The sequence below is a fragment of the Lissotriton helveticus genome, chromosome 4_1, assembly GCF_964261635.1.
Source record: "Lissotriton helveticus chromosome 4_1, aLisHel1.1, whole genome shotgun sequence".
Lineage (NCBI taxonomy): Eukaryota > Metazoa > Chordata > Amphibia > Caudata > Salamandridae > Lissotriton > Lissotriton helveticus.
In genome coordinates, this window is record NC_136063.1 from 789,417,684 (window position 1) to 789,561,862 (window position 144,179).

Below are 144,179 nucleotides of genomic sequence, written 5' to 3' on the forward strand. Positions count from 1 at the left end.
GGAAAATGTGGATAAAACCTATCTGCCGTCTCTTGGGCTTCAGACGTTTCAGTGAGGCGGAAAGAATTTTTAGAACTGAAACAACCCAATCCACTGTCTTCAGTGTAAGCAGATATCTCTTCTCTGTGGCAATAGGAGACGGGTCTTAAGTTCTAGTGACACTTGGCTAGACTTTCTCCTGAATTAACCCAATTACTAGATGTGGGATGGGGAACCACCAGTTTGTGTCAGTATTGCCTATAATTCTTTTTTAAATATTTGGACCTTTTTTCTTTTTTTTCTAGGAAAAAGGAGCAATACCACTCATGCAAAGTATGTTTTAATTAAATATTAATTGTAATGTCGTGATTGTAACATCTTTGATGAATGGTTCACGTTTTTAGATTCAAAAAATGTATTTATTGTTTTATAATCGCAAGTGCGTGCCTCTGATTGGTCTTCAATTGGTATAAATGAACTGTGGGAAAAATGGGCGCGGAATGGAATATTGGTTTCTGTTTTTATATTGTATGTATATCTTTTATGGTTCTTGTTTTATTGTTTTAACCGAAATAAAGATTTGTGACTTGACTTGACTAGTGACCCAGGCCCTGATTCTGTCTAAATTGTATTATGGAAATGCTCTTTATTTAGGTGTCCCAAAGGAGGTTATTTGAAAATTACAGGTCATAGAGAATTGTGCAGTAAGGCTGCTCACTGACACCCCAAACCGCTGCTCAGCAAGACTAGCCCTCCTTTCTCTCCACTGGCTCCCAGTACAGCAGAGAATAAACTTCAAGGCTCTCTGCATAGCCCACAAGGTACTGAACGGATACGGACCATTAATCACAAAGACCATGATTCGTCCGTACAGAGCAAGCAGGGTACTTTGATCAAATGAACTCCATCTTGCGGTGGTTCCCAGGATCATGAAGGCCAGAAGTGGTGGTAGGCTTCTTCTCACTCAATGCTTCAAGACTATGGAATGCCCTCCCATTGCATCCAAGGAGCGAACCTAACCATATGAAGTTCCGAAAACAGTTAAAGACCTGGCTGTTCAGATAAGAGCTCGTCCTCCTCCCCTTAGCCCCGTGCAGTGCTGGGATGCCTCCGGGTAGCCAAGCACTATACAAGTGCCAATACAATACAATACAATACAATACAGACGGTCATATTGGGTTTCCTTTTCTAGGCAATATTTTGGTACTGTGCTATAGAGTGAAGGTTATGGCATACTTGCAGGATGGAGTTTAGGTCCTCAATCTTTCTATAAACATATATATTTTAAAGAAATATTCATAAGTGTCTGTATATTTACAATTTATTTGTACATTATTATTTATTGTATACAATCATGTGTGACGTTATTTATACTTTAAATGATACAATAAATATATTTTTTTAAAAGGTGTGTGTGCAGTCTAACATATTGCAAAAGGCTAATATACATTTTTATATGACACGCTGGGCATCTGCTGCATTGTGACCACATTTAAAATCCTAAAACTATAAATGAGGACCGTAGGGTTTCAGGCAAGCGTTTGAGGACTGTATTCAAATCTGAAAGGTCAGCAGAGACAAATACTCTGCTGCCTTGGTTAATTTTGCATGTCTAAATGTTAGACTTGAAACATGCCTTAGTGATGCTGATAGGCCTTCAGAGTATTAGTATGTTTTTACCTTTTTCAATTTTTTGTTTATGAATCACTATAATTTTTCATTTGATACAAAAAAGAAAATATGATCAATTACTTAAAAAGGTATATGTTTGTATGTATTTTAAAAAAAATAGCGTGTGATATTTATGATTTTCTAATTATTTTTTTCATTTCATTATTTAGGTCAGCCCCCATGCCAAGAAGAAGAAATGGCAGGCCTTGCAAAGAGTATGTATGCACAGGGGAATTTATCAGTACTGCAGTTTTCAAGCACTGGGAGAACCTACGCTGGTGGAGCAGATTAACTGCATTACATCAGCCGGGGAGGACCAAACAGCAGAAAAAGAAATGTGTGGTGGTCTATGTCTTCTAAAATGTGGTGGCCTAATCTAAATTGGTGGGGCAGCTGCAGAGCATAGTAGCTAAGGTGTAAGTAGTATACATAAAAGTAGCATTAATATGAATTCTTTTAATTATATTTTGTGCAATATAATTATTTTAAAAGCTTTTGAAACAACATAAATATAAGATTTTTTAAATGTATTCCTTACCTTCATTCTATATAAAAACATTTATTTAAGTACCTGTCATTTGACAAATATAATTATTTTTCAACATTAGGATGAAAGGGTAAACATGCTAAAAGATAGATTTTTGATATAAAATGAACAAAAAAAATGTAGGACATTTTTATATGGTCTACCTCTGGGTATGGCAGTAATCAACGGGTCTCATGAAGGAAGTATCCATAGTTTGCTCTGTTTCTGTCTGAAAGAATCTCACCTGCTTTTACGAGGGAGCAAGAGGAGGTTGCAATGCTAGATCCCAACCCTCCTGTCAATCGAGATGACCCAACATAAGCCAACGCCAAGCTCGACCGAAGGGGAAGAGGGGAATGGAAGAGAAAAGAAAACAACATCCACTGATGATGGCGCTGCGGGTAATGCTTCTATCAGGGCTGTTCTGTTCCTTCCTGTGTGAAATGAACAACAGTGCATCAGAAACAACGCCTAACAGATAAACAATGAGTTGTCCATTATATTACACTATGCGCTATTTTCTACACGTGTTAAACCCCTCTTCCAGGAAATGTAGAAAGTAGTAAGGTCAACTGATAAAGATTGTATCTCTAATAAGGAGATAGAGGAAAGACAAATTTGTGTACATATCATAACAACATATAGCATTTCCTGAACTATCACATAACAATTAACATTGCATACCTCCAATGACCCCTACTGTTCTTAAATGTAGGCTTTATGTGGCATGGCTGGAGAGAACATAGGAAAGAACACATTATTCTACATGTGCAATGTGGAAACACATTACTTCATGCACTCACTATGTTAGCCATAATGCCAGAGTAAAATAAAGCAGTAAAACAAAAACAAGCCTAATCAAAAAATCTGAAATGCAGAAGGATTTTCAATGACACAATGTCGTAGTGTATAGCACTGCAATTTGTTTTATGTTTTCCTTTCCTTATAGGGAAAAGAATCGTAGGAGTCGTAACATCCAGCGAAAAAGGAGAAGAGCACAAGTCAGATAAGTATATGACAGCATAAACGTAAATGCAGAGTTTGCAATAAATCAGTGCATTAGCACGTTACCAAGAATCATGCTGGACAAAACACTTTTTTTAAAAAAATCTATTTTATTGTTTTTTCTCAAAACATCGGCATGCATTTCAGAATACATACATTCACATGTTATGAGTACACTATAAAACCACTCAAGCAATTCTGCAGTAGATCGCACACTAGATTGGTTGACAATATTCATAACATTGGGCAGTTCCTTTGGCACAACGCCCCTAGAGCTCCCCGAGTTCATCATCAGTGCTGTCATCGTCAATATCTGGTATTGGCTCACAGATGTCCCCTCGATATGCGTTCCATGCCGACCATATTTTGGTCCATTTCTGGGGGCACTTCCAGCTTGTATACACTGTTCTCTCCGTTGACATAATGAGGTCCATATCTTTACACCAGTTTGTTAGTGACGGTACATCTATCGCCCCCCATTTTTGTGCAATGTTGCGTTTCGCTACTATGTGTCCCAATGTGACCCAATTCTGCCCGTGTCTTGTGAGGTCATTGGGCTCCCACACGTTCAGGAGACACCTGCGCGGCTCCGGTGTAAGCGATACATTCATTGCCAGTGATATCGTACGTAGTACCTCACGCCAGTAGTCTGCTATTCTGTTGCAGCCTCACAGTGTAGTGTATGGTAGAATGACCCCTCCTCCCCGCATCCTCTAAGGCAATATGAGAGTTGTGCTCTTCCCATTTTGAATAATGTGCTTCTAGTGTAATAAGTGCAGTGGAGGATTTTAAGTTGCGGAGTGAGGGATGTGGCACGTTTTGGCATGTGTTCTGTAAGTAGGCGATCCTCTAGTGGAGAGTCCGCCGGCACGTCCGAGTCCAGTGTTAGTATCGTCAAGAGCGCGTGTCGTATTTGAGTATACCGAAAAACCTCAGTGGGGGCCAGACCATACTGCTGCTGCAGTTGAGCAAGCGGTATCACAGTCCCTTTGTCCCATATGTCTCCCACCGTAGAAATACCTATATTATGCCACCGATCAAATACCTTGCTGTTCCTTAAGTGCCCCAACCGCTCTGTGTCCCAGAGTGGGGTAAGTCTAGTGATTACACCCCTGCATCCCAATCGCGTCTGCGCCGCATGCCAGAGCAGGACTGTATGTTTTGTTGGGCCCACCAAGTTCGTGATCTGTCCCCTGTTGTACAGAACTGCCAGTATGTTTCCTGCCCCTAACTGTACCCTGTCTGCCCTGTATGCTGGGTCTGTCTTAGCGGTATGTATCCATTGGTTAATGACCTTGAGATGTGCAGCCCAATAATACATGTGGACGTTAGGGAGTGCAATGCCTCCGTCGTACCATCCGCGGTGCAGTTTCGCCTGTGCTATGCGGGCCGTTTTCCCGCTCCAGAGTAATGTGGATACCTGAGCAGCTATCTGTTTAAAGTATTTTAGCGGTACAGGGAATGGGGTATTTTCCAGGGCGTATAAGAACCGCGGCAAAGCCATCATCTTAAACAAGGCGGCTTTCCCCAGTAGCGTGAGGGGAACGGATTCCCAATGCGTCACGTCCCTTTTCAAATGTTCTAAGGGAGGCACTAAATTCTTGGAGAAGAATGCCGCTGGATCCGCTGTAATGTGGATACCTAGGTATTTAAAGGAGTCCTGCGCAATCACTAGTGGGAAAGTCTCGGGGAGTCGCGGCGGGGGACCCTTCAGTACATATAACACCGATTTAGTCCAATTGATCGTACACCCTGATAATGTACTGAAGTCGTTACATATCTCAAGGAGCACTGGAATGGAGTTTTCAGGGTCTGTCAGGTACACCAAAATGTCGTTGGCGTAGAGCGAGACGCGGTCCTCCCACCCCTCTACCCATTGAATGCCTCTGAGCAATGGATGTCCTCTAATTCGCATCGCAAGGGGTTCCAATACTAATGCAAAAAGGAGTGGCGACAGGGGGCATCCCTGGCACGTCCCTCTCACCAGAGGGATAGTATCTGAAATATGGCCATTTGCAGTCACACACGCCAGCGGGCTGGTGTACAGTAGACGAACACATGAACACAACTTTGGGCCAAAACCCAGGCTAGTAAGGACTGCAAAGAGGTAATTCCATTCCACCATGTCAAAGGCCATGCTCGCGTCTAGGGAGAGGACAACCGCTGGTTCAGACAGGGCCGACACCTTTGCCAAAACGTCGTGTAGGCGTCTAAGATTCAGAGCGGTGTTTCTGTTGGGCATGAAGCCGGATTGATCTAGGTGAATTAACTGTGGAAGGTGTGCCAGCAGCCTAGTTGCCAGAGTCTTGCCATGAATTTTTGCCTCTGCATTGAGCAGGGAGATAGGGCGGTATGAGGTACATTCGGACGGAGGCTTACCGGGTATCGGGAGAGCCACTATTGTAGCCAATCTCTGATCAGGAGGAAGCTCGCCTCTATCTAAACTATCAATGTACATTCTCAGAAGGTGTGGGCTAATAGTGTCCGCCAGCTGCTTATACAATTCTATCGGGATCCCGTTGGGTCCCAATGCTTTACCCGACTGTAACGAGCGGATCGCAGCGTGAACCTCTTTCTCTATGATATCCGCCTCAAGCTCTAAGGATGCCTCCCGCGTGAGTTTGGGCATGTCTGTAGCTTGTATGGAGGCCCTCGCCTCCGCTTCCGACACGTCTGACGCTGAGGTATAAACCTCTCGGAAATAGCCCGCCAGTTCCTGCACTATAGCCCGTGGATCCGCCGTGAGCTGTCCCTCTGCCGTTCGCAGTTGCGTTATTCCCCTAGAGCCCCGCTCTCGCCTGTCCAGCCACGCCAGGAGCCTTCCCGCCTTATCCCCCACATCATATATTTTATGTCTAGTCGCTGTGATGTGGGATACCGTCTCCTGTCGCAAATAGTCCCTATATTGTTGTTGCCTGAGGTGTAAAACATGTGCTGATTCGGGGGTGGGATTTGCTGAGTGTCACGTGTCCGCTGAGTGTAATTCTAGCTCCCGCTCCGTAAGTTCTCTCTGTTTCTATCGCTTCTGCCCCGTGATGGAGTCTATGGCTTGCCCCCTAATAACCACCTTGTAGGCCTCCCACAGGACTGATGGGGAGTCCACTGATGTAGCGTTTTCTGCAAAGAAGTTTTTTGTGGCTTTGCGAATTTCCCTTCGAATGGCCGGGACTTGTAAGTATCCAGGGTAGATTGGGTAAAGCCTCCTACGGGACCTATGATTGTAGGAGAAAGTTAGCAGCACGGGTGAGTGGTCCGATAAGCCCCTGGGTTTGATGGTAATGTCAGAAACATTCTGTAGGTTGGCCTCTGACGTCATGAAGTAGTCTATTTGAGAAAGACTGTTGTGAACGTTAGAATGAAAAGTGTATTGTCTTTCTGTGCGGTGGATGTGTCTCCATACGTCTACCAGCCCCAGTGCCTCCGTGAAGCCCTGCAAGTGGGAAACCCCCGCTGTCCGCCCCTTCTCTGGATATCTGTCCAGGCCTGCATCCATTGTAGCATTAAAATCCCCTCCCATAATTAGGTCACCCTCCGGCAGAGTAAGTAAAAATTCACCAAGGGCTGGGAGTGCCACTGTGTGGAGCGCCGGAGGAATGTATACCGAAACTACATTGATAAATTTACCTTCCCATTGTCCCTGTAGTGCTGCAAATCTACCCAGATCATCCGTACGACTCTGGAGTACTATGAAGGAAGAGTGTTTTCGCACTAGTATACCCGTTCCTCTAGAACCGGTCGAGAACTCAGAGTGTACCACCATCTTGTACCCCCATCTATCTAATGCCTTACATGCCGTGCCCGTGAGGTCGGTTTCCTGCAGAAGTACTAATGTGGGAGCGTGACGTTTTAATGCTTGGAGTACCAAACCTCTCTTGAATTTGTCTTCCAATCCATGCACATTCCAAGTAAGTAGTGTGAGGGAGGTCACTGTGGCCTCAGAGGCTGTGTCACGGGTATAATCTGCCATAGTGTGTGTCGCCATAGTAGTGGTGATCAGTGGGCGTGTGCCACAATCTAACTGTGTCATGTGAGATCCTGCCAATTTGAGTGTATGTCCTCGTGTTGCCACTGCCGTTGAAAACTAAAACAAAGAAACTCCGAACCCATGAACCCCAACTTCCCGCCCCAACCCCCCACCTTACCTCCCTGCCCGACGGATTCTGAACTGCCTGCCACCCCAACTCAGCAGAGTGCTTCATCCCCACCCAAACCATTGTACTTACGTGAAGGGGTTAGGAAGTCCAAGGAGAAACGCAGACCCCTCCGTCCTTCCAGAGCCCACTGTGGCCCAGTGTCCTAAGTCAGAGTTGCCGCCGTCTTGATTCTGTGTGAAAGTCTCATGGTGAGCCAGATTCCTGTGGTCATGATTAACCTTGTCCGAGGTCTTCTGTGTCAGGTCACTGTTCGTCGTCACCCGTCCGTGTGTAGCTGATCCTGGCCGCCTTCAATCTCGCTTTCGGTTCGATTACGATGTACTCTGTGTCGGCGACGTGGTCCATCTACTCTTCGCCATCCTTCAAGCCAGTCATGGGCTTCCTCAGGAGTTTCGAAAAACCAAGTTTTTCCATCGGCTACAACTCGGAGCCTTGCTGGGAAGATCATCTAATAAGGCATGGTCCTTATCCCGCAGTGCTTTTTAAACTTCCAGGAAGGACCGCCACCTCCGTGAGACTGCTGCTGTGTAATCGGGGAAGAAGGATACCGCGAGTTCAAAATGAGAATTGGGGAGATAACCGTGCAGCTTGTAATATCGCATCTCGGTCTCGGAAATGGAATAGCCGTCCAAGCACTGGTCTGGGGGCACTCCCGGCTTCAGCCTACCCCCCGGGACTCTATGCGCCCGCTCTACGGAGAAGAAGTTGTAGAGGCCCTTCGGCTGCAACCTGGTCTTAATAAGGTCCTCAACGAAGAGATCCATGGCCTGAGCGCCTTCACTCTCCGGAATTCCGATAATTCGGACGTTGTTTCTGCGAGAGCGTCCTTCCTGGTCATCCAGCTTGTCCATCAGGAACTTGTTTTCGGTTTCGAGCCTTGACACTGTCTTCTGCAGTGCTGCCGAATCCACCATCAATGTTTTAGTGACCTGTTCAACTTCCACGACTCTGGCCGTTATTTTTTGAAAATCAGCCCTCAGTAACGATACGTCCGTTGATATTGTGCCTACTAGAGTCTGGTCTTTTGTGAGGGCCGCCATTATGTCCTCCAGAGTCACTTTGCTGGTGCCATTGCCATCTTCGGCTTTGCCAGGGGGGTTCTTGCCCTCGGGAAGCGGCGGAAAATCTTTTCCGTAGGCATACTTGTCGAGCTTGGCCTGGGTGTTCTGCGTTCGTGGGGCTCTGCCCGCCATGTTGACCTCCCGGGCCGGTAGTGAAGGGCCCTGTGCAGCAGCGTCTGTATCTCTGGGGTAGTTAGTCCTCGGGGCCCTCAGTTCAGCGAGGCACTCCCCACAAGCATGGCAGTCGAGGAGTTATGGCACGGAGTGAAACACTCCAGTCAGGCACCCCCACTGTCTTTTCTGGATTTCAGCTACGGGGGCCCGGCACACTCCCGCCTTCTGGCACTTGCCCCCCCCGTCCTCCACTTCAAGCTGCTGGTTTCGGGACCCCCCGTAGGGCGCGAGGTGGTCTATGTGGGCGCGACCCCCCCTAACTCGGCACCAGCTCCACCAGACACTTCTCATCAGGACCCCCGAAAATCGAGTCCCCGGCTTCACTCCGGCGACTAGGCCTCACCCTCCACATTCAGGGCCAGGTAGATCCGGCACACCGTGTAGAGGCGGCCGCGTCACCGCTCCTGATGGTCAGCAGCCCTTCTCCTGTGTGTGTGGTCCGTTCCTCCCACCTTCGCCTGGGCCACCTCGACTCCACCTCAATCCGCGCCGGGCACCGCTGAAATTTAGTCCCTGGAGTTGGCGTGGGGATTAGGCCTTGATAGTTCGTCGTGTTGCATTACCGGAATTCGGCCTCAGATCGCCTCCAAAGTGACACCGGCGGCTGCCGCTTGGTCCTCAGCCCCAGCGTGTGGCTCTGGGTAACTGTAGTATTACGGATTAGTGTCCGGATTGTTGGGAAGGGCTACATCGCCTCCGGAGCTCCTTCAGGCAGCTGCCATCTTTCACGCCCGCTAGCCACGGCCCCGGACAAAACACTTTTAATTGTCTTTTGTCTTTTCTTTGCAGGAGCGATGTGGAAGGTCACCAGGATTCCAGGAGCCAGAGGATTTCTAAAGTGATCCAAACGGTGTACAGGACGCTGCGATCAGCGAGGAAACCGAGAAGTGCCTGTACGTGAGGAAGCTGCTCTCAACGAGAACAACTATAACGACAAGCAGCTTCCTGCCCGCCGAACACCGCAGATATTCCAGTGAGGCTCCGCCCCTGCGTCCCTTGGCCAGACTCATGAGAGAGTGCAGGCATGACACTGAGGTTTAGAAGGAATTGTGGGTAAGCAAATATTGTGGGATCCACACAAGGCACACCTCTCTGGACTCCATCAGATATTTAGTATTTAAAAATGCCTGAGTTTAGTAGGTTTCCCTGGGAGGTGGCCAAGCCAGGGCCCAAATACTGCTGCTACGTCCAATCGAAAAATCAAGTCATTTTTTGTAAGGAAATTTTGCTGTTACCACATTGTATTTTGAGGACAGTTGTTTCTCAGGTGCTAGGGCATCTCACACATGTAGAGTAGTGTTACTTGAAAAAATTATAACTATGGAATTTCAGTACTTTTTTTAGTTTAAAATGTTACGTTTAAACTGACACTCACTTAACTATAGTGTCCCTTTAATCTTTGGTTTTTATTCAGTGAATCTCTGCAGTGTTTTTAATTCAAAGGAAGATATTCTTATCATGTCTAATTATAATGTAACTTTAACCTTTGGTTTCTGTCAGTGAATTTCTAGTTTTTTTAACGAAAAAATGTTATTGCCATATGTAACCATGCTAACGCCCAGCCACATACTGCCATGCCCTGCCCCCTCCCCTCATGGGCACTCAATCCTTCACCATGCACAGCCATGTCCAGCATAGAGTGGGCACCAGGGCCTGGCCTCTGGCAAGGCCCTTAACCCAACCCCGTGAGCCGCCACCTCAGTCACGTGCAGCTTATGGCTGTGTGCAGCTTTAGTTAGTCGCAAGGCCAACTGCCCAAGCGTGGCAAACCCCCCACTGACACTCATGACCCCACCTTTTTAAAATGATTTTCTGATCCTGTGGGACTCTTGCAAGAACCACTGTGACTCCCACAAGAGTTCATTGGGATCACAACCACCCCAAAAATGTTTTTTAAAATTGGGCCTGGAGGGCATCTGTGGAATGCTATACTAGGGGCTTTGTGGTAATATATGTGAAGTTCTGGAAGGGTGCTTTGTCTGGATCTTTGTACATTTCTACATTGCAGATGACTGGACACTCCTACCTAAGCTTCAGACCTCAACATTACTGGATTTATTGACAACTTCGTGGGCGTAAAGTATTTCTACCGATTTAAGTCACCTACAGTCTTTACATCTGTTGGCACTGTTGTGCGGGTTAGTGCTACGTGTTATAGTACCTTGGCATGATGTACAAACTTTGGACAAAAGCACAGTAGCCATAATTATTTTTTGCCGCTGCCTAATGTTGCTGTGCGTGTTGGAAGTCCTGTCGGGGAGTTATCAATGCATCTGTGCATAAGTTTGGCAACATAATAATACTGTGCATGTTGGAAGTTGTATCGGGGAAAAATCAATGCATTTCTGCATAGTTTGTCAAGGATTAGACAATGGCACAGTGTACTGTGAGTGCACTTTGGCTGAATACTTGGTTATAATCGTGAGACATAAGAACAGGTGTACAATTGCGAGCCAAAAGCACAGGTGTCTCGTACGTTGCTTCCCGCACTTGCATACAAGGAGCTTATGTCATCTGCGCTATGTTCTCGCTGCACTGAACACAGCACTCCTCTTATATAAAAAAGATTGTGAGGCACTCACCTGTGCTACAGCTGCGCTGCACAGAACTCAGCATCCTCGTCATTCAGAAGCCGGCCGGCTCACCATCATTCTGAAGCTGGTGAGGAATCATCGTGACGTAAGCTGCTTGGTGATGGACAGCGTCGGATTGGTAACGCGGGCATTCGGGCAATGCCCGAGGGGCTGGTGTCCGAGTTTCTGCTGTGGGCTGCTTTTTTGAGCAGTCTGGGGGCCGATTTGGGAGCTGTCTCTATTGTTCGAACAGCCAGCGGCCCAGTAGGTGTCCGAGTGGCCTTTCTATAGGCAGATGGGCTCTCATTACCTCCGTTTAGCAAGAGGTGTCACTCCCTTTGTCTAGCTGGACGGGCCATTAACTTGTGCACATACTGAGCGAGGGGCAGGGGGCCTGAGGAGAAGTGGCCTCACTTGTTTCCAGGTGTGTTTCAGCACTGTAAACTAACGTGTGCATTTTTTTTTTACCCCCGCTTTTTTTTTTATAAGATTACGCCGAAGCAGTCATTTGGGGAAAGGCATTATGCACATGTGGGCCGATTTTTCTTTTTTTGCGTGCCCGGGCCGATTTTCAATCCCAATCCAACCCTGGTGATGGACAGATGCATGAGCGTTAAGTCGGTGGGCATTTTACATTTGGATTCATAATCCCAACTTTACGTGCACATTGAGGTGTGGAACTTGAGTCTGCCCATCAATTGTTATTGGAATCTGCCTTCTCCTGTGGTAATGAACTACCATTGGCACTGAGAAGGAAATAGAAATGGATTGGCACAATCTAGTGGTACGCACTATTTCCTTCTGTCTTCAAATTTTTACTTTTTATACGGTTTGTGGCAACTTATAAAAAACTAGTGCAAGTGAGGAGACTACTCACCTTTTGGGACATTTCTCAGGAAACTCGAGTACCTATGTGGCTACTAGTGATCTCTGGGACACTCGTGTTCCATATCAGGGTACTGGGGATCCAAACAACTGGATAGTGTGTGAATCTGTGTGGGTGTGCATGTGCTGGTAATTACATTCAGTGTGTGCTGGTAATTACATTCACTGTTGATAATAAGCAGAATGTGACAGCACCTCCAATAATTACGTGGTGGAGACGGAGGAGGTTTTAATGCACTACGCCAGGGTATGCGGAACCTCTCTGGGACTGGAGAGGAAAATGTCATTGCTAATGCATTGTTTGGGTCCAGAGGGACAAGGAATGTTTGAATACCTGCCAGAATTATCTTCAGAAGATGCTGATGATCTCAATGAATATGAGGCCTGTCTCGAAAAACTGAACTTGCACTATTTGCCAAAGATTAGCACCATTTTAGAACCCTATCACTCTGGAAGAAGGATGCAACATGTGGGGAAGTCAATTGAGGGTTGTATAGCAGCATTGAGGAAATTAGCCTCCACGTGTAATTTTGGTACAGCAACCAATTAAACGTTGAGTGATCAATTTATGCTGGAATCTATACTGGACAAAGCAAGGGAGGCTCTGTAGCTGAAGGATAACCCCACCCTCACTGAAGTGTTGACAGCAGCTAAAACCTGTGAGCATTCTCTGGTGCGTGTTTAGATCATACGCAACCAAAAGTCTGGTGATGAATAAAAAGAAACAGTACAGGTAGTGAAATCAAAGAGTTTTCTTGCCACTTCTGGTGAGCAAGGAGGGAAGGTGGTGAAGAAATCTCTAAGCATATCCTTTAGAAGTGGCAAACTTCAAGAAATGTCCAGGATGGAAAGCCACATGCAAGACATGTGGTACAAGGTCACTTTAAATTCTTTTGCAGGTCGGCTAAAAGTATGAAGAAAGTGAGTGAAGTGATATATGATTCTGAACCAGAGTGTGTGACAATAGTTCTGCAAATAGAAAATGGAGAGTGTGAAGGACCGATTGAGACGGTGCAGGTCAATGGTTCCTTTGTAAAGATGCTTTTTTATTCTGGGGCAAAAATAATATAAATTCCCAGGAAATATTTTGAAGCGTGTCTAAAGAATTCAGTAATATTAATGAAGCCTGATATCAAGCCCAAAGCACATGGTGGAAAGCCTATCAGGCTGATGGGATGCTTCTGGGGAACAATTGAGTTTTATGACAGAATAAGTTGAGTTAAAATATATGTGTCTTAAAATGGTGATTCCCAAATTAGTTGGTTTCACCAGAGAGATCCAAATGAAATACTGTCAGTGAATTTGAGAGATGGCTGGGTTGCAAAAGAAAGAGTCATGATGTCAGGGGTAGCTAGTGCCCACAAACCTACTGACTATGAAGCACTCGTCCCTGAGGTATTTCGATAAGAATTAGGCCATCTCAAGAACTGCATACATCTTGAATTTAGAATAATCCCCAAGGAATGTAAAGTAAGTTTACCTCAAATGGTTAAAGAAGCTATAAAGAAAAAATTGACAAATTGCAGAAGTGTGAAGTGATTCAAGAGGTTGAAGCGACTGAATGGGTGTCTCCAGTGATCATAGCTAGAAAGGAAATGGGGAAGCCAGACTTTGTGTGGATATGAGTGAGTTGAACAAGGCAGTATAGCTGTTCACTATCCTTTACCCAACATCACAGAGATGTTGTGCTCTCTAGGTGGTGCCAAACATTTCACCTCATTAGACTCAACATCAACATACCATCAGATATCATTACAACCCTATTCACAAGAATTAACCTAGTTTATTACACCTTTTGGGTCTTACAAATATTAACGGATGCCTTTTGGTATGATTTCTGCTTTCACTGTCTTTTAAAGAGCTATGGAGCGTGTACATGAAAGTACCAATGGGGTGAATATCTACCAAGACAATGTGTTGGTATATGGCAGAACCCATGAGGAGCATGTTTTCAGGGTATGTGAGATGCTGAGGAGATTGAGTACCAGTGATCTGACTCTGAAGCTCGGAAATTGCAAATTTGGTGTGACAGACATAGAATACCTTGAACAACTGATTACTGGTGATGGGATTTGCCCCAAGGGAGACCTTGTGAATGCTATAAAAGAGATGCCCAGCCCTACTTCCAAGGAAGAACGGCTCAAATTTTTAGGAATTGCAGAATTTTATATTACATGTTTTCCTAATTTTGCCGAGTGGTGTAGTAGCATGAGAGAGTTATAAAGATAAAGTGCGGAATTCACTTGGCGAAGGAATGTGCGAAGGAATTCCTGGGAGAGAAAGGAAATCTGCCTAAGCCATTTCATTTGTGTAGTTTTGAACTGGGAGCTAACACTGTCTTGAGAACTGATGCCAGCACGAAAGCGTTGGGAGCAGTGTTGGAGCAAGACTTCTAGCAAGGTGAATACTATCCCATTCCAGTCTAGGGCGTTGCATGTTGCGGAAACTAAATATTTTGTGAAAAAAAGAGGCCCTAGCTCTATACTGGGTAAAAACAAAACAAAAATATTTCTTGTGGGGTAGTGCTTTCAAGGTAAAAATGGACCACAAAGCTTTAAAGGAATGATTTGTAAAAAACAAATTGACACCATTCGCTTGATTCGAAGGTGGGTGGTGGCATTGCAAAGTTTGATTTCAGGGTGTTCTATGTAGCTAGAGTTATTAACATCATTGCAGACTGTTGCTCCAGGTTGTGCATGTGTGGATCTAGTGGAGGATGAACTTTGAGGATGAACTTTGAGGATGAATTTGGTGATGAAAGTGTAATGGTTTGTGCAATATCAGGTGGTATTATTCAAGAAGTTTAGTGGAGAAGAGAACAGATGAATGATATGCAATTGCAAGAAATACTTCACAGATTGAGGAAAGGTTGGTCTGAAGTAGATGAGGCATGTGAAGATATAAAGGGATTTTGGGAAGTGAAAGGTGTACTTTCATTGGAAGATGGCCAGATAAGGAGGGGGAGACTAGTCCCACCCGCCAGAGAAAGGATGAGGCTCATTGAGAATGCCCTTGAGAGCCATCCAGGTATATCTAAAATGAAAGAGAGAGTGAGAATGAATTACTGGTGGCTGGACATGGATCCTTTGATTGAGAGAGTGGTACATGACTGCATTGAGTGCAACAAAAGTGACAAGATCTTAAAATGTAGAATGCAACCTTTGTTGATCAGAGAGCCCATACCTGGACCTTGGATTGAGGTTGCTTTGGAGATAATAGGACCAATCAGAGTCTCAGGTGGTGATAAGTTTATCATCACTTGCAGGACATGTTCTCTCGGTGGCCTGAACTCACAGTGGTCAATGCTTTGGAAACAAGTGATATTATTTTGTTTCTAGAGGAACTCTCAGGAAGAGAAGGTTTTCCTGTTTCTTTGCTAACAGATAATGATGCACAACTGACATCCAAGATAATGGTGGAATGTTTGAATGACAGGGGTATCAAACACAAAACTACATCCTTGTATCATCAAATGCTAATGGTATGACTGAGCGCTTTAACAAAGTTGTCAAAGAGTGTATTCAGCATGCGGTGGCAGGCGGTATGAATTGGGTGGATGAACTGAAATGGAAAGTTTGCATGTACAGATTAACTCCCCATTCTTCAACTGGAATGATACCTTACTTACTATTAAAGAAGAGATCTTCTAATGACATGATTGGTCCTGTGTGGATAAATAAAGTGAGGATGTCTGAAATAAAACTGATCTCTGGGAGTCAGACATTATGTAAGAAGTTGAGAGTAGAGAAGTAGAGAGAAATTGTGAGAAAGCAAAAGGAATACTTTGATAAGGGGAGGGCTGTAAATAATAAAAGGGTCAATGTTGGAGATTGGGTGAAGATAAAAAGAATAGGTGGGTTGATGAACAAATTCACTCAACTTCTAAGAGTTATTAACCTTTTGAAAAATGCGATTAAAACAGAGGATCATCAAATTTGGAATATGAGTAAAGTTGCATTGTGGAAGAGTGCTGTGCAAAACAGACTTGTTACTAACTCTGAACATGATCTTGAAAGCTCTGATTCCAAGAGCAAGCAGGAATATAGTAAGCCTTTCCCTATGGATTATTGCAATCTCAACAAATTGCAGACAGGCAAAAGTAAAAGTTTGTGCATGAGTAGGAGACCAACACATCTCAAGGATTTTGTGTAAATGTGTAGCTACTCGATATGTGTATTGTATCAGATATCAGTTAATTGTTATTTCTGAAATTATAGGGGATTTAACTGTTTGTTTGTATGTGGTATGCTATAAAAGTGGCTTTGTGGTAATTCTGGAAGGGTTGAATGTTGAGTGCTCTAGAGAACACATTTATGGTTCAAACAGAGTAGGAGGTGAATTGAAGAGCTGCTCACTGATTTTTTGCTTCTAACGTACTGGACACAACTACTCGAATAAAAGGAAGAAGAAGACTCTTTATGTGGACCTTTGAACCTTTCTAATGGGTCCCTTTGAGATAGCTCCACAAAGTCCAGGTGGTGTGGGTACATCTACCTTGCTACACTGACCCCTTTTTTGTTTTTAAAATTTTAGGATATAGGGTCCAAGTGTCCTGATTTGACAGCTGCAGCCTTTCTTCGCATGTTGCGGCCAGCTTCGCGGGAACTGTAGGAACGTGATTGCCGCCCGGAAAAGATGCCCTTTCGGCCAATCAGATTGCTCTAGTATTAAAGGTTTCATGCTCTTGCGGACTCACCTCAACGATCCAGATATACATACATTTTGAACTACAATTTCTCAAAACTACTGAAATAATTTACACCAAATCACAAAAAGCATGCTTTCTGGGTCAAGCTTTCTGCCAAATTCGGTGTAATTCCGTTCGTATATATATTACCTACTGGCAGTCGCCAGTAGGTAGTTATAGTTAGGACCTAGTTTCCATAGGAAATCGTCAACATTCTATTTGGATTGACTTTGGCCCTGGTGGATGAATCTTTGCGAATTTCTCAAAGAAGATGGCTCGGTCCGCTGCGCTCCTTCCCTGAAAATTTGGGGGGGATTGGTGAAGTGGGGGCTGAGATAAAAGGGGGGTCCCAAAACGTGTTTTCTCCATGTTATTTTCCATAGGACGTTTAGACACGGCTACAGGTCGAACGGCTGAATGGATTTATAAGAAATTTGGCAAAACTGTAGAGTCCGGCTCGCAGATTGCGCTTTTTGTGGAATGGTGTAAATCCGTTCAGTAGTTGTTGAGAAAATTAAAGTTAAAATCAATTATATATCTATAAGCGCGGACGGGTGCGCGCACTCAAGCGGCTGCGGCGCGCGGAATTTGTTTTTGCTGCGTGACGTCTGTTAACGTTCGATTCGAAGGAAATCAGGAAGTGTTGACCGCCATTTTGCCACTGCGAGTAAATATATTGTCATTTCAAAGCGTTGGAACATGGAAAGGGGAGAAGGTAGATATTGTTTTGCTGCGTAGGTTTTCTCAGGGTGTGCAGTAAGGACCTTAAACGCGAAAATATATATATATTTTTTTTTCGAAAAAAGTTGCGGGGTGCGCGCGAGTAAATATATTCTCGTTTCAAAGCGTTGGAACATGGAAAGGGGTGAAGGTAGAGATTGTTTTGCTGCATAGGTTTTCTCAGGGTGTGCAGTAAGGACCTTAAACGCTAAAATATATATTTTTTTTTTCCGAAAAAAGTTGCGGGGTGCGCGCACTCGGGCGCGCACAACTATTTACAAAAGTGTGAAAATGGAGATAAATCAGAAGTTTGAGTGCTTTGATATAAGGTGGCTCTGAAAAGAGCCCTTGTGTTAATTGAGTTGTTTCTGCATTTATAAGTAAGTACCGATGCAGAGTCTGATATAATATTGTTGGCAGCATTTTGAAAGGAAAGACAGGGGCCCATTTTCTGGTTAACAGGCGTCCAGGCCAACTTTTCACGCCAGGCCCATTCCTGCAAAGTCGACCGCCATTTTTAGGAGATCTGCAACCACCGGCAGTCACTGGGTTGCAGGAGCAGATGGACTCAAGCCTGTCGGGCGAAGCATCGTTGCACCGCCACAGTGGACGAGACCCTGCTGGGTGAGTGGAGCGTCGCTGTACCGCAACAGTGGCCGAGTCCTTTGCTGGGCTCGTGGAGCGTCCCTATACCGCCACAGTATGCGAACCCTTTGCTGGGCTCGTGGAGCGTCCCTATATCGCCACAGTGGACGAACCCTTTGCCGGGTGCGTGGATCGTTGGGGGTGCAGCTGAGGGGCCTCCACCTGGGGAGGCGGGAGAGGCTCGTCCGCGCCGCCTCTCCCTCCCAGTGCACCCCACAGCGTCTTGCTGACATTTGTTATGGCTGGACCAGGCGATGAAGAGAGGGGGGGGGGGTCGGAGGCATATGCAAGACATTCCCCCCTCGTGGCCTGCAAGGCGCTGAAAAAAGAAGAGAATGGGAAGACAACTACATCTCGGGTAGGGCCCATGCCTTCTCTGGCCGATGGCGGCCGGCCGCTCTTTGCCACGGCCCCAGGAACGGATCCCTTGGTTCATCCTGGGGACAGGCCTTGGCGAGTGGTGTCGCCTCCGGACTATTCACGTAATGGTTCTCCACCCCAGGCCGTTGCCGACGGCTTTTGTAGACTTTCTGACGGTCAAAAACCCTACTAGAAAGCAGCCCAAAAGTAGCCCAACATTGCTACTTTGGGGAAGGAGGGACAGGGACGGCGTCAAGTAGACGGCGAAATGCATTGTGGGTTTGTTGCTGCGGCCGTTTGTCATGTAAATAGTTGTTTTAATATATTTTTGTTCAAGAATAAAAACGTTTTAACCTGTTATTTTGCTGTCGTGTGGTATATTTCTAATATTTGTCGCTCTGATGTCGTTTCCCCTCCCAAATGTAACATGTGATTGTAATCTACAGCTGGACATTCCGACAGGACATGAGAGCAAAAGGGGGGGGGGTCAGATCTGAAGTTGGGCAGGCGATAAGATCACGTTTTGCTATGTGGGGCTATCTATGTTCGTGATGGGGCCTAAAAGGGGGCAAGATGGCGGGGCCACTGTGCCGTGACTTTCGCTTTAACTCCAACAGTGGTGAGGGTGAACACAAATGAACGCCGCTTATGTACATATACATTTTCATTTTCTACACCACATGAAACCTGCGTCAGGTTTCATATAGGCGTTTTGTTGCAGGTGGGCATTCATTTGCATGAAAGCCCTGTAAAACTAACACAGTGAAATTTAGAAGATTTCACTGAGTCAGCTTTATAGCATTCCTGAATCAAATCCTTACGCCTGTTTGAAACAGGCATAAGGAGTGATGCACCATGCAATGTGTGGCTTGCTCCTGTTCATTGGAGTAGACATGTCGTGCTTACGACGTGATTCCTGCAATGTGCTGCTTTTGCGGCACAGGTGCGTGACGCATCTGTGTTGTTTTTGCTCAATGGTGCTCCACATTGTAAATGCGGCACACCATGGGTGGCAGAGCAGCGGTGCACATTAACTGGTGCATCTCTGGGGATGCGCCAGTTAACATAAATCTGCCCCTTTACATTTAAGTATGAGCAGGGGACACAGTTTTGGTGAGGCTTATCCAAGGTTAAAAAGAGATGAGTCCTGTTCACTGAAAACTTGGACATAGGACTCACCTCCTCAGCATCGCTGGACATGGCTAAATAATAGCTGCAAAATGTTACTCTTGTTAAAAAAATTTACTATTATAGTCTCTGAGATTTGTCTCTTACTCTGCAACATCTCATTGTTGTTCTCTTTCTTTAAAGATAACGACAACATTAACCATGAGTGATAATAAGCAATCCGTTGATCTCGATCTTATCGTTGAACTTGTCATTGAAACGTCAGTGGAAGTGGATCCCTTAGATGAATTAAATCCTGAGGATGATGAAGAACATGATGAGGATGCCGATTTGTCAGAATTGTATGACATAGGGTGGGAAGCTGACGTGCTTCAGCATATGGAACTATAAACATTTATTTTTAAAATGTACTGGAAATAAAAAGTGAAAATGTAAACCGTTTCATTTAAAATCAAACATAACTTGAAAAACAGGTTATGTGTAGTGTTTTTAATAAAATAGTCAAATATGCTCATAAAAATATTTCTAAACCAATGAAAAGCTTTATTAACAAGTCATATGACCTGTTATGCTTACGTTACGCGCTCCGCGCCGCACCCCGGATTGTTGGTCATTCAAACTGAGGCTGGCGTCAGCATGAGAGCGCCAACGTCTCGTGGCTACGCCATTCAGAAAATATTGTTGGCAGCATTTTGAAAGGAAAGATCTGCAACCACCGGCAGTCACTGGGTTGCAGGAGCTGATGGACTCTAGCCTGTCGGGCGAAGCATCGTTGCACCGCCACAGTGGACGAGTCCTTTGCCGGGTGCATGGAGCGTCGCTGCACCGCAAGAGTGGACGAGTCCTTTGACGGGTGCGTGGAGCGTCGCTGCACCACAAGAGTGGACGAGTCCTTTGACAGGTGCGTGGAGCGTTGGGGGTGCAGCTGAGGGGCCTCCACGTGGGGAGGCGGGAGAGGCTCGTCCGCGCCGCCTCTCCCTCCCAGTGCACCCCACGGCGTCTTGCTGACATTTGTTATGGCCGGACCAGGCGATGAAGAGAGGGGGGGGGGTCGGAGGCATATGCAAGACATCCACCCCTCGTGGCCTGCAGGGCGCCGAAAGAGGATCGTCCGTGCCGCCTCTCCCTCCCAGTGCACCCCACGGCGTCTTGCTGACATTTGTTATGGCCGGACCAGGCGATGAAGAGAGGGGGGGGGTCGGAGGCATATGCAAGACATCCCCCCCTCGTGGCCTGCAAGGCGCCGAAAGAGGAAGAGAATGGGACCACAACTACATCTCGGGTCGGGCCCATGCCTTCTCCGGCCGATGGCGGCCGGCTGCTCTTTGCCACGGCCCCAGTAACGGATCCCTTGGTTCATCCTGGGGACAGGCCTTGGCGCGTGGTGTCGCCTCCGGACTATTCGCGTAATGGTTCTCCATAGTTGTTTTAATATATTTTTGTTCAAGAATAAAAACTTTTTAACCTGTTATTTTGCTGTCGTGTGGTATATTTCTAATATTTGTCGCTCTGATGTCGTTTCCCCTCCCAAATGTAACATGTGATTGTAATCTACAGCCGGACATTCCGATAGGACATGAGAGCAAAAGGGGGGGGGGTCAGATCTGAAGTTGGGCAGGCGATAAGATCACGTTTTGCTATGTGGGGCTATCTATGTTCGTGATGGGGCCTAAAAGGGGGCAAGATGGCGTCGAGCTCGGTTTCTCTCACTAGTTTCATATTTCTCATGAGGGGTTGTTCCTAATGTTTCTATTTTAGCAAGGTCAAAAAGAGATCCTATCAGTGGCCTACTGATTTTGTTCGATTCCTTTTGTTTTCTCTAACGATTTTTAAGTTAAAGTTTGCTAGCACGATACAGCGGCTAGTCCGCATTTTATATATATGTCTTTTTTATTAGGGGTGTCCTCCGGTGGAGTCGGACGATCTACCTCTAATAAACGGTAAGTGTTCCTCTGAAGGAATGCGTCTTGAAAGTGGCTGACTGTAATGTATGATATTTCACTCAGTGACTTTCAGGTCCATGCTGTTTCAAAACTGTGCATGTGTTTGAAGCAGGCGTAGGTATTGACGCAGCATAGAAACTACTAGGAACCAATTGGAAGTGTTGTTTTCAAGTCACATGACTTCACATGCGCGTCTCAGGACGTGTACGCGGTGATAGTATCTGGTTGGAAGTAGCGGTCTAATTCAGGGAAGTTTCAAAACGTGAAAAGGAGTAAATCTAAACACATCCGGATTGAATATATCTTCTGAGTAGTATAAGTTCTATGATGGGTCTATGAAGAAATTTAATAAGTTACAATCGCGAAGTTTTCCCGAAATATATCGGCGGGTGCGCGCACACGGTCGCGCACGATCGAAAGCCAAAAACTGGGAGATAAACGCCCTTTATAATATGCTCCTGGAGCTGTTTTTGGTACAATGAGTTAGTTCTGAAAAGAACTTTTTTTTTTTTTTTTTTAAAACAACTGTTATGTTGTTTTTTAAATGAAATGAAGAAATGTATCTTTTCTCGGGGCATTTATGACTCTCAATTTTTTGTTTAGTAAGAATGAGGCTCTGCTCTCCGTACAGAAGAATTTCTCCACACTCGTTGCATTTCATGTGCACCTTTGCAAGATATGGTCTCAAGTCCATCACAGCACTCGATGGAGATACAGGTCGTCCACCAGAAGATGTGCTGGCCACCTCTGATGGTAATAGCGTGGCCAGGGCTCTTGTCGATGCCTTTGCAAATTCCACAGGGTGCACTTGTTTGACATGCCGCATCATGGTATGTATGGAAAAGGAATATTTTTTTTCTTGGATTTCCTCTTGAGATAACCGAATTGCATATCGTGCAGGTAACTTTTGGCGCATTTACTTTCTTTAATTCTTCAGGATAAGTAAAAAATTTCCAAATAAAAGATTCCTTTTTTCTTTTTAAAGGTAGTCGCTCATTTCCTTCAGATTCGGAAGATGAATGCGGGGCGGCAGCCATTTCAGCAAAGTCTTCCGAAGGGTGTTGAACGTTGTTCTCTTTTGAGAGTACAAAAGATAGTGAGGGAAGTGGGTGGAGTCCTCCGTGTAAATTGCAGAATAGAAACTACTAAGAACCAATTGGAAGTGTTGTTTTCAAGTCACATGACTTCACATGCGCGTCTCAGGACGTGTACGCGGTGATAGTATCTAGTCACGTACGTCATTTGGAAGTAGCGGTCTAATTCAGCGAAGTTTCAAAACGTGAAAAGAAGTAAATTCAAACATATTCGGATTTAATATATCTTTTGAGCTCGATTCAAGCATACAATTGTTAAAGTATAAAACCTTTTATATTTTTTTTTTAAATACCAAGGTGTGTACATTCGGTCACACACGAAAGTTTAAAAAGACATTCGGCTCCATTTAATGAAAATTTTCATAATATTAAAAAAGAAGCCTAGGTTTAGTCTGTTTGACGTATTATAAGTTCTTTGATGGGTCTATGAAGAAATTCAATAAGTTCAGATTGCAAAGTTTTCACGAAATATATAGGTGGGTGTGCGCACACGGTCGCGCACGAAAGCCTGGAAATGCGCTATCCATTTTATTGAGAACTGTTGCCGAGAGTGCGCACACCGGGTCGCGCACGAAAGTTTAGAAAGGCTATTTTTATTTACAGACAAATTTTAATGCGTTGAAAAAAAGGCAAGGTACAGACTTTCTAATTCTGTATCGCTTTACAAGGAGTCTCTATGCAACCTGAACAGTGAAGAAAACGGCTTGTTTCCGAAAAAAATATTGCCAGAACTTTATGGACAAAAGTATAGGTTGTATACACGAGATATTTTTGAATTAGCATTTTAAAAACCAATGAAATTCACTGAAAAAACCATAGGTTTTACACACGTTATAGTTAGGAAGTAGCATTTATAAAACCTATGAAATTCACTGAAAAAACCATAGGTTTGACACCAGTTATAGTTAGCTGGAAATTTTACTGATATAAAACCAATGAAATTCCACGTTATAGTTAGTTGGACTCACTATAACTTGCGCGTGTAATGCACTGCTGATGACGTCACATATTACATCACTCATGACATCACTGATAACACCATCCTTGTGACACAGTGACAGACCTCCTTTCACTGTAATCTAACCCTTGAAACGCATATTCAAAAATAGAAACTAAAATGTTCAAAAAAATGGAGATACTCATACCAGTTACAACAACCAATTCAATAATTCCACCATCTATATACACATGCACTAATTCACCAACAGTTCTATATAGTCACTCATACATATATTCACTAATCATATGTAGTGATACACCTACACATCCTGTTACACACCGACAGTCATCCAAAAGTTATTCACACACATACTCACACATGCAAATAAACTATTGAACATCCATTTATTTGCATAAACAGCTATACACACACTACCACTTTACTTCTAAGGAAACTTACACATACTTACTCTCTTAAAAATCACTTATAGAAACACATACTAATTTAAACAGGAACTCTTACAATACCTCACTCTCACATATAGTCACTTATATACATCAATATTCACATATACTACGTTAAAACATATGTAGTTACTGATAAAGACACTAATAAGACAGTCATTCACTCACTAACACAGACATATGCACACTAATACACCCATACAGTCCTGCACATATGCTGTCTTCAAAACACATACAAACAGAGACTCAGTCATTCTTGCATCTATGTACTAAGTAATACTCCCACCAAAGCATGCAAACACTCATACTGATACTAAGAAAAACATCTAATAACCTATATACATACACATGTATTTACTCATCAACCCATGCAGCCACTTATACACAAAGTGAAACACTAATACATATATTTAAATATTTAAGCATTACTCAGTAATATATGTATTCACTAAGATATTCAATAATATATACATATGTAGCACATATTTATTTTTCAGAAAGACACACATTCACTGGATGGTGTCATCAGTGATGTCATGAGTGATGTAATATGTGACGTCATCAGCAGTGCATTACACGCGCAAGTTATAGTGAGTCCAACTAACTATAACGTGGAATTTCATTGGTTTTATATCAGTAAAATTTCCAGCTAACTATAACTGGTGTCAAACCTATGGTTTTTTCAGTGAATTTCATAGGTTTTGTAAATGCTACTTCCTAACTATAACGTGTGTAAAACCTATGGTTTTTTCAGTGTATATATATATATATATATATATATATATTCACTGAAAGACCAAAAGTTACAGGGATGTTATAATTGGGGAATCAAATTTTTAAAAAACTTAGAAATTCACTGAAAAAAACAAAGTTTACGGGGATGTTTTAGTTAGATTCAGATTTTACACACATAAAACCATAGAAATTAAGTAGATATAGTTATAGTTATCATAAGTAACTACAACTCGTGCCCTAAGGTAACTATAACTCATCAATATTTTCACTGCAAAAGTTGCAGTGATTTTATCAACTGAAGGGGCGTGAATGTGGTTGGGTCAGGGACATAGCAGTAGGCGACAATCAGAACAGTTGCAGATATTTTGGATTAATGAAACACTGCTTTTCCAATGGGAGCAAAGACAGATGCCTTCTTTCCATAAGTCATCAAGGATGATCCAGAGGCCAGCCCCAGGCTCTCAGAGATGGCTCACATGAACAGCTTCAAGATGAACAGCTGAGGGAGCCAGCGAGAACTTCAACTTCAATGTCAGCCACTCCCAGAAATGGCTACAATGCTGTTGCTTTCTGGAAATCACCACCACTGTTCAATACCGCCAAACAGCGAAATATTGGCAATAGATCGGCTGCTTAGATAGAGACATTTGATGATTTTATTGATGCACTTGAAGAGATTGATAACAGAAAGATTATTAAGGATCTCAAAACTCTTTTTGGTGATGGTGTAAAAGAAGCCATAAAGAAAACGCTGTGAACTGACGAAGAAGTCACATATCGTCAGATTAAAGAAGTGTTGAATCACAAGTTAAATCCAATGCCAAATGTTGATTACGAACGATACATCTTTAACCAAGTATGCCAGAAAGGTGGTGAAACCATTGATGAATTTGTGGATAGACTCGACTCAGCTATGCTCTCCGTCTGAGAGTTATTGACAGATGCGTGTCAGATTCTTTCAGAAGCCGAATGCTGAGTGAAACTCTTAGTCTGGAGCGAGTGTTAATGGCTGCCAGAGCTGAAGAGCATTCTGATAGACAAGCTGCTGACATGGAGGCTGGGGATGCCTACAATGAATCCCACACGAGTGTGAAGATTAAGCCGAAATAAAAGTCTGATGGACAAAAAGTGATGTAGTCTACATGTAAAAAGAAGTTATGTATTTTCATTTCCATATGAGGGTAAATGTGCTGCTCTTGGACAGATATATAAAGGCTCTGGGAAGGAGAACCATTTTGTGACAGTTTGCAAACCGAAAGTAAGTGCGTCATGGTTCAAAGACAATATGACCCTCAGAACGTTCCAGAAGCAACATTCGATGCGCACCTACAAGGCCAAGCAGCTACTTCAGTTAAGACAAATCAACACTGAACGAAGTTGATCATCATCTAAATCATCGTTAAAGAGTTCTTCTATATCAGTATCAAGTGAAGGTGAAGATAATGATTGTGCCATGTACATGAATACCTCAGAAAAAGCATGCACATGTTGGTTTGGCTGCGTGTAAAGACAAATGTCAGTCAAAGAAAATATACATACCAAAGCACCAAAGGCATTCAAACACTGTCCGAAGATTACACTGAAAGTAAATGGTTGTTTGATATCATTCATTAGCGACAGCGGTGCAACGCTTAAACATTGAGGGGAAATACAATGAATTGTCTCCATTGCCACAACTAACACCATTGAAAACCAAAGTGTTTACATGGGCTGCATTGATGTCCTTACAAAAGTCAAGGTTCATTTGTAGCAACAATGAAACACAAGAAAACAAAGTACAAGCACCCATCTATGTACTTCAAGGCACAGCATCAAATGCCTGTCTCCTCAGTTTCCGTACACCCACTGATATGAGACTGATTTCCACGAATTACAACATTAATGTTCACCACTAAATAGTAAGTCCGTTTCCTTTGTTATTTCATGGTTTGAGAAAGCTTCAGAATATGAAAGTAAAGTTACATATTATGAGGACATCCGTCCGGTTCAGAGGCATAGACAATACTCAGCAACTCCCACAACTCTAAAAAACTCTTCAGCATCATACAAGAATTTACCAAACCCCCCAGCAAATAATCCGACGTCCTGCTCTCTCAGGACCTCTGCAACAAACTCGGCTCCTACTTCTATCTCAAGATCAGACCTCTCTACAGCAACTTTGCGAGCAAAACCTAGACACCGACCCTACACCTCCAACTGACAACACAACCCATCCTACCATCACCGCGTGGACCCCTGTCCCCACAGAAGACACCGCCAAGACCATGAGAAGTATACACAAAGGAGCACCCACTGACTCCTGACCGCCCCACATCTTCCACTGAGCCACCTCCACCATGGCACCTGAACTACGACGTAGCATCAACTGCTCCCTCGAAACAGGCACTTTCCCCGATTACTAGAAAACTGCAGCGGTCAAGCCCCTCCTAAAGAAGCCCACCGCAGACCCGACAGACCTCAAGAACTACCAACCCATCTCTCTCCTCCCCTTTGCAGCCAAAGTCACAGAGAAGATCATCAACAACCAGCTCACAAACTTAATAGAAGCCAGCTCAATCCTCGATTCTTCCCAATCTGGATTCAGCAGCAACCACAGCACCGAGACCGCCCTCCTAGCTGCCACGTATGACATCCGCACCTTCCTCGACCTGGGCCACACAGCAGCCCTCATCCTACTAGCCCTCTCAGCAGCCTTCGACACTGTCTCTCACCGCACACTACCCACCAGACTCCACGACGCTGGCAACAGGGGAACCGTCCTCAACTGGATTCGCTCCTTCCTCACCGGCCGAACTCAAAAAATCAAACTCCCACCCTTCCTCTCCAAACCCACAGGGTTTTAGCTGTGGAGTACCCCAAGGATCCTTACTCAGCCCCACTCTCTTCAATATCTACATGGCCCCTCTCACAACTACTGTCAGAAAACAAGCACTCAACATAATATCCTATGCCGACGACACCCAGCTCATCATCTCCCTCACCAACGAACCCTACATCACCAGACAAAGGTTCCAGGAAGGTATGAAAGACACCGCTTCATGGATGAGCAACAGCTGCCTAAAGCTCAACTCAGAGAAAACAGAGGTCCTCAGCTCCACCCCTTCAGCATTGGATAACACATGGTGGCTCTCCACCCTCGGTGAACCACCCACACCCACAGACCATGCGCGCAACCTCTGCATCATAATCAACTCCTCCCTCACCATGCACCGACAGATCAACACAGTATCCTCCAAATACGTCAACACCTTCTACATCCTCTGCAAGACCTTCAAATGGATCCTCCCCAAATCCAGATGGGATTGTCACCCACAAACTCATAACCAATAGACCAGATTACGGCAATGCCCTCTAAGCCAAAATAAACAAATCTCTACTCCACAAGCACCAGACAATCCAGAACGCTGCAGCTAGACTTGTCATCAGCATCCCATGACAACACCACATCACTCAACACCTACGAGAACTCCACTGGCTTCCTGTCGAAAAGAGTGACCTTCAAGCTCCTCACCCATGCCTACAAATCCCTCCACAACATCGGACCCAATACCTCAACAAAGGAATCTCCTTCTACTCACCCAAAAGAAGCCTCCGATCCGAAGGTCTTGATCAAGGCGAAATCCGACGCATCCGCAGAGCCAGAGTGGGGTCATTCCTTCACCTATATCGCAGCAAGGACCTGGAATTAACTCCCACTCAGCATCAGACAAACCCCCACACTGCAAGCTTTCAGGAAGAGCCTCAAGACCTGGCTCTTTCGATGAGACAAAGCTGAGCGACCCTCCCCTCCCACCTTGAGACCCTTGCAGATGAGTAGTGCGCTTCACAAATCCCTGATCGATTGATTGATTGATTGACAAATTGTTTTTCAGTTGCAAGAAGCTTTTGGAAATGAACTTGAAGCATTACATAAGCATGATATTTATGAGTGTTCAACTGGTACAACGCAATGGGTTTCTCCCAAAGTACTAGTGCCTAAGAGTGACAGTGAAAGAGCTTTACGTATATGTGTTGATATGCATACGGCAAACAAGGCAATTGAACGAAAATTACACCCAGGTCCACAAATTGCTTACATGATACAGCAATTAAATGGTGCAAAGGTCTTCTCTCACCTTGATTTAAATAAAAGTTATCAGTTGGAACTTGAAGAGTTACAAAGGGATGTGTGTATGTACAAACCCTATTTTGCGAGTCGGTAGCCTATTACCGACTTGCAAAATAGGGTTTGCGAGTCGCTATTAGGAAGGGGCATACCAAGAATGTCCCTTCCTAAATATACGAGTAGCACTCGTATGTACAATTATTTTGCGACTGCAAATGTGGTTGCAAAACAATTGCAGTTACCACCTACTTCAAGTAGGTGGTAAGCCAGTCGCAAACAGGAATAGGTCGCCATGGGATCCCTCCCCCTTTGTGAATGTATGTGAAAATATTTTTTAAGAGCAAGCAGTGGTCCACAGATCACTGCCTGCCCTTAAAAAATAAAAATAAAACTTGTAATATTTTCATTTGAAACAATCCTGTTTTCCTTTAAAGAAAAAAGGCTGCATTTGAAAAAAAAGTTGCTTTATTTAAAAAAGCAAACACAGACATGGTGATCTGCTGTCCCCAGCAGGCCACCATCACTGTGATATGTGAGATTCCTAAGGGGTAGCAAATTGCGGCCTACCTTATTAATATTGATGAAATAGGTCTTTAGCGACGCCATTAGAAATTGCAAACAGTGTCTGAGACACTATCATACATTCCAGTCGCAAATTGTGAATCGCAAATTGTCGCAGTCTAAAGGCCTGATTTAGATCTTGGCAGATTGGTTACTATGTCACGTTGTAACCTATCCGACAAGATCTAAATCCGGCCCTAAGTTTTGGTGTGTCATCTCCTGCAAAACTGTTTCAAGACGTCACTCTACGTACCATATAGCCTGTCATGAACGCGTTCAATTACAGTGATGATATATTGGTTTTTAGGGCTAAATTAAAAGAATACCATAAAGCTCTCAAATATGTATGTTCTTTACTTGCTGAAGCAGGTTTGACTTTGAATGCAGACATCTGTGCGCCAGGATACCCGTAGGGTGACAATATGCGCTATACAAAAGCCTAAATCAATCAATCAATCATAAGAAAAAGCTAGCATTCTTTGGCCATATCTTTTCTGAATCTGCTAAAGTACAAATGCTGTCAAATGTTGATACCCCACAAGATGTTTCTATGGTTCGTTCATTTCTTGGTATGGGCAGTTACTGTTCCAGATACATACAAGATTTTGCCACTGTAAGTGCTCCGTTGAGAGACCTGATAAAAAAGAATGTTTCATTTCATTGGGCACATAAATGTAAGAAATGTTTTAAGAAAATCCAACAAGCCATTGAGAATGCTACTGAAATTTTACTTCAATCCAAAGCTTAATACAGGGGTTGTTGTTGACGCTAGCCAAGTCGGGTTAGGCTCTATCCTGGCACACCACAGTGGACACCAAATGCTTGAAGGTAGAAGTTTGTCCCAAAAATAACATGCTTACTCACAACCTGAAAAAGAAAGCCTGGCCGCGGTATGGGCTTGTGAACATTTCCTTGTAGTCCTCTATAGGAAAACTTTTACTATGGTAACTGATCATCAAGCTGTACTGATTATATTTGGCATTTTAAGGGCCAAAATACCTCCTCGCATTGAACTGAGGGGACTATGGTTACAAGAGTATAATTATAGCATTGTGCATCGTCCAGGGAAGGATCAGAACTTCTGTCTACTTTTCCAGAGTGCGTATACAAGATCACTGTACTCCATCCAAGACGGCTGAGGCCTATATTAACTTCATTGTAAAATGAAATACAACAGCTGCCATTTTGTTAGGCCAGATTAACACTGCCATGAGTTTTGATAGTGACAGGTTAAAGTTGAAGGATTTAATTACACATCAGTCAAGGAACCACCATATTTGTTGATGGCGAGATTAGAAATGTCAAGGATGAAATGTCCATAACTCAGGGAGGAGTTATACTACAAGGGTTGAGAAATCTGATTCTGGAGTGTCTACAACAGAAAATAATTGAAGTGGGCCATGAAGGACATCGTGGAATCGTTGCTACAAAACGAGCTCTCCGAGACCGAGTCTAGTTTCCTTATCTTGATGACAGGATTGATACAGAATTAAAGGCCTGTAATATATGCAACTGCCTTTCTACAAAAACTACTCATCACACCTTGAATAGGTCAGAACTCCCAAAGCATGCATGGGAGAGAATAGCCATTGACTTTTTCAGCCCACTCGACATTTGGCATAACCTGCTGGTGATTATGGATGAATACTCACAATTTCCATTAATAGAAGATCTTTCATCTACTACTCAAGAACGAGTCATTGAAAGACTAGATGGTATATTTGCAACATGGGAAGTTCCAGCTATAATAAAGTCTGGCAATGGCCCACCTTTCAATGGTCCAGAGTTTAAAGATTTCTTGGAGCATTAGAATTTAAAGCATCAGAAGAGCATGCTTTGTATCCGCAGGCCAAGTATTCACATGACAGATACAGAGGAGAAAATCTGAGGCTCCATTTAATGCAGAACCATTTCAAGTGGTGTCTACCAAGGGACACATGGTGACTGCCCAGTGCCCTGGGAAGTATATTACCAGAAACTCTTCCCACCTTAGGCATTTAACAGAAAGCGCACCAGTACGCCGGGAGGCAGCGCGAGGCAGCGGACCACAATCCCCAGCAGCCCCTGGGGCGGGAACACGCCGGTGACGGCCGAGGAGCGCCCGGAGGCGCCTGTAAAAGGCTGACCCCCCGGGAGCCCAGCGGGGGAACACCAAGAACTCACCATTGTGTCCAGGAGCCGTGAGGGGAACGGCGGCGCTGCAGAAAGCACACCAGTACGCCGGGAGGCAGCGCGAGGCAGCGGACCACAATCCCCAGCAGCCCCTGGGGCGGGAACACGCCGGTGACGGCCGAGGATCACCCGGAGGCGCCTGTAAAAGGCTGACCCCCCGGGAGCCCAGCGGGGGAACACCAAGAACTCACCATTGTGTCCAGGAGCCGTGAGGGGAACGGCGGCGCTGCAGAAAGCGCACCAGTACGCCGGGAGGCAGCGCGAGGCAGCGGACCACAATCCCCAGCAGCCCCTGGGGCGGGAACACGCCGGTGACGGCCGAGGAGCGCCCGGAGGCGCCTGTAAAAGGCTGACCCCCCGGGAGCCCAGCGGGGGAACACCAAGAACTCACCATTGTGTCCAGGAGCCGTGAGGGGAACGGCGGCGCTGCAGAAAGCGCACCAGTACGCCGGGAGGCAGCGCGAGGCAGCGGACCACAATCCCCAGCAGCCCCTGGGGCGGGAACACGCCGGTGACGGCCGAGGAGCGCCCGGAGGCGCCTGTAAAAGGCTGACCCCCCGGGAGCCCAGCGGGGGAACACCAAGAACCCACCATTGTGTCCAGGAGCCGTGAGGGGAACGGCGGCGCTGCAGAAAGCGCACCAGTACGCCGGGAGGCAGCGCGAGGCAGCGGACCACAATCCCCAGCAGCCCCTGGGGCGGGAACACGCCGGTGACGGCCAAGGAGCGCCCAGAGGCGCCTGTAAAAGGCTGACCCCCCGGGAGCCCAGCGGGGGAACACCAAGAACTCACCATTGTGTCCAGGAGCCGTGAGGGGAACGGCGGCGCTGCAGAAAGCGCACCAGTACGCCGGGAGGCAGCGCAAGGCAGCGGACCACAATCCCCAGCAGCCCCTGGGGCGGGAACACGCCGGTGACGGCCGAGGAGCGCCCGGAGGCGCCTGTAAAAGGCTGACACCCCCTCTCGCCACGCGAGTCGCGCGCGGGAGAAGCCCGGGACAAGGGCGGGGCCGTCTGTGGCCGTCAGGGGCCGGAGGAGGCCGGGCAGGGCCACCCCCCTTGGCTCCAACTGTGAGTACAAGTGTTCTACACATCGTGGAAACTAAATTTGGTTCCCTTGTTTTAATTAACATTTATTGAGACTTTTGACCAAGCCCTGACAGCCCTGAAAATGTCAGTCCAAAGTACATTACCGGACAATTACCTATTGAAAGTGGTCTCCAGAATCAACTGTGACAGAAGGAAATCACTGGGAAAAAGTACTATTGTAGACCATCCACCGAACTCATCTGTAGATGTAACTAACAATATTAACTCAGACAATTTTGTAAATGAGATGAATGTCCCAGCCGAGTTTGATAATAGTACTAATGTTGATCTAACTATGGTACCAGATACGTCGATAAGGGGGGAAGATGACTCATGTGATAATGCTAGGGGAACCCCACAGCAATCTGGTAGGGCTTCCAAATATATGCGAGCCTGTAGAAAAACGGCCCCTAAGCGAGGTAGTCTTATCACAAGAAAGAAAAAAGACACCAAACATTTGGAGCATACTGAGGACATAGGAACTCCGAGCCTAGATAAATATGTTTCCATTAAGCCTGACCAAATTGATTTACTAATGAGTGATATTCTAAGTAAAATTAATATGGCGGTAGAGCCCCTGTTAAATAAAATAGGAGATCTTCAGGAGGAAATAGTTAGGCTAAGGGGTGTGGTGGATAAGCAGGCTGACAACTTAGAAAAGTCTTTAGCTGATATTAAAAAGACAACTTGCTCAGCCACTGCCCCCATAAGAGACAAGGAGCAGCCTAAAGCTTCAACTAGTGCGCCTTCTAGCACTACCAGGAAATACCCCCCCAAAGTACCACTGCAGCCAATATCTACATCGACTCAGGAGGCAGATAGATCATTAATACAATCTAATACTGGGGTATCAAGCACATTGTCGGGTGCCATACTATCAGCCCCCGTGCAAGTGTCGGCACCAGTGGTGGTAGCCCCACCCAATACGACAAGGGGACCAAATGGGGTACCTACTAGGATATGCAGACGTCCAGTTGACCTTCCACCCGAATGTGTACCTTACGTTGTGGTGTTAACTAATGTCCCAATCCTTTCCCAGCCCTCAATTGATCATGAGACTGCTGATTCTTTGAGGAATAAAACTATTTCTTGGTTAAACCTACATTGTGGCTATCCAGTTGGCTATTCTGATCAAATCATCTCAATTAGAAGAGTCAACTGGATAGGTAATACCAAAAAAGTCTGTGAGGGGGATTGTGTGATAATTAATTTTAAATATCCGCAACATGTTGCGACCGTCTTGCTTAAAGCGGCCGCAATTACGCAGTCGGAGACAGAAGTAGTTGTTAGACCACTGGGTTACTTTTACAACCATCTAAGTAGGCAACCCCATGTTAATTGTAAGGAGAGGATATTGAGTAATGTTACCTATCCATCTATTGCAAATAGACCAACGATGCCTAATTCTCCCTTTGGTCCACAAAATAGTCTATCTACCCCTTCGATACATATGGGGAACCCTATGTTAGGGGGTTATGTTCCATCTTTAATGCATACCCCCAACTCATTTGTACCTCCTGGTCTATTTACTCATCCAATGTACAAGGGGAATTCTATGTTAGGGGGGAATGTTCCATCTTTAATGTATACCCCCAACCTACTTGCACCATCGGGTAGTCCCCCTTTGTTCGATAATGGAATGGTATACCAGGTTCCAACCCAGAATAGGTTTCAGAGCCTGAGTTTTCTAGATCAGAACGATTGACATGAGATCGACTTACTAAGGGATGTAGGAAATAGTACCCTTAATGAAAATGTAATTTTGTCTATAGATACAACGGGCAATGATGTGTGTTTGAACTGTACGCTGACAGGGGGTGACGTCTCAAATTTTATATCTAACATAGAGCCTTTTAATATGGAGAATAACATGTCCATATCTAGCGTTGAATTGCCAAATGTCAGCCAAGAGAGAGGGAAGTTATCTTGTTACATTGCTAGCTGGAATATTGCTGGAATTGCAGCCAAGGAGGTTGCATTAGGATGGAAGGATTTTGTGCATCTATATACCATTCTGTGCCTACAGGAAACATGGTGTAAAGATTTCAAAGGCATTGATGGGTATGTATCCTATGAGCTTCCAGCATTGCCCTCAACCCATGGTAGAGCTAAAGGTGGGTTGATGGTGCTAATTTCAGTTAAACTACCCATCTCAGTGAAAAAGTTTGTCAATGTGGGGGCGCATTCACAAATCTTATGGCTTACACAAGAAGCCGGGAGAAATATTCTACTGATTAATTTCTATAATAATATTTTCAACAGCTCCAGACATTTTGCAATTAATGAATTAGATGCGGCATTGAACAATTTCGTGAAGAATTTTAATGGTGTATTTGAATTTATTTTTGTGGGGGATTTTAACGTTTGTGTGTGCCCATTATCCGCCCAGAAGGTTTGCGGTGTGTATAACCGACTGGGGGAAGCTGAAGTTCATTTTCCCCATCATACCTATGGGGAAACCTTGAACAATTTTCTGATTCAATATGACATGGAAATTATGGACAATGCTAAAAACGACATGGGCGAAAATATACCTACTTTTAAAGGAAGGGGCGCTAATACCAGCATTGATTTTATTTGTATGTCTTCAAGCATTGCTCCGCTATGTCCAATGCCCAAAGTGATCGATATTATGTTGAGTGATCATAATTGTTTGTCCACTGAATTAACCTTCTGGAAATATGATTATGTCTGTGAACAGGGTATCATTGTCAATATCGAACCTCATAGACAGAACGGATATAGATTGAGGTGGAAGGGGGAAAAAGCGGACATAACATCAGATTTCATTATTTCTAGTTGTCAGACAGAGATTGTGGCAATTTTAGAACAGGATGATATCACGCCCGACAGTATCGACCACTTTAATAGGATCAATTTAAGGATTAATAAGAAATTTTACAAAGAGGCAGGGACTAGGGCCAGGTGTAAAAGGGGCTGGTTCGACCATGCGTGCTCTACTGCCCGGAATGATCTTAAAGAGGCTCTTGCAGCGAAACCAAGAGATAAGAGTTTGGTGGGCCAACTTAGACAGGGATATAATACGACCCTGAAAAATAGAAAAGCTGAATTACAGCAGGAAGCCTGGGATAACCTTACCCAAGCTGCGGACACGAATAATTGTACTCTGTTCTGGTCCACGGTGAATAGCCCATTCTTAAAAGACGACAAGGTTCCTGAACTCACATCTAATGTGAGTATGGAACAGTGGATCCAGCATTTTTCTAACATCTTCGACTCATATAACCAAATAGTCCCCCATGGAAAAGGCTGGCCCATCTTAGCCTTAGATATTACTATTGCAGAAACCATGGCTAGCATTAGAACTAGTAAAGGAGGCAAGGCCCAGGGGCCGGATGGCGTCCCCATAGACGTGTATAAAACTGCACCAGAGATTTGGGGTCCATTGCTTACCAAAATCTTTAATACAGCTATTTGTTGTATAATACCGTCTACATGGGAAGAGTCAATAATCGTCCCCATTTACAAAAAAGGTGACCGAGGGGACGCTAAAAATTATCGACCTATATCCTTACTGGACTCATCGGTAAAAATCATGAGTAGGGTCCTTCTTGTAAGACTAGAGGAGTGGGCAGAAACCAATGATATTTTAAGTAACTGTCAGTTTGGCTTTAGGAAAGGCCGTGGTACCATTGAACAGTGCCTGAACTTAGAGCTACTGGTAGGGAAATATACCAAGGCAAAGAAAGGGTCTCTTTATTTATGTTTCGCTGACCTTAGTAGCGCTTTTGATTTGGTAGATCATACAATATTATGGGCCAAATTATTGGAAATGGGAGCACCTGAGGGTATTATATATTTCTTAGCCCGCCTGTACGAAAAGCTCCGTACGAGTGTCCGTTATGGACCCAATGGGGAATGTACGACCAAGTTCGGGATTGGAAGAGGTATTAGACAGGGGTGCGTTCTAGCACCCCTACTCTTTACTCTCTTTATTAATGAGGTCGAATCCGTCCTGCAGGCAGTCGCCGCGGATGTCCCTAGAGTTAATAATCTTAATATACCTGTATTACTCTATGCGGACGACGCGGTGTTACTGTCCAGGACACCCTTGGGTCTCCAACGTTTGATGGACTGTTTTTCATCTTTTATTAAGAGTAGGAAACTGGTGATCAACAAGTCTAAGACATATGTAATGGAGTGCAGATCGGGAAAAGCAAAAATTAAAGGTAATACCCATTATTTAATTGATGGGGAACCGGTTAAAAAAGTCGATCATTTCTGCTATTTGGGAATTACCTTCTCCAATAATGGAAACTGGGCCACTGAACATAAAGTAGTCAGAACTAAGATGATTAGGAGCTCTAACGGGGTCTTTTTATTCGCCAAGAAGCTGGGGAATAGACGTATTAAAGACATGTTAAAAATTTACCAAGCGAAATGTCTTTCTGCGGCCCTATATGGGGCAGGCGTCTGGGGTGTTTCATCTGCTAAGAGCCTTCAGGTAGAGGAGAATCTCTTCCTGAAAAAGCTCTTGTGTTTACCTAAGTCTACCTCCAACTCCTTGGTTCATAAGGAAACAGGGATTCAAGCCCTAAGTGATTTTATTATGTTAAGGCCCCTATTACTCTGGCGCTCTATTTGGCTCAGTGATGGTACCTCCCTGAATAGAGCTATTATCACGGACTGTCTTTTATTGGACCAGCACCTGAAGATTCCCTGGCTCAAATATGTTATTGATTGTTCACAAAAATTATTTGGGATTAATGTGCTGATGGACCCTCATAGTCTCTCGGACATTCCCAAATCTAATGTGAAAGCAATCTTTTTAAATCACTGCAATGAAAGGCACACTCTCGAGGATTCTAAGCTAACCACATGTGTACTGTACAATAGCATGAATGAATTTATTGGTTTTAGCCCATATTTGTCACATGTAACCAGAGGCTCGCACCAGTTTGTACTAACTAGAATGAGGATGGGTGTTGTGCATTATCTGGTTGCGTGCCCTAACATTAAAAAGCGCCCTATCGGCCCATGTGTATGTGATAACAAAACAGAACAAAGTACCAAGCATTTTTTATTGACATGCGAATTGTATAGGGAGTTACGGAAATTCTACTTGAAGCCTTTGTTAAATAGATTTGGAGTGAGAAATATTGTGGATGCTATGAGTTTGCTTTTTAACCTGAATCACCCGGACATTTGCTTTTTTACCGCTTCTTTCGTGCTTAAAGCCATTAGCGCCAGGAAAAGCATGTGTTTTTAAATATTTGTACACTCGTACATTTTACATATTTATTCTTTCCCCCTCTGGATATATTGAATTATGTGTTTCTTTTTAAGGTGTTATGTTTTGTATAATGAATTGTATATTAAGTGTTTTCTTTAATGAAATATGTATGAATTGTCTGTATCTGTAACTATATGTGCTTTTATGGACATGTTTTTTAAATGCTCCGAATAAAGCTTTATGAAATGAACTAATCGTTCATCAGATCTAACTGTTGAAGGAGAGACTGGGTCTGAAACCTCACTGACTACTGTTGCCTCTACATCGCTGATGCAGATCCTAGACATTGGTGATGACATTTCCCAGTTTCCAAGAACAAGATCAGGTCATACAATTAAAGTGTCTAAAAGATTGATGTGAGAAATTCTTGTGTATGTCTATATATATATATATATATATATATATATATATATATATATATATATATATATATATATATATATATATATATATATATATATATATATATTCACTGAAAAACCCATAGGTTTCAGCCACGTTATAGTTAGGAATTAGCATTTAAAAAACCTTAGAAATTCACTGAAAAAACCATAGGTTTCACACATGTTTAGCTGGACATTTCACTCATACAAAACCATTGAAATTCCCCTGTTATAGTTAGTTCAGCTCACTATAACTCGCGCGCCCGCAATGCACTGCTGATGACGTCACATATTACATCACTCATGACATGGTCAGGGACATCACTCATGACATCACTGATGACATCTCAAATGACATCACTGATGTCATCAGTGATGGACCCCCAAAATTGGGGGTCCATTGGATTGGACCCCAAAAATTATTATTATTTTTTTTTTAATGGGAAGGGACCGCGTGGCCCCCCTCCTGTGGCTAATCCAGGCCCCGGGGACCCCATCCCCCGGGGCATGCCACATTTTTTAAAACAAATTTAAGGAGGGGGGCTGCATAGCCCCCCTCCTCAGGCCACTTAAGGCCCTGGGGACCCCATCCCCGGCCTGCATCCTTTAATTTAAAAAAAAATAATATATTTGGGGAGGGGGCCGCTTGCCCTCCCTCCCGGGCTACTTCTGTCCCCGGGGACCCCATCCCCCGTGGCCTAGCCCTCTCCGTTGGGGACCGTGGGGGGTCCCCAAACCCCCCATGGCCCCTGCCGGCTCCCCGCATCCTGCGGGAGCCGGCATTGCTTTTCTGTATGGGGAGCAGATAACATGCTGCTCCCCGTGCAGAAAAGCAATCAGCTTTGGTTTTTGAAAGAAAACGCAGGTTTCCTGCTCTCTCTTTCAAAAACTAAAGCAGTTTGCTATGGTAGGGCGGGACCCGCGATGCTCCCGCCCTACCATAGCAAACTACAGTGTTCCGGGGGTGGGCACCCCGGGACACTGCAGGAGACGGCCTTGGGGGGTGGCGGTCCCAAGGGCCACCCCAAGGCTCCAGGAGGGGGGCAGCGCAGCCCCCCTCCGAACATTTGTGGTGGTCCCCGGGGCTGGGGGGTCCATCACGGACCCCCCAATTTAAATATGTAGTGCCCTTTGGAGGTGGCAGTCCCCAGGGCATGTGGGGGGCTTAGAGGCCCCCCATCATTATACAGTTAAGCCCCGGGGGGTGGCGGTCCCCGGGGCTGCGGGGGGCCGTGTGCCCCCCGCTATAATACGTACTTTGCCCCAGGGGGGTGACGGTCCCCGGGGCAGTGTGGGGGGGCATTGGGCCCCACCACACTTTATATGTATAAAGCCCCTGGGATTTGGCCCCCCCGGGGGCTAATTTACATTAAAGCGCGGGAGCCGCGCTTCGTTTTTTTGGGGGATTGGCAGGGTATGCGTACCCTACGTGTATCCCGTGATATAAAAAAATAAAATAATTCTGGTGGCCTTGGGGGTCCTTGTGGGACCACCTAAGCAGGCCTAGGGGGTCAGGGTGTTTCTACCCTGCCCCCTTTGGGCATTTTTCAAGTTTCTTTTTCTGTTTTCTTGTGCCTCGGTCACATATTACATCATTCATGACATGGTCAATGACATCACTGATGACATCACTGATGACATCTCAAATGACCACTGATGACATCACTGATGACATCATCCAGTGAATGTGGTTTGGTTTGTTATATAAATATATATTATATATATAGCAATATGCATTGAAGAATCACTGATGACATCACTGATGACATCTCAAATTACATCACTGATGACATCATCCTGTGAAAATGGTTTTGCTCGTTATTTAAATTTGTATTATATATAGCAATCTGCATTGAAGAATGAGAGGATATATAAATTTAAATATCTCAATGGAGGATTTAGTAGCAGTGTGATTGACTGTTTACTTGACTAATTCATAGTGTCTCACTAAATATATTGGATAGTGACTAAACTGTGTGAATATCTGTATCACTTTGTCAGTTATTGTGTAAACTGCTGCACCGGTTGGTTACTAGCTATGTGAAAGTCTATATGAGTTATTGATTAGTTAACTGAGTATTTGCATGAAAGAGTGAATGTGTGTGTGGATCGGTGGGGTGTGTGTGACTGCCCAAAGATGTGTGAATACTTGATTCAGTAAGTATATGAGGTTAAGACTACATGTTATAATAGTTGTTTGGGTGAGTGAATGTCTTTATGGGTGTGGTGATGAGCAAATATATTTGTCAATACTATATGTCCAACAAAGTAGAAAAATAAAAGGCAGTGTATATGACAGTTGCTGTATATAAATAACTATACATAAAACTCATTAATTGCATGAGTGACTGTATAGATAACTGTATACTTTTAATAGTGATGTCATAACACATTTAGGGGCCCATTAGGATGTCGGGCGGATCGCCACTGCCATGCGGGCGGTGGCGATCCGCCCGACATCCTTGCCCGCCCGCCACCCATTTCTCCCCGCCATATTACTATGGTGGGGGGACCGCGGCGGACGGAAACACCGTCCGCCACTTTTCCGCCCCGGTCGCCTTGCAACCCGGGCGGAGAAGGGTTTATATGGTGGCAGTGTCTGCTAGACACCGCCATCCATATTAGGATGCAGACGGGAGGGTGCCTATAGGCATGCGGTCTTTCAGTTTGGGGGCCCGTTGTGCCACACAGCTGCGTTACAGAGTGGTTTAAAAAGGGGCGTGGCCTCTTACCACCTCCCCACAACGCTGCTCTGTGGCGCAAACTGGAGGTACCTGGTGGGCTAGTTGGCCCCCAGGCACCATCAGTATTCAAGGGGAATTATTTCCCAACAAAGCGCCAGGGGGCGCGTTTGCAGTGTGGTGGAGAAAGGGGCATGGCCTCTGGCTAGATGCCTTTTTTAAATATTTTGTTTTACAAGGGGGGCTGTGTGGCCCTCCTACTTTTACATTTTTGGGGCCCTGGGGACCCCATCCCCAGGGCCTGACCCCTTTTAATTCATAAAAAAAATAAAGAATCTGGAAAGGGGCTGCGTGGCCCCCCTCCCGAGGTCAATTTCGCCCTGGGGGATGGGCAGTCATTTTTTTAAATGTATTTAATTCTTTTTAGGGGGCCGTGTGGCTCCCCACCTCCTGCGGGAGCTGGCATTGCTTTTGAGCAAGGGGAGCTGCTAACATCCAGCTCCCCTTGCTCAAAAGCAATCCTGCTTTGCTTTGTTGAAGCGGGGTGGCTTGGTGAGCAAAATAACGATGTATTAAACCCAGATCTGTGACTGGGGGTGAATGTTTTGCCATTGTGCAACATTCTGTCCATCATCTTGTGTGTTTTGCTGTTCACCCCCTGTGGGAAGGGTATGCCCAGACGTGGGTCCTGCGCTCACTAAGCCACTGTAGTCAAGCTATCCTGGCTGAAGACGGCTGATAGCCAGAAACCGGTCCTAGAATGCTTGATTCCGGTCCAGGGAAGACAAGGCTTGGCAGTTCGGGCTGGACTCTTCCCATGAGGCACAGGGTCAAGACTGATTTGCATATGGCCATGTCTGAACTGGGGTGGCTTGGTGAGCAAAATAACGATGGATTAAACCCAGATCTGTGACTGGGGGTGAATGTTTTGCCATTGTGCAACATTCCGTCCATCATCTTGGGTGTTTAACTAAGTTTTGAATACCTGTGCCATCGATTCAGCCTTTTTGATGCAGGAAAAATTACTCAAACATTAAAAACAAGAGGCCAGCACTAGCATGTGAGCTTAGCATAGCGTATTTTGTAGGCTGCTGCTTAGCTCTAGTTTAATTGTGCAGACAGTGGTGAATTATTCAATTTAGGAATCTAGGTTTACACTCTCGTAACACTGCTATATTATTCTGATTTACTAATATGAACAATTTCTTCATTAACCAACTTGTAAAGTTTGTGAGCCTAGTTAATTTGGAACTTGAAAAAAACAATTGAGGTAATTGGTTGCAACTATTAATGCCGGGAAAAACATAATGCTCGTAAATTTCTGTAAATGCCTTTTTATTTCCCATTTTGTCTACAACTTGCCAAAAAGTTCTGTGTACTTTTCTTGCGCTTAACTGTAGAATTAAACTTTTTATCTTTTAATCTGTTTCATGTATTTGGGAAATCCACAGTACTGTTGCATTATAAAACTAATGTACTGTATTTTTAAACAATGGGTTATTATAATTATTTGAAATAATAAAACAATATTTAAATAAACTTAGACTATTCACTACACACAGACACAAAGGTGGGCTAGCACATGGGGAAGATAGTAGCTGAGAACAAAGGAAAATATCTGGCTACAACCCAGCTACCAACCTGTATGAGCAGCAGCTGCCTGAACCTCAACTCGGAGCAAACAGAAGTCCTCATCCTCAGCTCCACCCCCTCACGGGACAACACATGGTGGCCCCCCACCCTCGGAAACCCACCCACCCCTTTGGACCACGCTGGCAACCTCAGGATCATACTCGACTCTTCACTCACCATGAACTGCCAGATCAACACCGTGTCCTCCGCACACTCCCCAAGACCTTCAAATGGATCCCCCTGACTCCTGGAAGACCATCAGCCATGCACTCATCACCAGCAGACTGGACTACGGAAACACTCTCTACGCTGGAATCAACAAAAAGACTTCTCCGCAAACTCCAGGTCGTTCAGAATGCCGCAGCCAGACTCGTCCTCGACATCCCACGACATGACAATATCACCCAACACCTCCACAACCTCCACTGGCTCCCTGTCAACAAAAGAATTACCTTCAAACTGCTCACACATGCCTACAAAGCCCTCCATAACACCGGACCCCAATACGTCGACGAACGAATCTCCTTCATGTCCCCAAGAGAAATCTCCGCTCTGCCGACCTAGTCCTAGCCACGGTCCCCCACATCTACAGAGCCAGAACGGGTGGCAGATCCTTCTCCTATATCACAGCCAAGACTTGGAACAGACTCCCCCTCCGCATCACACGAAGCCCGACATTGTACCTATTCATAAAAGATCTCAAGACCTGGCTCTCCAGATGACCTATTGAGCTGCTCGTACCCCCTTCCCCCCCCCCAGCACCTTAAGACCCTCACTGGTGAGTAGTACGCTTTAAAAATCCCTGATGGATTGATTTATTGAATCTGGACAAAACAAAAGGAAAAGGAGAAGATATATTTTATCCCAGACTTCCACCATTCGAAAATGTCTGTGGCTGTAACACTCTTATACCTTAAACCCATGTGGGCCTGCACTATACCCCCTAGTCCAAACTCCAGATCATCTGGCAACAAACAAACACGATGAAGAAAATCTAAAAAAAATAACTATGCCTGCCACCCCCAAAACATCACACTTTTTGTAAAGTACTACATTGAGCTTTCTTTATTTCCCCCAAAAAACATGCAAGGCTTTCAAGGGTGTATAATGCAGAAAATATTGGAGACAAAGGATGAGTGTTGCCTTTTCTCCGGAATCCAAATCCAAATTGACCATGGTACAATAAAGAACAGGGCGGAATATAAACTGTAAATATTTTATCTGTCCCAACACAATCCTAATGAGGAGGAGTGCAACTCACATCTGTCACCGTTTGAAGAGCCAGAGGCCATAGATGTTGATTCGTCAAAATGCCAGGGGTAGTGCAAGTGACATCACATGCCATATGACCGCCGCCTGATGTCACAGGAAGTGACATCATGTGAACTTTGACCTGGTTACATTACAGGAAGTGACACCAAGTGACCTTTGAACACCATGAAATCAAAGGAGGTGACATTAAATGAGCTTTGGCTTGGTGCTATTACAGGAAGTGGTGAATTTAAGTTTTGGTTACTTACATCACACACAGAAACTGACAAAATATCTACAGATACAAAACAAGTACCCTATAAACATATAGTGTACAACAATGGAAAATACGCTAGTCAGGGTGAATCAGTCGATATCAACATCAAATAACATAAAATGGGAAGGTTGATGGGCCTATGATGTTCAAAACAAGTTCAATTCATCATTTCTTTTACAAACTAAGTGTACCATGTAATTACATATCAGTCTTGAAACGTAGATAACAGTGCTATTTAATGCACATCAAGTTCTCCTAACAACCTTCCTTTCCATGACATGGTATATACACTTCTAAACCTGTGGAGCCATTAAACCTTTCCAGGTTTACTATCATTAACCCCATCGCTGCTGCCGACGTTCAGCGGACGTCGCGTGCACTACCTGGGTAGTGCTGCGCACGTCCGTTGAACGTCGCGGCCCCGCCCGCGCAATAGAACGTATCCGCACTAGCACGGAATGTTCAGCGCAGGCAAGGGGTTAATTTCTTCTAGAGAAAACATGCACATCACTGGTGCAGTACTTGTGTCGATCAATAATATGCTTGTTCTGTGCTAGCATACCTTATCAGTAACAAGCATCTTATCCAACAGCGAGAATGTCCAAAAGAATGAATGCTTGCTTTACAAATGCCGATGTTACAGTCCGCATTTAAAAATGACTCCATTGGGAGGAGCTACGTCAGCAAACGAGATGGTCGCTTAGGCACCCGGCTCCGCCGACCTCTGTATCCAGCCGCAATATCCTGTACATTATCCTGATTTTTCGCCTAGCCTCTGTGTACATGAACTGTTCCGCACTCCGATGGTGAAATCCGGGAACTTTTATCGGCTGGTTTGACGAAGTTACATCGAGTTGAAGATTGTGGCCTACTCCAGCGGTGAAGCCGGGGCCTCGAGTACTTTCACAGCCGGACTGCAGTGCAACAACATCGGCCGGGAAACCCAGGCTGGGTCCGGTCAATCGGAGTGGAGGCTTTGTTTAAGCCCGAATTTGGCGGCGATCGTTTCTATTGCTCAGCATCGATGGAGGAGTGACTCTGCTCGCTGTCAGCTGCGGGTGGGGGGACCCCGTCCCGCGGACCCGGTATTGGGCCTGCCGGGGTTCGGTGGGTCGGGGTCTCTGGCCTGCGGCCTTAACCGGGTTACCGTGGCTGCGAATAAAGATTGGTCACCCTCCGCATCTGCACGTTCGTGACCCTGTTTGTCCCCCCTGAGGATGCCAGATTTACCCGGGGAGGTGATTGTGATTGGTGTCGGGTGTGAGATTATGGATCGAACGGTGCTTGAGCCATCGCTGAGGTCAATATTGGCAGAAATTAGGGCGTTTCATTCACATGTGGATGTCTTACTGTGCAAATTGGACACGCGCCTATCTGAGATGCTCTTGGCAGAACCGGACCCAGCCTTACTGTTGGAACAGCAATCTGCAGCCATTCAAACCGCGGCCATTTTGCCTCTGTGCGAGAACCCCGTGAGGAAGCAAGTATTGCAACCATCGGATGGTGCCCTGGAGGAAGGTGTCCCCGAGGTCATCAATGTATTGCCGAACCTTCCACCACTATCGACTTTGGAGGTATAGAAAGGCGTTCCCCTCCCGGAGACTTTTGTTCTTGACTTTCCATTCATTTTGTGGTTGCCTTCTCCTTTTTTTGTGACTTTACGACTCCTGGGCAAGATACATTGGGACTGTCCATCTAAGAGGGAGAGCTCATCTGCGTCTGAAGTTCTTGTGGAATTACTGCATACGAGTTGCCATAGCTTGATTCTTGATGACTCCCTTCTCCTCTATTACTCCTTTGTGTGCCTTTGGGTCTCGCTGGGGGGGTTCGTGTGCTGATTCCGAAGGGCCAAGGTTAAGACCAACTAGGTTGGGACGGGTTAGAGTGTTTTTTACGGGTGTTCGACCCGCAACTGATTGATCTAAACGGCTGGGCGGTGTATTACGGTGCCCCCTAATTTCTTCAATAAGTGTTGTCATACGTTGGTCTTTTAGTGATAGGGGGTGTCTGTTTCTGGCGGGGGGACTAAAGGGGCTGGGAGCCCAAATGGATAGCTCTCCTCCATTCTTTTTCCTACTTTTAGGGTTTTTAGTTATTAGGGGCGACAGGCACGCTGCTAGTGGGGTTAGGCTGTAGCCATTTGCAGGGGTGCAGGGTGGGGGGTTGGAACGTTTTTTTTTATTTTGCCTTTTTTTATTTCTATGGCCTTTTTCTTTCCTTCCCTTTTTCCTAAAGGATCAGTATAGCTTGTGAATCATTTGGATTCTTATCGTGTACTGTATTTAATGCTTATGTTTTTATGATATCCTGGTATCCGGGTGGGCAGGCCCTGAGAACTGGCGCTCAACATTGAGTGTATATTGTATTGTCGTTCGCATCGATCCATATGCTTTGGCGCCAATGTTCCATTATAGCGGTTCTTACGCGCATATCCTTTCTCTTGCCCTGTCCCCCGTACTCTTCTGTTTGATTGTATGGCACCTGATCCTTTCTTAAATAATATAAAATGGAACCTCTGTCTCATCCTGGGACTCAGTTGTGCATTCTAATACAAGTTCTATCCTGAATCGCTGCTGGACCTCAGGGCTGTCAGCTGATGAGCTGTGTCGTATTGTGATATAGGGGGTCTTAAATTTTGTTTAGCGGCCGGCCCCTGCGGTTGTAGGCCCATGCTTGTATTTTTATTGAATGCTACAATAAAGGTTTTTCAAAAAAAAAAAATTACTCCATTAATCACTGCTCCTAAAGCAAAGCGTTCCACATTTTCAAAATTCATCACAGACAGAGACAATGAATTATACGTGTGTAAATCAGTGCATAGAAAATGTTGCATAATGCAAAGGAGACTATAAGGTGTAGCATTCACATGCCATCCATACTGGTAGGCACTTTTTAAGAGTGTCTGGTAAGTAGAAGCACAAACTCAGGATTATTAACAAAACACAATGGTTAGGGTTGATTTTTTTATTTTTATTTTTTAAATTTTATTGACAGAAGTTTACATCCAAAACAGTGCAGTCATGGCAATAATACATCAAGAGACAGAAAAAAAGAGAAAATTAAATTCATTACAGCAATCAATCTTAGAAACAAATTCTTATGAGCTAACAGAGCAGGTAATGGAAAACAAACTGAAAAGAGACATAGAAATGCTAATCTCCAAACAGGTAAAAAAAACATAGGCATAAGTGGAATAAATAAGCTTATCCTACGATTTCAATTTCTCAATTTCAATTAATCCAATCTTCGACCGGTGCCCATATCCTAGAAGTTATCTCCCTCCTTCTCCTGCCCTTTAAAGAAAAGACTGACACTTCGAGCCTATGGATAGCTAATAATCTAGCTCGCCAATTCATGAAGGTGGGAGCTTCAGGGGACAACCATTGAGTAGTTATTCACAACCGGATCTGGGACATAGCTATAAACAAAAGAGCTGATATATGTCGTGAATTTCTGACTTCTTCATTGATCCCAACATCCACACTAAATATCACCAGTTCTGGAGACAGACTACAATTCATCTTGAGCGTAGAATAAATAAAACGCTCAATGTCTGCCAGATGGACAAGTGTAAAACATGTGAATGATTTTCGCTGCACATAGCCCACACCTTGCACAAGAATCTCCCTTTCTACTACCCCATTTTGAGATTTTGGCCGGTGTGTAATATAGGTCTAACATTGCCATATAACTTTTGGTTCTAAGGGTTCCGGAAACCAAAACCTCACTGGCAAGCTCCAGAGCTAGCCTTAAATCAATACATGTCCTTCCAAGCTTACCTTCCCACTTAACACTGTGGACCAACAAATCATCAGGAAAAATAGATAATAAATGCTGATACAGTATTCCTATTCTACTTCTTTTTTTTAATTAATTCTATAATGGGCAGTTTATCTAACATGGTAGGTGCAGCCTTCAGAGATTTATGAAGAAAGCTTTGAATCTGAAGATATTTAAAGAAATCACGTGATAAGAACTTAAATTTATCCTTTAAAGAAGCATAAGATAGAAATTGACCATCCCCAACTAAATCCCCTATCGTCCGAACTCCAAGCACTTGCCATCTAAACATCGTTTGATCCTGAAATAAGCCAGGTAGAAGTCGAGCAGCTTTAAAGGGGGTATAAATATTCAAATTGGGGATACGTAGATTCCGCCTGATTTTCCGCCAGATGACAAACATAGCCATTATGACCTTGAATCTCGTTCTTTTATAATAGCTTGGTTCTAACACCTCCAATAGAATACCCTTGGCTTCCGCACCTAAGCCTATCTCAAAGATGGTCGAACGATTACATAGTGGCACAACTGCCTTATCTCCAAGTAGCGGTACACCCTGTGTCTGAGCCATAGCTGCCCGATAATAAAGTAATAAATTTGGTACAGACCAACCACCCCGATCCCGGGGCAAGCACATCCACTTAACTGCCCGACGTGAGCGCCTATACCCCCCAAAAAATCTATAGCAAATCCTATATGCCTTACTCAGACTACTTTGAGACAATTCTAAAGGAATCGTCCTGAAAAGGTATAAAAACTTCGGGAGTACTAACATTTTAAGGACACTGCATCGACCGTATAGAGCAAGATGAGGGTGGTCTAACCGCTCTAATTTAGTATTAACCGCCTCTACCACCGGGAGGATGTTTAAATCCGGAATAGCTTCAACTGTGGCAGTTATACGAACCCCAAGATATATGGCTTCTGTGACAACTGGTTAGGGTTGATTTTAATAAGAATGTATTTCTACCTCTCCCCAAACAAACCTTTCTTAGCAACATCAGAATAGAAAAACTGGGAAAAGGGGGGCGGAGCTAGCCGGCGACAGGAATGGCTGTGTAGTCTCCGTGCTCCGCAGGCACCACCACCAAAATCCGGCATTATCCTGACTGACTAAGCATTTATAACCACTACTGGCACCCCAGGTACTGGCGGCACCCCCGAGGCCCGAACCGAACCGGCTGGGCTGAGCTCGCCACAGATTGGACGGAGGCGGAAGACTCGCTCTCCTGAGCGCCGGCTGGGCCTGCAGACCGCGGCCCCTGGTGATCCTTCGGCCAGCCTTGCGTGGGGGTGCGTGCGGCCGCCGGGCGGGACGATCTCCCGGTTGGTCGCCATTTCAGGTACGGGCAGCCGCGGGTCTGGCAGCGGGTAGCGGGTGCCGCGATCGGCTCCCGGCGGCTCCCGCTCGCGGCTGCAACGCACGCACAGGCATAACGGCGGGTCAGCTCCGCAGAGATAGAGGTGATTGACGGCGCCATTGCTTGCCGCGAATATTGCGGTGGGCGGGAGAGGCCGCGGCGCGTTCGGCTGGATCAGGAGCCTGGCGCCACTGTGGACTGCAGCTACGAGGGACCCCCGGGACCGGTGAGGCCCCCCTCCATTACTTTCACCCAGGTGGCACATAGACTTTCGGCTGTGCGATATCAAATTGCCACATGACGGTGGCAAAAGCGACCCCTGCAGCGGCCCGCTTCACCTCTTTTGGGGAGTAGACTAGTGTTCACCTTACACTCACAGGAGGACAGCACTACCGAGTGGCTGAGTGACCCTCGGCCTGGCCTGGGCAGCCGGACCCCCTCTCCATTGAATCGAGGGAGTGAGGGGGCGAGTGGGGAGAGACCGCACCCCTGATCCTTCCGTGCTGGGCAAAGTGAGTAGCACCCTGAAGACTGGGGAACCGACGGACACGCTGCAGCCCCCTTTGGTGATAGTGCACAGTTCCCAGAGACGTGCAGCGAACCACGTGGCGCAATCGAACATGGGCAAAGGGGACAGGACGCAGAGCAAGCTCCCCTTCTCACAGAGGCGATTGCCGACGCAAAGCCCCGCGGCGCATCGAGATGAGGAGGTGCGGACGGTGGAGATGCACACAGAAGACTCTGATATTAAGACGATGCTCCGCTCCATGGAACAAAACATTCAGACGAACATAGCGGCGCTAGGATCCAAGAAGGACGCCATGTCCTACAGAATGGACCGCATGGCGGAACGACTCGATAAACATACGGAGCGGCATGACATGGCTGAACGGCGGATCACGGAGGTGGAGGAGGCCCAGACGGAGCTGGACACGGCACGACGGCGAGCGGAAACGCTCATAAAAACGCTACAGGACAAGACGGAGGACTTGGAGGCGAGGTCCCGTCGCTGCAACCTACGCATCACAGGCCTTCCAGAGACTACCCAGACGGGGAAGATGGAACTGTTCATAGAAAGATTGCTCACCACCCTGCTGGGGGACGGAGTGTTCTCTGCAATGTTTGTCGTGGAGCGCGCACATCGCACGCTTGGCCCAAAACCAAACCTAGATTTCCCTCTACGTTCTAATAGCAAAGCTGCTGAACTATCGAGACAGAGACACGGCGCTCAGGTTGGCACGCGCCAAGGGGGAACTGCAGTACGAGGGATCTGCGATCTCCATCTTCCCGGATTTCACGGCCAGGGTGCAGGAGGCACGGAAACATTTCGCTCCTCACAAAAAACATCTCAGGGACATGGGCCTCGATTATGCAATGTTGTACCCTGCCAAACTGCGAGTGAATAGACAAGGACATTCGCATATTTTCACGGACCCGGCGGAATTGCAGAAAGCCCTGAAAACGTGGGCTAGGGAAAGCAAAGATGACCAGGATGATAATCGGAAGGAGGCAGATGACAGTCAACTGGACGACCAGGAATGAGGCAGAGGTCCGGCTCATGGTGCATGGAAATCTCAGGAAGAAGGCCTCAATAACCTAGCGACGGGAAGAGACTGGCACTAGAGAAGACGATCATTGGGACGATATGTCAGATAAGTGGCACCGGGATGTGGGAATAGGGTGGATCCACCCCATAGTTTGATCCCTACAGAATTCGTTCACTGGGTGCCACTAACGCATATATGGGTTGATGGCTTATGGTGATCACCAGAGGGGTGGCGGGAGGAGATGGGGTGACTAAGATACAACGTGGTGTTATATCATTGTGACTTGCATATAGAAACGATGTCATATGACTGGTGGTGCGGGGCGGGGGGAAGGGGGCTAGACCCCAGACTCGAGAGTTGAGTGCGGAAGCCGAGGGCTTGCTACCTCTGCCCCCGAGCGTAATGCAAATGGGACTGTTGAATTTGTTTCAAGGGAGGGGTGGGAGGGATGGGGACCTGCAAGGCCTAGTTGGGGTGGGTCTGCTGTGGGAGGCGGGTGGAATGTTGGGGACTGGGGTTAGATGTATATTGTTTTTTTGTTTGCCTGCGATGGTGCTCCTTGCTGACTATTGGTTTGGTACTGCTGTGAACACTGCTTCAAATTACATGTCACATAGCCTGCCCGACTGCGTCCCTTCGGGGCGCCCGAAACCCTTTCACGATCACTGTAACACTTACATTAACCGACAGGGTTATGGCTGATCCCTCTCTCCCGCAGGCGGGCGCTACGCCGGGCCACCTAAGGGCACTGACATGGAATGTTAGGGGCCTCAATGACTTCAGAAAACTGCGGAAGGTTCTCAGTTATTTGCGTTGACACCACATAGACCTTGCCCTCATACAGGAGACTCACTTACCCCTTAACAGTAAAATGCTGACACATAGAGGAGTGGCGGGCTGTAGTGTGGCGGCGGGATTTACGACACACTCAAGGGGAACGCTTACCTGGGTCAACCCACACTCCAAACTCACACTCACGCCGCTTGAGGTAGACCCCGAAGGTCGCTTTGTCATATGCAGGTGTCGGGGAAAGGGACACGATTTGTTAGTGGTGAATGTCTATGGTCCGAACTATGACTCCCCTGATTTCTACACAGAGTTGGCCCGGAAAAGCAAGTCGTATGCCTACACGAATATGCTCTGGGGAGGGGATTTTAATCTAATCTTAGATCCAGATTTGGATAGGTCGGCGGGGCCCCCCCGGAGCCTATCGGCTGCCGCCGCGATGGTTCAGTCTGAACTAACACAATTAGATCTCCAGGATGTGTGGCGCAGCCGACACCACTCCAGAGGGGGGTACACTCACTACTCAGCATATTATGAACTACACACTAGGATAGATTACTGGCTGGCTTCACAACAGCTAGGCAATAGTATTAGGGACTGCCAGATTCTGCCGCGCACGCTGTCAGATCATTCTCCTCTCCTCCTGCTTCTGGAGACGCCGGTACACAAGATCCCCCCTTTACGTGGCGATTCCCTCCGCACTCACTGCTAGACGAGGTTTTCCGGGGAGAACTTACTGACGACATAGACGCCTTTTTTGAGACCAATGTGGGTTCAGTTGACAGCTTTCAGACCCTTTGGGAGGCCTTTAAGGTCTATGTACGCGGGATGGCCATGGCCAAACACTCCAGTGTTCTGAAATCGATCAGGCAAAGACTCCAAATTCTCGAGAATCAGCTCTCAGAACTGGAAGCGAAACAGAGGGAGGAGCCTGACGGAGACGCTCTGCCCACAATCAAACAACTGTTGTCGGAGTTTAATGCGGAAGCGGACAGGGAAGTGAAGCATATGGGCAAGAACGCCTCGGCCCGCACGTATGGGGAAGGTGAGAGACCTGGCTCCCTTCTGGCCAAGATAGTTCGGAACGAAAGGCGTCAACTGAGAGTAGGCGAGCTGGCGGCGAGCTCGGGTGAGATCCTTACAGACGAAGAGCAGATCCTGGGGGAATTTCGGCAGTATTATTCCTCTTTGTACAAATCTAGGTCATCTGGCATGGAGGAGGCGATCGACGACTACCTGAGCTATATCCGAATGCCGCAACTGTCAAACGTACAGAGAGAATTCCTCATGATGCCCATTCAAAAAGAGGAAATAGTGGAGGCCCTGGAGGGCATGCGGTCCGGCAGCGCCCCAGGAGCTGACGGGCTGACGGTGGGCTTCTATAAGGTCTTCAAAGATCAATTGGTGCCTCACCTCTCCATGCTCTTTGATGATATCTGCATGGAAGGTAGCATGCCTGCCTCTATGAGAGAAGCCCTCATTATCACACTCCTGAAACCGGGGAAGCCCCCCACTGAGTGCGGCTCATATAGACCTCTGTCTCTGATCAATGTCGATGCAAAGTTGTACGCCAAAGTACTGGCGACCCGTCTCGCATTGCTCGTTCCGGAACTGGTAGCCCCAGAACAGGCCGGATTTATCCCCTCACGGAACCTTACGTACAATATACGCACGGTATTGGGGACGATGCAGCATGTAAAACCAGAGAACAAGGCATTGGCGGTCTTCCTCGATATGGAGAAGGCGTTCGACTCTGTGGAGTGGCCCTTCATGTCGAGAGTACTTAGAAAGCTGCGGCTGGGCGAACCCTTCCTACAAATGATCGGGCCTTGTACTACAAACCAACGGCCAGACTCCGAATAGGGGATAGGGTCACAGAACCGTTTGAGATCTGCAGGGGGACCAGACAGGGCTGCCCCCTCTCGCCGTTGCTGTACGCACTGGTGGCAGAACCGCTAGCATGTGCGTTGCGGGAATACCACAGTCATGAGGGCATTAGCTTTCCAACTTACAAGATTTGTATCTCCACGTACGCGGATGATACGCTCCTGTATATTCGAGACCCGGAACTAAACCTCTCCTCCGTGCTTAGGGAAGTGGTCCAATTCGGGGCGCTGTCTGGTCTGCAGGTGAACTGGAAGAAATCGGTGGCTTTCCCACTGACCCCGGTCACCAGCGAATTTGTTATGGATTACCCACTACAGTGGTCAGACGACCCGGTTAGATACCTGGGCATACAGCTACATCCGAATCCGGAAATCCTAGTGAGGGAAAATTACGGAGTTGCCTATACCAAACTGACTGAGGACATAGACAGATGGTGTAAATTACCGCTGTCTCTGGCGGGCCGTATTGCATTAATGAAAATGATTGTGCTCCCGAGGTTTCTGTTTCTCTTCAACAATATACCGGTGATCCTCTCCAAAGCCTTTTTTAAAATGATGACGCAAGCCCTCACACGGCTGGCATGGGGAGGTAAGCAACCACGGGTCCAATGGCAGATTCTGACGCTACCATATGAACAAGGTGGCCTGGCTGCTCCTGATATGGAGAGATATTACAGGGTGGCGCAAGCGTCACATTTACATACATGGTTTCACGGGGAACGCAAGATCCCACATGTGATTCTGGAAACTTTATTCACGGACCCACTCCCTCCACAGGCTACCATATTTGAGCCGGCCACGCGTCGGGTCGGGATGCTGGACTCAATCGCCACAACGAATCACGCATGGCACTCCTTGGCCAGGAGTCGGGACGCCGTGTTCTTATACTCTCCTCTAGTGCCGATTGGGTGGGCCCGGTGGCTGGCGCCGTTGCGGGAGAGAGGGGTCACACGCGCCCTGGAACAACTGGGAATCCGGACGCTGGGAGACTTGTTCAGAGATGGCGTGGCGGTCACCTGGGAGCAGGTCGACACATCCCAGACTTCGATGTCGTTGCTGCACCGTTTTCATTTCCACAGGGTCCGCGCAGCACTGCGGGAGCTGCTGGGACCGGACATGGTAGAACCACCCGAAATCCCGGAACTGACATATGTCATAAAGACACCCTCACCCAGTCACTTGATCTCGCGACTATACAAGGCAGGGCAGCACAAAGCGGAACAGCCTACCTCGAAAGCCCGACTGGCGTGGCAGCGGGACCTGGAGACACAAATAGATGATTCGATGTGGAAATACTGCTGCCAAAATACTAAAAAAGTATCGCTCAATGCCAGACACAGACTCATTCACTTTAAATTTCTGCAGCGAGTTTATTATACCCCGGAACGTCTTCACAGATACGGACTCAGACAAATGCCGGAGTGTGAACGCTGCCATGCACCTGTGGCGGACTTCATGCATCTGGCGTGGACCTGTCCGGGAATCAACAAATTCTGGGAGGAAGTTTTCCAAGAATTAGGACTAGTACTTGAATCGGAGCTCCCGGCTGACCCGGCACTGGCGTTGCTGGGACACACCAGGATACTTCCACCGGAGTCTCGCCGTCTGGCAGACATGGGGCTACTCATGGCACGACGCGCTGTGGCGCAATGCTGGAAGCGCGGCCCATTCCCGACTAAGCACCGATGGGCAAGGGACCTGCTGTATAGTTGCACCCAATCACAGCATTATAGCGAACTCCTGCCCCCGGTTAGTAGACCAAAACATTTCTGGGAACTGTAATTGACTTTCAGGTCTAACAAGGATACCGCGGAAGCAGCTCAGGAGGAGAGTGACGGACAGCGGGGCGGAAAGAAAGGTGTCGAAGCTTCGGCACAGAGCACTCCATAGTTCAGGCTGGACAGCGGACAAGCGTGGGAGACACAGGGGCGGCTAAAGGGGCACGGGACCTATACAAGGTACACGGGTAAGGAGCGAGTAGGAGTAGGGTGGCCAGGCAAGAGCAGGTAGGAGACTAGTGGAGGGAATTGCAGCAGTGCAGTGTTAGGCATGACGGCACAGGGAATTGATTTGGTAGGGCAGCAGAGATGTTTGGCGCACAGGCAGGCAGGGGGGGCGGTTGGGCGGGTTTGTTATGAGAGCGAGGTTATATTTGAGGCTATGTTTGCGGACACACACACTTCCCAAATACTCCCAGGAGGCGCAGCTGCCGACATTTTCAAGTTTGCACAGGGTGGGAGGGGTAGGTTGAGGGGTGGTGGGGGAAAAAAATTTGTCAGACGGGGATGGTAACCCCGGGACATGTATGGACGGACCCTCGGATCGACGACGAACCGCCTTTTTGTACTGTCACTATTCTTAGTATTGAAGTTGACTTAAATTTGCTGCCGGCCCCAGGGTTGTAGGCGAAAAGCTGTGTGTGTGTTCTGATGTCGAATAAAAGTTTATAACCCAAAAAAAAAAAAAAAACTGGGAAAAACATCACTTTCTTACTTGTACCATGTAGCTTGCATGGAGCTCTTAGAAGGCAGTTTATAGAACACTGTACTAGACTACGAATGTAACTTAAGAACTGCACAGTAACAACAGAATCTCTGTCACAAAATCAGTAACCCACTGAGCTATCCACATAAAATATTGTGCTTTGATATGCATGGCACACATTCTTTGAAGCAGGCATCTTAACCCTCTGCGCTACCTTAGATAAGTGAAAACTGTCACTAGACAAAACTCCCATCCCTCTCCAGTAGGTAAATTAGTAAATCACCAGAATTAACTTGACACTTTTATTGTTGCCCGAAAAGTTCTGAACATACAAGGAATTTTTTAGTGCTTTTAAAACGGCTGCACTGCTACAAAACCGGCCCCCACTAACAAAACCTTCCCTCCATCCTTCCAGACTCCTGTGGAAATGCTCACCCGTTGGCAGGTGCCCATTACAGGCTTGGTGGTGTTCAAAACAGACAATGTCTTGTTGGACAATCCACAAGCACTGACCGGATTGCGCATGCTGTGGCTGCACGGATACAGGGCTCAACATAAAACAATGGCAATTAATGTGTTATTCAATTACATAAATGATGGCTAGACAGCTATTATGGTTGAACCTGAAATGTGTGCTCTTTAACAATCATTTCTGAAGTTTTGCAGGGCATTTGAAAAACTTGTCAACTCCAAAAGCTCACAGGAGTCACAGTGACCGGGCACCACCAGCAGGGGAGTCGGAGAGTCGAGGTGCTAGTCGAGTCCATGTGACGACTCAGTCGGTCTTACTCTCACACAACCTCACCTGCCTCATGGCCTGCCCGAGGCCAATCAGGGAGTGACAATTAAGTGAAGCAAGTCCCTCACGGACCGGTCCAGAACCTGCATTGACTCTAGTCAGTCATTCCAGAGGGATGTATGACGTTACAACGCATACTTTTACAACGCATGCCTTTACAAACACATTTTTTACAACACAACATCCTTTACAACGCATTCCATTACAACGCATGCCATTACAACAAATTTCCTAAAACTACCATTACAACGCATTCCATTACAACGCACACTACCTTTAGAACACATACCATTACAACGTATACCATTACATTGCATGTATGGTAAGTATTGGATAGTGTAGGGGTAAAATTTACTATTCTAACTCCAGGGGGTGCAACAGTAGGGTACGTTTTGGATAGTGTAAGGGTACTATGCGTTGTGATGGTATGCGTTGTACTGGTATGCGTTGTAATGACTGCATTGTAATGACATGCGTAGTGATGGTATGCGTTGTAATGGTATGCTTTGTAATGACTGCGTTGTAATGACATGCGTTGTAATGGATATTGCGTTGTAAAAGTTTTGTTGTAATGGTAGTGCGTTGTAAAAGTTGCGTTGAAAAGGTTGTTTCCCTTCCAAAGTCTTGACACTCAGCACCCACACAGCAGGCACAAGTCCAACTTGCTCGGGGGCTGCATCTGCACAGCTTTTACTGCTGCACGGGAGCTGGTCATTAATTATTGTCAGAGCCGTCAACATTGGAAGTGCTTTTGCATGCTAGCAGATTGACAGCCCTCGGACCAGGTCGGCTGTCCCAAACACTGGGGTACACAAACTGCACTAGGCAAACTACCTCAGCTAGGGTAGGATGCATCAGGTGCACGCTTGTACTTACACAGGTGCTGCTAGCTGTAGCACGTGTCATGGGGGAGAGGTGTGGCGCCGCGGCCAGGGCGACTGACGCTGTAATCTGGGGATCACGGTTCGATCCCCGGCTCCGACGGCACGTTAGCCCAGCACCATGTGACTCTGGGCAATAGCTTGCTTAATCTTCCCGATGGCCCCCAGCGCCTAGAGACCCTTACGGGTGACTGTTCGTGTTTTACAAATGTGGATTATTATTATTATTATGCCCAGCATTGCTGTGCGGACTTCATGCTCATTCACTCAGCTTCCTGGCCCAGGGACTGCACCGGCCAGCCCGGCCCAGGGTCATCATAACGAGTGAGACGAGTTATTTTCCCCACCCAGGCCCAGCGTGCAGGCCCTCATCATGGGGCAGATTTATGAAGGCCTTGCGCCGCCGGTGCGTCACTTTTAACATGGGAAAAAGTGACGCAGCGGCGCCGCAGGGCCTTCATAAATCTGCCCCCATGTCTCTGCAGTCAGAGCTTCAGCACAGCCGTGCAATCAAGCGCTGCTCACACTTCGGTTGATTCTATCTCACCAGAGCCTTAACAAGGCTGACAAACAGCCAGGGGTCGCAAGCAAGGTAGCAGGGGTCGCAAGGGGTGGCTTAGGGTTCATAGTTGCGACCCCTTGCAGCCCCTAATTGACATCTATTCCAGAGGTCCATCTTCGCAGGCCAATACACAATGTAGGTGCCCAGCACGTTTACAACAAGAAGCAAATAAAATCTCGAATAAATGCAAGTCTTGCAAGATGCTGATGAGTCAAAATGTTTCAATCGTCTTTGAATGAACCGCATACACATGAATGTATAGTTGAAAGTGTCTTCATTAGCACACCTGGGATAAAATATCTCGGTAGGTGTAAGATCCACTGCCTACTGACCTACCGTCAACATTCCCTTCATTCCATTAATTCAAAATTGCCTAATTATATTCCACACCAGTGGTGGCTCCTTGAGGGAGTGCTGCGGGGCAATGGTGGGGCAGGGTGGGGGGTAGTAAACTCTGGCATATGGCAGAATGGAGTTAAGTAAATAAATAAATAAATAAATAAATAAAAAGAGTTACATTGTGCGCGTTGCAACGCCAAATGGCGATGCAGCCGCGCAATGTAATTTGTTTTATTTATTTTTTTACTTAACTCTGTTCTGTCATATGCCGGAGTTTACTACACCACTGGCGTAGCTGGGGGGGGGGGGGGATGTGAGGGGGGGGGACCACCCCAGGCGGCACTGTTTTGGGGGCGGCAAGGCAGCGCAGCACTTGTGGCCCGTTGCGGCGGCTTTTATGATTTATTTGGGGGCATTCACTGTCTGACACTTTGTCAGTCAGTGTCCCCAGCCCCCAAATAAATTATAAACGCCGCCGCAACGGGCCACAAGTGCCGTGCCCATGCGGCGGCACAGTTTGAAGTGCAAGCAAGCAAACTCACCATGCGTGCAATGTGCGTGTAGCGTACGCACACTGCACGCACGTTGCACGCATGGTGGTGTGGTGCGTGCGAGTCAGGCAGACCCTCCACTCAGATCATTCAAGATGGAGCTGGACACCCCCTATAGGGGAATGGTTGCTGTCAAGAAGGAGCAAGGGAATGCACGAAAGGGGGGTCTCAGATCCTGAGTGGCAGGTGTAGAGTTCTTAACTGCACCCATCGCCATGGAAGTTAGCAAAAGAAGGACTGTGAGGACAATTTTGCCGCAGAGTCGTCAAAAGACTGGTTCCATCGAGCACCCCAAACCGGTGCCACTGTGAACTGATGTTCCCCGCAGCAGATTGAACATCATCTGTGATTCCAAGCAGCGGCGGATAAAAGGACTCAGCGGAAGGTGAACACTTTACTGCATCCTGATACAGTTTGTTTTCCCACAGGTTGATTTCTGTATGTGGGTTTTTGCGATTAAAAAATGGGAGGGATGTAGAGTCCTAGCATGAACACGGTCTAGTGTTCAGGAGTGATGTAACACACTTTACACCCACCCACCACAGACGTCATGGTGTTACATGACGCTGCCAATAAAAGGGGCCGAGCGCACGTGCTCGTGGCCATTCCCACTACCCCTAACTGGTGTCTGTGTGCACATTACTGCTGCTGTCCACCATGCGGGCCTAGGGCCCTTCCCAATTCTACAGCAGGGCTGTTCACCTATCAAAGGGCAGAGACAGATCAGAAGTACAGGCGAGTTTACCGAGCATTGGAGCCCACCGAGAACTTCATAAAGCACCACGAGGAAGCGAGTGGCTTTCCCTGCTCTTCCAGGGCGTTAAGCAATGCTGCTCCCATCCCCCCGCTTGGGTACAGCTAGAGGCGCTTTATAATCCACTCTAAGGTAAGGAGATTTCCTCCAGCGTTTGGGTTCTGCTCGAGTGTACACGTTGTGCGTTTTTACCATATTTATTGCAGCGTCTTGTTTTAAGTTTTATGAAAACGACTGCAGTTTTTAGTTTCAAAAGACTGTAGTGCTTATCCCATGAGTACAGAGAAATGTGCAGCTCCTGTCAGCCCAGTGGAGGAATGGAAACCACGGTTCACCTGTGTGGGGAGGTGGTACCAAGTGGGTCACCTTGTGGGTGGGCGTCTTCACATGAGTGTAATATCGGAGTAATTGTACAGCACAGGGCACTCATTTAATTCTCTCCTGTGTGATAGTTGTTGTTGCAAAGCACCCCAGTGGTCTTCGTTTCATCGGCTTCTGGTGCTGAAAGGCTGAGTGGGCCCTCTGGGAATTAAGCCTATGTTCTGAAGAGATCCCTGCAGGGTGCGTTCAACCAGCTGAGTCGTCCCCAGGGCTTTAAGTGGTCCGGGTCTCACCGGGTCTGAGCATCGGCTGTTTTTTAAAAAGGGGCCTCGAAACGGGTCTCTATCGGGCTCTGTTTACAAGCCATAGTTGCTGCTTATTTATCTTTTGCAACTAACAACCATTGACAAAGCCAATAGTCCTTACTTATTGTAGGTATGATGTTACTTGTATTATATATCTGGATGCAATGACAGAAACAGCAAAATACAAGTCGGGGGGCACACTATGCTAGGCACAGATTTGTAGCTGAAGTGTTTTTAAACCACGCCCTTAATTACATTCACTACGCCCCTTTGAGAGACCCTCCAGTTCTTTCATCCCACTTAAAGCCCTGGTCATCCCAGTAATACGGATTTTAATATGTTTCTCACAGGCTCTATAGGGGTCCCCTTCCTCTTACACCATAGTGTGTGGGGGCATTAAAATAAGGAGCCTGGCACCAACTGCCTTCTGCTAATGGACCACGAAATTCGAGCCCGTGGTCTTGTTGGCCTGAGACGAAATAGGTGGGCAATGCCAGGCTGATGCCTAGAGCAATCTCTGGCATTATCAGTAGGTGGACATCACATCGTGGCATGTAATGAAAACTTTAAGTGTTCCTTCACCTTTAAATGGGAGCCCGTTCATAAATGGTACGAAGCACTTTATGGAGGGTCATGGATGAGAATTAAATTGGTCAGGAATTGAGCTTTATCAAGAAAAATGCAGAAACCAAATAACTTAAGGCAAAGGTGTATATTAAACCCACTCCTTTTCTCCATATCACAGATGCACTTACAACACACTTCACTCGAGGTAACTATTAGCGGCAATACTACGTGTCTCTTGGACATCTTTCAAGTGCTCGCCGTCCTTTTTCCCCAGCACCACCCCCCCAGGGGCGGCAATCTGAGGGATAGCCCCGGGCGCCACAAGCTCTAGCTACGTCTCTGTACTACACCCCACCCTGCCCCTCCCTCGCCCCGCCCCACCGCCACGCAGCACTCCCTCGAGGAGCAGCCACTGTTCCACACCAGATATGTAGTTCCAACCACACATCACATGTCACTACTTTGAATATACTCAAAATGAATGATTCACACAGAAGTAATTCCGAAACCACAAATGGACACGAATGGTACCTCGAAAGTATGCTGTATGCTGAGTCATCCAACTGCAGGATAGCCAATTGACACACTGAATGCTTCCTTGAAACTGTGCTGTATGCTGGGTCATTCAACTGCAGGATGGTCAACTGATACACTGAATGCTGCCTCGAAACGAGACTTTGTGCTGAGTCATCCAACTGCATGATGACCAATCCCCACACTGCAGCAACTCAATACATAAAAGCACAATCCTGGAAGCCCAAGCAGAGATAATGTTGATTAGGTGTTTTTTAAAGGAAATCAAATAAATCTTTAAGGTAGAGTCAACAACTGGCCCAAGTCATTATCGTAGGTTTCATCCAGACTTAATTAAACACAGTCGTAATAAATTACTAAAATTAGTCACACAGTAAATTTAATTTAACTTAAATCTTCATTACGAAATTACCAGTGAAATACATTTAGGTGCAATTAGCTATCTGACCCGAGAAAATATTTTGTCATGTATTCGTAGTCACAGGGAATATATTGCGAGGAAAAGTGAAATACAAATGGAATAAGAAATATGAAAATCAAGTGAGGATGCCAGGAAGCATGGAGGGCTGATGTTTCCCCTGAGGAACAGAGGAGGGAGAGTAAAAAAAAGCAAGAAAAAAGGTGTGCCTCAAAGGGAGAGTTGAGGGAAGCAATAGATGAACTGAAGCGGGAGCAGGAAGAGTAAAGCAGTAAGCGTGAGTGATGGGGATGTGAGGTGGAACCACATGGAGTGACAAAAGTAAACAAAAGTAGTAGTTCCCTGATATCAAGCAGTGGAAGGATGCAAGTCATCGATCAAAATGAAGGTAAAGAAGCTATGATCCAGTGAAGGGACAAACATAAAAAGAGCCCTGAAAGCCATTCAAAAAGATTAAAGCAAATGAGACAGGCAAGAAAGCCAACCAATGAGCGATGGGTTGACTCGAAGCCCAAAGCCCACTTAAATATTGGTATTGTACAAAATAGGTCTTCAACAATAAAGCAAAAAGCTGCCTGTAGGCGAGACCTAAGAAAGAAATGCCAGGTCACAGGGTATGTGATGTTCCCTCTACAGTCAGGGGCACTTTGATAAATGGGACGAACTCGCCCCACTGAGGACCCCGCCCAGCAGACCCGGCAGCAAGAAGGCCCCATGGTTCACCGACGAACTCAAGAGCTCCAAGAAGAACTGCCGAACCCTCGAGAAAGCCTGGAGAAGGGAACCAACACCGAACAACATGACCACCCTCAAGCTTGCCACCCGGAAGCACCACCAACTGATCCGCGCCACCAAGAAAACTGCATTCAAGGACCGGCTGGACAACAACGCACACAACTGCAAGGAACTCTTCAACATCGTGAAAGAGCTCTCCAACCCCAACGCCGGAAACAACGACATCACCCCATCGCAAGACCTCTGCAACTCCCTCGCCTCCTACTTCCACAACAAGATCACGGACATACACAACAGCTTCAGCACTCAACCGACGCACGCCACGAACGATCCACCGCCCCCCACCACCACCCTCCGCGCCTGGACGCCGATCAGCACCGAAGACACCGTCCGCATGATGAACTCCATCCACTCCGGATCTCCCACCGACCCCTGCCCTCACCACGTCTTCAACAAGGCCGACGCTGTCATCGCACCCCACCTGCGGGACATCATCAACACCTCCTTCAACACCACCACCTTCCCGGAGAGCTGGAAGCACGCCGAACTCAGCGCCCTTCTCAAGAAACCCACAGCGGACCCCACCGAACTCAAGAATTACCGCCCCATCTCGCTCCTCCCGTTTCCAGCCAAAGTCATCGAGAAGACCGTCAACAAACAGCTGGCCGCCTTCCTCGAGACGAATGGATCCCTCGACCACTCACAGTCTGGCTTCCGAGCCAACCACAGCACCGAGACCGCCCTCATCGCTGCCACCGATGACATCCGAGCCCTGATGGACAACGGGGAAACAGCGGCCCTCATCCTCCTAGACCTCTCCGCAGCTTTCGACACTGTCTGCCACCGCACCCTAGTGCAGCGCCTCAGCAACGTCGGAATCCAGGAGAAGGCACTGGAATGGATCATCTCCTTCCTCGACGGAAGAACACAGAGAGTCCGTCTACCACCGTACAAGTCAGAAGCCACCGAAGTCATCTGCGGCGTCCCTCAAGGATCCTCGCTGAGCCCCACCCTCTTCAACGTCTACATGAGCCCCCTCGCGGCCATCGCTCGCCAACACAACCTCAACATCATCTCCTACGCTGACGACACCCAGCTGATCCTCTCCCTGACCAACGACCCCGCCGCCGCCAGAGCCGACCTTCATGAAGGGATGAAAAACGTAGCCGAGTGGATGACGACCAGCCGCCTGAAACTGAACTCAGACAAGACGGAGGTCCTCATCCTGGGCTCCTCGCCCTCCGCCTGGGACGACTCCTGGTGGCCCCCCGCCCCTGGCCCCGCACCCAAACCGACAGACCACGCACGCAACCTGGGCTTCATCCTGGACTCCTCCCTCTCCATGACCAGACAAGTCAACGCCGTCTCCTCGTCGTGCTTCAACATCCTGCGCATGCTACGGAAGATCTTCCGTTGGATCCCCACCGAAACCAGGAAGACGGTCACCCAGGCCCTCGTCAGCAGCCGACTGGACTACGGCAACGCCCTCTACGCCGGAACCACCGCCAAGCTCCAGAAGAGACTCCAGCGGATCCAGAACACCTCAGCCAGACTCATCCTCGACATCCCACGACACAGCCACATCTCCGGACATCTGAGAAACCTGCATTGGCTCCCCGTCAACAAAAGAATCACCTTCCGTCTCCTCACCCACGCACACAAAGCCCTACACGATCAAGGCCCGAGCTACCTCAACAACCGCATCAACTTCTACGCTCCCAAGCGCCATCTCCGATCAGCCAGTCACGCCCTCGCTGCCGTCCCCCGCATCCGAAGAACGACAACAGGAGGAAGGTCCTTCTCCTACCTGGCCGCCAAGACCTGGAACTCCCTCCCGACCGACCTGCGCCTGACCCAAGACCACCTCTCCTTCAGGAAGAAGCTCAAGACCTGGCTGTTCGAGCATAAGCAGCACCCCCCCCCAAGCGCCTTGAGACCCTCCGGGTAAGTAGTGCGCTCTACAAATGCCTTGATTGATTGATTGATTGATAAATTAATGTCCATTTGCGTACAGCTTGTAACACAGCCATAAATTGCACGTGCTTAACTTGCTGAAATAGATTTTCAAATTATCAAGGCAGATCTGCAAGAAATTACCTTTTTAAGGCAAATAGACGTCTCGACACGTTTTACTTTTCAGAGTTGTGCTTTACAGGCGCATCATTTCTCAGTAACTCCATGTCATGTGTGATCATCTCAGCCAGTTAAGATCTGCGCTCTGAAACCTGTAGAGCTCACACATAAAACAGAGAAAAACAAATGGAAAGTACCAGGGAAAAAGAAGCGGAAAGTACCAGAGAAAAGGAAGTGGAAAGTACCAGAGAAAAAAGAAAGAAAAAGAAAGCACTGGGATGCAAAGTTGAAATCCCTGTCTTACTGTAAAGGTCGCCCTTGCCTCAGACTACAGGAAAGCTAAGCACTTAAAATCAGACCTCTATCGAGTAAACCATCTACGTAGATTCCTTACACACCTAATGCCATAGATGCAAGAGCCGCTGCCATCATCAGCAAGTCAAGCACCATCCTCCAAATCAGTGAGGATTGCTGTACCGTGCTTTCAATTCCAGGAGTGCTACATCAGCCCTTACTTGTATATTCACTTTGTACTATTCCTCTTACATAAACACATTGACAATCGAGTGATACTGTAAAGTCAGAAAAATCCATACCAATCAATACTTCAAGCAACAACTTCAGCCAACAAAGAGCTAGAAGTTAGACAACTTGGTACCTCATATGTGGTTGAGTAGAAATCTAACAGTCTCAACACTTACATTCGTTTTTCGAGTTCATGCAGATGTTAGGCTTAGACATATGCTTGAAAATATACTTAAACTAGAAATCAAACCGCAAGAGGAGGGCAAAACATTCAAACACACTTATTAGCTAAACATAATTCATGGGGTCATCAATAAATATGAAAGCATACTACAGAGTACACTGCCCAAAATGTCATACAGGAGTTAAAGCAGAACCAATTTGTCTATGACCCACAGAATATCAGACAAAGAGTACTATAACAATAAAGTACAGGAACATGTCAATGATATTAGTGCCTACCTTAAGCTTCCTGGGCATCCAAATTAGAAATTATCTTTCCTTCTCAAAAGTAAATTAGAATATGCATTCAGCATGGACTGGATCAAAGAAGAAACCACAGACTACCTATATCAAAAGCATGCCCAAATCCCACAAAATGTACTGTAGTGTGGCCTAGGCCTGGTTTTCGTACATGTTATGTTAGCATGGCTTATTGGAAGTTTAAACGCCATTTTACCTTTTGCCGCTTTTGCACACGACACTGCATATAGCTGTTTTTGCAAGTTAGGCTTCGTGAATGTCTGCACATGGGAAAAGGCTTGTTTTCTACATCCTTAGACTTACATCGTGCCCCTAGTCTGCACAGTGAGTGCTGAAGCCGTCAAGGTTATCATAACATGGTAGCTGTTGTTCGAAATGATCAGCTAACGTTTTTTAGATACAACAAATGGTAGCTGTGAGCCAACTGAGATTCTGGCGCCTTTATTATTGCACAGTTGCCATGATTTCACACACTTGGAAGATTTTCCGTTCCCAGGGATGCAGAGAGCTTTTGCTGATCCTGATGTGATTTACTCTTGCTGAGCGGAGAGGTAATGGGGTCCCCCATACAAGCCTCAGAGACCTTCTATAGTTTATAAACATAGTTCCTTTATAGGGAGGGTGTTATAACTAGGCGCAATAAGACCTGTTTCATTGTAATATGATTTCTCCTTTTGTATTTTATGGAATTGCAACAATGCTGATCATATTATTTCTAATTATATGCCTGCTTATGTTGGCAAAGATACTGCACCTGAGAGCATGTCGTTAAAATAAATATTTTAACCTTACCAGTGTCTCTTATTTTACTCATGTTGTGGACTGGTATGAGAGTATAACGAAAGAGTGTTCTCACTTCCCACCAGTCCTGAGTTTGTCCTAAGTCGCATGTTCTAGGCTGTCTAATCATTGGTTACTTTGCTATAGGACGAAGAGCTAATGTGACACTGATGCTAGCTGGTTGGGGTTTTCTAGGTACTCAGGTGAGTTTCTGGTACACCACAATTCACTGATGTCCTGGGTCTCTGTGCACAGTTCTGTGTAGGAGCAGGATCCTTGCAACATGGCACACCTAACATAGTGGTCTTCTTGTGAGACTCTCGAGTAGGGCTTATGTCAGTCCACGACCCCCTCACTATTGTTTATGGTTGACAGTGGTGACAGATAAACCTGTCTATAATTACATAGGTCTTTTCAAGCTTGATATTTTAAAACGGTTTTCTAATGAATTACTACCCAGTTGTGCTTCATTTGATTGCATTGTACTTATCTTTTTCTGTGTCGATATGACTGCGGTTGATATCCCAGTACACAGTCGCTTGGCTGTGTGTAATCATTTGCAGGATTTCAACGTCTCCTTGGAAGGCATGGCTGTTGTTTTTGTTGTATCTGCTGACGCAGCATACACGTTTAAGCTCTTTTACTCATGGGTTACGTTTCCTGTGGTTGATGCTGATACTAATGTGTTTCATACTTACACTCTGACTGCCATGCCTGTAGAATACGCTCCATAGAAAACACAGAAATTTCCGATTTCTGCTTGGCACCTTAGCGTTTGGTTTAATGGCGCCCACCCCCACACTTTGACGGCGTCAGAATGGGACCGTTGTCAATTGCAGGCGCTTCTTGGCCTGTTTTAGCTGTTTATACCACGCACCCTAATGCGGGGAGTTGTACAGCTGCTGAATTAAGGCCCCTTTATGCCTCTGCAGTGTAAGTGATAAGGGGTCTGGCTCATTACATTTCCAGCAACTTCCCAGGTGGGGCCCCTGGTGGTGCGGCGCATCCTGTTGGACCGAGTGGGCTGAAGCTTACTTCCGTTATGGTTAATGCGGTTATGGGCAAGCGTCCCCAGGGTAAGGATGAGATGCCTTTCTGGCTTGCCGAGAAATTTGACCAACTGGAGGCAGTATTTCCTAATACCACTCCTGTGGAAAAACACAGGATCCTTACTATTAGTTTGCAGAAAGACTTAATGCTGGACGTAAATGACTGTACCACATGGGGTGTCATTTTTGCGGCAGTCAATACTAGGTGCTTTGGCACCCCATCAATGGATGTCCTGCCCTCCGTCATTAAACACGTTTAAGATGAACATGGTCCGGAGGCAGCTGTAGAGTTGGGAATGCGACTCCTGGGAGCGTTTGACATGGTTTGCTATCTCGTCCTTGCTAATGTTAAGGGAGATGCGGTGAGTTTCCAGGTATCTAATGCTTTGCGCGATGTTCCGGAAGCCGAGAAACCCCGTCAGTTACCAAAAATTACTACAGAGTCTTATAAGACCATTGGCCATAATAGTTTGGGTGTTAGGCCTTTTGCTAAGAAACAAACACAGCAGCAAACTCAGTCGGCGTCTTTTGATAAAGATGATCGCCAAAAAGTTCCGAAACAGAATTGGAGTAAGAATAAAAAACGGGGGTACAGCAACAGAAACAGGGGTCCCGTCCTGCATCACCTACACCTGCCTCTACTGAGTGTACATATGAGTTGCGCGACCTCACTACGATTAAGTCACCTGATAGATTTCAGGTTCCTGAACAACGTTCTCCTCGCTCTTTGCAGGAAACATCGGTCTCACCCACCAGTGGGGGAGGTGGCAGCAGAGGACAAGGTGCCCAACAGAGCCGCGAGCAGCCTCGCAAGGCTGACGGAAAAAGCAAGCAGGACGAGTCACTGCATCAAAGACCCCAGTGTCAAAAGAAAAAAGTTTCTGCTGTAACAGCGAGATATGTCACAGATAGCGAGAACGTAGCTTCGGATTCTGACATGGGCGCTGACACTGTTGGACAGCGCGGCAGAGATTACCATAGTTCGAGAGGCTTTGCGTCCACTACTGAAGGTAACAGCGACTGACATCTTCATTGTAGTAAAGACAGCTGACACTACAGTGGCTCCCCCTGAAAGACTTTATGACATTGTCTTTATAATTGAAGGTGACATAGAACGTACCACAAAAGGGGTATTTGGGAAAATCTAACTACAACCTATGATATTTTGTTGGCGGAGGTCGACTGGCCTCCCTAGTTTCGCGCACACAGTACCAAAAGAGCAAGCTCTGCATTTTGCAGAAGATTGGGCTAAGGCGCTTCCGCCTGCTTTGTACCGTACTCACTGTGGATGGGACATATTTTCCCCCCGACATGAGAATCCTTTGCAGTCTATGCCACAGCCTCAACCCCAATACCTCATGGGGTGTGAAGTGAAAGCTTCCGTTGCGGAAATCCTTGAACAATTGGAATATGAAGGTGTAATTGAAACTTCTGTGTCTCGGATAAATAACCTGCTTTTTACTGTGACTAAGCCAGATGGCTCGTACCGTTAGGTACTGGATTACCACCACTTAAACTCACATTGTCGTACGTGTGCAGTACAGAATACTCACAGCTCAGCTCTTGTGGATAGTCTCATGCGCAAAAGGTTCAAAACCACACTTGACATATCCAATGGTTTTTTTGCCCACAATCTGTCCCCTCTTAGTAGTCAGTGGACCGCATTTACCAGTGGTGGCAAACAAAGCCAATTTTGTCGTTTGGCTATGGGCTATAAGAATAATCCAGGCATCTTTGCCGCCCGCATAGTCTCTCTTTTGGAGGGAGTCGACGCAGATGCATGTTCGTATGTGGATGATATCTATCTCACAGGCGAATTATGACCGCATCTTGCCGTGTTGGCCGCATAATTTGCCGCTTTGCAGATTTTATCTATAAATTAAACATTGCGGAAAGTCACATTGCAGAGTACACAGTGTTGTTCCTGGGCTACGAGCTCAACAATGAATGTTGGGGTTTAGCTCCTCACTTCCTGGAGAAATGCGCACTTTTGCGAGCTCCCAAAACACTGAAAAAGCCACAATCTTTACTGGGTTTTTTGAATTTCGGGTATACCTACATTCCCGAATATGCCCAGCGTATCAAGACACTTTATGCTTTGCTACAACCTACTTTCTCCAAATCGTGCTGGCTGCCTGAACATTCAGCCATCTTGCAATCTTTGCAGGCTTATCTTCTAGAATCTAAATTCTTGTTGGCTCATGATAACCACACCAACCTGGTGATAAGAATCATACCAGGGGCGGTGGGTTTCACGTACATCACTTTTAATGAGGGTGACACAGTCCCTATCGCTTACAAGTCAGCTTACTTGTACACTTTGGCTGAGTTGCGGTTTTCCCCTGTGGAAAAAGATTTGACAGCAGTGCGAATGCCGATTCTTAAAGAAAGTGCACTGTCGCAGGGAAAACGCATTTTGGTCGTTACTCCGTATCCTGCCTTGGAGGCAGTGACGAAAGCCAGTGTACCAAATTCCAAAGCTTTGCGCCCACGGTGAAAACAATGGGCCACGTCCTTGACATCTCCGGATGTCACGTTCATTTTTGATTCCTCTCTGCAGACTCAGGAGTTCTTGCAGTATGAATTAGTTCATCCCGCTCCTCTCACCATGCGCCCACTTGAGGATTTCCATTGTATCATTTACACAGACGGGAGCGTGCAAGCAGCTACGGATTCAAAGCACGCATATTCTTCAGCCTGCGCAGCGGCTCATGGGGTCCTGGGCAATTGGAACATATGGACTGCAGCCCATGACTTTCTGGCACACAGTTATCTCGAAGAAAGTCCGAGTTGTCCTCTGATGGTGCTAGAGGCTCCGGCTATTGAAGAACATGTATGTTCATTTCCATTACTAAATTGGATGGCTGAAATGTTCACGGATGATAACAACAACTTCCTGTTGGAGGCGGTTGCAACATACAGTGCCTACACACTGTTGGATTGAAGTGAGACTTTTTTTGCTTCATAGACACGTACTGGACTCGTGATTTTTTTCAAAGATGTATAAATTTTTTCTAAAAAAATTTTGAGGTCTTATTCAAACCATGGCCACCCATGAATGTTTTAATTAATTCGATACTTTTTAATTGGGATTTTTACTCCCAATTATCAAGTTCGGCACCATTTCTGAACTTGGTTCTGTCTCATTCGAACTTGAACTCTGAGTTCTAGACATATTGCCCCCTTTATTGTGCATTCTCAGATCAAGGGAGGGTGTAGTATGGCCTAGGCTTGGTTTGCACACATTTTATGTTAGCATGGCTTATTAGAAGTTTAATCGCCATTTTACCTTTTGCCTCTTTTGCACACGACACTGCATATAGCTGTTTTTGTAAGTTAGGCTTCGTGAATGTCTGCACATGGGAAAAGGCTTGTTTTTGACATCCTTAGACTTACATCGTGCCCCTAGTCTGCACAGTGAGTCCTGAAGCCGTCAAGGTTATCATAACATGGTAGCTGCTGTTCGAAATGATCAGCTAACGTTTTTTAGACACAAAAAATGGCAGCTGAGAGCCAACTGAGATTCTGGCGCCTTTATTATTGCACAGTTGCCATGATTTCACACACTTGGAAGATTTTCCGTTTCCAGAGAGGCAGAGAGCTTTTGCTGATCCTGAGGTGATTTACTCTTGCTGAGCGGAGAGGTAATTGGGTCCCCCATGCAAGCCTAAGAGACCTTCTATAGTTTATAAACATACCCCTAGATTCATCAAAGTCCCGTTTTGCGAGTCTGTAATAGCGATTATTAAGGAATCGCTATTACAGACTCGCAAAACGGGATTCATGTACAAATCGCAATTTATTTTGCGATTCCTACAGCTTTCTTATTTGCGAATAGCTAATTGCTAATCGCAAATAAGGAATAACTCCCCATTCATTCCTATGGGCCGGCCCATAGGAATGAATGGGGAGACATATCAATGTGCGAATCGCCATTAGCGATTCGCATTTTGAGTTAGCGATTTCAAGGGTGCAGGAGTATCCAAAGGACACCCTGTTGCACACCTGAAATGATATTGGACGCTGGTGTTACGCACACACATGTCCCAAGGACATGTGTGTGTGTAACATACAACTTAGAAAAATGCACTTAAGTGCATTTTTCTAAGTTTCCGCTATTTACCACGAGGTTTGACTTTGCGATAAATAGCGGCCCAAAATTGCGAATTCGCAAGTTTTAAATGTTTCATGAATTGCATTTAAGGAATCTCAAATAGAGATTCCTTAAATGCAATTCCTCGCAAAATTGCGAATTCTATAATAGCGATTTTTGCATTTGGGATTTAGAATCCCAAATGCAAAAATTGCGCTCGCAAAGGGCCAGATTCTCCGAATCCGGCCCTTTGCGAGCCGATTTTACGTTTGATGAATCTGGCCGATAGTTCCTATAAAGGGAGGGTGTTATAACTAGGCGCAATAAGACCTGTTTCATTGTAATATGATTTCTCCTTTTGTATTTTATGGAATTGCAACAATGCTGCTCATATTATTTCTAATTATATGTCTGCTTATGTTGGCAAAGATACTGCACCTGAGAGCATGTCGTTAAAATAAATATTTTAACCTTACCCGTGTCTCTTATTTTACTCATGTTGTGGACTGGTATTAGAGTATAACGAAACAGTGTTCTCCCTTGTCACCAGTCCTGAGTTTGTCCTAAGTCGCATGTTCTAGGTTGTCTAATCATTAGTTACTTTGCTAAAGGACGAAGAGCCAATGTGACACTGATTCTAGCTGGTTGGGGTTTTCTAGGTACTGAGGTGAGTTTCTGGTACACCACAATTCACTGATGTCCTGGGTCTCTGTGCACAGTTCTGTGTAGGAGCAGGATCCTTGCAACATGGCGCACCTAACGTAGTGGTCTTATTGTGAGACTCTCGAGTAGTGCTTATTTCAGTCCACGACCCCCTCACTATTGTTTCCGGTTGACAGTGGTGACGGATAAACCTGCCTTTAATTACATAGGTCTTTTCAAGCTTGATATTTTAAAACGGTTTTCTATTGAATTACTACCCAGTTGTGCTTTATTTGATTGCATTGTATTTATCTTTCTCTGTGTCGATATGGCTGCAGTTGATATCCCAGTACACAGTCGCTTGGCTGTGTGCAATCATTTGCAGGATTTCAACGTCTCCTTGGAAGGCATGGCTGTTGTTTTTGTTGTCTGCTGGCACAGCATACACGTTTAAGCTCTTTTACTCATGGGTTACGTTTCCTGTGGTTGATGCTGGTACTAATGTGTTTCATACTTACACTCCGACTGCCATACCTGTAGAATACGCTCCATAGAGAACACAGGATTTTCCGATTTCTGCTTGGCAGCTTAGCGTTTGGTTTAATGGTGCCCACCCCCACACTTTGACGGCGTCAGAATGGGACCGTTGTCAATTGCAGGCGCTTCTTGGCCTGTTTTAGCTGGTTATACCCCGCAACCTAATGCAAGGAGTTGTACAGCTGCTGAATTAAGGCCCCTTTATGCCTCTGCAGTGTAAGTGATAAGGGGTCTGGCTCATTACATTTCCCGCAACTTCCCAGGTGGGACCCCTGGTGGTGCGGCGCAACCAGTTGGACCGAATGGGCTGAAACTTACTCCCGTTATGGTTAATGGGGTTATGGGCAAGCGTCCCCAGGGTAAGGATGAGATGCCTTTCTGGCTTGCCGAGAAATTTGACCAACTGGAGGCAGTATTTCCTAATACCACTCCTGTGGAAAAACACAGGATCCTTACTATTAGTTTGCAGAAAGACTTAATGCTGGACGTAAATGACTGTACCACATGGGGTGTAATTTTTGCCGCAGTCAATACTAGGTGCTTTGGCACCCCGTCAATGGATGTCCTGCCCTCCGTCACTAAACACGTTTAAGATGAACACGGTCCGGAGGCAGCTGTAGAGTTGGGAATGCGACTCCTGGGAGCGTTTGACATGGTTCGCGATCTCGTCCTTGCAAATGTTAAGGGAGATGCGGTGAGTTTCCAGGTGCCTAATGCTTTGCGCGATGTTCCCAAAGCCGAGAAACCCCGTCATTTACCGAAAATTATTACGGAGGCTTATAAGACCATTGGCCATAATAGTTTGGGTGTTAGGCCTTCTGCTAAGAAACAAACACAGCAGCAAACTCAGTCTGCGTCTTCTGATAAAGATGATCACCAGAAAGTTCCGAAACAAAATTGGAGTAAGAATAAAAACAGGGGAAACAGCAACAGAAACAGGGGTCCCGTCCTGCATCACCTACAGCTGCCTCTACTGAGTGTACATATGAGTTGCGCGACCTCACTACGATTAAGTCACCCGATAGATTTCAGGTTCCTGAACAACGTTCTCCTCGCTCTTTGCAGGAAACATCGGTCTCACCCACCGGTGGAGGAGGTGGCAGCAGAGGACAAGGTGCCCAACAGAGCCACGAGCAGCCTCGCAAGGCTGATGGAAAAGACAAGCAGGATGAGTCACTGCATCAAAGACCCCAGTGTCAAAAGAAGAAAGTTGCTACTGTAACAGCGAGATATGCCACAGATAGCGAGAACGTAGCTTCGGAATCTGACATGGGCGCTGACACTGTTGGACAGCGCGGCAGAGATTACCATAGTTCGAAAGGCGTTGGTGCACTACTGAAGATGACAGTGACTGACACCTTTGTTGTAGTAAAGACAGCTGACACTAGAGTGGCTCCCCCTGAAAGACTTTATGACATTGTCCTTATAATTGAAGGTGACATAAAACGTACCATAAAAGGGGTATTTTGGGAAAATCTAACTACTACCTTTGATATTTTGTTGGCGGAGGTCGACTGGCCTCCCTAGTTTCGTGCACACAGTACCGAAAGAGCAGGCTCTGCATTTTGCAGAAGATTGAGCTAAGGCGCTTGCGCCTGCTTTGTACTGCACTCACTGTGGATGGGACAAATTTTCCCCCCGACATGAGAATCCTTTGCAGTCTATGCCACAGCCTCAACCCCAATACCCCATGCGGCGTGAAGCAAAAGCTTCCGTTGCGGAAATCCTTGAACAATTGGAATATGAAGGTGTAATTGAAACTTCTGTGTCTCGGATAAATAACCTGCTTTTTACTGTGACTAAGCCAGATGGCTCGTACCGTTAGGTACTGGATTACCACCACTTAAACTCACATTGTCGTACTTGTGCAGTACAGAATACTCACAGCTCAGCTCTTGTGGATAGTCTCATGCGCAAAAGGTTCAAAACCACACTTGACATATCCAATGGTTTTTTTGCCCACAATCTGTCCCCTCTTAGTAGTCAATGGACAGCATTTACCAGTGGTGGCAAACAAAGCCAATTTCTTCGTTTGCCTATGGGCTAAAAGGATAGTCCAGGCGTCTTTGCCTCCCGCATAGTCTCTCTTTTGGAGGGAGTCGACGCAGATGCATGTTCGTATGTGGATGACATCTATCTCACAGACGAATTATGGCCGCATCTTGCCGTGTTGACCGCATAATTTGCCGCTTTGCGGATTTTGGCTATAAATTCAACATTGCGGAAAGTCACATCGCAGAGTACACAGTGTTGTTCCTGGTCTACGAGCTCAACAATGGATGTTGGGGTTTAGCTCCTCACTTCCTGGAGAAATGCGCACGTTTGCGAGCTCCTACAATACTGAAAAAGCTACAATCTTTACTGGACGTTTTCAATTTGGGGCGTACCTACATTCCCGAATATGCCCAGCGTATCAAGCCACTTTACGCTTTGATACAACCTACTTTCTCCAAATCGTGCTGGCTGCCTGAACATTCAGCCATCTTGCAATCTTTGCAGGCTGATCTTCTAGAATCTAAATTCTTGTTGACTCGTGATAACCACACCAACCTGGTGATAAGAATCATACCAGGGGCGGAGGGTTTCACGTACATCACTTTTAATTAGGGTGACACAGTCCCTATCGCTTACAAGTCACACTTGTACACTTTGGCTGAGTTGCGGTTTTTCCCTATGGAAAAAGTTTTGACAGCAGTGCAAATGCCGATTCTTAAAGAAAGTGCACTGTCGCAGGGAAAACGCATTTTGGTCGTTACTCCGTATCCTGCCTTGGAGGCAGTGACGAAAGCCAGTGTACCAAATTCCAAAGCTTTGCACCCACGGTGGATACAATGGGCCACGTCCTTGATATCTCCGGATGTCACTTTCAATTTTTGATTTCTCTCTGCAGACTCAGGAGTTCTTGCAGTATGAATTCGTTCATCCCGCTCCTCTCACCATGCGCCTACTTGAGGATTTCCATTGTATCATTTACACAGAAGGGAGCGATCAAGCAGCTACGGATTCAAAGCACGCATATTCTTCAGCCTGCGCAGCGGCTCATGGGGTCCTGGGCAAGTGAAACATATGGACTGCAGCCCATGACTTTCTGGAACGCAGTCATCTCGAAGAAAGCCAGAGTTGTCCTCTGATGGTGCTAGAGGCTCCGGCTATTGAAGAACATGTGTGTTCATTTCCATTACTAAATTGGATGGCTGAAATGTTCACAGATGATAACAACAACTTCCTGTTGGAGGCGGTTGCAACATACAGTGCCTATACGCTGTTCGATAGAAGTGAGACTTTTTTTGCTTCATAGACACGTACTGGACTTGTGATTTTTTCAAAGATGTATTAATTTTTTCGACATTTTTTTTGAGGTCTTATTCAAACCATGGCCACCCATGAATGTTTTAATTAATTCTATACTTTTTAATTGGGATTTTTTACTCCCAATTATCAAGTTCGGCACCATTTCTGAACTTTGTTCTGTCTCATTCGAACATGAACTCTAAGTTCTATACATATTGCCCCTTTTATTGTGCGTTCTCCGATCAATGGAGGGTGTAGTGTGGCCTAGGCCTGGTTTGCACACATTTTATGTTAGCATGGCTTATTAGAAGTTTAAACGCCATTTTACCTTTTTCTGCTTTTGCACACGACACTGCATATAGCTGTTTTTGTAAGTTAGGCTTCGTGAATGTCTGCACATGGGAAAAGGCTTGTTTAAGGCTTGTTTTCAACATCCTTAGACTTACATCGTGCCCCTAGTCTGCACAGTGAGTGCTGAAGCCGTCAAGGTTATCATAACATGGTAGCTGTTGTTCGAAATGATCAGCTAACGTTTTTGAGACACAACAAATGGCAACTGTGAGCCAACTGAGATTCTGGCGCCTTTATTATTGCACAGTTGCCATGATTTCACACACTTGGAAGATTTTCTGTTTCCAGGGATGCAGAGAGCTTTTGATGATCCTGATGTGATTTACTCTTGCTGAGCGGAGAGGTAATGGGGTCCCCCATACAAGCCTAAGAGACCTTCTATAGTTTATAAACTAGGGGCCACATGCATCATTGTTGGTATTTGCGATTCCTAAATTGCGAAAATTAAGGAATCGCAATTTAGAAATCGCAAATACCTATGCATTAAAAATTCGCAATTATGTTTGCGTTTTCTTATTTTTCCTTATTTGCGAGTCTCAATTTTGCGAATCGCAAATAAGGAATCCCTTTACATTGATTCCTATGGGCCTAGGGGCCCATGGGAACCAATGGGAAGACATTCTCGTTTTTTGATTCGCAATTAAGGCATCGCAAAATGAGAATGCAATTTCAAGGGTGCAGGGGGGTGCAAAGGACCCCCCCTGCACCCCTGAAATGTAACATAAAGTCAATTTTTCACACATACTTGCCCCAAGGGCATGTGTGTGTGTAAAATGAAAGTTTCAAAAATGCACTTTTGTGCATTTTTGAAACTTTTTGCAAATTACCATGAAGGTTGACTTCATGGTAATTTACCACTTCTACTTTGCGAATTCGCAATTTATTTTAGATGATGCATTGCATTTAAGAAATTGCAAAATTGCGATTTCTTAAATGCAATCACAATTTAAGAAATCGCAAAAAAATAGCGATTTCTTAAATTGCGGAAAAAAAAATTGGTGCATCTCAAAAATTGGATTTGCATTCGCAAACGGCCGAATTTTGCGATTCACACCGTTTGCGAATGCAAAAACCAATGATGCATGTGCCCCATAGTTCCTATATAGGGAGGGTGTTATAACTAGGCGCAATAAGACCTGTTTCATTGTAAAGTGGAGTAGTGTGGCTCACTGGTTAGAGGCGGCAGACCCGGGAGCAGAAGTCAGCCCGGGACCAGGGTTCAATTCCCGACGCGGCAGGGTTGTGGACTTGGGTCAGCGGACTCGATAATTCTCGCTTCGGTGCTTACTCTAATCAGGGGTCCCACCCGGCAACTCTGGGCATCAGCTTGCCTAATCTCCACAACGGCCCCATCAATTCCGGGGATGCCTGGCTCCACCTTGGGGACTCCCACAGGGACCATCCCACAGGGAAAGCCAGGACGGGTTCCCCAGAGTTATACAGCGCCAGGAAACCTACAGACGGGTAGCAGTGCGCTTTACAAGCTCAAATACATTTACATAATATGATTTCTCCTTTTGTATTTTATGGAATTGCAACAATGCTGTCATATTATTTCTAATTATATGTCTGCTTATGTTGGCAAAGATACTGCACCTGAGAGCATGTCGTTAAAATAAATATTTTTACCTTACCCGTGTCTCTTATTTTACTCATGTTGTGGACTGGAATGAGAGTATAACGAAAGAGTGTTCTCATTTCCCACCATTCCTGAGTTTGTCCTAAGTCTCATGTTCTAGGTTGTCTAATCATTGGTTACTTTGTTATTGGACGAAGAGCTAATGTGACACTGATGCTAGCTGGTTGGGGTTTTCTAGGTACTGAGGTGAGTTTCTGGTACACCACAATTCACTGATGTCCTGGGCCTCTGTGCACAGTTCTGTGTAGGAGCAGGATCCTTGCAATAGTACCCCTTACCCAAAATAAAATAAAAATCAGCCAAACCCTTCCATAGGATCAAATGTGCGGATCTCTAACTGAGAATTTGGAAAACAAATTGGCAACTTTCTACAAACTTTGTTACAACGGACATCATATAATAAAGATACCGCGGACATGCTCTCAAAAATATCCCAAAAATATCTGACGTTGGAACAGCAATTCTTCCTTTGTACTTGTACAAGAACTTTACATGTTAATACCACACAAAGATGTATAGAGTCAGTTGGATGCTTGCTCCTCAGAAACAAAATGCCGGGTGTCAACCAAACTTTTTTGATCCAAATCCTGAATTACACACTATATCAGAAGTATTTTAAATTATCAGAGAATATTTTTTATAATTAAACAGCGCAGTTATGGACCTTTCAGCAGCTCCATCCTACGCTAACCTGTATACAGTGAAATTTGAAACTTAGGATATATTTGCCAACTTTAACTGGACATCAAATTTAAGGGCTGATTTAGAGCTTGGTGGTCTTACTGTGGTTCCTCCGCACCGGCGGCCCCAAGTACTCCAATGAGTTGGCGGCAACCCACCCACTGTATGTAGATGATGCAGCAATAGACAGGAGAACCAGCGGTTGCAGTTTTCTCTGCTCGCTAGCAGTACTCTGTCGCCGTCAGGCAGGTGGGATTGCGCTGAGCCGATTTTGATGGTCCTGTTGTACTGGCGATGTCCTGGCAGTACAGTCCTGACATAGTGGGGCAATAGTGGCGTAGAGACAGGTAAGAACTACTTATTTACATCTCAATTCACAAATATGTTGTGTTTATGTCAATATGTACATGTAGGTAATTTGTACTGCCCATTGTTTTTACATATAGCAATGCACACCAACATACACATACCATTAACTGTGAATCACTGACATAATATCGACAGTCAAAAAATCGACTTACCAAAATATCGAGGTAAAAATATAGAATGCCAAAATATCGACTTCCTATCTACAAACAGGTAAGTACAAAAATATCGACTCCAAAATATCGATAGGAAAAAATATAGACAGTAAAAATATCGATTTTTTAAAATATCTTAAAAGTAATTTTAAAGTACTATAATAATAATAATACTTATAATTAATTTAAACATATTTAAAATACTTAAATAAACTTAAAATTAATAAACAATTATTGTAACTTAAAAAAAATATATATTTTTTAAAATATATATATCTATCTATATATACATATTATTAACAAAACGTATACAATATTTTTTCCGTAGAATAGCGAGAGATTAAATTTACTATTCCCATTCCAGTGAGTGCAACTGTAGGGAAAGCGTTGGATAGCGTAGGGGTTAAAAATAACTATTCCTACTCCAGAGAGTGCAACAGTAGGGAAAGCTTTGGATAGCGTAGGGGTAAAAATTACTATTCCCACTCCACAGAGTGCAACAGTAGGGAAACCGTTGGATAGCGTAGGGGTAAAAATTACTATTCCCACTCCAGGAAGTGCAACAGTAGGAAAAGCGTTGGATAGTGTAGGGGTAAAAATTACTATTCCAACTCCAAAGAGTGCAATAGTAGGGAAAGCGTTGGATAGCGTAGGGGTAAAAATTACTGTTCCCACTCCAAAGAGTGCAACAGTAGGGAAAGCGTTGGATAGCGTAGGGGTAAAAATTACTATTCCAACTCCAGTGAGTGCAACAGTAGGGAAAGCGTTGGATAGCGTAGGGGTAAACATTACTATTCCCACTCCAGCGAGTGCAACAGTAGGGAAAGCATTGGATAGTGTATGGATAAAAATTACTATTCCCACTCCAAAGAGTGCAACAGTAGGGAAAGCGTTGGATAGCGTAGGGGTAAAAATTACTATTCACACTCCAAAGAGTGCAACAGTAGTGAAACCGTTGGATAGCGTAGGGGTAAAAATTACTATTCCCACTCCAGCAAGTGCAACAGTAGGGAAAGTGTTGGATACCGTAGGGGTACAAATTACTATTCCCACTCCAGCGAGTGCAACAGTAGGGAAAGCGTTGGATAGCGTAGGGGTAAAAATGACTATTCCATCTCCAGCAAGTCCAACAGTAGGGAAAACGTTGGATAGCGTAGGGGTAAAAATTACTATTCCCACTCCAAAGAGTGCAACAGTAGGGACAGCGTTGGATAGTGTAGGGGTAAAAAATTTTAAGTACTATAATAATAATAATAATTATAATTAATTTAAACATAATTAAAATTAAAATTAATAAACAATTAATGTAACTTAAAAATATACATATATTTTTAAATATATATATATATATCTATATATACATATTATTAACAAAACTTATACAATATTTTTTCCATAGAATAGCGAGAGATTAAATTTACTATTCCCACTTCAGTGAGTGCAACAGTAGGGAAAGCGTTGGATAGCGTAGGGGTTAAAAATAACTATTCCTACTCCAGAGAGTGCAACAGTAGGGAAAGCTTTGGATAGCGTAGGGGTAAAAATTACTATTCCCACTCCACAGAGTGCAACAGTAGGGAAACCGTTGGATAGCGTAGGGGTAAAAATTACTATTCCCACTCCAGGAAGTGCAACAGTAGGGAAAGAGTTGGATAGCGTAGGGGTAATAATTACTATTCCAACTCCAAAGAGTGCAACAGTAGGGAAAGCGTTGGATAGCGTAGGGGTAAAAATTACTATTCCTACTCCAAAGAGTGCAACAGTAGGGAAAGCGTTGGATAGCGTAGGGGTAAAAATTACTATTCCAACTCCAGTGAGTGCAACAGTAGGGAAAGCGTTGGATAGCATAGGGGTAAAAATTACTATTCCCACTCCAGCGAGTGCAACAGTAGGGAAAGCGTTGGATACCTTAGGGGTAAAAATTCCTATTCACACTCCAAAGAGTGACACAGTAGTGAAACCGTTGGATAGCGTAGGGGTAAAAATTACTATTCCCACTCCAGCAAGTGCAACAGTAGGGAAAACGTTGGATAGCGTAGGGGTAAAAATTACTATTCCCACTCCAAAGAGTGCAACAGTAGGGACAGCGTTGGATAGCGTAGGGGTAAAAATTACTATTCCAACTCCAGCAAGTGCAACAGTAGAGAAAGCATTGGATAGCGTAGGGGTAAAATTTACTATTCCCACTCCAAAGAGTGCAACAGTAGGGAAAGCGTTGGATAGCGTAGGGGTAAAAATTACTATTCCAACTCCAGTGAGTGCAACAGTAGGGAAAGCGTTGGATAGCATAGGGGTAAAAATGACTATTCCCACTCCAGCGAGTGCAACAGTAGGGAAAGCGTTGGATACCTTAGGGGTACAAATTACTATTCCCACTCCAGCGAGTGCAACAGTAGGGAAAGCATTGGATAGCGTAGGGGTAAAAATTACTATTCCATCTCCAGCAAGTCCAACAGTAGGGAAAACGTTGGATAGCGTAGGGGTAAAAATTACTATTCCCACTCCAAAGAGTGCAACAGTAGGGACAGCGTTGGATAGCGTAGGGGTAAAAATTACTATTCCAACTCCAGCAAGTGCAACAGTAGAGAAAGCATTGGATAGCGTAGGGGTAAAATTTACTATTCCCACTCCAGCGAGTACAACAGTAGGGAAAGCGTTGGATAGCGTAGGGGTAAAAATTACTATTCCCACTCCAGAGAGTGCAGCAGTAGGGAAGGCGTTGGATAGCATAGGGGTAAAAATTACTATTCCCTCTCCAGTAAGTGCAACAGTAGGGAAAGCGTTGGATAGAGTAGGGGTAAAAATTACTATTACCACTCCAGAGAGTGCAACAGTAGGGAAAGCATTGGATAGCGTAGGGGTAAAAATTACTATTCCCACTCTAGTGAGTGGAACAGTAGGGAAAGCGTTGGATAGCGTAGGGGTAAAAATTACTATTCCCACTCCAGCGAATGCAACAGTAGGGAAACCGTTGGATAGCGTAAGGGTAAATAAATTAATTTATATCACATAATTATAAATTAATCAATTAATACATTTTAATTACCAATTAAGAATTAATTAACAATAAAAAATTATTTAACAATTTATTTTAAATAAATACCAATTAGTTAATGATCATGTTTAATTAATTATATTAAATTACTTCCCACCCTATTCCCCTATAAACCAACAACCCGCTGCTAAAAATAAAATAATATTATTCACATAATTATCAATTAATAAATTAATAAAAATTAAATATCAATTAGCAAATAATTAATTACCAATTAAAAATTAATTGACAATTTATTCAAAATAAATACCAATCACTTAATTAATTAACATATTGAATTAATTATAATTAAATTACTTCCCACCCTATTCCCCTATAAACCCACAATTCACTACAGAAAAAAAAATATTATTCACATAATTGTCAATTAAACTATTAATTAAAATTAATTATAAATTAACAATTAATTAATTATCAATTAAAAATTAATTATCAATTCAAAATAATTACCAATTAATTTACATATTTAATTAATGATAATTAAATTACTTCCCACCCTATTCCCCTATAAACCCACAACCTGCTACAGAAATTAAAATTAATTACCAATTATATTTTAATTAATTACCAATTAATAATTAATTAACAATTAATTCTAAATAAATAACAATAAATAAATTAACATATTTAATTAATTCATATTAAATTACTTCCCACCCTATTCCCCTATAAACCCACAACCCGCTACAGAATTATATTACTCAAAAAATTAAAATTCATATTAACTTACCTAAAAATCGATATTTTTGTTGTCTATATTATGTCTAGTCGATATTATGTCCATTCTATATTTTTGATTCGATATTATGTCCATTCTATTCGATATTAAAATTTTGTAGTCGATATTTTTGTAGACTATATTATGTCTAGTCGATATTATGTCTATTCTATATTTTTGACTCAATATTATGTCTAGTCGAAGTTAAAAACTCGATATTTTGACTGGTTACCATTAACGGTACACGCACACCCACCACAAAAGTATACCTTAGAACTCGCTGACAATCCGGTGGCTGAGCGTCGTGGTCAAGTAGCAGCAGGACAGAGAGGACCTGGACAAAAGTGTTGAAGACGGAATTGGAGGTAGGACTCTGAATAAAGGAGAGTTTTCACCTCTTTTTCTTCTCTTCCACCACCCGAGCTTGGAGATTTCCCTGCCACAGTTGCCTCGACGGAAAGGCACTTCGTAATCTGGACAGCGGGAATCTCGGCAGGACTCCCTTCAACAGCTGCTCCAGCCTCTGCAGGTATCTACACGGGAGACAAATCCTGGCGGGACCGTGACAATCTTCCCTCCAATGCCCATCCACATCTAAATTGGGCAGGCAGATTTCTAAGGCGGCAACAGGAAGACCGCCAATAAAGCGACCGCGGGACCAGTCCCGCCAAGATCTACATCAGGCCCTTAATGCACTTTTCACAATTTATAGACAGTATTCTCAACATCTGGAGAGCACAGAACCACCACTACAGAATTCTATTGTAGGTCTTCATCTGTATAGCCGACACACTAAAGATTTAAAGATTAAAGACAAACAATGCAGGAAAAATGCACCCCCAACATTCAAACCCATAGTTTACCTTTTTTTGATGTGTGTTTTATAGTAGCAAACAAATATTTTTCGAGACATCCTTGTACGCCAAACCCACTGACTATAATACCTGATGTATTGCACTAGTTTCCACCAATGGTCTCAGTAAGAAACAGTCTTTTAGTCTCATAATTATTATGTATCAGAAGGATCATATCTTCTCCTAGAGATTAGCAGGCAGCAAAATAAGCAAAGAGTCTCAAATTTTTGTCCTTGCTAATACGAAACAAGGCTATCCCCTTTCTTGTAATCTGTGCATGCTGAGTGACAGAGGGGGCCGTTGGCAAAAACGCACCCAGCCTACTGGAGCCCTCATTTGAACTTCCAGGGCAGCCCAGCCATCTGGGCACACCATAGGAAATCATTGCGTGTGACCAGATGTCCTGAGTTCAGAAGGGAGCCCAAGGCCAGGGCTTCCAGCTCAGGGTCCACCAGGGCACTGACGTGGGCCCTGTTAAGAGATCTGAACCCAGACAAACCGTAGAGACCTTCCCGGACCTGCAGGACCCCACCCAGGGAGCTTTGCGGCATAGAGTGCTGGAAAAAAGAGCCCAGGGCTGGGGGCTCAGACTCATGGGTTCACCAGGGCCCTGACCTGGGGTCCGGTCAAAGCTTCTGAACCCAGACAAGCAGGGGAGTCCTCCCCAGGCCTGTGAGCCTCATCCCATGACTTTGCAACCCAGCAGGCTGGAGAAGTGAGCCCAGGGTGGAACTCCCATCCCAGGGCCCATCAGGACTTTGATCCAGGGCCCAGTCAGAGCTTCTTCTACCAGGCAAGCAGGGTAGGCCTCCCCGTGCCAATCCATGCATACCAAGCAACAGCAGTGACGTTTTAGATAGTGTATCTGGCCTCCTAAAGCCCTGGCTGGCATTCAAGCTTCAAATGAGCCCTCATTGGGCTTGGAGGGCAGCTTGGGATTCTGAACACTAAGTCATGTGAAGGAAAATATGTGTTTTCTTTATGTATTTTAAGTACAAAATATCACCAGTGAAATTGGTATGGCACATTTTGCACCATACATATAGTGTGATAAAATAGCCCTAATTTGAATTACACTCAGGCCAAGACTTCTCATCCCCTGCCTAGCTGTTCTCTCAATCTTCTGATTTTCCCTCCTCTGTGTTGTTATTTTTCTTACTTTCTTCCCCAGACCGCCACCGAGGTGTTTGTCTCTTCTAAATCTACGTTTGGTAGTGGTACTGTCCTTCCCCTTCGAGATATTTATTGATTACTTTTATTACCCACTTCATCGCTTACTGTGCTTTAATGCACACTGTAAAAATTTAAACTGATGAGAATAACTTATGGTCTTTGTTGTTTGAACTATACTAAATCTTGCATACCTTTCAGACTTCAAGGCCCCGCCTGCTAGTAGCAACAAGCAAACCAAACATGCTGATGTCTTGTGTCCTTGCTGAGCCCATCATGAGGTAATTCATGAGTGCGTAGGTGTGAGCCGGGTCTGGTGGCTCACTGGACTAATGTGTCCACTGCAAGGGGCCTGTGTTCAACCTCATCATCACAGGTTCAAATCCCGCTGGGTCCACCCAGCCTTACATTCATCTGAGGTCGATAAAATGAGTACCATTGAGTTGGGTAACAATGAACATCTGTTATTCAGCACCAAGATGCCTACGGATGAACATGCGCTTTACAAATATACATGTTATGTTAATGCGTTAATTGTAAGCCTCAGTGAAGTGTGCTGGTAAGAGTACAAGTGAGTGTGATAGATGAGTTTTTGTGAGTGAATGCATAATGAAACTGAATGCATGAGTGATGGTCATGGGTAGTGTAATGTGAGTGAGTTCATTGTGAGGCAGTGAGTGAATTAATGAGGGTATTGCTGTGAGTAAGTGAATGAGTGAGGGATAGTTATTAGTCAATCAGAGGTTTTTCAATCAATCAGGGGTTTCTATACCGCCACTACTCATCCGTAAGGGTCTCAAGTCCCTGAGTGAGCTGAATATGCGCAGGAGGGGGGGGTGGGGTATGCAATGGGGGTTCACCCAGTATAAGTCGCTGGGACCTGGGTACTGTAGGCACTGAGCGGAAGGGTCCCAGCAAATTGAAAAGGAATTAGGTAAAATAACAAAGGTATGAATCAAAATTAAATAGCAAACAGTTAGCATACATTGTTATTTATTCACAATGTAGACACATATTACAAATCACGACAATGAATTGATAATATCCTTCAAAGGTACTTAAGGAAGTGCCCCTAAAAGGGAAGGGAGTGGTAAGGTGAAGGATAGTGCGTAAGAGGTAGTGACATAAAAGACTGAATAGCCACACTGTACTATGTACATTCAATTAGACATAGATAAAGCCACCATCAACAAAAAAGTTGTTGTACAAGCGACCCTCCGGTATGTCTTGTCTTTCAATCATGTGCTTATCAATACTAGTATATATCGATTGATACGATATATTGAATCTATTTATTATTTACTGAATAGGTCCCGTGCCTCGCCCCCGTCCTGATGAAGACCCCGCTGCAAGGACTCTATTAACGCCTGCCAATTCTACTAGGGGTCGAAACGTCAACAGCTTCTTGTTGCTTTCAGCTCCACCCCACGAACATAACATTAAATGTATAATGTGGAGCATGTTAACCCCCAAGGAACTTTTTTCTTGATGATGGCTTTATCTATGTCTAATTGAATGTACATAGTACAGTGTGGCTATTCAGTCTTTTATGTCACTACCTCTTACGCACTATCCTTCACCTTACCACTCCCTTCCCTTCTAGGGGCACTTCCTTAAGTACCTTTGAAGTATATTATCAACTCATTGTCGTGATTTGTAATATGTGTCTACATTGTGAATAAATAACAATGTATGCTAACTGTTTGCTATTTAATTTTGATTCATACCTTTGTTATTTTACCTAATTCCTTTTCAATTTGCTGGGACCCTTCCGCTCAGTGAATATGCGCAGGAGACACATACACAGTGTGCTGGTCCACACACTGCTCTAAATATGATATCCTTTATGTGAAAAAAATGGTCTTAACCCAATAAATTGTACAATGTACAGTCTGCATAAATAAGAAATCTACCAACCTTACAGGGAAAAGGAAACGTTGCCAGTTTCAGGGGGGTCATGCGTAGAGGAAAATGAGGCGGAACAGGTTTGGTGGAGGATAGCAAACTTTATGGTCAAGATATGGAGTTTTTTGTATGTTTAATTGCCTGGCTCCTCATGCCACTACAAACATCATGCCCTAATTATATATACCAGAAAGGGATGCCCAATAATCCTAACTGCCCATGGGCCATAATCATGTCATGTACAAGAATGAGGGGCATGAGGAAAAGTCATTTATAATCTAGCAAAACAAAACTAATTTATTTGCATGACATCCTATGTCGTCAGTATAGCTCTAATAAGGTATTCACCGCACATCTAAGTTTGTTCAATTCATTCCAAAAGACAAAAATAAAAATAAAAAACACACTGGCCGTCGGATGCCCAAGAAACCCTAGGCTCTCTAGCTTTCTCAGACCTTATGTTAGGCCTAAACTGTACCCAACACATTTACTCACCCACGCACATCAAGGGTCACACCTTAGACCAGGTTTGGACATCCTGCCTAGACATCTCTGCTCTCCTTGTCCTCCCCTGCCCTTGGTCAGACCACTTTTTAATTACTTTTACCCTAGCGATGCCTTCCCCTGCCACTAAGATCCGAGATACCAACTTCCTGGCCCGCAATTGGAACAGGGCAGACTTAAATGAATGTACATCCCTTCTTAGCTCATCTGTCCCACCCACCACCGGTCCATCTGTCTCCATCGATTCTCAGACATTGAGCCTCACCCATTGGCTCACCTCTGCTGCTGATGTGGTAGCACCCTTAAAACTAGTCAGAGCGAGACGATGCCACGACGCCCAGAGGTGGTTTACCGAGGACTTAGAGCCCAAAAACGTGGTCTCCGCCAGGCAGAACGACGCTGGCGCCGGGGGTATTCCCCCGAGACCAAGGAGATATTCTCTTCCCTGCTCAAAAAGTATAAATCAGCTATAGCATCGGCCAAATCCCTCTATTTCTCCAACAGAATCTTAGGTTCCTCCAACAAATCTAAGGATATATTTTCAATTGTGGAGGAACTCTCTAACCCGGCGAGAGTAACCATCGCGCCCTCCCCCTCCCAATCCCTGTGTGATTCTTTGAATCAATTTTTTGTTGATAAAATTACTAAAATTAAAACCAGTATCTCTGTCGAAGCCCCGTCAGTCCCTTCTCCGCTCACCGTCCTTACCAACTTTTTCAATCCTCACATCTTAACCCAGATCCCCCCTATTTCGACAATCAACTTTCTCTCCCTTTTGCACAAAGTCTCTTCCGGCTCTCCACGCGATTGTTGCCCTCCCTCGGCCCTTCGGGAAGCTTTCACTTCCTGCCCTGAACACCCCTTGGCCCTCTTAAACAACTCTTTGGCCACCGGGGAGGTCCCCTGTTCTTTTAAACAGGCCGAGGTGGTCGCTATCTTGAAAAAACCTTTGGCAGACCCCTCCATCATGAGCAACTATCGCCCTATATCTCTTCTCCCTTTCCTCAGCAAAGTCTTGAAGTCGCATGTCACCCACACACTCAGCACCTTTGTCGAAGATTCATGTGTCTTGGACCCCCAGCAGGCCGGATTCAGACCTGCGCACTCCACGGAGGCAGTCATCCTCTCCGTGATGGATGAACTGCGCAGAGGGGCCGACGCTAACATCCGTCAGGCCCTGGTCCTCTTGGATTTATCGGCCGCTTTTGACACGGTCGACCATGGTATTTTGGTCGGCCGTGTCAGAGAGGCCGGTATCCAGGGCACCGCCCTGGCCTGGGTTCAGTCCTTCTTGACTGAACGCCAACAAGCCGTCAGATTGTCCCAGTTCTCTGCTACCCAGGCCGCGCTGACCTGTGGTGTCCCGCAGGGCTCTTCTTTGTCCCCTCTTCTTTTTAATTTGTACCTGGCTCCTCTACTTCGCTCCCTCCGTGGGTTTAATGTCGCCGCGTTTAATTACGCGGACGACATACAACTGGTTTTCACCATAGACTCTTCTGATGATTCCATCACTACCTTCCAAAACAAGCTTGGCTTCATTAGTAATTGGATGAGCTCAAACCATCTAAAGCTCAACCCCGACAAGACCGAACTGATTCTTGTCGGGGGACCCTCCAATCCTTGGCAGCCGTCCTTTTGGCCTGCTAGTCTGGGTAGCCCTCCCTCCCCAGTTAACTGTGCCAAAAGCTTGGGTGTTGTCATTAGCAACTATCTTTCTATGACACCCCAGATCAGCGCAGTAGTGTCCGCTAGCCATTTTCAACTCAGGAAAATCCGAAAAATTTCTCGCCGACTTACCACTGAAGCCCTTACTCTGGCTCTGCTTGCGTTAGTCATCTCGCGGCTTGACTACGCAAACGCACTGTACGTAGGCATTCCTGATTATCAACTGAAGAGACTCCAGTTGATCCAAAATCAGGCTACTCGCCTGATTTACTACCAACCTAGAGATCAACATGTTCGTCCTCTCCTAAAAAGTCTCCACTGGCTTCCGGTATCTGCTCGCTGCAAGTTCAAGCTCGGCTGCATTATTTCCAAATCTCTTGCAGGCCAAGGCCCTCTCTTTATCTCTTCCCTCCTCCACCCGTACGTCCCTTCTCGCAATCTCCGATCATCTCAGATGGCCTTGTTATCAGTTCCCAGATTTAAGAGGAAGAAACATGGTGGCCTCAGCTTTTCATTTCTGGCTCCATCTTTCTGGAACTCCCTTCCCTTTTCTCTTAGGCTGTCACCCTCATATTCCGGGTTCAGATCACTTCTTAAAACCCTTCTTTTCACTGAGTCCTATATTTAGATTCTGTCTCACGTTCCCTTCACCGCTCCCTCAGCATAAGCGCCAAGAAACCTAATGGTGTTAGTTGCGCTCAATACATTCTTTTAACATAACATAACATAAAAAACATAAAAACAAGGTAATGGGTCATTTATTGCCCATTCAAGAACACCAGATGGTGTGTCTAACTACTTTGAGTCCATCATCCACCTTGAGGTAGTTGACCCATTAAATTGTTTTGATGTGGTTTATATTTTTTGTCTTTTGGAATGAATGCATGAAAGCACGCTTTATTGTTATATTTGTTTCGTGTTTTAATGAAATAATGTTTTGGAAGACAATGGTTGCTATGTGGCCAAAATGGTCCACGTTTAGACACACTGGTTGTGTCAGAAATGAGAACACTAGGTCTGAGTTGAGGAAATACAGTTAATGCCAAAGAGAGCAATGACATGTCTAGCCAGGGACACATTCAATTCAAAATAACATTTGCAAAGATAAAGACAAAGACAAAGATAACGACAAAGATAAAGATAAAGATAAGGATAAAAATAAAGATAAAAATAAAGATAAAGATAAGGATAAGGATACGGAGGGCAGCGATGAAATGGAACTGCTTGCCAAAAAAGCAAAGAGACTGCAAACAATTAAAAACTTGAAGTCGGCTGCCAAAACTAGTGGGCAACCAATAGAGTCTCAACCAAGGATCTCCAATAGCTTTAGCCCTTTGTGCAGGGAAGGAATGAACATTTCCACTAAATCTGAAAAACGGAGGGCTTGGCTAGATAATTCGGCAACCCAAATAACTAAAGCCTGCGGAGCAACTGAAATCACAGCATCAGCATCAGAATCGGCGACAGGACCGGCTGTGGACTCAGTAATCCCAATCTCATCCCCCATACAGAAAAATATTGCGGATACAATAGCAGTTGCTGCTGAGACAGTTATAGGCCCTGATCTAGGTCCAGCCAGATCACGATCCAGGCACAATAACAGAAGTTGCAGAGATAATTTCGGAGATAACTTCAGACATAAATCTATCACAAGAAGGTTCAGGGGAGCACATGTACTCAATCAAACTCTACTATTAAATCCCTCCTCTCCCTCAGCAAAAACTCTTTCTCTCGGTAAGAGATCACAATCGCAACCCCAAGTTACCTCTGATGAATCAGACTCAGAAATATACGAAACAGGCAAGTGAAGCACAGAGACTAGAGCAATCAAGTGCTGAGTCATTAGACTCCCTAGATCCAAACATAAGGAAAACAAACGAGTTTGCGCAAGATAACACCCCAAGAAAGAAGCTGGAAGAAGACAAAAAAGACAAAGTAAACTAATGTATGAACATACTACCGATCAGGGGAGTAATACAGATCAGATCAACTATACTCGGAAGAACCTGGCTTCAAATCTCACGACCGAATCAGACCATAATCTATGCCTTTCAAGAGATACCAAAGGGACAAGCAATATGACAATGTTGGTTGCACTGGAAAGCAAGTAGAACCCTCCCTGAGTGATGTACTAAGCTCTATTAAGAACTTTCATGAAGACGTTAAACAGGACAACAAGAGGCACCACGTCGCCATCCAAAAACTTCAAGGAGCGATTAAAAAAGTGGGTCACACTTGTTTGGAGACCACCGACCGAATGGCCTCGGTGGAACTACGTGCCGAGAACCTTGAGAAAGACGTCCCCGCTCTCCAAACTCAGGGAAAAGAGCAGGAGGGAATTGTAAAAGATTTGATGCTGAAGGTCGAAGATCAGGAAAATAGAGCTAGGCGAAACAACCTACGCTTTCTTGGAATTCCCGAAGGAGCAGAGGGGAATGACCCAAGGGGCTTCAGGACTTCCCTGCTCAAAGAAGCTTTTCCCGAACTGCAATCTTGGGAAATAGACAGAGAAGTACAGCGTGCTCACCGCTTTCCTCTAACCCTCCCAAAGCGACCTAACACACCAGTACAATATCCAAGGGCAATGCTGGTATGTTTTGGAAACTTTCTCTTGCGCGAAGCTATCTTTGATCTTGCTTGGCCTACTCGTAAAAGGGAGCATAAAGGCTTCATGTTCTCTACCCGACCAGATTATGCCCATGCCACATTGGAACGAAGGAGGAGGTTGAGACAACTATTTACTCCCTTCGAGCAAATCGGCGCTACAGTTTTTCTACAGAACCCGGCACGACTAAAGATAATCTTCAATGGAGCGACAAAAAGCTTTACCAGTGAAATTCAGGCACAGGCATACCTAAAAGAAATTTCAGACTCAGGAAAGGGCAAATATAAAAATAATCAGAGTTATAAGAAAACATAACTACTACATCATAACTAAACCACCAGCGATAATATCAGAAGAACAAGAAAACGATGGGGCCGAGCAGGGAAGAGGAGGGGGGAAGAAAAGTCTAAAAAACAATCATAATATTATTTAATATATGGTTATTTGCAAAATGTATTGGGAAACATCTATCAAAGTAGACCCCTTCCTTCATCTACACGGCGGATACAGGGATCGGGACAGGGGACGTGCTGAGGCGTGCTGACTATTCCGATGCCCACACCTGGGTTCCTCCAGATCCAGGAAGCCTCAATGGGTGGTAAGGGGCGAGGGGTGGGGTTCTGGGGTGGGGGTTCAGGGTTACATAGGGGGTGGGCAGGGGAGGGGGAGAAGGGGAGTGCTTACAGGCATGGAATTATGGCAGTAATCTTAGTCAGGGATATTAAGACCAATGTCCTGGAATTTAAACTCATAACAGATAAGATCTGCAAAAAAGAAGGTCCACTAGAATAGGCAAAATTTAAAAATTAGGCAAGGCAGAATCTATTCACATGAATGGCTAAATTAAAAATATTAACGATAAATATCTGTGGTCTTAATGACCAGAAAAAAAGACAGAGAACAGCAATAGGGCTCAAATCAATTGAGGCAGATATTGTTTGCCTTCAAGAGACACATGTGGAAGGGTCCTAAATGCATCTTTTGAAAACCCTCGGATACAGATTGGTCACGGCAAAATCTCAGACAAATAAAACACGAGGGGTGGCTATTTTGGCAGGAGGTGGGGGCTCCAGTTTAAACGATCAGCTGCCGACAAACTGGAACGGTGGGCAATTAGGGAGTGTCTATATGGAGCCGGACAAAAAATAAATATCTGTTCGGTATATGGGTGTGTTACAGACGATCCAGACCTCTTGGAATTTATGACTAACAAATTAGTACATTGGACAGCCCCAATGTTTGTATGTGGTGATTTTAACCTAAATCTACCATCTGACTGGTCGTCAAAGCACAATTTTGTTTATCAAGGTAGGAAACCAAAAGTATTCAGAGCCCTAGAGGTATTATGCGACACACACATGGGATTTCGGACTGTTGGCAGATGAAATTCCCAAATAATTCCGGCTTTACCTTTTTTTCTCACCCACATTTTAAATTTGCCAGGCTAGATGACATATTTGCCTCCCACACCATCATAACTAAGTGCTCTATAGATCGATTACCCCGGATACTATCAGATCATAATCCCCTAATAGTAAGCATTGATACAGGAAAGATACAATACAATCACAGCAGTTGGACATTCGAAAGGGCATTATTGTTAAATGAAACCTATTGCCAGTACATTGAAAATTGGATCCCAGAATTTCTTGGGTATAACCTGGGTACTGCTCTGTTGGAAACGGTTTGGGACGCACTCAAGGCGGGAATCAGGGGGGAAACTCTTAGATTCTCAATTAAAAGCAACCAAGAGGTGAAACAAAACCTTAAAAATCTACAGGAGTATTTGGTATCAAAGGAGGAATATCTTATAAGAGCAGTTCAGGGGGTCACAGGCATTGAGGGTGCAGTAAGAGATGTAGCCATTGCAAAGAATAAAATAACAGAGATCTTTACAGTTAAAGCAGTACATAAAGCCAACGTGAATAAAGAGAAAATCTACGAACTAAGCGAGCAGGTAGGACATCAGCTAGCAGTCCGAACAAGACAGCAAAGTTTGGAAAACATGATTAAAGAGATCAGGGACCCCATTAATGGGCTTAAACAAGACTCCAGAGAGATTAAATTGAGGAATATCTGGACTCAGTTATGGGCATACAGCTCCCGCAAACCGATCAAGAAACTCTGGCAGAGATACTGCAATGGGTAGAAATCATTCTCTCAATAAACAGTCTGTCACCTGGAAAAGTGGCCAGTCTAGATGGGATACCTATGGAATTTTATTGTAGATTCCACAAGCAGTTGAAAGTGATCTTAACAAAACTAATGACTCATGTTTACCAAGATGGGCGCCCACCTGAATCCTGGGCTCGCGCTAAAATCGTTGTATTCCCCAAAAAGAACAAAGACCCCACCGATCTAGGGGCCTATCGCCCAATTACACTAATAAATAGTGATTGTAAAATCTATTCAAAATTGCTAGCTGGTAGACTCGCCCCAGGAATTCATAAAATCATCTCAGCCAGACAACACGGATTCGTATCGGGCAGATCTACCACTGATCATATCCAGAGGGTGATAACACTCTTTGACATAGCAGAAGTGGCAGGATACCCTATGGCACTTATATTGCTAGACGCTGAAAAGGCGTTCGATAGGGTATCCTGGCAATACTTATGGACTGCTATGTCAACGAGTGGAATCGGGGAACAATTTATTAATGCGGTTCGCATATTGTATGTCAATCCGGAAGCTGTGGTTATGATCAATGGGGAACTTTCAAATACTATAAAAGTGACCAGAGGGACAAGGCAGGGTTGCCCATGCTCCCCTCTACTATTCGCCATATTTATAGATCCGTTCATCCTTAGGCTAGAAACCAACTTAGCTATAACACCAATGAGGACTCCTAACGGAGAAACTAAGACCCTGGCATATGCGGATGACATAGCAATAGTCACACCCAACCCAGAAGAAGCAGTTAACTCAATGGAAGAAGAAGCAAGTAGTTTTTGGAAAATCTCTGGCTACAAACTGAATCAAAATAAAACCCAGATTATAATTAATCAACAACAAAAGCAATCATAATGACACCCGGATAGTAGACAATGCTTTATACTTAGGAGTTAATATTACCTCAAAATTAAATGACCTGGTCAAACTAAATTTAAACCCACTTATGAAAGAAACAGAAAAGAGCCTAAGTAGACTGCACAATTTACACCTAACAATCATTGGAAGATGCAATCTAATCAAAATGTTATTTTTTCCCAAATTTTTATATATTTTTTTAACTATTTGCTTAAACTTTGACCAACAGATTTTCAAAGAAATTGATAATATTTTTTCCCGTTTCCTTTGGGGGTATAGCAGGTCACGAAGAGCCCATAGATACATCACCTTACTGAAGGAACAAGGAGGTCTTGCCTTGACTAACTTTAAAGCTTACTGGTGGGCCACAATACTTAAATATAGCAGGGCACTCCTAATTCCAAATTGTGAGCCCGATCACGAGAGGGGAGTTCCAACTCCACAGGAAATTATCCTAGGTAATGAAACAGGGGAACATCTCTGGAGATTGACATATGATTGCCACTTTAAAAAAGTTTGGTTCAAAACCCTAAAAGGAATCTACAGTGCATGGAATAATATACGCAATCTTCTGGGGATTGGAAGGGTTTCTTATTATACAACACTGCACAGAAATAACAACCTCCCAGGGATCTTTAGGGACACATGTATGATGCGTTGGGTCAGATCAGGCATTACTCAATTTGGATCATTTTATAACTCATTTGGTTTTAGCTCATTCGAAGAGCTAAAAAACAAATACGGTCTAGAATTTAGGGACTTCTTCAAATATTTACAAATAAGAGATTTTATAATGAAAAAGGGGGAGGCAGAGTTGCATTTCGGAGAACCCAGACAATCGAATCAATTGTTGGAAACACTAGAGTTAAAATTGGGGAAATATATATTGATTTAATAACCGTTTTTCCTGATGACATGGATAAACACATCCGTAAATGGCAAAACGAATTAGATATACCGGAAACCTCAATACAGAGGGTGTTTGAACTTTCCCAATCTCTATTAATGTCGACCAAATTGCAAGCTCAGTACTATAAAACCTATTTCCAACTGTATTATACCCCCAAGAGAACAACCAAATGGAGTACGGGTAAAGGGGCGCAATGTCCACGATGCGCGTTGCCAGAAGCAGACCTAATACACATGTTTGCTACATGCAATACACTCAGCCCCATTAGACAGGAAATCTCTATTTTTCTCTCAGGAATCTTTGCAACTAAAATAGAAATCTCAACGGCAGAAATTATATTAGGGGTAGACAGGGATACTCAACCGGATAAAGTGAAAGGACTTTTGTTCGTTTCAATGGCAGTGTTTAGAATTTGCCTGGCATCGTTTTGGCTTGACCCACACCCGCCAACATTCCAGCTATGGCGGGCACGACTCCTAGGAACATATAGTCTAGAGATAGCTATCTATAGCAGGCAGGGAAGGAATAAGAAAAAGAAAGGATTAGAAATATGGGATCCCCTTACACGGTGGATAGAATGAAACGACTAAGAAATTTTCTAAACGCACTGGTAGTAATATGATTGATCTAATATTGTATTTGTCTTTCAATATGTTTACACCTGGCAATGTATGTATATATTATATGAAAATGCCTGTATAGGGGTAGGGTGGGGGGGAGGGACGGGCTAGCTTAAATACTGTAAATACCTTAATAAAGAACTGTTAAAAAAAAATCAAAATAAAATTTGTTATTTCTTTTTTTACTATGCAACAATATATAGTTCAGGTGCTCACATTAAAAAACTGACAACAAGCGAGATGTGATAAGAATGCCCTCTCAGAACCGGAGATGCAGCCCGTTTGTCGCACACAGACTGACTCCCGCGGTCTGATGCTTAAAAGGCTTAATACCACGGAAGGGAATTAACTATCCTCCATTGCTCGATATCTCCGTCTAGCACCTCCGTCTTAATTCCTAATTAGCAGATCATAGCTTAACCAACTGGAACCTACGTACTTGCTCCTTACCCAGCTGCAACAATAGGCTCAGCTAATCACCAATCGCTCTGATTAATACCTTACTCAGCTTGCTTACATTTGCTATGTCCTGAAGATGATCTCAAGTCACTGAGATCGAAACGCCGTCGACCCTCTACAACAAGAACTTCATGCATTTTGTACAATTTGTTCATAAGGAGTTCTCTCGTTTGTTGTCAATGTGATGTATATATTTTAAAGTCACTCTCACTTATCACATCACGCTTGTTGTCACTTTTCTAATGTGAGCACCTGAACTATATCTTTTTACATATTGAAAAAATAAATAACAAATGTTATTTTGAGTTGAATGTGTCCCTGGCTGCACATGTCATTGCTTTTTTGGGCATTAACTGTCTTTCCCCAACTCAGACCTAGTGTTCCCATTTCTGACACAACCAGTGTGTCTAAACGTGGACCATTTTAGCCACATAGCAACCATTGTATCCCAAAACATTAATCCACCCCAGGTTCCAATAATGGGGTACTCTTGTTTACCTTACCATGACTAATGAAATAAAGCAAAAATGCGAATATATGTTTTTTGTAACAAGATATAGGGCCATATGTATCATGCAAATTCGCAATCGCAAAGGCTGAAATTCGCAGAATTTCGGCCTTTGCGAATGCGAATTTGCTAAATGGAATGTATGAAGCAAAACTGGTGCAAAATAAGGAATCGCAAAATTTGCGATTCCTTATTTTGCAATTGCATTTAAGGAATCGCAAATTTTGCGATTGCGATTCCTTAAATGCAATGTATGTAGCAAAAAAAAATTCGCAAAATGCCCTTAAGGAATCGTAAATTACCACCAACTTCTAGTTGGTGGTAAGTTGCGAATTCCTTGAAAAATGCACATTTTTGCATTTTTCAGAGTGCCATGTGACGCACATACATGCCCTTAGGGCATGTATGTGCGCCACATGTGCACCCATGCATATTTCAGGGGTGCAACAGGGTGTCCTTTGGACATCCCTGCACCCTTGAAATTAGTATCAATTTGCGATTAGCAAATTGCGAATCACAAATTGAGAATAACTTCCCATTCATTCCTATGGGCCTCCTGGCCCATAGAAATGAATGGGAAAGTATTCTTTAATTGCGATTCGCAATTTGCTAATTGCAATTAAGGAATTCTAAGGAATCGCAAAAAAAATGCGATTTTGTACATACATACCCATTTGCGATTCTCAAATATCGATTTCTTAAAAATCGCTATTTGAGAATCGCAAATGGGTATCTTGATACATATTGCCCATAATACTTAGGAACACAATTGATCAAGCTTAGATGTGTGGCAAATACTTTACTAGAGCTATGCTGACGACATTGGATGTCATTCAAACAAATTAGTTTGTTTTGCAAGATTGTTTAAAATGAAGGGGCATATTATCAACGGGGTTTAAATCCGCTTTTTTGGCTTTAAAAGCCAAGAAAGCGGAGATAAAATTATCTCCCTATTACCAAGCTGTCGCTAACACCAGTTGGCGACAGCTAGTAGGAGATAGCGACCATCTTGGGCCCCGCTTTGCATGTCAGTGAAATTTATCACTAATGACATGCAAAGTGGGCGTGCCAAGATGTTAGCGACTGGAAACAGTCACTAACATCGCTATCTCCTATTACCAACTTTTGGAGCTATTCGCGCTAAGCGCGAATATCTCCAAAAGCTAACACCTGTCCCAGAGCAGTTCTTAGCCATGTTATCCAATGGGAGGTGGATAACATGGCTAAGAGCATTAGCTCGGTAATGCATGAATATCGCTGACTTTTCAGCGATATTCATGCATTGCGGCCGTTTTTTATCGCATTTGCGATAAACCTTGGTAATACCAAGGTTTATCTGCGATAAAAATCGCCGCAGCTCAGCGGTAAAATTTTGTCTCTAACCAAGCAATAGCGATAATTATCGCTATTGCTTGGTAATATGCCCCTATGTTTCCTCAAACCTCTCGTTCCTATAAATGATTAGATTTACCTGAGGCAGAAGTGAAACACAAAGCAACTGCTTTTTTCACAGTGGCACTGGAGAAAGCCCCCACACACAGCTGCCAGGCAGAAACATACTCATCGTCAGTTTAAAGAGAGTAAAAGCAAGTTTCAATGAAAGGGAGAACCTCAATAGCAAAAGATAGGCTACAAAGAGAAGGAGCGGGGCTACCGCTGATCATCACTCCTTTTCTAAAAATGCCCACAGCAATCAAGCAGTATTCAGGGACAATTTAAGGGTTTTGGGGGCTGTGGGCCAAACGTATTTTGGGGGCCCCTATTCAAAACAGCTTTGAATTTATGATCCAATTTCAGATTTTTCACACCCTCTTTGGCCAGGTCACTGACAGTACACAGGCACAGTCATCCAAATTCTAAATGTGTTTACATCTAATATTCAGGGATACTGAGGTGTGTATTCGATATTGTAACACAGCAGCAGTTCACTAATATCACTGCAAATAATCTCTGTGACACACTCCCATTTATCATATGTGAGGTCCTGTTTTGATCTAAACACATTTTTTCTTGGCTATTACATGAAACAACATTTCTCTGCACAATTTGTGTAATTGACTTTCACACATCATCCACAATAAAAAAATTAATTAAAGGAAAACGCTATTTAAAATAATCTTTTTAGAATGACTCAAGCTCATCAGGGCAAGACTCTATGCAGAACAGAGCTGGCTCTATCAGGGGGACCCTGAAAATCTTGGGTCCTGGGCCAGAGCCCACTTTGTCCTTGCCTGAAAACGTCTCTGTCAGTGATTACTAGAAATTTAAAGATGTAAGAGCAAATGGTCTGTGCTCCAAGAGGTTAATGCAGTGTACGAGAACACATGCTTGTGCAGATGTACTTGCAGAGGTGCCTTGGCTAGGGAAACCACAACTTACAGGAGGCATATTCAGCAATTAGAGGGGCATATTATCAAGGGATTTATCTCCGCTTTTTTTGGCTTTAAAAGCCAAGAAAGCGGAGATAAAATGATCTCCCTATTACCTAGCTGTCGCTAACACCAGTTAGCGACAGCTAGTAGGAGATAGCGACCATCTTGGGCCCCGCTTTGCATTTCAGAGAACTTTATCACTAATGACATGCAAAGTGGGCGTGCCAAGATGTTAGCGACTGGAAACAGTCGCTAACATCGCTATCTCCTATTACCAACTTTTGGAGATATTCGCGCTAAGCGCGACTATCTCCAAAAGCTAACACCTGCCCTGAGCAGTTCTTAGCCATGTTATCCAATGGGAGGTGGATTACATGGCTAAGAGCATTTGCTCAGTAATGCATGAATATCGCTGACTTTACAGCGATATTCATGCATTTCAGCTGATTTTTATCGTTTCAGAGATAAACCTTGCTAATAGCAAGGTTTATCTGCGATAAAAATCGTCGCAGCTCGGCGATAAATTTTTCTCGCTAACCAAGCAATAGCGATAATTATCGATATTGCTTAGTAATATGCTCCAGAGTTCCTTAGACCCAAACCTAGATCTCACATGGCACCAATCCTTAAGGCCCTACATTGGCTGTGAATGAACTAAAGGATCAAGTTTAAAGCCCTAGTGATATTTTTCAATGCCCTTCATGGCATAGGAGCCAGCTACCTCAATAAGAGCATAAATTGCTACATTCCAGCGCGAACCTTAAGATCTTCCTCCTCTGATCTGTTTCACATTCCTAAAGTACGCCTGGCCTGCATGGGGGGTAGGTCTTTCGGGTTACTGGGCCCTGAGGCATGGAACAGACTTCCTGCTATGTTGAGAGCCACTACTGACCTGGTAACTTTCAAGAAACGTCTTAAAACTTGCTTTTTTAACAATTAGTGAGCTTCAGAGTTCTGCCATTTATTTTGCTCCATCAGCGCCAGGACACTCTTTTTGAGTAGCTGTGTGTTGTATTAAATTCCTGTCATTTATTCATTTATTCAATGTTGTCACGCTTTCCCATTCAGTCGGGAGGGACACCTGACTGTCAATGTCCAATGTAGTCTACTTTGTAATTTGCATTAAGTCTAAGACTGTGCAATGAATGCAGAAAGCAAGAGGCAATGTTTAAGCTGCTTAAGACATACTACGATGATCAAAAGGCAATGATTACTGTTTGCCCAAAAGGTTAAGAGGAGCTGATAAGTCCTAGAACTATGGAGAACATACAGATTGAGCCTTTCTTCTAATGAATATCAGTGAGTCAACTATGTGGCTGGTTTGGGTATCTAGTCTTCACTGGATAACTCGCATCGAGAGACTGGAACCTTTCCCCCTGCTTTGTGGAAATTGTAATTGTCCTATTAGGCAGAGAGGATGAGCAGGACAGTAAACCTGTCTCTAAATTACTATAAGGAGACTCCAAAGATGGCTCTCTCTTCATCAGAACGCTATTCAGCAAGAAGAATATAGAGTAGTGCTGGAATTATTCCCAGACCTGTTCTTATTGTTGCTCATGTGCATGCACTGGGGACAGTGTTATTGCTAAGAGCAACAAATAAAGGATGTCAGGTGAGATCCAACCCCACAACAAAGGAGAGGTGGTCACGATGCTACACTTGAAAGTGCTTCTTAGGTCATGGAGTCCACGGCCAAGCCTGTTTGTGTTGGTTCTCAAGCAGGGCACTTGCATTTAGATGTGGACTACCAATGTCTCCGTGGGGACACTAAGACAAATACCCATCTGATTTCCTTGGAAAATGTCATTGTAGACAAACTTGATTGTAAGGAAACAGGCTTTATGCAGGTTTAGCCCCTAATTTGTGCCTCCATTTCTGACAACTAGGGACGGTTAGAATGGCTCTGAAATGCCCTGAACCCTGCTAATCAGAACTCAGTGCATGTGCTATGACCCGTAAAATGATGTAAGTATAATTGGCGTGTCCCAAGTTGGATAACCTGACTTGCTTGTAAGTCACTAGTATATAGTACCAGGGATACCATATGCCTGTAGTCTGAGGTGTCGCTCATGGACTGAAGCACTAGTTCTGTCCCCACGAGTAGGACAAAGTAAAACATGGCTCCCAGTCTGCCACTGCAGACTGGAAGGGCACTTTAAAACGGCTAACTTGACTTTGCCATTTAAAGTAATGGCAAAGTCCAAACTTCCCTATTTAATATATGTAAGTCACCCCAATGGCAGGCCTAACAAGCCCTAGGACATGGTGCTTAATGTTAAAAAGTGGAACTTGAACGTTTACATATTTCAGCAGTAAAATCCTAAATTGTTGTTTTTACTGTGGAAAGACTGAATTTCTGAAGGAGACTTTTGGTATCAAATATATCACTGCATTAAATTCAATGTAATGGCTAAATCCAATTTAATATCACTGGAGTCTGCCACTTTAGTTGCCAAATGTTTCCAGTGCCTGTTTACTGTACATGGAGCTTGTCTGCAAGACAGCTTTCTGCCCTCCTGGGGAGACGTGCTAACTATCCAAGGAAAGGACAGAATTTGTCCTGGGCAAAACCTGTTGAATTTCACTCCATGGAATTCCACAAATTTACTCAAAAACTCTGTGATTTTTTCCAGAATTCTGCCAGTCAGCAGAAAATGATCGCCCTGTCATTTCCAAAGTTTTTTCATGCTAGTTGCACATTCCACACTGAAAATCAGCACGAATAGCACCACGCGGTGCACAAAGGCGGATATTTTGCTTTATCTGCCTCTGCCTAGCTTCTCCTGCCTTCTTTCCCAACGTAGATGCCTACGTGGGAGAGAGGCGTTACTTCCCTACTGCAGGAAGCCACATAGGTTTTAACCCAAAAGGCAAGCTTCAAAGGAGAAGCTGCCTTTACAGGGCAAATGGGAAACACTGAGAAGAGGGGCACTCTGTTTTTTAGTTAAACAAGCTTGCACTGGGGACCCTAGAGGAAAAGTCAGTTGTCAAACCAGTTTTTCCAGGTGTGTGCAGCCCCTTGGTAGCTACTTCTCTGGGGTGGGCTGAGGAGCTCTCAGTTTCAAGAGAGGAATTGTGCTATGTTGGGAGTAGGCAGAATAGTGCATCCTGGGATTGACAGATGTAACACTTACTAGGAAGTGGTCCACAGGAGGGAGGGAATCTGGTAGCCCACTAGCTACAAACTGCATCCTACCCTGAGGGAACTCTCTGAAGATAAATAGGGCACTCTGGGCACCCAGAACTCAGATATCTACTGACTGGAAGAAGGAACAAAGGAGGACAACCCTGCTGCACTGTGGAACCAGCAAAGATAGACTGCACCGTTGTGGACTGCACCTGGTTGCAAGCTAGAGAAGGGACTTTATCTGCTGGGCCTGTTTAGTGAGAAGTCAACTCCTCAGCCCAGCCAAGGCCACAGACTTTAAGGGTCAATCGTCTGGCCCCCAGTTCACTGTATAGGGCCCCAACAGAGCAAGAAGCCTACTGGAGTGAGTTGGATGCTGAGATCTTCACCCCTTGCCACTCTACAGCACCCAGAATCAAGACCCTTTGCTTAAAGTTGCACCCGAGTCTGCTGGACCCGGGAGAGTCATCAACGTGCCTCTTGGTAGCTCAGAAGAAAAGTTATCACCCAAGAAAGGATCCTGATGTAAATGGAACACTGGTGACAGGTGGTCAAGTGGCAACTGGATTTCTGCCAGCCTGGAGAGGACTGTGCTGTGACCAGGACCGCCTTACCCAGCTCAGAGATCGAGTAGTAGTCGCAGAAAGACCCCTGTCTACCCCATTCCATCCACAGTATCCTTGAAGCATCTTCAGCATCCTTCATTCCTTGCATCAGGACCACTCCTTAGGAATCAATCGCAACATGGTTAAAGTGCTTGGAACTGCTACAAGACTGCTTCTTCTGTGGAGGTAAGTTTCTTAGGACCTTGGTGGTCTCCCTAACTAGCTCCCTGCTGGAGTTGGTCACCCCAAGTAACTCTATCCGACCTCATTGACACTTGCCCGAATTTTTGCCTGAAAATTTTCTCTGTCAAATTTGTTGAATTTGTCAATGCTTGTTCACAGTTGAGAGAAATGCTTTTATTTATTCTTTCTTTTAAATTCCATATCTCTGGCACCCTCTGATGGATCTTACTCGTGGTAGTGTCTAAGGGTCTCATTCACAAGAGGCCTCTGCCAACAGAGCATCACTTTTTATGACACTCAAGTGGCACAGACCTCTCAATCATATATATGCGGCAACGGAAAGCCACCCTGTGTGGCTTTTCATGGCCTCATAGAAAAGGAGTAAGTCAAGGCAGCGTAAAGCACTGCAGTAACTTATTCTATGTCAAGGAGGCATTCCGTAGTCGTTGCGGTGGGTTTTCCCATACAACACCCATGGGCTTTGACTCATTCCCAGATTTACAAGGATCTGTAAACCTGGGAATGCGTCAAAACTGTGTGCCTCCCCAGGGGAGCTGTAATGAGGAGAAATAGCTTTACTTCTCCTCATTTTTCCCCTTCTATTTGTGCTGCATTCTGCAGCACACATACAAAGAAGTAAACACCTTCATTGATTGTTTTGGTGCAGACAGGCCTCCCTTCCTGCACAAAACAACTATGCCTACAACTCAGACACCATGGTGCAAGGGTGCCTGCGTTGAGGCTAGTCACTTATTTGTGTGCAGACAGAAAGGACAGGAATGCCCCATATTTCATTATTATGGTGTATTTCTGCCCTTTCTGTTTGATGCAGGGCAGCGCAGCAAGGAGACTTGTGGCACTGCCCTGGGCCAAAAGGTAGTAAATGAGGTCCTTAATTTATTTCAAAATACATTCTATTTTTATAAATTGTTTTGGGATTTCTTAGGTGTCTTGTCGATTTCTTCTTAAATTGTTTTGGTGCTGCTTAAATGCTTTACACTAGTTCCTCTGTGTAACCCATGCTTCTCAGTGCTATAGCTACCCCGGATTGAGATGAGGGTTTGACAGAAGAGGCCTACTGGTCATAAAGGGTATCGGTAAGTGTATTACAAGGTAAGCTCACATGACCACACCATATACTACATCCCATTTGCTTAGATTGATGCTGCAAAATTGATAAGCACCTTTGATATGACCAGTGGCAACTGGCATTCCATGCTTAACACTAGCACAAAGGAGAAAATAGTTTTGTGATTGCAATAGCTTTTTACTAATTCCAAATCATGTCATTTGGGAAGAAGACTGCCCCATAACTTTCAAGCAGCTGATGGATGGCACCTTAACCTGTTTAGATAGCAACCTTAGGTTGCTTGTGTTCCAGTACAGGAAGGAGCTAACCTGGCAGTCCGGGCTAAACTTCGCCAATTGGAGCAGGATCAAGACTGGTTTGCATATGGCTGGCTCCAAACTGAGGTGGCATGGTGTGGAAAATACATATGGACTGGGATGTGGCCCAAATGATTACCAGTGGCTAAGATTCATTCAACATTTCACCCATCACTTTTTGTATACTTCAGTGTGACACCCTAAATGTAACCAGTCTGCTGGCAGTGGCGGGGCGGCAGGACAGCAGTGGCGGCAGCGGTAGGGGTAGAGGGAAAGGTTGAATTATTAAAATAAAATAAAAACTTACCTGATACTGTGGCGGGCTCACGCTCCAGTGCTCCTCCATTCTCCTGCTGCTCCCGGCAGTACCTGGGACAGACTTTCCATCCAATCCAGATGCTGAAGTGCACCTCTACCACTCTTCCTGCCACCTCCCATGGCCCAGCCCTGCCCCTCCCATCACATGCTGGCTTAGAGCCAGCAGCTGAAAAATAAAACGATATCAAAATATTGTTTTATTTTTCAGCTGCTGGCTCTGAGCTAGTGAGACGAGGCTCGTCCGCCATTGCGGAGGAGCTACTGCTGAGTGTAACAGGTATGCCAAGACATGGGTCCTGTGCTCACTTTGCCACTGGAACCAGGTTACACACTACTGAAAAGTCCCAATCAGGGTGAAACTGCTCTTAGGTTGTTTGTGTTCAGATTCAGGGAGCCCTTGGTCTGGCAGTTTGGGATGGAAAGTGCCAGTTGGAGCAGGGTGAAGATTGACTTGAATATGGCTGGGTCCAAACTGAGATGACATGGTGTGCTAAATAACAATGGATTGGGATGCGGCCCAAATAATTACAAGTGGCTGAGATTAATTTAAGAATTCCACCATTCACTTTTTTGTATGTTTCAGGTTTATTTGTGTCTACATTCCCTGGATCAAGCCAGTTCCAGCAGGTCTACAAAACACACCGCCCCCAAGAAAAATTTTTGCATGTCTGTAGCTATGAGGAAAAGACCAGCTGTTGCTGTGAGCTTAAGGTGGAAAGAGGATGGGAAATATAGTACGGCCCAATGTAGGCGGCCTGCAAACAAAATTTCTCTTTTATGTTGAATCGTTTATTTTTACCTCGTCATTGTATAGCATTGGTCTTAAACGTATGTTTTTTTTATGCTGCATTTTAACTTCTCTTATTGTGTTATTGTATCGCATTGGTTTTAATTAACTGTGCAATAAACTTCAAACTTGTGGCTCGTAAACTTGTGAGCTTAAGGCGGAGGAGGTAACTGGCATTTTTACTCCACAAATGAAGGTGAAGCTCTCTTTCTCTTTCACTGATCATAACTAGAGGGATAGCAGCTGAAAGTGTGTATGGACCATGGCCTTCTTCTCTCTCCCTGTAACTACTCTCCGCTATTGTATTGTGCTTAGGAAGGCATCCCATCAGTGAAGGCTTCCCATGGGGGACCAACATTTTGTTACCACCACGACGGTAGTGCTATCCTGCTGTTGCACTACCTCTTTTATCTCTTATTGCAATCTGCAGCTGACATTTTCAACATCTGCAAGTATCAAGGACATTTATCTTGCTCCTGGCTACTGGTTCCTGCCACTTCAAGAAATCATGAACTTGAGAACTCTCCTTCTTTGAGTTACTGCTGCTGATCACCACTCCTCAGGGGATTTCCCTTCCAGAGCCTGGAAGACCTCAACGGTACACTCCACAGATGCATGCATCGGGACTGAGTAGAACAGTTTTTTATCATCCGGCCACCAGCTGGTGCTCACAATAACCCTCTGGGGTCTTATCATTATCCCTGAATTGGATTATTTACACTTCTACACTTTGCAATCCCCGATCTTTTTCATATTTCAGTTCTGGCTCCTGCACTACCTTCCTGATGCTTCATGATCCTGGTAGTCCTTTCTTTCTCCAAACCCAGGAGGCTCGTGTTCTGGTGGAGGTACTCTATTCTCTATCTTGATTCCTGGCTCATATGACCTTCTGACCTCTTTAGATTGGCATTATGTACTTTTCGTTACTTGGCTCCGAGCCGTACTCCGTCCCTGGCTTTCCTGTGCCCTGATTTGTGTCTGCTGGTTTCCCTTGTCTTCCCCTTTTCAAGTCTGAGTTCTGCCTTCCCTTCATTGGTGGTTCCATGATTCCTTGCACCTGGTTGATTACTTGCATCTGGTTGATTCCTTGCACCTGTCTCCCGTGTTGTACCTGTGCTCCTTCCCTGAGCCTCCTGCTATTTCTGCTGGGTGAGGCCAGAGGTCTGCAGCTTGCAACTGACCTTGATGGTGAGTCTCCTTGCTCTCGTCTTGATCCTGCATCAATATTCCAGGCAAGCCTTTGATTTCTGTTATCATTGTTGTTTGATTCCATGTTCCTGTTCTGATTAGTTATTTGTATCTGTTGCCTGTCTCTTGTTTATCCGGCCTCTTTGCTCTCTTATGTTCTATGTTCCTGTTATGATTGCACATTCCTACTCTGTCCTAGTTAGTGTGCAGAGTTCTAGTCCTATCCCTGGCCCTTATTCCAGTTCAGAATTCCTGTGACCCAGTTCCTGTTTCTGTATACCTTCCGCTCTTCTCCATTTCATTTGCATTTGTTGGAAATGGCCCTTTTTTCAGGGTTATCCCCAAACTTTTTGCTTCTTCCTCCTATTTTTCCCTGACCTGTTTGTGTTGGCTTTAGGACTCTGGGCACTTTACCACTGCTAATAAGTGCTAAAGTGTATATGCTCTCTGTGTAAATCGTGTTATGGATTGGTATATCCATGGTTGGATCTTTGATTTACTTGTTAGTCCCTAGCGAAGTGCACTGAGTGTGCCAGGGCCTGTAAATCAAAGGCTACTAGTGGGCCTGCAGCACTGATTGTGTCACCCACATGAGTAGCCTTAAAAAGGTAACTCAGACCTGCCATTGCAGAGTCTACGTGCAGTTGGTAACTGCCATGTCCACTTGGCCAGTGCACACACTTGCCAGTCCCTAACCTTCCCTTTTCTTACATGTCAGCACCCCTAAGGAAGACCCACGGTACCACTGTGGGCAGGGTGCAGTGTACATGAAAGGTAGGACATGCCCTGGTTTGTGAGGCATGTCCTGATAGTGAATTACAGCCCATTTAGTTTTTCACTATTGCAAGGCTACCGGTTCCCCATAGGAGAGAATGGGAGGTTTGTTTATAACATCTTATAAACTTAACTGGCCCAGGGAATTAGGTAGGAAAATGAAGTATAGTATGCCTGAACTCAGGATATAAAGATGCATCTTTTAATGAAGGTGATTTTTGCATTCAGTGTTTGAAAATACCTGTGTGCCTCTGCTGGAATGTGGATTGCCTGTCTGGGTTTTGGATATCAGAAGACCGGGGAGCCAGAGGGACTCCAGATAGTCTAGGTAGGTCAGGAAAGGCTGAATAGACCTGGGCTACAATGGGGGAAGGGGGGGGGGGAGATTTCCATGCACCTCAAAGGGCCTGGTATGTCTCTGACAATGCCGTCTCCACCTCCTGCCAGGAAATCACACCAGAGAAGGCCAAACTGGTTCTGGCTGGGCACAGATACCCTCTGCCTGCCAGATCAAAGGATTTTTGTGTACAAATACTCGGGCCCAGACCCCTGTACTTTAGAACTCATCTGGATCAAGAAGACTGCCAAGAAGAAGAGCCAGAGAAGCTGTGAGGAGGAATGACTGCTTTGCTGAATGCTTTGCTGGGATCACCTGCAGTGGCTGCTTCTGTCTTGGGCAGTGAAAGGCCTTGACTGGACTTTCAGCAACCTAATTTGTGAGTCTCTCCAAGGGGTTGAGGGAGAGCTTGCCCCCCTATTCACAAAGTCTCAGGAACAGCAAAGACTTCAAGCTCTTCTGCCCGCAGCACTGGGGACTGTGTGTTTTGTGCTGTAACAATGGAAAAGCAACTCGACGACGTCTACGACGCCGCTGCGTACTGTGTCCTGACGGCACCGCATAGGGCACTGCCGCAAAGCGACCCTGGTCTAACCGATTACCACTGCTGACGCTGCCACCGAGCCGCAGCTCGCACCGCGACCTGTGGGCACCGCACTCCGCACCGCCTTACTTCACGATGATACCTTGGATCCACAGAGGGCAGCGCTGCAATGCCGCACCGCAACCCTGGTCTCACCGATGACGCCATCTGATGCTGCCACCAAGCTGTTGCTCGCACTGCGACCTGTGGGCACCACACTCCGCACCGCCTCGCTTCACGACAACGCCTTGGTATCCCCGACGCCACCGCTCCATGCCGGAATCGAGGCAACTTCTTGCACCGTGGTTCGAGAGCACCACTTGTAAAGTTACACGACGCACCGCCCTCATCCCACACCGCAGCATTGGCCTACCTACACCGGTGCCATCGACTTCAGTTCGTCAGCCGACAACAGCGCTTCAGCAACGACGACACCGCTGCTTGCACCGTGACCTGCCAGCCCTGTGACGAGCACCCCCTTCATCTCGCACTGCGACCCTGGTCTCACCGACAACGCCATCTGATGCCGCCACTGAGCCGCTGCTCGCATCGCGACCTGAGAGCACCGCACGCGGCACCGCTGAACTTCGCACCGAAGCACCCGATGTTGGCCGACGCCAGCACCCCTTACTCCATCAGAGAGGAGATCGATCTGCAACTTGTGTGACTTTGAGGGCCCTGACGACTCCTGAACCGACCTCCAGAACCGACGTCTGCAGACGCCGTGTTTTCGGAAGCTCAATGAGAGGTCATCGACGCCCTCCATTTCTAAAAGGTACTATTTGTGGGTCTTCCTGACACTGTAGCTGGCCCATGACGCCACAGTCAGCCAGAATTGTTTGGATTTGTTTGCTCACGACGCCGTGATAGCCCAGGACGGAGCTATTGACATCAAGGAACTATTTTTAGAGCATATTTTGATAAGTGAAGATTTTGAAGTACGGTCTTGTACATAAATATTGGATATTTTTCTAAAACTGGTGTGGTGTCCTTTTGTAGTGCTTACACTGTATTACTGTGGGTTATGTGCAAATGCTTTACAAACTGCCGCTACAATAAGCCTGACTGCTCGTGCCAAGCTACCAAGGGGGGTGATCAGGGGTTATTTTAGGAGTGTTACTCCCTTATCCTGACTAGAGTGGTGGTTTCTGCCTGGCTTTGGCACATGCTCTAGCCTGCCAAAAATCCCATTTCTAACATTGGTTGTCAGCGGTGAGGATAGGACTTCCATTTGTACTTGACTTGCAGAGATTGGTGTGCACTACTACCATATCGCAGACCATTACTTACCACATACTGTTTTTTGGGTCTATTTTTGCCTTTCCATTGGTTTTGAACTTGAACTTTCTAGTACAACATGCCTGAATCAACTGCATCATCTATTGCATCCTTGGAAGTGGCCTTTGAGGAGGAGAGTTTATAAACCTACAATGTGAAGGGATTGAAGGTGATCTGCAAAAACCTCAAAATCCAAATCAGGGGTCTCACCAGAAAAGAGAAGCTACAAAAGACGCTGAGGATGTGGGTAGCAGCCAGACATGCCAGTGAGCTGTCTGGGGATCTGGGCATGGAGGCAGAGGGGCCTATTCCAACGGTGGATGTGCTTTTGGTAGGGGGGCACCCTCTAAACCAGGCAGTAGTGCCTTGTCCCCGGAGGAGCTGGAGGACAGGTGGGAAGCAAGGAAATTTGCTGTGGAACTGGAGAAGCTTAAATTAACCATGGAGGAGAAAAGGATGATGTTAGACCATGAAATTAGAATGAGAGAGCTGGACTGGGAAGCTTGTAGGGCTAGGCCCAGCCCAGATGGTGGCAGCAAAAGTGTTAGGTCCAGTACTGAGGATGAGGCACACACACACGCACAGGTATGGGGCCGTGCTCCAGGGAGGGGGTTGACATACAGCAGGGGGTTCAGGATTGTGAGGTTACTCCAGTGGTGCACAGTGTCCCTGAGGTGAATTGGGGAACTGGCACAGGGGGTCATTTTCCTGGTAGTGGGAGGGACACTCTACTGACTCTAGATGAGAGATGCAGGGAGAGGGGTTCCCCCGTGAAAGAAGCCATGGTAAGTGAGTATGGAGACCAGCCAGAAGAGTGTGGGTTAAGAGACAGCAACAGACAGACACTGTCTCACCAGTCTTGTGAAAATGATATGGGGTACTTTTATGAGGCACTGGATGATTGGGTGAAGGGTAGTTTGGTTAACACCTGTGTGGGGCTGTGTGATTCAATTGGTGGAGAGCATATTTTAAGTCCCTGTTTTCCAGAGCTATGTCAACACCCACTGGAGAGTGCGTTCTCTGACGCCAGGGAGGCAGGCATTTGGTGGATTCCAGAGGGTCTGGAGAATCATCTGGGGGTGACCCAGAAGGAAGTGAATTAGATATTTCCCAACCAAGAATGGTCGCAAAGGTTCGTAGTAGCCCAGATAGGTCCCGGTATCATGGGAAGGGTGTAGGGACTCACGTCCTGTCTCTGCGGAGAAGTAGTGGGAAGGGCCCGAAACCCAGTCACAGAGCCTGGGTGGTTCCAGGAGGGAGCTTCCGGTAGAGAACCTAGGCTGTACTGGTAGGCCGCCTGTTGAGGGGGATCCCCTAGTGTCAGGAGAACGGGGAGTACTGTAAACAGAGCTCCAGCGGTTCAGGTGTCTGGCGGTGCCGCTCCTAAGTGGAGGGTGCAGAAGTACAGATTGAGGGGTGAGAGGGGGATCCGTTCCCCAGTGGGAGAACCAGTGGGTCAGGTGCCAGCCAGAAGGGCTGAGCCTCCTAGGAGTGACCATGGTGACACCACTTCTGTCCTGGGGGATCTTCGTGCACTGTCAGATGGGCAGGGGTCGGGAGATCTGCGCCAGGCAGGCTGTCACACGACACATGAATCATGTTTTACCCTCAGGGGTGGGCATGCGTGCTCCCAAGAAAGGCCTGGTGCGCCGGGCAGGTGCTCAGCCACAGGAGTTGGTCCATGGGTTGGGAGGCCAGGTTCAGGTCCTGCATCACCTGGAGGGAAGGACGACTGTAAGTAGTGTCCTGACCGGTTTATCTTCTAGGGGCTCCACTCCAGGTGGGATGTGCAGAACTCTGGAAGGGGGGGCAGAGGGAGGGAGTCCTCGCCTCTGACCCCAGTTCAACCTGAGGGTTTAGATCCTAATGTGGTGGACCAGTTGCAGGGTCAAGGCCCTGAACTGGTGGAAGAATTGTGTAGGCAGTCTGGTTCCAGCATTCTGACAGTTTTTGGTTCTGTGTGTGCTTCTCCCGGGAGGAGAGTGCGGAACACCGAGAGGAGTGGTAAGGGGAGGAGAGCCTCGCCCGAGACCTCTGGTCAGCCTGTGGGTACTGACCTTGGGTTAGAAGACCAGGTTCAGGGTATCCCCCCTAACCTGGGGGAAGGGGGGACTTCTAACGGTGCCCCTACCAGTTTGTCTTCTGGGGTGCTGCTCTAGGTGGGAGGGTACAGAGCCCCAGGGAGGAGGGCCGGGTGTGGGAGATTCCACCCCAGTCCCTTGTTCAGCCTCAGGGTACAGACCCTGGACTGAGGTACCAGTTGCAGGATAGTCCCACTTAAATGGTGGGTGAATTGTGCAGGACACCTGCCACAGGTGACCTGACAATTCTGGAAGGGGGTACCGCTCCAGGTTGGAGAGTACGGAGCCCCAGGGAGAAGGAGAGGTTGTGGGGGAGCCCACCCCTGCTTCCTGTCCAGCCGCAGGGTACAGACCCTTGGCTGGTGGGCCAGTGTCAGGATGCCATACCTGACTTGGCAGGGGGGAGAGTAGAGAAAGGGTGCCAAGCACCTGGGGCTACCGACCCCCACTCTCGGATGCCATATCAGTTGGAGTGTCCTGAAAGGCATAAGGCATGGCTCTCATCACTGACAGTGGTCAGTGTCCCCTGTGGCTTGCTGTCCGGAGGGACAGGGTTGCCCCTAGGAGGGGGAAAGGAGTCACCCTCGGCTGTGGACTGGGCCACACGCTTGTGTTGGCCATGTGGGTACTGTCTGCCGGTTGGGACATATCTGTGAGCAAAGTAAGTTTAGGTGCTGCACAGATGGGGTCCACAGGTGAGGAGAAGGGTTCCCCATTGGTCAGCTTAGTGGGCCCTGAGAGTATAGATAGAGGGATCCAACTAGGTTCAGGAAGGCGTAGAATGAGAAAAAACCCCTGCTGTTGTGGGCCAGGTCCCATGTTCTATCGCCTCAAGCAGGGAAGTCCACGGAGGTCTAGATTGGTCTACCCTGACTTTAGGCTGGAAGGGGGTTGTATTGGAAATGGCCCTTTTTGCAGGGTTATCCCCAAACTTTTTGCTTCTTCCTCCTATTTTTCCCTGACCTGTTTGTGTTGGTTTTAGGACTCTGGGAACTTTACCACTGCTTATCAGTGCTAAAGTGCAAATGCTCTCTGTGTAAATTGTGTTATGGATTGGTGCTTCCATGATTGGATATTTGATTTACTTGTAAGTCCCTAGTAAAGTGCACTGAGTGTTCCAGGGCCTGTAAATCAAAGCCTTCTAGTGGGCCTGCAGCATTGATTGTACCACCCATGTGAGTGGCCTTAAAAAGGTAACTCAGACCTGCCATTGCAGAGTCTACGTGTAGTTGGTAACTGCCATGTCGACTTGGCCAGTGCACACACTTGCCAGTCCCTAACCTTCCCTTTTCCTACTTGTCTGGCCCCCCTAAGGAAGGCCCAAGGTACCCCTGTGGGCAGGGTGCAGTGTACGTGAAAGGTAGAACATGTCCTGGTGTGTGTGAAATGTCCTGATAGTGAATTACAGCCCATTTTGTTTTTCACTATTGCAAGGCTACCGGTTTTGCATAGTAGAGAATGGGAGGTTTGTTTATAACATCTTATAAACGTAACTGGCCCAGGGAATTAGGTAGGAAAATGAAGTATAGTTTGCCTGAACTCAGAATCTAAAGATGCATCTTTTAATGGAGGCGATTTTTACATTCTGTGTTTGAAAATACCACTTTAGAAAGTAGGTATTTTCTTGCTCGGTCATCCTCTGCGCCTCTGCTGGAATGTGGATTGCCTGTCTGGGTTTTGATTGACAGAAGACTGGGGAGCCAGAGTTGTTCCAGATAGTCTAGATAGTTCAGGAAAGGGCTGAATAGACCTGGGCTGCGATGGGAGAAGGGGGAGGAGATTTCCTTGCACCTCAAAGGGCCTGGTTGCCTCTGACAATGCCTTCTCCACCTCCTGCCAGGAAATCACACCAGAGAAGGTCAAACTGGTTCTGGCCGGCACAGACACCCTCTGCCTGCCAGATCAAAGGATTTTTGTGTACAAATACTGGTGCCCAGACCCCTGAACTTTAGAACTCATCTGGATCATGAAGACTGCCAAGAAGAAGAGCCGGAGAAGCTGTGTGGAGGAACGACCGCTTTGCTGAGTGCTTTGCTGGGCTAACCTGCATCGGCTGCTTCTGTCTTGGGCAGTGAAAAGCCTGGACTAGACTTTCTGCAACCTAATTTTCGAGTCTCTCCAAGGGCTTGAGGTAGAGCTTGCCCCCCTGTTCACAAAGTCTCAGGAACAGCAAAGACTTCAAGCTCTTCTGCCTGCAGCACTGGGGCTGTGTATTTTGTGCTGTAACAGCAGAAAAGCAACTTGACAACGTCTAGGACGCCGCTGCCGACTCTGTGTCCTGACGGCACCGCAGAGGGCACCTCTGCAACGCCACACCGCAAACCTGGTCTCACCGACAATGCCTGCTGATGCTGCCACGGAGCCGTTGCTCGCACCGTGACCTGTGGTCACCACACTCCACCCCGCCTTGCTTCACGATGACACCTTGGCACCGCAGAGGGCACCGCGACCGACCCTGATCTCACCGATGATGCCATCTGACACCGCCATCGAGCCATTGCTCGCACCGTGATTTGTAGGCACCGCACTCCGCATCGCCTTGCTTCACGACGACGCCTTGGTATCCCAGACGACGCAGCTCCATGCCAGAATTGGCCCCGCTGCTTGCACCATGGTTCGAGGGCACCGCTCGTAAAGTTACACGCTGCACCGCCCTCATCCCACACCGCAGCCTTGGCCTACCGATGCCGGTGCCATCGACTCCAGTTCGTCAGCCCATGACTGCGCTACAGCAACGACGACACCGCTGCTTGCCAGCACCGCGACGAGTACCGCCTTCATCTCGCACTGCGACCCTGGTCTCACCGACAACGCCATGTGATGCCGTCACTGAGGTGTTGCTCGCACCGCGACCTGAGAGCACCGCACGCCGCACCACTGCACTTCGCACCGATGTACCCTATGTCGGCTGACGCCAGCACTCCTTACTCCATCAGAGAGGAGATCCACCTGCAACACGTGTGACTTTGAGGGCCCCGACGACTCCTGCACCGACCTCCAGAACCGACGTCTGCAGACGCCGTGTTTTTGGAAGCTCAACGAGAGGTCATCAATGCCCTGCATTTCTAAAAGGTACTATTTGCAGGTCTTCCCAACACCGTAGCTGGCCTACGACGCCGGGGTCAGCCAAAACTGTTTGGATTTGTTTGCTCACGACGCCGTGATAGCCCCAGACAGAGCTGTCGACATCAAGGAACTATTTTTAGAGCGTATGTTTTGATAAGTGAAGATTTGAAGTACTGTATTGTGGCATTTTATCGTTTTTGGTCTTGTACATAAATTTGGGATATTTTTCTAAACTGGTGTGGTGTCTTTTTGTAGTGCTTACACTGTATTACTGTGGGTTATGTGCAAATGCTTTACACACTGCCGCTAAAATAAGCCAGACTGCTCATGCCAAGCTACCAAGGGGGGTGAGCAGGGGTTATTTTCGGAGTGTAACCCCCTTATCCTGACTAGAGTGGTGGTTTCTGCCTGGCTTTGGCACATGCCCTAGCCTGCCAAAAATCCCATTTCTAACAGTATTATAATATTATCCTCATTTTCAATGCTTAGAAGAGTGACAGACTGCATGGCTTGTGCCTTTGGCACAGAGAACCACCTAGCGCTCCTTCGCCAAAGACAATGCTGGGTGTCTTCCTGAATCACAAGAAATCTCTGGGCAACAGAAATCGAGAGCCTAGCTACTAACTATAGTCCTATTCACAACATTCAATGGGGTTGGAATAGTGTGTATAGTGGTAGAAAAAGAGAATTGCTCTTTTTCTTGTTGTCTCCTCACTCACCATGGTTGCCCCACGGTGACATGCTTCATCATTGGGGCCATCCCAGTCCACTGCGGACTGGGGCGTGCTGCGACTTGTGAATTACGTAGGAGCACTTTTGATTCTTGACTATGTGTGGTGCGAAGGTAGTGATGTGATGGAGTGGGGTTATGTGTAAATTGTTAAAATTACCTGCCTAGTAAGCTTTAAATAGTTTATTCTTGCTTCCAGGTGGTAGAGTTAAAACCGGGGTTCAAGTATTAGGATACCCAAAAGGCAATGTATTTAGGTGTACCTATCAACTCCTGTCAACATGTTTCGTGCATCCCCCAAGCACTTCGTCAGGACTACAGGGACCAGCCCTGTGTTCGCCACTCCTAAAAGACGCTGCAATGAGCTAAATGGTGAAAGATGCTGCAACCAAAAATTAATGCATGCATACAGTACCTACGTAACCAATTGAATCACGTGGTTCCTGTAAGACAAAAAACATAGCTTAATAGTCACTGGGTAGTCATGACCTCCAGTGTATGTACACAGAAATCACACACATAGGACGAAAAAAGAAGAACAGTGATTATATTCCCCGTGGTCCTAAGAGAACGTTTTCCTGCATAAAAAACTTGGTTTTCACCTTGTGGTATAAAAGCAGGCACTCATCCAACTAGCACACTCATACATTTCGTTTTCACATACATGTGGTAGGGCCTAGCTGCGCCCCATGGACTCGGAGGGTTTCAGTATCCCGGCAATCTGTAATGTCAGGAGGAAGCAAATATTACCAGGTTGTTTCGTTGTTAAAAAAAGGACCTACGAGGCTATGTGTCTCGTGCTCCGTAATCGGCAACAAACTGGGTTGCAAAGAAACTCCGTCTGTTAAACACGGATTTGCATGGCATTATCAGCACTTACTTGCCAACTGGATACCTCCCTCGTTTGCACCTACTCGCGCGTCTCCGGTCCGAATGTTGTATGACCGGGGACGCCGGGCTGCTTTTAGCTTTCCTTTCGCCTCCCACTTCCGCGTTGTTCCCGACAAAGACTAGAGCGCGCTGGGACATGCACGATCGGTTTTGGCGGCCATGTTTGGTGTATGGAAGTAATTCCAACACAGATTTTTTGTTAAAGGGCTTGACTATTTCCCTATTTTTATAATTTACAGCGTAACGCAGCTTTTTCTTGTTTTTATCAGTTTAGTTTGGCAAACTTTTTTGAAAAAATATTAAGTGATCACAAAGTATCGAAAACATATATAAAATATATACAAATAATTATCGAGTGGTTGGATCATGGTTTTATTCATTTTATACCTCTTAACGGTTCCGTTTAGATTGGTATTTTGATGAGGTTACTCTGGATGTCAGTACTTGGCCAACTAGATAGGAGACTTCCAGTGAGTCAGATTATGTGAATTGTCCCCACGGGATATCATCATTTAGGCCCACGATGTGAGAACGAAGTCTTCCTGAACTCTGTGAGATTAATCTGCACCTTCCCCTCTTGTAAGATCATTTTCACCTCACAGAGAGATCACTTCAGAGGAGCAGGCAAACTATCATTTATGATACTTTGTGTATTGTTTCCCTGCTTTTCCTTTCTCTTGTTGCATTATTTTCATAGTTTCTCCTGCAGACTTATAGTTACCTATTTACTGCCTGTTCCAAACTGCTTCTGTCCCACTTTCCTTCCAGCCTTCAGGTACTCTCTCTTGTTTGTAATATGCCCATACACTAGAAAGTCTTTATCCCTGCATTGAGCAACCCCTGTGTTTAATTATTTTCATAGTACGTTACCTAGCTTAAACCGATTAAAGAGTATGATGATGCTGATAAACCTATTTTTAGATCATGCATTAGCCAAGGCATTTTGATTTTACTAAAATTATGTATTACAGTAGCTATCAGTCAGTCATCTTCATCAATTTGTCTTTTAGTGTGTCAGGTAAATTTGTTTCTGCACACTAATGCATACAGCATAGGGCAATGGGTCAGCCCATTTCAGTCATTGGCTAACTACACTATGACTGATGACATTCTGCCCTTTTGTAAAGAGCACAACAACAAACAAAATAGTTCCCTTCAGTACCAGGGACTCCTATGCAATACGAACTTTTGAGTCCACAAAATATGTTTTCCTAACAATAACGTTTTGTAAAACCCTAACAAAATAAACATTGACATAGCCAAAAGGCTGGCAGCCAGAGCCAGATTAATGCTTCCTTATAATGAGTCATTGAACTTAAGCAAACTGAAAGTCTTATTTAGTCATCTTAAAATATTATATTGGCTGGGCAGTATATGAAATATGGAATTGCATGTCATGTATGAGCAAATGTTCTTTTGCACGCCAATCTTCAGAATTATGCTTTTACTGTCGACATACTAGCCCCTGATAGCTGAAACCTAATAGTAGGTACCTGGCAATTGTTCGAAATTAGTAATTGCTACTGAGAGGTTTGTGTACCTTCAAAACAAGTAGCTTCTGGAAATAAGGCTGTAGTTGAAAGCAACCGTTTATACACAGGAAATGGTCACAAGTAAATGGTGCATTATTACAAACTCAGGGGCATATTTACAAGGGGATTGCGCTACTGGAACATCACGTTTTTTTACATTCCGGTGGTGCATTCTGGACCTGCCCCATATTTACAAAGTGCTGTTGAGCCACTTTTTGTGATTTAACGAAGCTTTGTAAATATGGTACCCTATCACCCAGGTATCTGCGTGAAAGGGGTGCGCATTCTGCAGCACACATAGAGAGAGCAAAATGCCATTAATGATTGTTTATGAGATGAAAGGTGTCCCTTCCTGCACATAAACAATCATTAAATAATGACAATTTACTACTTTAAAATGACATGCAGAATGCAGCACACATTATAGTATCAAATCACCATTATTGATTGTTTATGTGCAGGAAGATACACCTTCCTGCACATAAACAATCATTAAATAATGGCAATTTACTACTTTTAAATGACATGCAGAATGCAGCACACATTATAGTATTACATTGCCATTATTGATTGTTTATGTGCAGGAAGATACACCTTCCTGCACATAAACAATCATTCCCAGCAATGCAGGCATCCTTGCATTATGACGCAAGGGTGTCTGCGTTGGCACTATGCAGTTATTTTAGCGCTAGGGAAAACACAGAGTTGCGCTGTATTGTTGTAAATACGGAGCACCCCTGCGTTTTGGAAATGGCGGAGCATTCCTTGTAAGCATACCCCTAAGTGAGGAAACAAATACAAGGGTTTAAACATAGCTGTCATGGCGGACATAGCACTTCCATCCATTCGTATCATAAATTCGACGTGGAACAATCAATCACATTCCCAAACAGAGCGCCTGCCACCTGTCACGTGCCCGCCCTCAAGACTAAATTACCCGGCAGCCTCAGCGGCAAATGAAAACGCTTCTACATGGACCTCATTTCTCCACTATGACTCGACATAGTGTAAAGAACTGTTATCCAAACTACATTTCGAAAATGTCCTTTATACTTTTTGTCTATGGATTGGAATAGAGCGGACTCCGACATCCACTGTGGGGTGCATATCTCTCGCTTAATTTCATTTTTCTAAATGCTGAACACAAGGCAGTAGGTTATAGTGGCAACAACATCTCGAGACGACAAAACCCAGTTGCCTAAAAAGAAATATTTCAGGTGAAAAGCGTAGAGTCTGCTGCTGTATGTTATAAAGTTATGGCCATTACACCAAATATAAAGGAAGTATTACAACAAACACAGGAAGCTGAACTCTTTCTAATGAGAAATGTGCTTCTGAATTACTACACTTAGCGTTGATGGCTGGAAAAGATAAAAACCTGGGAAAAGACCCCGAGTTCCTCTTTCTTATTGTTGCTGTCTGGGACTTAACTTGCACATCTGACCTGCGCGCATTTTTCACTTATTAAGGAGGGGCGCCTTGATTCATGACATGAGCTGAAACGTGACAGCCCTTGCCGAGGTTTAAAGCAACCGCGGATTGGAGTGTTCAATGCAGAGATTGATTTCCGTGCACAACTAAAACTACAAATCGATAAATTCCTTGAAATTGATCATACTGCAAAATGCATTGGTGAGGATGGGATGTTCTCTGTCCTGTCCAGAGTGTCCGACTGCATGTCTGTCTAGTATCCTGGCTTTTATGTTTGGCCCTGACGTCATAATCGAGTGTGGATTCAGTCCTGGTCTTACCCTTTGATATTGTGAGGTCCAGGACCTGCCCTGTGGCCTAGAGTGGTGCATTAATCGTGCCCTCATGGTGGTCAAAGGGTCAATGCCCCTGTCCTGGGTATAACACATAAAACAGAGGTGCCAGTGCACCATGCTTTTGACTTAGAGTGTGATCAGCACTCTTATCAGAGTCAATGACAGTGTTGCATACTTTCCCCTCTTGTGTAAAGTTCCACTGTTCTGTGAATGCCAAGAACCTTGTACTGACATCCTGTGTGCATGTCAAGTGTGTGCATATGTAGTATGTGTGTAGCACATGTGCAGGAGAAGGGCACTGTTTGTGTATGAGCGAGGTACTGAAACCAGTCGGTTCCATTTTGGATGCCTCTGGTTCTAGCATAAACACGTGGGCACCACATTACGATCCCCTTCAAGCTGCACAGCCAAAAACGAATCCAATGAATCAAATTCATGAACCTCTTAACTTCTTCCACAATTTTCTCCATCATACTTCATCATTTTTAATCCTTTGTTATCTTCAATTTATTTTACTCATTTTCATTGCCATTCAATCTTATTCAAAAAGGCCCAGGTATGCCAGTTGTTTCCACATGTCACGTTTTATTGATGACCCAATGCATTTCGGGATGTAAAAAAAATGTACATTGATACTTGTATAGCGCACTACTCACCCGCAAGGGTCTCAAGGCGCTTGTACAAATACCGCTGTGGAACCCATCCTGGCTTTCCCTGTGAGGTCCAGTCCTGGGCACCCCCAAGGTGGAGGCCAAGCATCCTTAGCGTTGTGGGGGCCGTTGTGGAGATTAAGCAAGCTATTGCCCAGAGTTGCAGAGTGGGACTCCATGATTGGAATAGGCACTGAGGCAAGAATTAACAGGTTCGTGGAAGTTTTGAGCCCAAGACCCGCCGAGGCGGGGAATTGAACCCTGGTGCCGGGCTAGATCTCTGCATCAGGGTCTGCCACTCTAACCATTGAGCCACACTTCCTCAGGGGTATGTGTATAATACAAAATAATTAATCATCTACTGTTTCAATTATCATGGTTATAATGCATTGAACATACTCCACGCGCTCATATAATGCAATGCTATTTGCTTTTTGTACACTCGTACATTACATTCCTGTTCGTGTCTGTTGTTATTGTCATGAATAAACATCACCCTCTATTTAATACCCATATGTACTCAACCAACTTGCGCTTTCTTAATGAATCTAAACATCATATGCTGTCCAAGAAATTCGCAGCACATCTTTAACTATTTCAGCATACTGTTCAATTTTACGTATTAACTCTTTATTTAGCAAGCTTACCATGACATGTATAGATCTGTCTCTGAATAAACCACTCATCAACAGCTCTATTTTCGTTTCACAATGTTGCCCTCCATTCCGCGGTGCACTCCGCTAAAATGCTCCTGCTTACTCCACCAGAAATAACGGTTGAACTGTTACTGGCTTCTCCTTCCCTTTATTAACTAAACTTCCTTCAGGTGAACTGTCACGTGCTACCCAGCACGCGCTATACTGAAGCCAATCAACCTGAAAAGCTTGTAAGATCGTTATACTGCTGCCAATGTGTTAAACTGCAATACCCATAACGCATCAATGTTAAGCTCACCGAAACGCGTACTGACATTTCACTGCTATGTTGGTATTCTACATCATAAAATATATACGTGTTTCATGCAACAATCTTGAAAACCAAGAATTGACTAATGCGCATTGAAGAAATTACACACATGCATTATGTTCAGTAAATCTTGATGGAAAAAGTCTGTGTTTAAATCAAGTTCTTTTGCATGATAGTATTTATGCATGACAGGGAAACAGCACTCCTGCCCAGTCTTTAGGTGGTAATGTCCTTTTGTTTCAAACCTGTTTGTCTAGTCACTTCTATTTTTGGGATGCAATCTCACAGTTTGGACAGCAAAGTCATGTCTGGTTCTAGCATGGCACAAGATGGAGCATAAGGACGTTTCTCCAGATAGGGGAAATGTATGGCACACATTTCTCCAGGTAGGGGAAATGTGGGGCACACATTTCTCCAGCCAGAGAAAGGAGAACATTGAAGAGAGGAGGGTGGTGACAGGACGACTGTTAAACCTGACACCTTTGGCGTGGTTTTTCCCCCATCTTTTTGCCTCTGACTCATGTATTTTTGATGCTGTGCTGGATTTCGTTTTTGCTGGTTTAGATGTTTTGGACACTCTGCCACTGCTGATCAGTGCCAGAGTGTAAGTGCTCCCTCTGTAAATTGCCATATTGATTAGATATACCTGATTGGCATATTTGCATCACCATGAAGTCCCTAGTATAGTGCACTATGTGTGCCAGGGCTGGTGATGACAGATGCTACTAGTGGGCCTGCAGCGCAGATTGCGCCACCCACATGAGTAGCCCTAAAAAGGAGACTCAGGCCTGCCAGCGCAGGGCCTGTGTGCAGTCAGTGGACTGCCCTGTCCCCCTGGCCAGTGTCTCCACTGGCTGGGCCTAACCCTTCCCTGTCTGTGCACATCATTCACCCCTATGGAAGGCTCAAGGTACCCCCCTGGGCAGGGTGCAGTGTATGGATAAGGTAGAGCATGTACTAGTGCAGGTCACATGCTCTGGTAGTGAGCGGCAGCCATTTTGTGCGCTCACTGCTGTAAGGCTATCTTGCTCCATAGAATAACATGGGGGAGGCTGGTCCCCATGGATACCAGCCTATCTTCTCATAGGAACAAGATGGGACATAAGTGAAAGATATCCCTGAACTCAGAATTTAATAACACATCTTTTAGTGAAGGTTGTTTTTAAATCCTGTGTTGGAGAATAGTACTTTTAGAAAGTGGCTGTTCTCTTGTCTAAACCTTTCTGTGTGCCTGGGCCTGTTTGTGGATTGACTGTCTGGTCTGGGTGTGACAGGGGCTGCAGAGCCCCCGGAGGGAGGGGGTCGAAGTCAGCCCGTGGATGAAAGGCCACATCTGCTGCCAGGGAGGCGGGAGGAGATAGCGCCTGATAGTGAAGGGCTGTGCCTGCCTGACCACCATGCTGGCTCCCCCTCCTGCCGGCCAAACTGTCACCTCTGACCTTGATGCTGACAGGAGACGGAAACCAGAAACACCCAGCGCTCCAGCAACCCCCAGAACTGGTTTAGACCGGGCTCAGGGCCCACTTGCACAAAGACTTCAAAGGACTTCAAAGACTTTCAGGGGTATAAGGGAAGGACCCCTGACTACAGAAGCTTAGATTCTAAGACTCTGCAATCAAGAAGGAACCTCTGCTGGAAGAAGGACTGCTGGAGAACTAAAGGAAGATTGCCTTGCTGTGTGCTCTAAGGGCTGACCTGTTCTGCTGTTGCAACTGAAAGCTGAGGAGGAGAAAGGGACTTTTACTGTGTGCTGTGACCCTACCTGCTTGAAACTGCAAGACTTTGCTGTGTGCTGTGTCTACAAACTTGAATCTCCGAGGGCCTGAGAAGAGCTGGCCCCCAGTCTGCAACCCAGGGACATAAAGGTTGCCCAAGGACTACAAGACTCTGCTGTGCCCCCTGAAGCTGCTGCGTGGTGAAAAGATCGTGAAACACTGTAATTGGGCTGTGTAGCGCACTGGCTGCTCTCTAATCTGAGTGAGGGCGCCGCGCTGATCCAGCCTGCCGTGTGGCCGAGATCGACGTGTTCATCGACACGTGTGGGGTGAAGATCTGAGGTTTGTGGGCCCCTACAGTGCCAGGCGCATTGAAAACCACTGTGCGCCGCTTTTTCCGCCGCTGCCCGGGGCCAGGAATATCCCCCGAAGGGGCTGCTCATGAAAAGAGGTTGCCGCGGCAAAGATCGGAGCCGCCGCGCCCCCATTGGCTGGAGGAGCCGAGCCCCCTCACCAACGCCGCGACGGGATAGGCCCGTGCGGCGTAGCGTCATCGCCGTGGCTGAGCAGTGATTGGGCGAGAGGCGGAAGCGTCACGACAAGCCGTCCCAGGAGCCGCACTGCCATTGGCTGACTCCCGGGTGTACCAGAGGCTCGTCACAGGAGCCGCGACGGGATTGGCTGCCTCAGCAGAAGCTCTGAAAGGGCCGAGGAATTGCCGGGATCACCGCCGGGACCGGGGAAGACTGACCCGACCTCGCCGAGGGATCTGGAGAAGTGCTCGAGCCCCCGGCCTGCCGTCTCTGCTCCCCGCCGCTCCCCGAAGGATTGAGAGCGGGCGGAGAGCCTGCTGAGACCGGCCGGGCCCGAGCGCGAGTGAGCGCTCCCCCGCGAGGTGCACCTGAGGCAGGAGAAATGCCGGGGGAGGGAAAAGGAGTCCCCCCGGCCCTCGGGTGAGACGCGCTTGTAGCGCTTAGGATTCTCAGCGGTAGGGGATGATTCCTGGGGCACATGTTGGCATCCACCTTGTTTTCCTTGCTCGTTTTTAGAGCTAATATAAAGTCAATCAGTATTACTCGTTTTTGATACCGAGGGACTAGAGACTTGAGACTATATTTCTTTGTATATATTGAGAACTTCCTGATGACACCTGCAACCATTAAGATTAAGTGCAACGTATTCTTGAAACAGTGATTATAGTGCAAATGCTTTATTTACCCGCTGAAACTAGATAAAGATATATATATTTTTATAAAATATACTTACCTGTGTGGTCTCAGATTGTGGTGGATTGGGGATTGTTGTTGTGTTAAGTGCAAATATTATACACATTGCCTTTGATTAGCCTAGACTGCTCGTGCCATGCTACCTAGAGGGTGAGCAGGGGTTATCTCAGAGGGTTATTCCTTCACCCTGACTGGAAGCAAGGGTCCCTACTTGGTCTATGGTACTTACCTCTGCCAACTAGAGACCCCCAGATCTAACATTGTTGGACAGCGGTGCGGATTTTGAACTAATAATTGCACTTGACCTGCAGTGATTTCTTGTACATCACTAGTCTAGTTTAGCAGAACAGGTTGCGCAAGATTTTTTCTTTTTGGTGAAACCTTTTTAGTTCAAAAGGTTAGGAAGCATCATGTCTCAGAAAGCGCTAAGCGTGAATGGAGAAGTGGAAGTGGAATTTGAAATCCAGGAGTTGTTCACCTATAACAAGGAGCAACTGAAAAAATTCTGCAAACAGCTTGGATGCCCAGCGAAGGGCGGCGCAAACAAGGAAGAGCTACAGAAAGCTCTGAGGGCCTGGTGGGAGGCCAAACATGGAGATCCAGAAGCTACTATTGGAGAGGGAGGCACACAGGAGAATGCTTTTTTGTCCAGTGAATTGCCAGTGAGGAAGCCAGCGTCTAGGACTGGCAGCAACCACTCCGGTAGGATTATTTCTCCAGAGGAGGTGGAGGAGAATCAGAGAGCTAGGGCCCATGAGATTGAGCTTTTTAAGCTCAAAGCAGAAGCAGATGAGAGGAGACTGTGCCTTGAAACTGAGAAAGAGGCGCAGGAGAGAAGAAATGCTCTCGCTTTGGAGGAGAAGAAACTCCAATTGGCTCATGAGTTGAGCATGAGGGAGCTGGACATTAAAGCCAAAAAGGAGGAGTCCAGTTCTAATGGTGGCAGCGCACAACCAGTACAGGCGGGTAAGGTATACATACCAAAGGATCTGGTACAGAATTATCAGAGGGGTGAGGATATTTATGCGTGGTTCAGAGCGTATGAACTTGCCTTAACGATGAATGAAGTGCCTAAGAAGAATTGGGGGGCAGGATTGTGGAAGCATTTTGAGGCCTCTGGGAGGGATGTTTTGGCACCCTTAGAAGCAGCAGGTACCTTATCCTACCCCGCTATGAAGGAGGCTTTGTGCCTCAGGTATGGGCTCACTTCAGAACAGTACCGCCAGAAGTTTAGGAACTTCAAGAAGCTTGATTCAAGTACTTGGGTGGAGTGTGTGAGTATGTACACGCGTGCACTGGAAGGTTGGATAAAGGGCAGCAAAGTTACTGATTATGTGGGGTTGTGTCACTTGATTAGTTGGGAGCACTTAAGTAGTTTATGTGTTCCAGAGCTGCGCCAGCATGTTTTAGATAGCAAGTTAACTGATCCCAGTGAGCTTGCTAAAGAGGCGGACCGCTGGACTAGCACCAGGGTCCACAAGGGGGTGGTAAGTACCCCAGCCAAAGGTGGACAGGGTCCCCCGCAGAAAAATGGGGGGGACACGGGTAATCAAAAGGAGTCTTCTAAAGGGCCCCAAAATGGTTCCCAGGAGAAGGTGTCTCAACCCCCCAAGCCTAAGAAGTCCTGGCCCCATAAGGGCCCGCAGGACAAAAGGGCCCGCTTACTTGCTATGCCTGTAGGGAGGTGGGGCACATTGCCCCCAAATGTCCAAAGAAGAAATCAGCACCCACTGGTGCTCCTGCTCCAGCGTTAGCCAGTGTCGCTTTGGGAGGGGATTTGATTTCTAGTGGGGAGAAGGGGTTAGCATTGATGACCCTTGTCTCTCTAGGAGACCAAGAGATGGCCCAGGAAACTTTGCTGCCCCAAAACACTAAGAAATACGGGCAGAAGGTGACCATCAATGGACATAAAATAGAGGCTCTGAGAGACACAGGGGCCAGCGTGACATCTGTCAGGTGTCGGTGGGTGTCTGAAGAGCAGATTGTTCCCAAGGTACTCCGGCCTGTGGTGGCATCTGACAGTTCAGTGCGCTACTGCAAGTTGGCAAAAGTTCCATTTGAATGGGGAGGGGTCTCCGGTATTTTGGAAATTGTTGTAAGTGATGCATTGCCTGTAGATTGTCTATTAGGTAATGACCTGGAGAGCTCCCCATGGAAAGAGGTGGAGCACAGGACTCACTTGGAGATGTTGGGTTTGCCTGCGTGGATCTGTGTGTCCACCCGTGCAATGACAGCCAGAGAGGGCGGTCTAGCAGAATTGGAGCCTGGAACAATGGCCCAGGAACCTGCCAAGAGAGGAAGGGGTAGAGGGCGCGGGAAACTAGCCCCCACTGTTCCCACGGTCCAGGAGGAATCAGACCCTGAGGGGGATGCCCTGGAACCTACAGGGGAGCAGGTGGCCGAACTGGGGGAATTGCCTGAGCTGTCCCAATGGCAGCAAGAGGGTGGTCCCTCCATGGAGGAATTCTGCCAGGCTCAGAAGGAGTGCCCTTCTCTCATTGGTGTGCGGCAGCAGGCTCCAGACCAGGCAGCAGGCCTGGGGTCCAAGGAGCATTTGATCTACTGGGAGGATGACTTACTTTATAGTGAGCCTAAGTTCGCTGAGCCCGGTGCAGCCCGTGTGCTGGTAGTACCGGAGCGCTTCAGGAACTTCCTACTGGGTCTGGCTCATGACGTGCCTCTCGCAGGACATCTGGGGCAAGACAAGACCTATCACAGGCTTGTCACCCATTTCTACTGGCCCCAGATGAAGAAGCACGTCTCTGCCTTTTGTAAATATTGCCAGACTGGTCAGGCCAGTGGCAAGAACAGAGGGAAATGCGTGGCACCCCTCCAACCCTTTCCTGTGGTGAGCACCCCTTTTGAGCGGGTGGGCATTGACATCGTGGGGCCCCTGGACCTCAAGACAGCCCTAGGCAACAGGTTTATCCTGGTCTTGGTGGACCATGCCACTCAGTACCCGGAAGCCATCCCGCTCAGGACGGTCACAGCCCCGGTGGTGGGCCTTGCCCTGATAGGAATCTTTTCCCGGGTGGGATTTCCCAGGGAGGTGGTCTCGGACAGGGGGACAAACTTCATTTCTAGGTATATGAAGTCCCTGTGGGATGAGTGTGGGGTGACATACAAATTCACCACTCCTTACCACCCTCAAGGAAATGGGTTGGTTGAAAGATTCAACCGCACATTGGAGGGCATGATTATGGGCCTGGATGAGCCCATGAGGTGGAAATGGGACGTCTTGTTGCCATGCCGGTTGTTTGCCTACAGGGAGGTGCCTCAGAAATCCTTAGGGTTCAGTCCCTTTGAGTTGCTGTATGGCCACCCTGTCAGAGGGCCTCTCACTCTGGTGAAGGAGGGGTGGGAGAAATCCCGTGGGAAAACCCCTCAGGATGTGTTCAGCTATGTGCTGGCCATTCGCAATCAGACCAAGCGCTTCAGGAAGCTCGCTCAAGAGAACCTGGAGGCTAGCCAGGAGGAAATGAAGAGATGGTATGACCAGAACACTTCTCTGGTTGAGTTCCACCCTGGTCAGAAAGTGTGGGTGATGGCGCCAGTGGAGCCTTGTGCACTCCGTGACAAGTGGTCTGGGCCATATGAGGTGGTGGAGCGCAAGAGCGAGGTTACCTATTTGGTTAACCTAAAGACTCCCAGGCAGCCCCTGAGAGGGCTACATGTGAACCGCCTCAAACCCCACTTTGAGAGGTCTGAAGTGACTATGCTCATGGCTACAGATGCTGGAGGGGAGGAGGATAGTGATCCTCTCCCTGACCTCCTGGCAGTCAAGGAGCAAGATGGGTCCTCTCCCCCACCCTGACCCCAGAGCAGCAGGAGGACTGTCGCCAAGTCTTGGGTCAGTTCGCCCCCCTGTTCTCCCTGACCCCAGGTGTCACCAAGTGGTGCGTCCACGATGTGGACACTGGAGACAGTCTGCCTGTGAAACAGAAGTTTTACAGGGTGGCTGACAAGGTCAGAGCGAGCATCAAGGAAGAAGTTTCCAAGATGTTGGCGCTAGGGGTTATTGAGCCCTCCAGCAGCCCCTGGGCTAGCCCAGTGGTCTTAGTGCCTAAGAAAGCTGCTAACCCCGGTGGCACCCCAGAACTTCGGTTCTGCGTGGACTACCGTGGGCTCAATGCGGTCACCAAGACTGACGCGCACCCCATCCCCAGGGCTGATGAGCTGGTGGATCGGTTGGGAGCTGCCCAGTACCTGAGCACTTTTGATTTGACTTCAGGGTACTGGCAGATTGCCTTAACTGAGGGGGCAAAGGAGAGGTCAGCATTTTCAACGCCAGAGGGGCACTTCCAGTTCCGTGTCATGCCCTTTGGGTTGAAAAATGCCCCGGCCACATTTCAGAGATTGGTCAACCAGGTACTGGCGGGGCTGGAGCAATTCAGCGCAGCCTACCTGGATGATATTGCTGTGTTCAGCTCCACTTGGGAGGAACACCTGCAACACCTCACTGAAGTGTTGAAGGCTCTGCAGAAGGCAGGCCTCACTATCAAGGCCAGTAAATGCCAGATAGGGCAGGGATCGGTGGTGTACTTGGGACACCAGGTGGGGAGCGGCCAGGTGGCGCCCCTAATGGCAAAGATTGATACCATTCTGTCTTGGGAGCCCCCCAAGACCCAGACTGAGGTGAGAGCCTTTTTAGGTCTCACCGGGTATTACAGACGGTTTGTCAAAGGTTATGGCACCATTGTGGCCCCTTTGACAGAGCTGACATCTAGAAATCAGCCCAGGAAAGTGAATTGGACTGAGACCTGTCAAACTGCTTTTGACACCCTCATAGCTGCCATGTGCACAGCACCGGTGCTTAAGGCACCTGACTTTTCCAGTGAGTTCATTGTGCAAACTGACGCTTCAGAGCAAGGCGTGGGAGCAGTACTCTCACAGATCAATGATGAGGGCGGAGACCAACCAGTGGCTTTCATTAGCAGGAGGCTAATCCCCAGGGAACAGAAATGGAGTGCCATTGAAAGAGAAGCTTTCGCTGTGGTCTGGGCTCTGAAGAAGCTGAGGCCCTACCTGTTTGGGACTCACTTCCGTGTTCAGACCGACCACAGGCCCCTCAGATGGTTAATGCAGATGAGGGGTGAGAATCCAAAACTGTTGAGGTGGTCCATTTCCCTACAGGGGATGGACTTTACGGTGGAGCACCGCCCTGGTACAGAACACGCCAATGCTGACGGTCTGTCCAGATTCTTCCGCCTTAGTGATGAGGACTCCCAAGAGGTTGGGTAGTTCTCCCCACTTTCAGCTGGAGGGGACACGTGTTAGACCTGACACCTTTGGCGTGGTTTTTCCCCCATCTTTTTGCCTCTGGCTCATGTATTTTTGATGCTGTGCTGGATTTCGTTTTTGCTGGTTTAGATGTTTTGGACACTCTGCCACTGCTGATCAGTGCCAGAGTGTAAGTGGTTCCCTCTGTAAATTGCCATATTGATTAGATATACCTGATTGGCATATTTGCATCACCATGAAGTCCCTAGTATAGTGCACTATGTGTGCCAGGGCTGGTGATGACAGATGCTACTAGTGGGCCTGCAGCGCAGATTGCGCCACCCACATGAGTAGCCCTAAAAAGGTGACTCAGGCCTGCCAGCGCAGGGCCTGTGTGCAGTCAGTGGACTGCCCTGTCCCCCTGGCCAGTGTCTCCACTGGCTGGGCCTAACCCTTCCCTGTCTGTGCACATCATTCACCCCTATGGAAGGCTCAAGGTACCACCCTGGGCAGGGTGCAGTGTATGGATAAGGTAGAGCATGTACTAGTGCAGGTCACATGCTCTGGTAGTGAGCGGCAGCCATTTTGTGCGCTCACTGCTGTAAGGCTATCTTGCTCCATAGAATAACATGGGGGAGGATGGTCCCCATGGATACCAGCCTATCTTCTCATAGGAACAAGATGGGACATAAGTGAAAGATATCCCTGAACTCAGAATTTAATAACACATCCTTTAGTGAAGGTTGTTTTTAAATCCTGTGTTGGAGAATAGTACCTTTAGAAAGTGGCTGTTCTCTTGTCTAAACCTTTCTGTGTGCCTGGGCCTGGTTGTGGATTGACTGTCTGGTCTGGGTGTGACAGGGGCTGCCGAGCCCCCGGAGGGAGGGGGTCGGAGTCAGCCCGTGGATGAAAGGCCACATCTGCTGCCAGGGAGGCGGGAGGAGATAGCGCCTGGTAGTGAAGGGCTGTGCCTGCCTGACCACCATGCTGGCTCCCCCTCCTGCCGGCCAAACTGTCACCTCTGACCCTGATGCTGACAGGAGACGGAAACCAGAAACACCCAGCGCTCCAGCAACCCCCAGACTGGTTTAGACCGGGCTCAGGGCCCACTTGCACAAAGACTTCAAAGGACTTCAAAGACTTTCAGGGGTATAAGGGAAGGACCCCTGACTACAGAAGCTTAGATTCTAAGACTCTGCAATCAAGAAGGAACCTCTGCTGGAAGAAGGACTGCTGGAGAACTAAAGGAAGATTGCCTTGCTGTGTGCTCTAAGGGCTGACCTGTTCTGCTGTTGCAACTGAAAGCTGAGGAGGAGAAAGGGACTTTTACTGTGTGCTGTGACCCTACCTGCTTGAAACTGCAAGACTTTGCTGTGTGCTGTGTCTACAAACTTGAATCTCCGAGGGCCTGAGAAGAGCTGGCCCCCTGTCTGCAACCCAGGGACTTAAAGGTTGCCCAAGGACTACAAGACTCTGCTGTGCCCCCTGAAGCTGCTGCGTGGTGAAAAGATCGTGAAACACTGTAATTGGGCTGTGTAGCGCACTGGCTGCTCTCTAATCTGAGTGAGGGCACCGCGCTGATCCAGCCTGCCGTGTGGCCGAGATCGACGTGTTCATCGACACGTGTGGGGTGAAGATCCGAGGTTTGTGGGCCCCTACAATGCCAGGCGCATTGAAAACCACCGTGCGCTGCTTTTTCCGCCGCTGCCCGGGGCCAGGAATATCCCCCGAAGGGGCTGCTCGTGAAAGGAGGCTGCCGCGGCAAAGATCGGAGCCGCCGTGCCCCCATTGGCTGGAGGTGCCAAGCCCCCTCACCAACGCCGCGACGGGATAGGCCCGTGCGGCGCAGCGTCATCGCCGTGGCTGAGCAGTGATTGGACGAGAGGCGGAAGCGTCACGACAAGCCGTCCCGGGAGCCGCACTGCCATTGGCTGACTCCCGGGTGTACTAGAGGCTCGTCACAGGAGCCGCGACGGGATTGGCTGCCTCAGCAGAAGCTCTGAAAGGGCCGAGGAATTGCCGGGATCACCTCTGGGACCGGGGAAGACTGACCCGACCTCGCCGAGGGATCTGGAGAAGTGCTCGAGCCCCCGGCCTGCCGTCTCTGCTCCCCGCCGCTCCCCGAAGGATTGAGAGCGGGCGGAGAGCCTGCTGAGACCGGCCGGGCCCGAGCGCGAGTGAGCGCTCCCCCGCGAGGTGCACCTGAGGCAGGAGAAGTGCCGGGGGAGGGAAAAGGAGTCCCCCCGGCCCTCGGGTGAGACGCGCTTGTAGCGCTTAGGATTCTCAGCGGTAGGGGATGATTCCTGGGGCACATGTTGGCATCCACCTTGTTTTCCTTGCTCGTTTTTAGAGCTAATATAAAGTCAATCAGTATTACTCGTTTTTGATACCGAGGGACTAGAGACTATATTTCTTTGTATATATTGAGAACTTCCTGATGACACCTGCAACCATTAAGATTAAGTGCAACGTATTCTTGAAACAGTGATTATAGTGCAAATGCTTTATTTACCTGCTGAAACTAGATAAAGATATATATATTTTTATAAAATATACTTACCTGTGTGGTCTCAGTTTGTGGTGGATTGGGGATTGTTGTTGTGTTAAGTGCAAATATTATACACATTGCCTTTGATTAGCCTAGACTGCTCGTGCCATGCTACCTAGAGGGTGAGCAGTGGTTATCTCAGAGGGTTATTCCTTCACCATGACTGGAAGCAAGGGTCCCTACTTGGTCTAAGGTACTTACCTCTGCCAACTAGAGACCCCTAGATCTAACAACGACCTTTAGGAATTCCAAGAAGAATTTGTCGGCAAAGGGCTGCTAATTAGTTCTTCCCGAGTGCTGCCAATTGTTAGACGGTAGTTGTGAAGGGTGGGACTACAGTTTCTGATGTTCAAGGCGAGGAAGGGTTTAGGTCAGGCCTGCCCCTTTGTGGGTCCTAGATTACTGCTTCAAAGAGGCTGACATCCAGATGCAGAAACCTCACACTTCATTGTGTTCATTTGTGTGTGCTGCAGACAGACGCAATGCTACCTGCTCTGAAAACCATCAATTTACACAGAGTGTAGCATGAGAAGTTCACTTGAAAGACAACCACCCTGAACCGGTTCTGAAGTTAGGGGCAGTGGATCTATATCGCCTGTCTATAAAATGTGTATGAAAGTGGAACCCAAACCATCCCTCTTAGTTCCAGTTCCAGGTTCTCCATGAACAAGGAAGAGAGTGCTCTGCAAAGTACTAGAAAGACTACTGTGTGACCAGGGATTGGTGTGTGTGTCTCCTGGAGGCGAGGCGAAATCCCCTGAAAGCTGCACTTTCTTCAGGAGAAGATGAAGATCTGCATACTGCCTAGAAGCCTACTTTGCTACTGAGAGAGGGAAGGGGTCTGCCTGGTCCTGCAGAAGCAGAGACACGCCAGTGTGTTCAATGTCTGAGAAACACCCAGCAACAGTGGACTGAATGAGAGCGAAGTCAGTGTAGTGTGTTTATCTAAGGACCTGTATCGATACTCCAATTTCTGACCCTTGTCCGGTTATAAATCACTAATATCCATACAACGGCACAGAAACCCGTTTCATAAATTAGTCATAGCGCATGCTGTCACATTAAGCAAGCACTATTCCTCCAGCCCCCTAGAAAGCACACCGAGTTCTCTAAACAAACCAAGAATCCAGCAAACCTGGGAAATCCCCGCTGCTATTGTTTTGATTTCGTTCGAGAACTCCTGTAAAGAAAGTAAGAACGACCAGTTCTTAATGACATCCTTATTGACGTCTTATGTCCATCCTTACGTCAAACCCGGCACCTCTCAGGTATAAATATACCGACGCTGCCCTAGGTAAACACACGGTGGTGATGAGCTTAGAGCAGCGACTACTTGCCGGAGAGCCCAGCTGATGCGAGAGCCCACGGACGCTGCCCCTCCCCTTTTGACGCGCTGAGGAAGATGCTGCCTTTCCTCTTGCCGAGGAATCCAGCCTCCAGCGTTTCCAGCTCGCCCTCGCGGGTAACTGGGATACCGAGTCCTGAGAAAGAGATACCAGCCCTCCTGCCTTCTAAATCCCAGGTACTGAACTGACTAACCCCTTACAGAGAATTCTTGAGTCAGACTCTTGGCAAAACAAACTTAACTTAAACTGCTACTTACTTACTCCCTCCCATGTATTAGGCTTAGGTCAGGTACACCGGGGTAGGCGTAGTTAGAAGCACCAGTTGAGTACGATTAGTCAATGTATATATGTATGTATATCTTTTATCCATTTTAAAGTAACATATGGCTAAGAAACCATATCAATGCTTTTACAGTATTATTTTATAATCCTGCTTTTACTGTATGCACTTTACTTAACTATAAGTATTGCAATTGTAGCGATTCATTTCTCTTGTATGAGAAAAGAGACTGATCAATAAATAACACCTTTTATTGAAAACGCCCGTCTCTCCTTTTCTCTGCAATCTGGTGAAACTAAGTATGCACGTATTGACTGAGTAAAATAGCTGTCTTTTGTTTTCACACGACTCTAGAGATATACTCTTGATCAGGGAGAGCAAAGTTGTCATGTTCTATGGTTGTCAGAAACTAAGGGCCAGATGTAGGTAGGGTTTTACCGGTCGGTAACGGCCGAATTCGGCCGTTACCGACCGGTAAAAGGAATTTGAGATGTAGGGGGCAGAATCGGTAATTTTACCGTTCTGTAAATTTACCGATCTGTAATTTTACAGAATCTGTAAATATACCGGTCGGTAAATTTACAGAACGGTAAATTTACAGATTCTGTAAAATCGATATGTAGGTGGGACTCTGATGAGTCCCACAAGGCCTAAGAAATCGGTATTTTACCATCAAATTCAATTTGATGGTGAAATACCGATTCAGGTGAGCATGCAAATGTGTGCATGCACACCTGTGCCATATGGCAGGCAGACCTGCCCTTAGGGCAGGTCTGCCTGCCATATGGCCCCCGAACCTTTTTTGGGGGTGCTAGAGGGTGTCAAAGTGACACCCCCTGCACCCTTGCCAAAAATCTGTATTTACCGATCGGTAAATACCGACCTGTAATGCCCCATTCATTCCTATGGGCTTCAAAGCCCATAGGAATGAATGGAGCATTACAGGTCGGTATTTACCGAATCGGTAAATACCGACTTTTAAAGAATCGGTAAATCCACATCTGGATTTACCTACATCTCGGTACATCTATTTTACCGACTCTTAAATACCGAATCGGTAAAATTCGGTATTTAAGTGTCGGTAAAATAGATTTACCTACATCTGGCCCTAAATCCCTTCTTGTCTATCCAGGGAGGTTAAACTCCTCCTCGCCTATTCGAGAAAGTTTCTAGTGAACTCTGAGCTAGCTGGCACACAAAACTTAGGTCTAATATCGTCAGTAGAAGACCTAGTTAACCTCTGTCCTACGTCTATACTATTGAAGATATTATTCCAATGCGGAGAGCCTATTGGGATAATAGGAACTACACTACATGGCGCCCAACGTTTGGTAAGGCGATAAATCTAACGCAAGGCATTAGAGTAACTCAGTCGTGCTTTTTCACACAGACCCTTTTTCCCATAAATACTCCAAAGACGTCTGGAGTGGGTCAAAGGTTAAAAATCCGCCAAACTTAGTAGGAGGAGACTCCTATGTATGGTTTTTGGTTTATTCAACGTTGAAGGATACAGTGTTCCAAAATATTGTGCACCTAATCTTTGTTTCCTTGAAAACCTGATCTGCAACAACAAAACCTTCTTGTCAGTAAAATGTCAGCCAATGAAGAAGAAAGGGAGGCAGCTAGAATAGCAGCTCAACTCCTAGCGGAAGACACAAGTCTCCTACTGCAGGACCCGGATGCAATACTCATCCGGTTAGCATAAGAAAAACTATAACACTTAAACTTATAGAAAATGGACTAACACCAAGAGGTGGTACAGTCATATTCGTAATTGAGGCACATGAATATCGGCAGACAGAGGTATTCTATTCATGGATAAACTTTCCAGCAGCAAACGCTGTCACGAAAGAGTTCCACTATTATAAAATAGAGGAACCTCCGGATGAGTACACTCCTTTCGAGGAGGTGGAAATACCACTAAAATACCAAGAGCACCTATTCTGGTTTAAAGGCGCCCTAAAACATAATGATCACATCACCAGGCTCGGTCCACTAGGTATACCAGGAGCAACGTGGCCGATTCTAGCCGGATACACACCACATCCAGACATTGGAAAAATGTCAATAGCAGAACTTTTAGCACAGCTAAAACAACTGATTAAAATACACAGACAATTAGTCCAATATGTAATGCGGACTTCAACAGTCCAACCAGCTATTAAAATTCCACAGCTAACCCCTCATCAGGGGAACACAAATAAAATCACACCACAGAACATACAGTCCTGTCTAGGCAAAGTACCCATTAAACGGGAACAAATTCCATTCTGGTTAGCACAAAAAATCACTCAAATAGAGGCAGTATTTCCTGATACTACCCCTGTTGAGAAACGCAGAATTTTGACTATCTGTCTTCCAATGGGGATCGCACCACATGTGGAGGACTGTGACACTTGGGGCACAGTCTTTGCTTCCATTTACACAAAAACACATGGTGTTCCGTCCATGGCGGTAATACCAGATGTGCTAAAACAGATTCAAAATGAATACGGTCCAGAGCCTGCTTTAACTCTGGGTATGACATTACTGAAAGACTTCAAGCAGGTCTCAGCTTTATTGTTATCCAACATAAAAGGAGAAGCAGCATCTGTGGCGATCCGCCAGAAGTTGAAAGAAACAGATATAGCAGAACAACCATTTGAACTTGCCAGAATCATAGAAAAATCCTAGGAAGAACTAGGAAGAGATAGTTTGGGTGGGAAACCGGTGAAACCCCAACTAACTGAAAATCCGGAAAAGGTATTTATTAAAAATAATATGAACACTCCAAAAAAGAGCTGGGATGGAAATAAACAATCCACTCCCAAAGAAAAAAGATTCCAGTCCAGAGGAAGGTCTCCTCGGCGGAGAGAAAGATCTCCGGACCAAGGACACAAGTCTCCCCAGAGGGAGCCCTCTGAGAAAAAATACAACCTTAGAAATAGGGATAATTTGAAGAAACCTGATAGATATCAAGATATTGATACGCGTCCCTCTCGATCTTTTCAGACTTCAGAACAAAGGGAAGAGCACTTCAAGTCCAAAGACAAGGAACCTGCTCATCAAAGTAAAAAATTACAATTTCCAAAAAAGAAGGTAGCCAGTATTAAAGTAATCAAACATGCCGAGGATACTGAGGACACAGCTGAAAAACGGAGAGTGGGCTCAGACAATGCTAGACAGCGCAGCAGAAGTGAGCATAGCTCGCAAGATCCTGATGAATCATCTGGAGACAGTGGACACGAATGAATACATTCAGGTGGAAACTGCAGACACCAGAGTTAGCAAACCTCATAAAATATACGAACTAACATTACGTATAGAGGGAGATAAGACTAGGAAAATAAGGGGTCTATTTTGGGATAATCTCTGCAAAGGCTATGACATCCTTTTAGCTGAAAAAGACTGGCCACCGGAGTTTGTCAGGGAGTGCCCTCATGGCGAAGAAATGATTATGCCTGCCTTCTCAAATCACATTCCAATTCATAAAAAATATACACTTGCAAGAAAGTGGGCAGTAGCCCAAGCTCCTGCATTATATAAAAACCATGTGGGATGGGATGAGGACTCTTTTCCTCACAAAATCCAGTTAAAATCTCAACCAACTGCACAGAGGCAGTACCCAATTAAGCAAGAAGCTAAAAAAACAGGTCAGGGAGATCTTAGATCAACTTGAATACCAGGGGGTGATTGAAACTTGCACCTCACAAATGAACAATCCTTTGTTTCCTGTCTCCAAACCAGATGATTCATATCGTCTAGTTTTGTACTACAGACACCTAAACTCATGTTGCAAAACTTTTGCAGTACAAAACTCACACAGTGCAGCACTAATGAATAGCATAGTGCGCAAAAAATACAAAACAACATTAGACATCTCTAATGGATTCTTTTGTCAAAATATAGCACCTGAAAGCAGATATTTGACCGCTTTCTCAATAAATGGCTCGCAGAAAATTTCTGTCGTTTGCCACAGGGGTTCAAGAATAGCCCAGGATTATTCTCAGCGAGAGTAACAGAGTTACTACAAATGTATGATGATGAGGCATTATCTTATGTCGATGACATCTATCTAACAGATGATGACTTGGATACTCACTTGAAAAGAGTGAACACCATAATACTTGGGTTCGCAGCAGAGGGTTACAAATTCAACTTCAAGAAGTCAAGAATTGCCCATCTGACTGTCCTGTTTTTAGGATATGAATTATCAAGTGAAGGCAAAAGACTGGCTGACAATTTCCTAGAGAAATGCGCTGTAATCCAAGCACCAAGAACGCTGAAAAAACTTACAATCAATTCTAGGTTTCTTGAATTTCGGAAGAACTTACATTCTAAATTATGCAGAGAGAGTTAAACCTCTCTATGACCTAATAAAACCAGATTTTAAAGGAATCAATTGGACTCAAAAACACACAGAAATTTTGAGATCATTACAAACAGACATGTTAACTAAAACAAAATTGCAAACACGCGATAACACACGCAACCTTGTAGTCCGGGTCATCCCAGGAAGATGCGGATTTACATACCTGACCTCTAATGAGGGAGAAATGGTACCAATAGCATACAAATCACATTTGTACACAAAAGCTGAAATGAAATTTAGCCCAGCGGAAAAAATTCTAACCGCGGTTCAGACTGCTATAGCGAAAGAAAGAGCCCTAGCACAAGTTAAACGAATAATCATCGTGACACCAGCACCAGCCCGGGAGGCGGTAACAAAGGCAAGCATTCCAAATGCTAAAGCACTACATCCGAGATGGATACAGTGGGCTAATTCTCTTGCTGCAACAGACGTGATATACGAATTTGATCCTAATTTAAAAACACAAGAATTTCTCCAATATGAATTTATATGTCCTCTGCCGACCGAGATCCTGCCTCTTGACCATTACGGCTGTATAATATATACGGACGGATCAGCACAACCCGCAGTTGGGGGTAAACAAGCTTACAGTGCTGCGTGCGCGATTGTTAAAGGTCGCTGGCACGGAGGAAAATTTGGACCACTCGTCACTAAAACACAATCTCTAGGAGATTGTACAGCTCAGCGAGCTGAACTACTAGCATTTAAGATGGCGCTTGAAAATACCGATCGCGAATTCCCCACACTCATAGTGTGCGATTCATATTACTGCGTTCAGTCTTATAATGAATACTTGCAGAACTGGGTTCAAAACGGTTTCAAAGATGCTAAAGGTCGCACGATCAAGCATAAAACGCTTTGCGAACAAGTAGTTCTTTTACAAAAGGAACTACAAAAGACTCACGTGATACATACACTGAGTCATCAACGTGATGGCGTTCACGTTGCAGGGAATTCATTGGCTGATGAGGCCGCGAAGGCAGCTGTGCAAACGGCTTCCGTAGCTGCCATCACCCGGTCAAAAACAAAAATAGACAGCGATATATTGCAAGCTGTCAGCGCTACAGTAAAAAATGAGATAAAAACACTCCCGAAAGGCTTTCCAGTAAAGTACTCATACATAACTGATGCGAATAACGTTCCATTTTGCTCGAATCCCAGGAGCGGGGGATAGGGCAATTCCAAACATGGAACATAGGTTAGGACTAATTATAGCGGCACACGAAGGGCTCGCTTCTGCACATGCTGGTGTTTCCGCCACAGTATCATTATTAAAACAGAGATACTGGTGGCCACACATGAGAAGACAGACTAGGAACTATGTTCTAGAATGTGAAATCTGCCAAAGAATGAAGGTATCAACAGTGAAACGACCAGCACAGACGCCCCTTCTAATCTCAGATAAACCATTAGCTTGTGTTTACCTGGACCCCTGCGGTCCCTTACAAAGGGATGGCAACTATAAATATATCATGGTCGCAGTGGATTCCTGTACGAGATTCATTTGGATGTGGCCCCAGCGTTCGGCTGACGCCAGAACGGTTATAAAAGATTTGCGAGTCTTTATCGGCACATACGCGATTGGCATGCTACATTCTGACCAGGGTCCTGCTTTTAGCTCTTGAGCTTATAAGGAGGCCATGACCAGCATGGGCATTGCATTGCGGTATTCTTGTCCCTTCCATCCTGAGGGAAACGGGCTTGTGGAAAGAAAAAACCGAGACATAAAGCAATCGATAACGGCAAAGGTATTAGGTTCGGGAGCTGGGTGGGTCAAACATTTAATAAGTGTCCAACGTAGTCTTAATAATCTGCCAAGAAATTCTCTGAGAGGTCTCAGTCCGTACGAACTATTGTTTGGGACTAGAATGTTAATCCAGGACCTCGATAGTCATACTTCAGTGGTTAAAGAAAAATGCTTTGATATCAAAGATCGTTTGGCTATTTTACAGGACTTAAATGAAACAAGAAAAGACCTGAGCAACATAAAGTTAAAACAACAGCCAACAACCACGGAAGAGGAACCACCTGTCCCAGCAAGGCCTGTCTGGATTCCAAAAATCGGGGATCTGGTCAGAGAGAAAATAACGGTGAAGAAGGAATTTGGGCCTTCTTACAGAAAGGCAGTACCTGTCTTAGCTATCAACGGAACAAGATCAGTTGTACTACCGCCCCTTGCTGGTAAAAAGGAGAACCGAGTTGTATCCATCGACCTGGTTAAACCACAATCATGTGGCCGATAATAAGTAGTAGGCCAAGTGGACTCCCAAGAAATAGCAGAACACCAAAGTTTGCTACAAACACAGAGGTTCAAACTGAGAGACTAATCACATTTGATAAACCTACAGTGAATCAACAAGGACTATGCAACAAAGCCATGGAACTTAAACCTCTTGAAACCCAAATCACAATAATGCATCAAGAAACACCAGTCTACAATGATGTAACCACAGACTATGCCAAAAACAAAAAGGAATCCAGAAGCAATTGAAACAATTGACAGAACAGCATCAGGCTACTTCATCAACTTCGATGATTTTTCCGAGGATCCAAGCGAACCTGAGGAACAGTCGACAGCATTAAAGACTTTTAAAGACAAAGCAACGGAACTCTTTCATCAACTAAAAGAAACCTATCTGATTTCTCCATGGATTGAATTCTGGGTGGCACTAGGTGTATTTGTCCTCATACTTTGGCTTATCATGGTACTATACTTGGGACATTTCATTGAGGGAAAATATGTTACAATGGACACGGCAAGTCAGAAAATCAACTTGGTCCTAAAACCACATCGAGAAAAGAGAACTTTCTTCAGTAAACTTCACAGCTAATCCTATACCCGGTGGGGTAGCATGGGACAAAACTGATTACGAAATCAATGACCCTGTCGAGCTCCTGAAGTATCCTCATCAATTCAAGATTTCATTAAGTGACTTTGTAAAATCAAGCACATTCGCTGATGATTGGGACTTTGAAAGTATTAATGATATGATGTCAGATCTAGTGATGTCAGCTAAATTTACAGAACATGATTATTTACAGGGTTCATCTAATTATGACCAGATGTACTGTTACAACCACTATGGTAACCATTATCTGCATAAATCTGCTCAACCTAGAAATGTTTTTAATTATAACCAATGGGAACATTGTGCAACTCCACCAAAAGGCAGTTCGAAAACATTTTTTGAAAAATTTCCATATTTCTCAGGGTTTAACACAAGTAATGCAGAAACGTTTTATTTCAAATTGTTAAATAAGACAGGAATGAAAACCAGGCTTACAAATACAAAATTAATCTATTCAGAGACATTTTTTGACAAAATGATTACATTCGGTTTTGATTTCTGGAACAATAACATTGAAACGAAAACAATCTGGGGTACAAGAGGTTGGCAGGTCAAAGGTATAGAATCATTGTTTAGAGCCTGCATGATCCCAGAACAAATTATATTCTTGAATGACACAATTCAACAGACAACCTGTCTTGGCCTAGCCAAAATTAAAGACTTGAACAAACCGTCTATTCCAAAGCCAACACCTGATAGTAATAGCACTACAGATGTTGAAATAGACGTAACCCATATTTTTAACCAAAACAGAACACATCCTGATTGGAAAAAATGGTTGATCTGGCCCACAGACACAAATAACTGTCAAGATAGATTCCTGAACAAAATACAGGGGTTCACACTAACCAGGCCAGACCCTAGATACTCCCAGTGACAACATCCAGGGATTGTAACTACATACAGTGTAGGAAAACTCTGCCTCGAATGGCTACGAACATCCACACTGGCAGAAATTAAGCAACACTTGACTTTACTTAAAGAAGGTGCTGACTTGCGTGATTTCATTATGGGACCACGCAAACAGCGTCAAAAACGTTTCATAGTGGCCTCTATATATGCAGCTTACAACGAAGCTTGGAAAGTAACTCAAATTGAAACAGCAGAGAAAATACGGGAAATTGACCGTGTTAATTTGGAAAAAACACTTTCTGTTGTGGACAATGGGTTAATGACTCTGTCTTCCAGAATATATTCACTGGACAGTATTGTATCATCTGCAATCGATATAATAGAGCAAGACTTACTGATGTTACAACACGGTCAGTCCCAATTGTGTTCTATTGTACAGCTTGGCTGGACGTTACAAAATCTGCGTTCAGGCTACGTGCCTTGGCGTTTAATCAACACCACGTCATTATTCAGTATCTTTAACCTTACTGATACACAAATCAGCTTGGCACAAAAGGGTGCTGAGTATACAATTCTGAGCATTAGATTACCATTGACAATGTCAGAACGACCTGTCATTGAATGGATAATACATGGAATCATAACTATTCCGATAACGACTTTCCAATTTCGATACTGCCAGAAATATATACAGGCAGGCCAGTATGAAAGGTTGGGTAAAGGATACATTAAGTCAACATGGAACTTACCTTATACACACACATGTTATAGTAATACAGGACAGAGTGTATTTCTTAGTGGTAATAATTGTGAAAAATCACTAAGTGGTATACATCTATGTCAGGGTATAAGTTTACATGGGGCCTGTGAAGGGACTTCAAATAACCTTTCATGTCACCAGCTCGGCACACCTGCAACGAAAATAGAACCATTCTTTAGAAGACTTTCTAACGAGAGTTACATTCTAATTGTAGATCACAGATGTTGTGGCTTACTGCCAGGAAAACCTTATCTAGTAAGCGTGAGCTCCATGGTCACTTGCTGTGAGCAAGTATTGTTCCCGAATGACACTCCAGACAGGGAGGGAAAAATTTGGCCCAGTTTGAAAATCTCTTCTATTCGAATTGATACTTTAAGCAGAATGAAGACTGTGCTCCTACAGATGCCAGTTCACTTGACGTCATCAAAAGAAACGTATGATCTCCAAGTTGCAAGGACAAGGGGAGAGATACATGCATTGTTATCAACAAATTGCCACCTACACTTCGCAGAAATGCTAAGCGAAATCTTAAATATTTCTGATACAAATGGTATCGCGAGTGTATTTAAGACCGTTTTTTCGGGACTGTTAACCCCATTCAAAGCAGTCCTGGGTATATTTCCCAATTTTGTCCATTCGGTCTTTGTCGGACTTCCACTCCTGTTGGGACTCGTAGCAGGCATCCTATTTTTGCTACTCCTGCTTCATTATGGCAAATCATGTCACAGATAAGACTCCAGCAACAATGGAAGAAACGATCCTAGCTATACGCTATCGGGACCGCATAACTAAAGTCCTTGGATTAGCCTGGCTAAGAGATCTGAATATGACCTGGTTTCTTTCGTTCAGACCCATATGGCAGAATTGTGTCTTACCTGTATTAAGATGCATGCTATGCGGCGAGGAATGCGTGTTGGACACATGTCTTCCACTACAATCAAAAGTACCATTGGATGCAGATACTTTGTTGGGTCCAGTAAAGGCTCA